Here is a 144,179-nt window from a genome sequence, read left to right on the forward strand (position 1 = left end):
ATACTCTTTTTTGTTGAGCATGGTGGAGAGCGGGTTGAGCGCTAGCTGAAGCACATTGGGCTCAGTGTATCTTCCTGGAAGATTCCTCATCTAATGGGGGATTGGTGTGGTCGTGATGTTCTCGTACTTGATGGTGGTATTCCATCTCTCGCCATGGTTGCTTCTGGGAAATGTGTGTCCGGTTGTCTTTGTAGATCTTCAGTGTATCTATCATTTGTACATGGCCTACAAATCCGAAGAAATCGGATTTGTTGGCCATGTACAGGTTGCGTGATTCTTGTATTCTTGCTCCCTAACTGCCGCATCAATGGTCAATTGTTCCTTGCATCCTTTGTTCATCTGCTTACATCCCTTTTGTTGCTCGGCCATGTTGGTCTGCCTCACCAAGTGGTCTGATATCTTCTTGGTTATGCAGTCTGCTCAGGATCTTTACATTGTTGGGAGACAGGTGATCAGTGTACTTCTTCGGATTTGTGGTGTATTTGTCTTTAGCTTTCAGGTAAGTCTTTGAGTCAGAGACTCTGGGATTGCGTCAGGGTGCTTTATCATCTGAGCGAACTCTTCCACCTCTGTGTGCATTTGAACTTCTTGTACCAGTGTTAGTTATCTAACCCTGGGGTTCGCCATTGGTGGGACCTTCTGATGGACTGTTGTTCTTCTTCCTCTTGAATCTGCCATGTTGTCATCCTTTGTATGCCCTTGATTTTTTCTTATTCTAAGTCTATACAGGGGGCACGGCCGTTGTAGCTAAATTCCTGCTCCATAGGTTTCCCCAGAACATTTTGAATGCCTTCTTGTTAGGAGGAGGGGGTGCATTGCCTTCCTTCTCCTCTTGTCCGATTTTCTTGTAGAAGACTCTCGGGTTTTCATCAAATATCCGGTATTGAGTTTTTCTCTGGGCACTCTCCCTGCATTGACGAACTCCCTTGCTGGGGATAAGGAGATTCTGCTTGAAGATGTCCAGGTATTCTTCTATCCTCTGGTTATCGGTCTCGTTTTTACTGTATACGTCGTCTTTATTGAGGATGGTCTTCCCTTTTCTGATCACCTACTTCTGTTACTCCGATGGTACTCATCAAGGTACTTCGTCAATAGGTCAGTTGGCCTATCTTAACTCATAGCCCTTCATCTTCTACTGTAGGGTTCTTTCCTAGGTTGGTGGTTCTGTGCAGGCAACTGCGACTTGTCTGAACTTTCCTAACCCCACAGTGCTTGATATTATTTAAAGATGGAAGTCTACAAAGAAAGGACTGAAATTGATGGAATTTGTTCATCAAACCATAAAGAGCATAGTTCATGTCTTGTGCATGTCGTTTGCGGAAAACATTCAAGTAGGATTCATGATTCCAGTCGCGGTCACTAATAGCATTGCGTGGTTTCAGTTGGTTTGAATTTGGACCATTGGTGGTAACGATTGAAACTGTGAATCCTACTTCAACTTGTTTTAGACAATTCTTAGCTGTGTACACAGTGGCAGTCTACAAAAACGGGCCGAGTCAGCGTCAGCACCTTAGCCCTCCAAGTCGTACAGCGAAAGTCATACAGGTCTAGTTTGTGGACAATGACATCGAAAAGTTGGAGTAGAAGGCTCTCAGCCCGAACTCAACTTCATTCAACACTTGTAAGACGAACTGGTATCAGATTAAGCTGCATTAAAGATAGTGTTCTTCCAAACTGATTCAAACCAACTTCCAGGGGGGGGGGGCAAACCTGCTGGAAGTTTGTAGAAAGTTGCTCTTTGCGTTGTAGAGTTTTAGGAACATCAGCGACCTCCATATTGCTCCATGTATATTGTCTGTAAATTTCGTGTGTTCTGAGGTCGATTTTCTGTTTTGCTGGATGAAAAACCCGAAATTCAGGGAGAAAAACCATGCTACTCTCGCCTGAGACCGTCTTACTTACCCATGTTGTGAAAAAGGCCCAGAAAAATTCCTTACTTCATCGACAAAACTTGCAGGCATGTCCTTTCCACCCGGTGTGGGGAAGACGGCGATCCTACCAACTGTGCTACCCACGAGGGCTTGATATAAAGTGTGTCCGAATATTTTTCGTTATAAGTGTACAACGTTACTTAAGCAGCCAGTTAAAAACTATTGTCGGTAAGGTATCTTGAAAACAAGTACCGTCCAACAGTATAGTATTAGCTATCATCATTTTGAAATACCGTATTTTTCAGCGCATAAGATTCATTATAACACATTGTGAAAACGCAATGAACAGACTACTGCATACTTAAAAGATGGCTAATCTCCCAAACCGACTAAAATGGCCTGACTCCATGGGAGATGTACGGTCACCAGTGCTTTATATGGAAGTAGGAAGAAAATCAACTAATCTTCTTCCCATGGTGGAAAATGTGGTAAGGGTGTCAGAAAAGAATCAGCTGACTGATAGTTTGTGCTGGAAAAGCACTGAAATGTTAGGATCGAATTGAATTTCAGGCAGATGCGATTAAGTTTCTCTCTCTCTCTCTCTCTGTCTCTCTCTCTCTCTCTCTCTCTCTCTCTCTCTCTGCCCCTGTGGGTAGTCTGGGTGGAAATGACCCTGGTTCAAGTACCGTCAATGATGAGAGGAACTTTTATGGATCTTTTGCACCAACTAATCTTTTGCCTGAGACGAACTAATTCAGTTGAATTAGTTGGTCTCAGGCAAGGGTGACAGGATTTTTCTCCCTCAAACAGAAAATCGACCACAGTTCACACAGAATGTATTGATGCTTCTAAACCCCAACAACAACAACTCTCTCTCTCTCTGTCTATTTTCTCTTTCTATTTAAAGTGGTATTCCTTTGCTGGTTTATAGTAAAATTACACTTACTGGTGTCTGATATATTGTTTTATTTTGCAGGTAGTTACCAAAGCCTAGAACCGAATCTGAAACCAGAGGACCAAATCTGATGCAAGACCTTCGTATTAACCGGTGAAAATAACCTTCAAATGGACTTCATTACTCCAAATGACTGCTAATTACCTTCAAAGTCCAGAAATGACCTTCAAATGACCTTCAAGTTCCAGAAATAACCTTCAAATGACCTTCAAGTTCCAGAAATGACCTCCAAATGACCCTTAGAACTCCTCTACGAAAATGACCGCCAAATGACCTCCAAAGAAAATGACCTCCAAGTGACCGCGTGAAAGAAACAACCCTCCAAATGACCTCCAAGTGACCTTCGTGAAATAAATGACCTTCAAAATGAGAATTGCGTCGAAAAAAGGAGATTTTGAGAGAGATGAACAAATAACTTTTGGTATTTTAAGAGCGAGAAAGAAAAAAATAAAGTCGTGTCCAGATTTGTGCAATAGAATTTTGGCTCGTTCAATATTCACTGGGGCAACCCACTCCCGAGCACACACGCATGCCCCTAAAGCTACCTCCTATTCACGTCATGTAAATAGGGGTTTTTATACGATGCATTTCTCCGGTGCTAAGCACGGCGGCAGCGGCTGCGAATCGGGGCTTTTAATAACAACGCTGGTGCGATGTTTAATAATAGAGCCGCGAGTGGGCCCTGCTTCGTTGTTAGGGCCTAATCCGGGTAAGCCCGTCCAATCCAGTGGCTGCGCAGAGAGGGGAGCCGAACCAAAGCGTGTATTATGATATTAGCGGTTGACTTCTCTACATTTCGCTTAATACGTACAACGCAGCGTCTCACCCGAAGGGTTATACGTCGCGGCGTAATCCGCTTAACCTCTTTCGGAAACTCGTACAGCTTTCGAAAGTAATTACGACCAATCGATGACAAGGTAACACGCCACTATTTGTTGTGGAGAGAGGGGTCGTAGTTGCATTTGCTCGGCCCTACTCTGGGTTCACGATCTCAGCGGGACCGAGGGAGATAATAGTTGCGGTCATTTTCGCCGAAGCCAACCCCCTCCCGTACAGCAATCTTTTGCTCGGAGTTCCTTTTGCCGTTTCCTCTATTATTTTGCGTCTGCTGTGGGTTCGTTCGGGGTTTTTGTGTGTAAAATGCAATAATGTTTGCCTTAATACAAAGTCACGTGATGTTTTATTATGGTCCGAGCCGGAACCATTAATCATTTTTGAGCGGTGCCGCCGTCCTATTACCACCCTCGTCATCTTCATTTATCGTAATCTTTCGGGATGCCTCCGGAGGATGGAGCGTTTTCCTTTCTTTCTTTCTTTCTTTTTTTAAAGTGTGTTTTGGTTGTGCAGTTGGCGATCTGAGCGAGAAATTAAAAGTAAATAACTTTATGGGATCGTTTATCATTCTGGCCACCCTCCTTTGTGCCCTGAGAATTGCGAGGGGCGTTGCAGGGAGCGCTGTTTATAAACGGCGTAATGCGTCTCGTCCCAGACAACTTCGCCGAAAGATGGTCGCTGTAATAAAAGTCACTTTTGACCTATAAATGTGCTCAAAATGGCGAGGACTACACTGGATGGTGACAACAGCGCATTCTGGTGGATTTCTTAGGAATTAAACCAAGATTTGTTTATTCAGAAATTGACATTGTACGTTTCTCTTTCTTTAATTCTCTTTATCTCATTCATCTCCACTCCATCCCTCTTTCCATCTACCTTCTCTCTCTTTCTCTCCCTTTTTCTTTTTCTTCCATTCACTCTGTTTCTCTCTTTCTATCATTGTTTTTATCTCCTTCGTTCTTCTCTCTGTATTTTTCTGGTTGTTTTCTTCTTTCTCACTCTCGCTACTTCTCTTCTACTTTCTCTCTCTTTCTCTCCCTCACTGTTTTCATTTCTATCTCTCTTTCACTCTCTTCCCTTTCTCTTTCCCTCCCTGCCTCTCTCTTTCACTTTCCCTTCTTCTTCAAACTCTCCCTCTCTCTCTCACTCCTCGTTTCTTCCCCTCTCTACATTCTTTGCCTCCCAATTCATTCTGTCTTTCTCCCTCTTTCAGACACTTTTCCCATCTCTCTCTCTTTCTCCCTCAGTATTTTATCTCTCTCTCTCTCTCTCTCTCTCTCTCTGTCTACGTGGTCTCTGTCTCCCTCACACTTTCTCCTTCTCACCTTTTTATCTTGCTTTCTTTATTTATTCCTTCCTCTCTCTCTTTTTTCTCTTTTCTCATTGCTTCCTTATTTCTCTTACAGTTTTCATCTGTCTTTCTTCTTCTCTTTCTCTCTCTCTCTCTCTCTCTCTCTCACTTTCTCAGTGACTGTTTTATCTCTCCCTCTCTTTCTCTTTTTTCTCTTAATTTGTTCCTCTCACTTCACCACTTCTCTCGCTTTCTTTCTTTCTTTCTTTCTTTCTCCTTATCTCTTTCTTTTTCTCTCACTATTTTATATATCTCCTATTTCTTTCTTCATTTCTTTCTATCTTTCTTTCTTTTCTATATTTCTTCCTCTCTCTCTCTCTCTCTCTCATTCTCTATTTTTTTCTTTCTCACTTTTCCTTCTTCTCTCGCTTTCTCTCTTTAACTCACTATTCTATTTATTTCTGTCTCTTTTTTCTCTTTTTTCTTTATTTTTTCGTCTCCTCACATTTTCCCTTCTTCTTTTTCATTTCTTCCTCTCTCTCTCTTTTCTTTCTCATTGTTTCCCTATTTTTTCTCATTGTTATATATCTGTCTTTCTTCTTCTCTTGTTCTATTTGTCTTTCGCTCCCTCACACTTTCTCCATCTCTCTTTCTATATTTATTTTTTCCTCTGTCTTTCTTTCTTTTTATTTTCCCTCTCTCACCCTTTATTTCATGCAGTGTAAGATTGCTCTTTCGTCTTTTCTTAATGCGCATGTCAGTTCGTGATAATCTTACATAATCTATCCAATTTCTTTCGAACACCTCCCGGAGAGGGAAGAAAAAAAATTTGGCTTGAAATCAAACGACAGAAGTGAATGAGCGATTGCATTCTCTCTCTCTCTCTCTCTCTATCCCCCCCCAAGATAACTGTAATCCCCACAGCTGTTGTTCTAAGAAATTTCATTTTCTAATACCGTCACACTTTCTTAGAAACCAAACTCAGTTGGCACAGTACAAACAAACGTAGTAATCATTCCAACTTTCTGTCATGCGGAAACTTAAAAAGCCTGCTTCTTTTATTCAATATACACGATGTTCAAAAAGATTTTTCACCCATACCATATTTGCTAATAGAGAAACAAAATATAACTTCCCAAAGTACACACCAGGAGGCACCACCACCACCACCATAAATTAAACAAAAATAACTTTTTTAAAATTCACTATTAAATAAACTGAGCGCCATCTATTTTTATGTTAATTTCTATACTCAAACTATCCTAATTTTTTGTCTGTCATCAATATTTTGTCAAAGCAGTGTACATCACAATAAAAACACGATAAACAACATTCACTGTTAAAGGTATTTAAGGCTAAATTTTGGGGAAGAGTTTACTAAAAATTGTCTTGCCCCCCCCTTCTCATAAAACCGGCGTTGCGAGGGTAATTTCGTATTTTTGAGTACAGTAGGACCGCCATTATTGTGTGTCATGTCTAAGTTGGCATTAGAAGCAATTACTTCATCAATTATTAATATTTAATGGGCATCATTCACAGTGCGAATATATTACTCGATGCAGGCACTCTTCTGTGATCACGATATACTGGGGGGGTTGTGGTGATTAACTTCGTATGGAAAAACACAGACCCGAATTACAGATCGATTGGTTATTCCAGGGACTGCTACATATTAGAAATTAAAGCGAATATTACATACACCGATAATATTACTTCAAATTGCCGAAAAACAAATGAGTCATGTGATCAGAAGACTGTATGCATAGTTCGTTTTCTTTTAAAGGGGGGTTGGGGTCCCCCCAAAGCAGTTTGTATTCTCGTGGAGAAGTTATGCCTTGTAATAATGAATATAATTTACTTCTAAACGACCTCAAATTTCGGATTAATGCGAGAAGTTAATCGCATTGGTAGTTCGATTAAACGCTTTGGTCAAGCGATTTATGTCGTTAGATGGAGCTCGCAATATAAAAATATAATATATTTATTGATGACGTGGAGATTTGTGTGTCATGATACCGCAAATAGGATTTTTTTTTTTTTTTTGTAACTTTTATTGTTGATCACCCAATATTTTTTTCAATGCCTGTATACATAGGACTTTTTCTTGTAACTTTCTTCTGTTGACCTTCCAATATTTTTTCAATACGTGTATACATAGGTACTGAAAATAGAATGTTATTTTTAACTTTCTCCTGTTGAGCTCCCAATATTTTTTCAATACGTGTATATATAGGTACTGAAAATAGAATGTTATTTATAACTTTCTGCTGTTGAGCTCCCAATATTTTTTTTCAATACGTGTATATATAGGTACTGAAATTAGAATGTTATTTGTAAATTTCTGCTATTGAGCTCCCAATATTTTTTTCAATGCGTGTATACATAAGTACTGAAAATAGAATGTTATTTATAACTTTCTGCTGTTGAGCTCCCAATATTTTTTCGATACGTGTATATATAGGTACTGAAGATAGCATTTTATTTGTAACTTTCTGCTGCTGACCGCCCAATATTTTTTTTCAATGCGTGTATACATAGGTACTGAAGATAGAATTTTTTTTATTGCTTTCTTCTGTTGATCTCTCAATATTTTTTTCAATACGTGTATATATATATATAGGTACTGAAAATAGAATGTTATTTATAACTTTCTGCTTGTTGAGCTCCCAATATTTTTTTCAATACGTGTATATATAGGTACTGAAAATAGAATGTTATTTGCAAATTTCTGCTATTGAGCTCCCAATATTTTTTTCAATGCGTGTATACATAGGTACTGAAAATGGAATGTTATTTATAACATTCTGTTGTTGACCTCCCAATATTTTTTTCAATGCGTGTATACATAGATATCATACACTAGTTAAATGTATAAAGTGGACATTATTTAGGCAGTGCTAGAGATGGATATATAGGTGCTGTGTAGTGCAATTTGAAGGGTAAGGGAACAGACTAGACAATCCCCCGTCCAACAATCTGCATAATTGGAAAGTGGGTCCCCCAAAAGTTAAACCCACACAGCTTTTTTTGAAACCTTCATGGTTAGTCTTCGGGAAAAAATAGTTTTTCATCCCGCAAAACAAACGGCAAACTATCTATACAATAATTAACATACACAATACACTGACGCCCCATAGCCTTAGTCACTTTGGTGCAACTAGCAATAACCAACCTACAATTTACCTTGGCATTTTCACAACGAGTTACCTTCGCATTGCTCCTCCAAATAAACACTACTCCCCTAATTCTATCTAATTAAACGACAATATCAATGAAACAGCTGTCGGGCTAATGCCAATGAAATGTCTTAAAAGTGCTGAGTATTTGTAGGTAGTTCAACATCAAGGCAACTTGTCATGACAGTTTAAATACAAACTTTAGTCATGTCTATCAAAAGAAATAACTGATAAAGTGCGCCGTCTGGTGACGTAAAAGGGTATGAATCCCCATTATAACAAATAAAATGTCTTAAAAGTGCTGAATATTTGTAGGTAGTACAATATCAAGGCAACTTGTCGTGACAGTTAGTTTAGAATACACACTTTAGTCTTGTCTATCAAAAGAAAAAAAATTGATGAAGTGCGCCGTCTGGTGGCGTAAAAGGGTACAAATCGCCATTATAACAAATAAAATGTCTTAAAAGTGCTGAATATGTCTAGGTAGACAACATCAAGGCAACTTGTTGTGCGGTTAATTAAAATACAAAATTTAGTCTTATCTATCAAGAGACAAAAAAACTTATGAAGTGTGCCATCTGGTGGCATAAAATGGTACGAATCCCCATTATAACAAATAAAATGTCTTAAAAGCGCTGAATAATTGTAGGTAATACAACATCAAGGCAACTTGTCGTGACGATTAGTTTAAAATACAAACTTTAGTGTTTTCTATCAAGAGAAAAAAAAAACTGATGATTGCGCCATCTGGTGGCGTAAAGAGCGACAAATCCCCATTGTAACAAGGACACGAAGTTTTAAGTCCAACTGAGCAGATACAACCTTGTCGTACAAGTCGAAACTTAATGCTCTGTGAATTGCAAATGAATGTGATTACGAAGCTACAAGAACTTAATTTCACGACTTACATTATTAACCGCATTTAGAATTCAACCATTCCCTCCTCTTCCTTCCTTTCCCCTCACTCCCTCCCCCCAGCTCACCCATCTACTATCGCGGACTCGCATCAATTATTCTATTAGCATTTTCCGATATTCGTGTAACAACACCACAACTTATTACTCACATGAGAAATTTATAGAACTTAAATTGACAAATTACAGAATCGGCCGCGATTAGAAACGCGTTATAAACGTGATTTACATCGTACCAAACTGCCGATGGTACATCGTACAACAACGCACACTTAGCGATTCAACAATAACAGATTTTAACTTTTCGATAATTTAGTCGATGGCGGCTTCCGTAGATTAATTTTAGAAATCCGATTTTCTTCAATATTAAAACAAAGTCTGAAACCAAGCGACAATTGGTGTTGATTTCAGCAACTAATGCGTTATCGTTGTCATGACAACGGACCTGCAGACGACACGGTGGCCGGTAAAAGCAGAAGTACGATAATTAGCGAGCAGATATAAAGAGAAATGCACTAAGTGTTCAAATTATTAGAAGACCCATTAACCAGGCTGGATCTATCCTGGACTGATTCCAGGGCTTGTTCTTTTCTCTCTTTGCAGCTTTAAAAATGCCTAGAATTCGGCAAAGCTGAATTCTACCAGTGGCGCCATCTATAGATTGATGGTGATCATTTAATGCAGTTCAATTTTGAAAATTTCTACAATTTCCTCTGCCTGTATCTTTAAGTTGGTTTTCTGAAGGGCAGTAGTATCATTCATTGAATTAAGTTTCTTTGGTTTAGGATCATTTGGGAGGATTGGAGCATCAGTTGATGACACAGTGACTGGGATATTATTTGCTTGATCCTTGTCCTTTAAGAGACTGCTTCGAAGTCGTTGAAACAAATCATCAATGAATCCGTGACTGGTGGCATAAATACTTCTGTCTGGAACTTCGAAGCGGTCCCTTAAAGGACTGCTTCACAGGCCTTCGAATAAGCTAGATGGTAACCCTTGCAGTCTGGACATAGGGGTCTTTGGCTTGTTTTTAGAACTAGTGGTAGTTCCTTTTGGAATACTTCTGTTTCTTAGGATGAGATGAATCAAAGTCGGATTGGTGTGTTTATCTAATGTAATGCTCAACTGGATTAAATTGGACTGGTTTAAATATCTTCAATGCTGAAGACATTTAATCCAGTCCAATTTTGAAAATGACTATAACCTCTTCTGGCTGTATCCCTAGGTTTGTTCAACATTGAGTATCATTCATTGAGTTAAGTATCATTCATTGAGTTAAGTTTCTTTGGTCCAGGACCATCTGGGAGGGTTGGAGCATAAGTTGATTATACCGTGATTGCGATATTATTTGCTTGGTCCTTGACGTGTCCTTTAAGGATTTTCTTCAAAGTCGTTGAGCCAAATAGTTAATGGATGTGTGACTGGTGGTAGAGATACTTCTGTTTATGACTTCGAAGCAGTCCATTAAAGGACTGCTTCACTGATTTTCGAATAAGCTAGATGGTAACCCTTGCAATCTGGACTTAGGGGTCTTTGGCTTGTAATGAATTTTTAGGTGGTTCCTTTTGGAATACTTCTGTGCTTTGTTTCTTAGGATGAGATGCATAAAAGTCGGTTTGGTGTGATGAAATTCAGCCCGGGATTCAAGTGATGGATAACTTTCTTCGTGGTCTATGTTGCTCCTTTGAACTCTGCTGATTTTTTTTTTCTTCTTTAAACAAGAGCTGCTATCGAATAAGGAGATATATAAACAACGACATAATCATCACGCGGGCCAATTTATGTAGAGGATGGGCCAAATGTCAATTATTTATAGAACTTACTCCACGTCACTAAACTCTTATTTGGGGCACATCTGCCACTGCTGGAAGTGAGGTATTCTTGTTTATCTGTGACTTCGATTACATTCTACTTATAGTTGAAAAAGCCTTCTCATAGGCGTAATATTTTAAGGCGTTTTAATCTAAAAAAAAATTCATCTTATAAACCGAAAAATACGGTAACTATTTTCCATTCTATCCTCACAGAAGTAAACATTATACTTGCTACTCCTACTAAAAATGAAAACTTAACTATAATCTTAAAATCAGTATAAATAAAACAGACAAAAATATGAATTTTAAACCTTTCTTTCTATCATTCCTTTGTAAACTCACCTTGTCAAAAATTCGGGGGAGTAATACAGGAAACGGTTTGGCTTCTACGTTTAAAACTGCCACATTACCGAGAGGGTAATTTGTTAGTCGACAGCCATCAACGCTATTCCGAGTCGAAAGGGGGGTGAGTGATGGGGGGGGAGAGTCGAGGCCCACTTAGTATGACCGGATCAAAATCGCAAAGAAAAGCCCCCGCATTTATTCGAAGAAAACATTTCTCAGCTGTCCATCAAAAGAACCATCACCTTCGAGAGCAGAGGTCTCCATTGATCTCTAATGACCCACAGGGGGGCATAGGGTGTTTGCCGCCTGTTCTCCCTCGACACACCGACGCAACATTACCAAAAGGCTATCGTTCATCGAGTGTGTGTACACACGCGCGCGAGATTCAGTCCGTATGACGGACGGGAGTCAGTCCCTCAATTGCCCTATTGATTCCGAACCTTTGTGACCTCCGGAGTCTTTTCAAGCGCCTATTTCGTAATATCTCTTCTCCTTCCCCCCTCGGAAATGACAACCCCCCTAGAAATGTCCTATAGGAATACACAGAACCCCCCCCACACACACACATTGGGGGGAAGTAAAAGAGATTTACCCTCGTAGCCACGGCATCGATCTTTCCCCCGGAGATCCGCGCAGACATTCGCCTGACCTCTCCGTCACCGAAATGGAAGCAATAATTTGCCGAGCCGTCTTTCTCTCTTCTCGACCCCTTGAAGTCACCATGTAAAACCTGACGGCTCCCCTGATAGGCGGAATGTGTGCTGCTCTCACTCCGTCGACTACCCCCAACTCCTGCATCCTCCCTCAAGTGACAAGCATCCCTCTTGTTTCTACTAATGTATTTTTCGTGTTCAACTTAGAAGGCGGACACGTGTCGGCATCGGACTATACACGGAGAGCTCTCAGGCCGCGTTCTTCGCGTGATGCCAAACACGGATTTCCACTACACTTTGCAGCCAAGTACATTACGTACGTCTGACTGCTTTCCGAATTCTTTTTTTTTTTTTTTTTTTTCTCTCGTTGTTCCCCTACTCCTTCCACCCTCGGCAGCCTTGTTCCCGAACTTGTTGAACGTAATTTTTGAGAAGTTAGGACATGTGTTCTGGACTTAGGACTAAAGGCTTCGAGAGTAACAAGGTGCGCTACTTGCTCATCTACTGCGTGCAACTTCCTGGGGTGTTAATACACACGGTCACTGATGAGAGACATCGGCCATGTTGTTTTTAGGGCAAACTATGACAGGAAATACTCGCTGTGGAATCATTGGATGCTTGAGATTTATACCGGGTATCGATCGAGGTATTTTTATCTCTTTTTCTACACTCGCTGCAAAAAATATCAGGTTCTTTTCAGTTTTTACCCTGTGAAACTATTTTCCCCGCATAATTTATCTACATCCTCCTATGCTGGTTGTTACTTTAACTTGATTCTTCTTAATTATCACATTTTTGTATTATATCAACTGCTTCTTCCATCAACCACTGTTGCCGTTCACAACACCTGTACAATATCTTGAATGACGTATTAAAAAATACGATCATCTTATTTTTATGTTCTTTTCTACACTCGCTGCAAAAATTATCAGATTCGCTTTTGCTTTACCCTGTGAAACTATTTTCCCCGCATGGTATATCTACATCGGACCATGCTGGTTGTTACTTTAACTCGATTCTTCTTAATTATCACATTTTTGTATTATATCAACTGCTTCTTCCATCAACCACTGTTGCCGTTCACAACACCTGTACAATATCTTGAATGACGTATTGAAAAATACGATGACCGGATATCGATCATCTTATTTTTATGTTCTTTTCTACACTCGCTGTAAAAATTATCAGGTTCTCTTTTGCTTTACCCTGTGAAACTATTTTCCCCGCATGGTGGTATCTACATCGCACCATGTTGGTTGTTACTTTAATTCGATTCTTTTTAATTATCACATTTTTGTATTATATCAACTGCTTTTTACATCAACCACTGTTGCCGTTCACAACACCTGTTCAGTACCTTGAATGACGTATTGAAAAATACGATCATCGTATTTTTATGTTCTTTTCTACACTCGCTGTAAAAATTATCAGGTTCTCTTTTGCTTTACCCTGTGCAACTATTTTCCCCGCATGGTATATCTACATCGCACCATGTTGGTTGTTACTTTAACTCGATTCTTCTTAATTATCGCATTTTTGTATTATATCAACTGCTTCTTACATCAACCACTGTTGCCGTTCACAACACCTGTTCAGTACCTTGAATGACCTATTGAAAAATACGATCATCGTATTTTTATGTTCTTTTCTACACTCGCTGCAAAAATTATCAGGTTCTCTTTTGCTTTACCCTGTGAAACTATTTTCCCTGCATGGTTTATCTACATCGTACCATGCTGACATTTTTGTATTATATCAACTGCTTTTTCCATCAACCACTGTTGCCGTTCACAACACCTTTACAATATATGGGAGATAAGAGATTTGAGTGATGTATTGCTATCTACAGATTTATTCGTACTATCTTTCGTTTTTCTTTGTTCATATCACAAAAATTACTTCTACTCTCAATCTCGAGATAATTGGGAGTTTTTTCAGTCGATAATTACTGATTATAGATCCTTGAAATATTGAAACCCTTCCAACCAGATGGAAATCGATCATCATATTTTTATGTCCTGTTCTACACCAGCTGCTTCTCTTCTGCTTTACCCTGTGAAACCATTTTCCCCGCATAGTTAATCTATATGGGACCCATGTTGTTGTTTCTTTAACTCGATTCTTCTTAATTATCACATTTTTGTATTATATCAACTACTTCTTCCATCAACCACTGTTGCCGTTCACAACACCTTTACAATATATGGGAGATAAGAGATTTGAGTGATGTATTGCTATCTACAGATTTATTCGTACTATCTTTCGTTTTTCTTTGTTCATATCACAAAAATTACTTCTACTCTCAATCTCGAGATAATTGGGAGTTTTTTCAGTCGATAATTACTGATTATAGATCCTTGAAATATTGAAACCCTTCCAACCAGATGGAAATCGATCATCATATTTTTATGTCCTGTTCTACACCAGCTGCTTCTCTTCTGCTTTACCCTGTGAAACCATTTTCCCCGCATAGTTAATCTATATGGGACCCATGTTGTTGTTTCTTTAACTCGATTCTTCTTAATTATCACATTTTTGTATTATATCAACTACTTCTTCCATCAACCACTGTTGCCGTTCACAACACCTTTACAATATATGGGAGACAATAGTTGAGTGACGTATTGCTGCGTAGACTGACTCATTAGCTCCCATTAGCGCCGATTTTTTAGGATACAATTAAACCATAGATAAAAAAAATGGAGATAAACACTTCATGGCCCCTGTGATCATTCAAGGGGTGGAACTCATGGACAATACCACCAAGAAAGTCCTCACAACCCTCTGCTTGGAACCAAATTACCTTCGAATACTTATAAGAAAGAATGTCTCATTTATATGAATTGATGTAGTATGTACCGATACATGTGTCACCTTCACCAAAGTTATCCAACAGGGAGCTGATATACTGTACATCAGGACGTCCTAATATTTTTGTAGGGCAGTGTAGTAGATACTAATAGCAGGAAGGTTTTCAGCTCTAAAAAAAGGACTTTATATTTATAAACACAAATATTTAGCCGACGTCATACTGCTAAGATAAACCAGGATGTCAATTGTCACTCTACACGCCCTGCAAAAAAGTATCGGTACCCTGTGATTACTTCGTAGTAAGACAACATCGTCTGGTACTACTTAAATAGTATAAATAATAGAAACAAATACAAAAGTGTTAATTATCGCGAGGTAGTTGTTGATATACATCCACTCCATCAAATAATCCATTGTTTTTTAAGACAGAACCTCGTTATTAAATTGACACAAACTTCCTTCAAAATCCTACATTGTCACCTGCGTGTTTTTGAGACAACTTGCCATATGTAGACAAGTTGACATCATGTGACAGAACAGGACGCTTCAGTGAGCGTCTGTCGGGGGCTTCGAATCTGTCAAAACCTGTGTACTTACAACGCCGTCTTTTGGTATCCAAGCGTGTCTAATATTAGGAGGCGCTGGTGACCCAGAGGTGAATAGTAATTACCTTCCCTCCTTTCCTCCTCAACAAACCTACATCCGGATCCAATTTCGGCGTTAAATCTAAATTTAATACAAAATTTCTGGATCTGGACTGGGCCCCCACCCCCTTCAACGTGTCACCACTTCTCTGGTGGTGACATGTTGAACTTTCCTTTTTAGGTTGATACATTTAAATAAAGAAAGAAAACCAGCCATGAGGAACTGGAAAAGGACTTGTACCTCCCTATTCTTACCCTTCCTTCCCTGAGGGTAATAATCTCATAAGGGATGAAAATAGAATGTCAAATATCAGTTTTTATCCAGTGATTCCTTCTGGTATAGTATTAACAAAATTATCTTTGCCCACAGCTACATTAAGGCGCAGTCGCTTTGTGACCCCCTAATTCACCCTTAATAACACCCCTGTGAGTAATAAGACAGAAGGGTATACGCTGAAGGTCCACCCCACCCAAAATCTCCCTTCCAGGAAGAATTACTTGATTGTATACATAAAACTATCGATTGTTATTGTGTTGATAATCTATAGAGACATAAAAGCAGGTGTTCGTATGGATACTGCCTATCAAAAAATATAGGAACACTTCGGTATTAAATTAGAAGATTGCTGAGTATTCTGTTACTATTACTGGTATTCTTGTATATATTGCCTATCAAGAAGACTAGAAACACTTAAGTTCCTTATTTAATTTAAAAAAAAAATGGATTTACAAATCCCTTTTAATCTACAACCTTGGCGAAAAGGATTATGGGTATTTTTGAGAGGCCTTATTTGCCCATCCTTGTTTAATAACAATTTTAGAAGGCGCGAAGTCTCCCATCGGTGATTATGAGATACAGTCGTGAGCAGATCTTGCCAAAGGGGGGACCAGATACAGTCGTGAGTTAGGGAGGAAAGACGGGGAGGGGAGGGAGGCAGAGTTGGGGCAGGAAGTGGTGCATACAAAAGACACCATCTTAAGCTTAAGGGGATAACTGCATAGCTATTTAATTATAGGGTAGCTTCGAAGATAATAGTCATTGGCAGATGGCGGATACTATTCAATCATTTTATTTTGGGGACCCCTTGGGTTTGTCTGCAACCGTTGTTTCGAGGGAACTTCCACTTCCCCCTACTCCAGCCTCTCCCCACCAGCAGTAAAGAATTAGTGGGGACAGATGGACCGATATCTCAAAACAAAGTGTTACCTAATAATTGTTGAAAATCCTCTGTCTGTATAATCAGGATACACCTGCTTGCTTCAGCGCCCTCTGGTCATATACTACTGAACTTATTACAAATATCGTAAAAAAAAAAAAGCACTAATCAGTTTTGAAACAGGAATCATTATACGCGATTTCTTTTTCTGCGCATGCCTACTGATTAGAGCAGGAAAAACGCCACCTACCGGTAGATGCTAACACTACAGAGGGAATCCGTTTTGAATAATGTTCGTAAAGTTAGGTTAATTTAGGGACCTTGTGGCGCCCCCCTAGTTTTATATTGCCCGTTTCTAATATAATTTTCTAAGGAAAAATTATTATTAATTTTTATCGTTTGGTTATTTGCGTTCGGATTTATCGTTTTTGGTATCGATTTACGTCCCTCCCCCCTACGTACCACCCACCCCGAAATAGCTACGTTCCCACGCAAAACAGAAGCAAACGTTTAAGGCCTCCTGCCAGACGTCGCAGTGTCCAACAGCGGGCGATACGCCAAACGGCAATGAAAATGAAAAATGACCACAAAGATCGGCTGCAAATTGCCTCCGGAAGAGAGTTCACCCCACCGCAGACCGCTCTTATGGTAGTTCCGACGCTGCGTCTCCATTAATCGGTCATAATTTCGCTGTTGCGAACGGTCAACTCCCATCACTATCACCAGTGCAACCAGACAGGGAGAAAGAGAGACAGAGAGCAAAGAAATAAACGATATAAGCCTACCAACAGATAGATTGCAAGAAAAATTACGTCATTTATGTATATCAGACGATTAGTATGACGTAATCGGTGACATCATTATTTCAATTTTGGCATTAGAAGTTAAATTGTTTTTCAGTTAATATGCTAAATTCTTCTCACCAATCATGGATGTTTGCATTCATCTTCTTGAACGCACTTTCAGTGCCCTCTGGTGGCTATTTTTGGCAATTCCATAAAGAAGTTGGACGACGCTGTCACCAATGCAACTAAATAGGGAGAAAGAGAGACAGAGAGCAAAGAAATAAACAATATAAGCCTACCAACAGATAGATTGCACGAAAAATTACGTCATTTATATATAGCAGACGATTAACCGGGATGATGTAATCTATAACGTCATAAAATTTTTGGCATTCAAAGTTAAATTGTGTTTTTTTCAGTTAATACGCTAACTTCTTGTCACCCATAATGACCTGCTATGGATATATAAATTCTATAGGTTTCTCCAACGCACCTTCAGTGCCCCTGGTGGTCATTTTTGGCAATTGCGTAAAAACAAAAATTAAATATTTTTAAAAATCATTGACCTGTGTAAGAAGTTGGACATCACTATCATCAATGCAACTAGACAAGGAGAAAGAGAGCAAATAAATAAACGATATAAGCCTACCAACAGATAGATTGCACGAAAAATGACGTATTTATATATAGCAGACGATTAACCGGGATGATGTAATCTGTGACGTCATAAAATCTTTGACATTCGAAGCTAAAATTGTTTTTCAGTTAATATACTAAATCCTTGTCACCAATAATGGCCTGCTATGGATGTTTACCTTCTATAGGCTTCTTGAATGCACTATCAGTGCTCCCTGGTGGCCATTTTTGGCAATTGCGTAAAAACAAAAATTAAATATTTTTAAATATCATTAACCTGTTTAAGAAGTTGGACATCCCTATCAGCAATGCAACTAGATAAGAAGAAAGAGAGACAGAGAGCAAAGAAGTAAACGATATAAGCCTACCAACAGATAGCACATAACATTATATCAGACGATTATATTACGTCATACTAATCGTCTGATATACATCAGACGATTAGTATGACGTAATACGTGACATCATTATTTCAATTTTGGCATTCGATATTAAATTGTGTCTTTCAGTTAATATGTTAAATTCTTGTCACCAATAATGACCTCTAAGGGATGTTTTCATTCTGTAGACTTCTTGAAAGTACTTTCAGTGACACCTGATGGCGATTTTTGGCAATTATGTAAAAATAAAAATTGAATATTTTTAGGAGGTTGGACATCTCCAATGCAACTAGACAGATGAAAGAGAGATAGAGGTGCCGAGAGAGCAAAGAAATAAATGATATACGCTTACCAACAGACACAGGAAAAATTACGTCATTTATATATACATATATCAGACGATTAGTATAACGTAATCGATGACGTCATAACTTTAATTTTTGGCATTCGAAGTTAACTTGTGTTTTTCAGTTAATATGCCAAATTCTTGTTACCAACAATGGCATCCTATGGATCTTTACATTCTATCGGCGTCTTGAACGCACTTTCAGTGCCCCCTGGTGGCCATTTTTGGTAACTGCGTAAAAACAAAAATTAAATATTTTAAAAAATTATTGACCCGTTTAAGAAGTTGGAGGTGCACGCCCGGGATTATAAGTTGCCGTTATGTGGCGCCACCTGGTGATTTTTATATACTACCATAGGTTTGTTGACATTAGAAACACTTACATTGAAACCTTTTTTTTTTTTTTTTTTTTTTTTTTTCTTAGAAATTGGCAACTTCGACACCAGCTAGGGTTTGCCACACTATCTTGGTGTCAGCATGCGCAAAGCGCTCGTGCAACAGGCAAGATAAGGAGGGAAAAAAAAAAAAAACTATTTATAAGTGCACGAATGAAGCTAATGATACATTGATGACGATGAGATCATTATATAGAACTGCCATTTATGTCTTTAGATGTCATTAGACATGTCCTACCAAAGAGGAAAAAAAAAAAGAAAGGAAAAATAGTGCATGTTTGTAGTGCGCCTGTTTATCTACGTCATTATAGAGTTTGCGTGCTCGCTGGAAGGCACCATTTCGCATCTTGATTATTAAAAACAATTGATGTACTTGAATCCCCCTCTATGTTTATCGCCATAATTAATTTCTCCTCTTGTTTGCATCGGATTTAGCAGTTCCAGAGGACTGGATTCATTTAATTCGAAACGTTTCACAGGCGCCAATTATCAGGCCAAGATAAGCACCATGACCTTTAACCGTTCACTATTTAAAATGTCTCGCGTTAATTTTCAGCCGGTCTTTGACTTCTTATTAACTGGTCAATGAATAGAGTAACTATAACCAGTGTATGCACAGAAAAGGGGGAGGGTAAAATTAGAGATCCTCCATCAAAGGTCACCTTCTGCCCATCAGGATGTATTTCGATGTACACTTGTAAAAATAGCACACAGAACTTTTGAGTGATAATGACCTCCTGACTCTTACAAGAGAGGGTACAGATAAGGGGTTAACTATCCCTTTCCCCCAAAGATTATTTGTTCTTAGAGTCAACAGAACTATTTTACAATGCAATTATCCACACCGAACAGGAAGATTGACTCCTCTTTTGGACCTTCTACAAATTTATCAGCTGTTTCGCCTTATTGGGGCTCGTCAGTGCTGCATATTGTCGTTTGGTAATGAAAAAGGCGCAGTATTGGCAATTGGCTCTAATTTTCTGGTTTAAACTGCTGAATAATTTGCATAACTCAACTTAACTCCTTTTTAAAAGGATATTTTTAAAATTCAACTTCATAAGGGTTGATTTGACAATATTTCCTCAGAAAATAAACATTTTTATTGTTTAAAACAATACTGGGTGTTTTCTTTTCGACAAGGTTTTGGTGTCAATAAACACGCTGATCGACAAGAGAACCCAAATTGTGCGTGGAATCATGCGCCATTGATCAACACAAAGAGCTCCATCTCTCTTTGATATGTTAAGCAGAAATTGTGAGTCAAAATACGTTCTTTGACTTTAAATATTTTCATTGTACACCGATACAACCACGCAGTTGCAAGTACCACTTGGACAAAAAAAACTCCAGCCTGCCTCGAAGTTATTTTTGCTTCCTCAATGGATTCTATTGTGATCAACCCCCTACTTAACGCTAAATTTCCATGCCAATAGTGTCAGACATCCAATATTATGACAGAAAAGAATAAAAGACAGAAGGAATACATTTTGGAGATGATAAACACCGATTCTGCAATCGATTCACAATGAGCGCGAGCAATGTATTCTTCAACCCAATTGCGTGGTACAATACAAGAAATGTCTCAGTTGCCAATAAAACACAATTGGCATGGCCAACTTCCTTAACAAAAGGGATCCGATGGGCGTTATAAAAGGGAGAATTCTGTGGGGGGGAGGTGGAAGAACACGTGATCGTTATAAAAATTGTGAAACCAACCATGAATTCGAAATCTTTGTTGAGTATTCTTTGGATTGTAAACGAAATGAATTGCAAAATTTCTTCTTCTTTTAAAGATGGTGGATTTTCGGCATTGTCAATCCCAATCGATGTCTGATAGCACCTCATGCACGCAGACTGGAGGAGGAGGAGGGATTTATCTCAATGAATATTAAAGAAGACATTTTATGAACTCGCTCGAAGTGTGCCAAATTTTATAAAACTTTGTCTTTAATATTGAATGTTGGTTGTTGATTTTTCCCAAGTTATGGGACTGTTTTGTTAACATTCTTTGTTCATTACCATTTTGCTGTCAGCTCTTACGTTCGTTCTATTTCGTGTCAGAATTGTAAATGAGTTCTTTTTTTCTTCCGGATATGATTGAAGAGAGGATGGGATTTGCGTTTTTCTCTTTCATGGCTTTATAAGAATGAATTGGCTTCGTTGGTTCTTTTAGGTGGTTATAACGAGGCTCTTTGATTCTGCTGTGTGTTTCCGGGGGCCCCCTTGAGGAACTGACAAACAAGAAATGATAACACGGAGGTTCATAAGTGTCACGATAAATAACTGGCGTTTTTGGGTTGGCACGCTATCGAGGTCTGGAAGTATGGTAAGCGAAATGACATGACAATTTGCTGTTAACGATTTTTTTTTGTACTCGTGTATTTGTGCCCATACAGGTAGGTTGAGCTATTCTTCGTAATGATCTATCAGGGTTTTTTTTGTTGTTGTTGTTGTTGTTGTTTTTTAGGGGTGGAGTGAAGTCTATGGGGTGAACAGAACTATGTGTGAAGGGACGTTATACAATGCGAGCTTTCCAGGAATAGAAGATACAAGGCCTTGTCCAATTGTCCAATACTGGTGATTTTTTCAATGGTTTTTCAAGTGCATGTGGTGTGAAAGGAGCGGGTTTGGCAGAGACAGAAGGGCGTAGTTGGAGGATTGTTGGACTATTGAAAAAAGTTAAGATTAAACGAATGGAATAGAAAATAACGGTTAAAATGTTTCTAAATAATTCAAAGTTGCCAATAATAATCTAATTAGAGATAAAAAGAGAAAGAAAACAACTAAAATTTTCCTGGTGGACAGACCAAGAAATTCGTAAAAAAAAAAGCAATAATCAGATCAGGCAGCTTGAGATGGAAGGATAGAGAGATGGTTGAGAAGACAGATGTAAAGAGAGAGGCATACGAAAAGAGAGAAAGACAAAGAGAGATAAAAAAAGAACCAGACGAAAAGTGAGAAAGATAAAGAAAAATACGAAAAGAGAAAGTGAAAGATGAAAAGGCAGAGAGAGAGAAAAGGAGAGATATGAAGGGGAGAAAGTTAGAGTATATAAAGAGAAAAGACGAAGAGAAGAAGAAAAAGAGAAGAGAGAAGGAGAGAAATATGAAAAGATATAAAGATAAGAAAAAGAAAAGAAAGAAGGAGTAGAGAAAGATGAAGGTATAAAGAGAAAGAGGAGTGAAATATAAGAGATAAAGATCAAAAGAGAAAGAAAAGTATAGAAATTGAAAGATTAAAAAAAAAAGAAATAATCAGATCAGGCAGCTTGAGATGGATGAAAAGATAGATGTAAAAAGAGAGACAGACGAAAAGAGAGGTAAAGAAAGAAAGAGACAGACAGACGAAAAGAGAGGTAAAGCAAAAGAGAGACAAACGAAAAGGGAGGCAAAGAGAAAGAGAGACAAACGAAAAGAGAGAAAGACGAAGAGAGAGAGATAAAAAGTGAACCAGAAGAAATGTGAGAAAGATGTGAGAAATGAAGAGTGAATGAAATGAAGAGAAATGTGAGAAATGAAGAGTGAATGAAATGAAGAGAAATGTGAGAAATGAAGGAGAGATATGAAGTGGAGAAAGTTAGAGCATGTATAAAGAGAGAGAGAGACGAAGAGAATAGAGAAGGAGTAGAGAAAGATGAAGGTATAAAGAGAAAGAGAAGCGAAAGATAACAGAAAAAGAAAAGTGAAATATAAGAGAGAAAGTGAAAGATGAAAAGACAGGGAGAGAGAGAGAGAGAGAGAGAGAGAGAGAGAGAGAGAGAGAGAGAGAGAGAGAGAGAGATGAAAAGACATAACGAAAAACAACTGAAGGACAGAAATAGAGAGATATGAAGAGGGAAAGTTAGAGCATATATAGAGAGAAAGACGAAGAGAAGAGACGAGAGGAGAAAATTAAAATAGAGAAATGAAAGAGAGAAAGAAGGAAAGGAAAATTCTCAGGTGGATAGGACGATAAAAAGTAAAACAGAAATAATTACGTGAAGCAGATTGAGGTGGAGGGAAAGAGAGATACAGAAAGATGCAGATGAAAAGAGAAAAGAGAGATGAAAAGAGAAAGATGAAAATTTATAAAGAGAAACTGAAAAAGAGAAAAATGAAATGAGATAAAGGAGAGAAAGAGAGTGGTGTAAACAGTGAGATATGTGAAGTGTGATGGAGACGGATGAACGTAGATGGACAGTGATACAGAGAGAGAGAGAGAGGGAGGGGAATATCGAAAGAAAGAATCAAAGGAATGGGTTCCATTTTTAAACGAATTCGTATCTGGTAGTTACAGGAATGAAATAGTGAGCACGGTTCCAAAGCGATCCCCTCCACAAATGTAAACAGAAATATTTTAAATCCCTGTGTGGATTTCCTGCTTCACTCATTGGCTGTTGTACGCTTTCAGGCTCACCAGCGACTTAGGCTACGTTGAGTCGTATATATAATGTCTGTAAATTGCGTGTGTTCTCTGGTCACTTTTCTGTTTGCTGGAGGAAAAACCAGAGTTTTCGAGAGAGAAAAACCACGCTACCGTCGCCTGAGGATAGCGTGGTTTTTTAGCCTGAGACCGACTAACTCAGCCATGTTGTGAAAAAGCCCATAAAATGCCTCGCGTCATCGACGAGATTCGAACTCGGGTCTTTTCCACCATCCGCTGCGCTCTCATTCCTTCCATGACATTGCATAACTCATCTATTCTAAATTTGGAGACTGATCTCTAATCGTTTACGTGTAATGGGAGCATCCACTCAAGACACTAACGAAACTAACGTTCAGCAAAATTGGTATTCACTCGCCTGACGCTAGAATCGTATCCAAAGAGATAGCAGAGTCAGCCATGCACTACTATCGCCCTTGATTACCAAGCGCTGGATACAACATCCGCAGTATGTAAACAAAATATGGTACAAATACCTGGAGAGTATTATTATAGTACTCAGAGCGAGGGGTTGTCGATAAGATGAAAAATAAGTTCAAGAAACTTCTTGTAAAACGTTTTGTACATGGTACGAATCCCTCCAAATAATGAACACTGATGATCGAATTATGATCTCTATTGAGATGAATGATGATCCCTATTCTTCCCTATTGCGATTAATAATGATCCCATGGTTCCCTATTGCGATGACTAATGATCCCAGTCTTCCTAACGAACTATGTTCCCTATTTTTCACTATGGAGAATCATTTTATTTAATTCTCTCTAGAAATATATTTCCCTGTTGAGGAATCGCTATTTTATTTTTTTCTCTATTGAGGAATAATTCATATTCTATTGAGGAATCGCTACCTTTATTTTTCCTTATTCAGAAATCTTTCCCATTTTCTCTATTCAGGAATCATTCCTATTTTCCCTAATGAGGAATCGCCACCTTAATTCTCCCTATTCAGGAATCATTCCTATTTTCTCTGTTGAGGAATTGTTACCTTTATTTTGTCCTATTGGGGAATCATTTCTATTTCCTTTATTGAGGAATTTCTACCTTTATTTTGCCCTATTCAGAAATCAATTCTATTTTCTCTATTGAGGAATCTCTATCTTTATATTTCCCTATTCAGGAATCATTCCTATTTTATCTATTGAGGAATCGTTACCTTTATTTTATATCTATTCAGGAATCATCCCTATTTTCCTTAGTGAGGAATCCCTACCTTTATTTTTTTTCCCTATTCATGAATCGTTCCTATTTTTTCCATTGAAAAAAATAATTATCCCTATTTTCCCTATTGATGCAAACTATGAGCCATGTTTTCCCTATTGGAGAAATAATTGTCCCATCTAAAGAAAAATTACGAGTCCTATTTCCCCTATTGAGGAAGCATAGATAGATAGAAAAGTTTAAAAATAATACCAATTGATATGCGATATCCTTCGTTAAGACACGTTCTAAAGCTCTGTCATTTCCAGTCTAACCTTAGAATAATGGAAAGAAAGAAAGAGAGAGAGAGAGAGAGAGAGAGAGAGAGTTCAATTTGGGTAGAAACCGTGCTCGTTCCCCCATTGTAATATTAATAACGCGTTGATTCTCTCCTGAAATGTGTCGCGTGACCTCAACTTCCTCTGAATTCGAGAAACATTTGCATAAAATTGACTGATAAGCGATTCGCCCAGGGCTAAGCGTCTCCCGCGGATTCTGTATCGAGTCAGCAAACACAAAGTTAATTTGGGACGAGATGTCACAGCAAACATATTAAAAACTGTTCCCCTGAAAAGACCAAATCAAGCAAAAACATCGCCTTTTTTCCAGCTTGGCGAGTTTCCGAATTGTAAATATAAAATTTGCGGTTTTACAGTATGGGGGTATGATAAAAAGCGCAACACGGGCACGTCAATGATCTCTCCTTTTCTATCAGTGGATACCGAACGATGACGCACAGACTGCGTTTGTTTTAAAACTACTCCGCTTTTCTTTAAAAGCGAGCGAGTTCAGTTTTAAAATTGGACTTCACCCATCTGTGTCTATTTTCTGGTAGAAGCACTCGAGAAATCGAAAGCAGGGTTGAGAATCGAGATTCAGTTCGTGTTTACATAAAATAGAAACTTTACCCGTCCCCTTCTACGCCTCCCCACCGTTAGGAGGATGTACAGTATTTGAAACGGCTGCCTGGAGAAAGTCTTAGAAAACAGAAAAAGAAACCACAGCGTACTTAAGAGTTGGCTGAAGACCCCTCCCCCCCAATGTAACATCTGGCGTTTGCTCTACGGCTCGTTTGTTATGGACAGACTGGAATATATTTTCCGTATTGTCTTTTATTCTTAAAGAAATAAAATCCCTTTCGACCCCTCAGAGATTTTAATGATATTTTTCTTTGAAGTTGATGTCAACAGAGTTCCAGAAAGTTTTCAGAACTTATCGAAGCGAAATTGGCACAGTTCTTACTGAACATCGTGCGGTTTCTTACAGTTCAATAACAGATCGCATAAACCAGTAGTTCTCAGACTGTGCAGGAGAGAACTGTAGTGAAAGTTTGGTGTAATTTTGATTAAAAGGGAAAAGGGATGATTCAGGGGGTCATGGGACGAAAAATACTTAAGGAAAACTGTTATAGAGGATGCTTGGGATGCTCTAGGAAGAAATATGTACCTTTGTCCGTATTCTGAATAGTTTTTGGACACCATTGTATTCTCAGATTAATTCTATCTTTAGGTTTATCTTTCTTTGAAATCTAAGAAATAATTATTGTGTTCACTACGTGTATCAGTCTGTTTGCGTGTTAGTTCATTCATAAACAAACAGATTTCATATAATTTATTTCAAGTTCTTTTATTTTCAACTAATATTTTTCACACAATTGTTTTTTTTTTTTTTGTTTTTTTTTTTTATTCTTCTGGCCCAGTAATTCGACACCATCTTAAGAATGCTAAGTGAAAAGACGCTGAAACAATAGGTGGTCATGAATTTTGCAACTATACAGTTGCTACCCGAAAACTAGATATCAAATATCCAGGAATCCTTCTATTGGCACAATTTAGAACATTTTAAAACTTATTCATAAAACCGGAATTGAAAATATATTTAAATTTTTTTTTTCATAGATTTTTAGAAAAGTCAACTTAAAATATTTTAATAATTTTAAATTATTTAAATTTCTATTACATAAATTCAATTTTAAAACCACGAAGAACAAAAATAATATTTATATAAATTATTCCTATATCATTTAACAGAATTTAAACAAACGTTTCGGATCTATTTTCAAATCCTTTTTCAAGTTGGAGATAATACTTTTGGTTCAGACAAATATCATTACTCGGTATTAAAATTAGTATAAAATGAAATATGCCTAATTAGACATTTACTGTTTCCATATTAGGTTTATTTTTCCTTCTTACATCCCAGCGCCATCTTTTTATCACTGCTGATGTAATGTGCATAACTGTACAAAGGTATCCTATTTTATAGAACCTACTTTCTCTTCTATCTATTAGTGCCATTCATCAAAAATCCACGTGATGTGCGAAAGTTATGCATTTTAACAATTCACTCGGCCATAGGTGGCGCTAAAAGCATTAAAAAATTAACATAGTCCTGAGGCTTTTGTATACTATTAAGCCTAACTCCATGCTTATCTATTGCACAGAAAAAAAAAAAAAAGTTCAACACGTCGGATATGTACAGATAGGTGTAGTCACGATAGATGTCGCTGCTAAAGCCTATTTCTTTAATTCGAAACAGACAATAATTCACCTTTTCTCAGCAACAAGAATATGCACTTCTTTTTAATTATTTTAACTTATCAAACATACTCGGCTTACAAATATCTAACTACAAGTTCAGGACCATGGCTCTGCCTTGATCTATTTGCTTGAGTTCAGCAAACCCGTCATTTATAAAAGGATAAATAATGTACATAACTTTTCTTTCGCGAATTCAACTGAAATATATTAAATATGAAATAATTTTTAAACATATTTCAAAGTATGCAGTGCATCAAATATACAAGTTCGAAGCCGAAACTGGAAAGAGAAAAAATCTTATAAACAGGATAAAATCTTATACATAAAGAAATTATATTTCTTTCCAATGACAAAAAACAAACAAAAAAAAAAAAAAAAAAACAGTGATTGGAAAAGATGGAGAAAATCACAGATTCAAAGGTGTAGTTTATAACTACAAGGCATTTTTAGTTTCCATATAGGGCAATGACTTTCCAAAAATAATATCTAAACGCCTTTCTTAATCAATCTTCATATATTATGTGCTTTAGGATACTTCATTTAAGAAAAGAATGCCACCTATTATTTAGGAGGTAAGTGTATATTCGTTTTTAGCCTTCATCTTGCTGTTAGCATTGCGCGAAATAGTCAATTTCAACAATGGCCATTCACGTTATTGTTTCCAGCGCGCGACGTAGTCAATTTCAACACTGGAGATGCACCTCATTGTTCAATGCGCGCGACACAGTTGATTTCAACAATGAAACAGTTGGCGATTCACCTTATTGTTTCCAGTGCGCGACGTAGTCAATTTCAACAATATTAGAAATGCACCTTATTGTTCACTGCGCGTGATACGGTTGATTTCAACAATGAAACAGTTGTAGATTCACCTCATTGTTTCTCGCGCGCGAGGTAGTCGATTTCAACAAGGAGATGCACCTTATTCACTGCGCGTGACACAGTTGATTTCAACAATTGGCGATTCACCTCATTGTTCACTGCGCGCGATAAGAAGTTGATTTCAACAGCAAAAAAAAAAAAAAACGCGCCAATTGATCTTATTGTTGCCAGCTCGCGACTTAAGTCAATTTCAACAATGGAAAAAGAGTCAGCAGCATTTTCAACAATGAAATGGATATTGTTTTTATCAGTACATCGATTTTAACACAGTTTCTTCTGCTTTTAATGCGTAACAAATGAGGCATTCTTTTCTCAAATGTCCATCTGGCTTTCTTAACTCCGAAAATTTGCGTTACATCTTACAAGAAGTGTTCATTTTTTTTTCTAAAATAGCTTCCTTTTGCTTTATTTTCACCTCAGAACTCACAGTTTATTTATGTTGGTTACTTTTAGTCACAAGGAGGCGAATATTGAGCAAATCACCCGTTGCCTTTGACTACCGATTTTCACAGTGGGGAACAGTTCTGTTCTTGACTTCAATTAGCTGCTTGGAGCCACTAAATTATCTTCATACAGAAGTTGGTTCGCTATAAAAGGAAGAAAGAAGGAAAAAATATAGATAATCGTCTGCAGTCGCAAGAAAACATTTAGAGTTAAAAACAATAACATTAATCAATAATTAAAAAATTTGTTACTGTAATATTTTCGCGTAATTTGGCCAAAAATATTTCTTTGAAAAGTTCAGAGATCAAAGACGCCAAGTCAAAGGTTGAATCAACCAAAAATATTCAATAACATTACTACAAGGGATGGTTTAAGGCAAAGGTCAAAGATTGGAAAGTCCAGACTTCTTGTAAAAGTCTAAAATCAAACTGGCAAAATTTGAAAATTGCAGGTTTAAAGTTCAATAGCGGAAAGTTAGGAGTCAAAGGTCAAAATGGTGATCTAATTCAACCAACAATTTCAAAAGGCCGAATTGCAAAGTTCAAAGCTTACTCATAACAGCTGACTGATTAAATAAGGGTCAAAGTTCAATGGATGACGATCAGGAACAAAGGGCAATCCGAAAAAAAATAGATATTTCAGATCTAATTCAACAGAAAGTTCCTAAAAAGTTCAAAATTCAGAAGTTGAAGGTTCAAATCTTATTCAAAATCATCAACTGTTCAGAGTGATAAGGTTAAAGGTCAGAGTTTTAAAACACAATTGTAAATAAATACTTGTGATCTAATTCTACCGAGAATACACCTCAGTGATCTCAAACATAAAAGGTGGGAAAAAAGGATTCAGGGGTCAAGGTGACAAAGTCAAAGATTATTCAAATCGCGATTTGGGGACATAAAGGCTAATGATCGTTGATCAAAGGTACGACAATTACAGGGGCATCAGCGTTCGAACGCCGAAGTGCTCAAAGTGATTCATTGATTAAGAATCAAAAGGTTCAATGGTCAACAGTTCTAAAGCAAAGATAATTCAAATTTATTTTAAAAAAACAGTATGATGATTATCATGGAAAATTCGAACTTACTGTTTTGGTACAGGCCTGAATGCCGTTGTTCCGTATCCCCCTGAAACCCCGTGGCAAAGGGGCGAAGCAGTGATGAATTCTTTCGTTTCTGCCAGATTCAGCCCTACTTGTGAAAAGGGAAAAACAGAAAAATTTAGTACCTTTGGGAACTTCAAGATCTCAATGCAAATAATACTATTCTCAATCTATATAATCTTATTTTCACAGGGTATAATTTAGCCTTTATCTTTTTTTTTTTTTTTTTTTTTGTGGCGATATGTAAGTCGAACAAGTGTTTCTTCAAAATGAACACATGTTAGAACAAAAACCTGTAACCATTAATTTGATTGCTATCACGGGCAGGTTTACAAGGTCTGTTGAATCACTAGCGGGGTATCTTACAAGGTCTGCGTGATGAATTACAGTTTTATTCCTTATGTACCTCTACAGCAAAAAACAAAGAAAGCTAAAACTAAATGTCCACAGATCTTAAAAACATTTGCCCGTTTAATTAAAAGATATTTAAAGCAATTCAGACAAGAGAAAAAAACAACAGCCTGAACATCGCTGTTTCTAAAGTGGTGGATGAGTGGGTAACCAAGGCAACCGTCGACTCATCATCAGCTTCGTTGCTTACCATGGCAACAGTACACTCTTGATCAGTTTCATTACCATGACAAATCTACGCTTCTGATCAGTTTCACTGCTTACCATGACAACAGTATACCCTTGATCGATTTCGTTACCATGATAATTGTAGACCTGATCAGTTTCATCGCTAACCATGCCAATTATAGACTTTGATCGGCTTCTTTGGTTACCATGACAACTGTAGACTCTTGATCAATGTAACTGCTTACCATGAAAACAATATACATCTTGATCGGTTTCATTATCATGGCAACTGCACACTTCTGATGTTTCAATGCTTACCATGGCAACTGTATACTCTTGAACAGTTTCATTACCATGGCAACCGTATACTGTTGATCGGTTTCATTACCGTGATAATTGTAGACACCTGATCAGTTTCATCGCTTACCATGACAATTATAGACTTTGAACAGTTTCATTACTCGCCATGGCAACCAAATACTCTTGATCAGCTTCTTGGTTACCATGACAACTGTAGACTCTTGATCAGCTTCTTTGGTTACTCTTGACGGTTTCATTACCATGATAAATGTCGACTCTTGATCGGTTTCATTACCATGGCAACCGTATGATCGGTTTCATTACCGTGATAATTGTAGACACCTGATCAGTGTCATCGCTTACCATGACAATTATAGACTTTGATCAGTTTCATTACTTCCCATGGCAACCAAATACTGTTCATCAGTTTCTTTGGTTACCATGACAACTGTAGACTCTTCATCAATGTAACTGCTTACCATGAAAACCCTTGACCGGTTTCGTTACCATGGCAATTGTAGAAATCTGATCAGTTTCATTGCTTACCATGACAACTATAGACTTTGATTACCATGACAACCGAATCCTGTTCATCATCATCTTTGGTTACTATGACAACTGTAGACTCTTGATCAGTTTCATTGCTTACCATGACAACTGTAGACTTGATCAATTTCATTGTTCAACATGAAAACAGCATACTCACGATCGGTTTCATTACTATGGCAACTGTACACTTCTGATCAGTTTCATGTCTTACCATGACAACCGTATACTCTTGACCGGTTTCGTTACCATAACAACTGTAGGCTTCTGATCAGTTTCACTGCTTACCACGAGAACCGTATACTCTTCATTGGTTTCGTTACCATGACAATTGTAGACTTCTGGTCAGTTTCATTATTCGCCATGGCAACCAACACTCTTGATCAGCTTCTTTCATTACCATGACAACTGTAGTCTCTTGAGCAGTTTCATTGCTTACCACGAAACTGGAGATTCTTCATTAATTTCGTTATTGATCACCAGGAGAACTGTTGTCTCTTGATCAATTGCCACGACAAGTGATGACAGCTGTAGATTTTGATCACCTTCACTGCAAACCATGACAACCACGTACTCTTAAACTTTCATTAAGATAAAATGAACGGAGTAGTTGAAATAATCATACAATTTTGATGCAATTTTAAATCAAAAATTATATCGAGGCGATAAATATACGCAGCATATTCGATTTTTGCCAAGAATACACTTCGTATTAATTTTTTTAATTAAAAGTAGAGAATGGCACCTTTTCCAATAAATTCTTGGCATAGGTTGGGGAGGGTTACTACTACTTTTAATACCTTCCGGTCTGGTTCGAATTGGTCTCTTTTTTACCCAGACATGCGTCAACGTACTTAGACCACGCCCACTGCCATAATAAAATGGGAAGTGTGCTACACCCATTTATAAACGAAATAAATAAAAAAAGAAAAGAAACACTTTAGAGTTAAAAGGAGAATATAAGAGCACAAACGTAGAAAGTTTAGCGTTTTGGGAACAAAAAGACAACGCAATAAGTCCCCAAGATGGGGTCACTTGCGACACATGAGACAGTGAGCGCGCCATGGTGTCGGAGAAACGGGCCAATTATCGGAACAGAAGCGATCGTGTGCGTACTCCGCGGAGTAAAGTCAATAGAGCAAATGACACGTCAGAGCAGAGAAAACAATTTAATCCACGCGGAATAAATGAAGAAAGTTTCATTTACTCTGGGACAACAGCAGCTGGTCACATGATCTAATGTTCAACTCATTACAGCGCCAATATTGTTTTCGTATTGCGAGTAAATTACCAAGCACCGCGGGTACTCAACAGAAATGAATATTGCCACTTCAAGAACACTCACCACGTCCATGATTGTTTTACCTGTCTGAGGATGACGCATTTTATGCAGTTTTTTCTCCTTCCTTCCTTCCAAGTAGGAGCCTGCAGTTTAACCTTTAAATAAAGCAGCAAACAGCCGAGGAAGAAGGGGCCGGCTCTTACAAATGCTCCAGGGAACTTCCAACGGAAGTCAGCTATTTGAAGTCGATTTCGTAGACTTTTACAGATCTGATAACGCATTCAGGGCATGATTGGATAAGGGACAAATGCCTCAGGAGAGAGAGAGAGAGGGGGGGGGGGAGTTGTGTTTGGAAGCTGTAAAAAGGCAGGTCGCTAATTACGGGTGTTAAAAGCTGACTGGAGGATTATATGCTTCGTGTCTGAACCTTCCGTTCTCTCCCCAAAGAGGGGTTGTTTACCAGAGCGGAGGGGCAGAAGACGAATACAAAAATCTCCCCCACTCCCAAAAACTCTTCTTTCTTAAAGTTAATATTTAAATTCCTCTGGAATGAGTCGATGTCTTGTTCAAGTAATTTATTCGTTAAGCCACCTTCAGTTGCAATAATCTCCACCCAACGATCTACTGCTAAATTACCAGTATGGGTTTCTTTTCTTCTTTTTTTTTCAGGTCCAGGCCATTACTCTAAACTCATGTGAATGAGATGGGTGTCTCTTGAGGCAAATGCCTTCTAGGGCGTTTCCATGAACACACCTCCCTAGGTAACAGGCCACGGAAGGATAATTCTCGCTCGCCGACAGCATGTGCGTTCCTCCGAACGCTGTTGAGGTCTTCGTCTCACCTGCCATTCCACCAGAGTGCAGGTGACCGGCCCGATCTTATCTCAAAGATTTTCCCGTTCTTCCGGTGAGACCAAAGACCCACTAAACTAATAGAGGAAAGAACAAGAGATGGAGGTACACAAAATCATAAATGGTCTCACTGATGATTCGATATTCAAATTTGGAAATCGGACTCTTTTCCAGTCTGCTTTCAATCGCAAACAGACTCGATGCATGGTTAAGAGTAGTTTGCAATGTTGGTTTAGGAGAGAAAAAAAATAAATAGTTTAAAACTTTCTTTCCGCGATGATTGAGGACTCGATGAATATTGAATTTCCAATTACTTTGAGAAAACAAGGTTGTATTATCACCTGTGCAAACATGATTCATTTTTGGACATGTTTGAGCCGATATTGAAAACAAATAAATTATGGAAATCATTTCATCATTAGTTCGGACCATTGCGAGATAAATATTAAAGGGATGTGGGGGTTGGGGTTGGGGTAGGGGTGGATTTAGGCCATAATGGTGATTAATGCTTAATGTTTATTTTATCCAGCAATTGTAATGTGTCAATTGGAAAACTCCAACGAACACGCAAGGCCTGGTGCTAATGTATTCTTTTTATCGACATACTGGTATAGATAACCGAAAAAAAAGAAGAACATCGGATAGTTTTTCTCATATGACATCTGTAATTGATGACCTTATCGAGGAAGATGTCATGGACGAATTACAAACATCATTATTACGTTTCTAGCAATGTTCCAGTTCCATTTTTTGTGATGGTAACAAAGTTTCCAATCATAGATTTCAGGACCTCGAAGGTAGAGAAAATTACAGAGCACACGCCTGTACTTACATCGAAAAAAAATGTTTACATAATGAGAGATTTGAATCCTTTATTCAATGAATTAATTTACTTCCAGAGGGTACAATTTAAAAGCCATCAAATTGGCGTTTATGGTTTTAATTTCCTCCTCTGGAAATTAGGCCTAATGGTCAGTTATAAAAAAAAAAAGAAACACGCGCTTATTATTAACAACCCCTCGCAGACCCCTTGAAGACTTTAAGATAATCACAATTAAGAAACAATAATCACACTCCTCAGATAATTTACTCCATTTTTCAGTTGTCCAAAGCACTGAAGCGAAATCATGTCACCTACAGAAACCAACCGATGTGGGACTTACAACCAAAGCTGTTACACCAACCCCCTGAAGATATAAATACCTACCAGCAAACGTTTCAACCCCTCAGAGTCTGTAATTTATCACTGAAGCCTAGTGATGCATAGCTGTAAGGCCAGAATGTCAAAGACAGTCGGAACCATTAGAGTCCCAAAATACAGAGGTAGACTGAAATGTTCAAAAGATCATTAGGGTAATGATTACTCCATGCTGTCTCTTCATCGTGTGTCTGTCTGTGAGAAAAGAAACGAGCGTTGCACTGTTCTTGTGTTGTAAGGGATGATGGTGGGGGGTGGATAGGGGAGGTAAAGTTCGTGAAAATCCAGCATGAATACTACTTTAACCCAAATGATCTTTAAGGAATTGTTGAAGGTTCAGTCCAGAGAATTCAGTTGAACAAAACAGCTGTTCATTCGTGACAAGATCGGTTATTTAGCGAACGGGTCAAACCATCAAATTCTTTGATCTTTCACCCACTTCGTGAAAGACAGTACATAAATGCATAATAGACCCTTAGGGGGTTGGTTGGTTGGTGGAACTTCAGCACTTTCAGAAAGGGTCAAAAGAATTGGACAGATAGAATCCAGCTCTTAGAGATCGTATACCTAAAACAAATTTATTTTGGAGGGATGACCTCCCCCTTCCCCGTACACAATCTATTTAATGACCTCTGTGAACTGGCCACATGATCCGTTTCCCCAACACATCAGAAAACAGAAATATTCGAAGTAATCTAGTGACAGTTCCATCACGGTATTTCTAAACGATATTAAAAATAACTGGTTCTGTTTCTAAATCAACTTAGGTCCCGTTCATAAAATAAAATTTGTCCTGTTTATAAAATAAATTGTAAATAAAATGTTATTGTACCAAATATCGCAATACGCAAGAACACTAGAAGACGCTATAAATATCCAAGGATTTGTTCATCGCTCAACGTGATATTAATAATAGATTTAAAAACAACTACGTTGTCTAATACGCAATGCGTTTTACAAACTATTTCGGATGGTTTTGTTGTGGGGACGACAAGATGACAAGGTGAAAATCGCTCTGTGAAATATTAGATAGTCGATAAATGTTCAAAACAGAATATGAAACCCATTTATGGATGTGTGTACATGTTGTTGTTGTTGTAGGAGGGGGGAGGGGGTATTCAGGAGCATCAGCAACTAAGGTTTATTGGTTCGTGTATATTGTTTGTAAATTATGCGTGTTTTGAGGTCGATTTTCTGTTTTCTGGATAAAAAACCCCAGATTCCTTGAAAAAACACCATACTTTCCCTGACACCGACTAACTAGGCCACGTTGTGTAAAAGGCCCATAAAAATTTCTCACCTTATTGACTGAATCGAACTGATGTCTTTTCCACACTGTGTGAGGAGGATGGCGATCGTACGAACTGTGCTACCCACTGGGGTATGTTGTATATTGTGGTTGACACATTAAAAGACTTCAGTCACTGTATAAATTAGAAATATTCTATCGATGTTAAGAGAAAACATTTTTGTTATGTCACTCCTCGAGTACGATGAATTGCTTAACTTTTTTATACTTAGTGAAGATATTAGGTCACATGATAGCTCCTTTGATCTCAAACCAATTACAAAACAGGCAATCCATACGCAGTTTTTATACACACGGCCAACAACTACCTATTGCCCTTATTTGGCTTAAAGTTTAAATAAATTACTGATCTATCTATTTTTCTCTCTCTGTATCTCGCTATGTGTTGTTCTTTCTTTCAGTCTTTCTGTCTCTCTCTATTCTTCTCTCTTTCCTCATTTGTCTTCTAAGTGTCTCTTCCTTTGGCTTTGTTTCTATTCAATGTTCCTTCTAAATCCCTCAGTCTCTCTCTTCTCTATTAATCTCGCAATGTCTCGTTCTTTCTCTCCGTATTTTCCCTCTTTCTAAATATTGCTCACTCTGGCTCTTCTGTTTCTTTCACATGCTCCTTTTTAATCCATCAGTCTCTCTCTCTCTCTCTCTTAATCTCCCTGTTTCGTTCTTTCTTTCCGTCTTTTTCTCCTATTTTCTCTCTTGCCAACTGCCACTCCCTGGTGGCTGTTCTGTGTCCACCCTATACCCCTTCTTAATCCATCAGTTTGTCTCTCTCTCTTAATCTCGTTGTTTCGTTCTTTCTCTCCGCCTTTTTCTCCTTCTATTTCTCTCTTTCCAACTGTCTCGCTCTCTCTCTCTCTCTCTCTCTGTAGCTGTTCTGTATCTATATTGTACTCCTTAATCCATTAGTCTGTCTCTTCCTCTCTCTCTTAATCTCGCTGTTTCGTTCTTTCTCTCCGTATTTTTCTCTCTTTCCAGCTGTTTCTGCCTGTAGCTGTTCTATGTCTATCCTAAACTCCTTAATCAATCTATCTATCTCTCTCCCAATCTCGCTGTTTCATTCTTTCTTTACGTCTTTTTCTCCCTTTTTCTCTTCTCCAACAGTCTCTCCCTGTGGCTGTTCTGTGTCCATCCTATACCCCTCTTAATCCATCAGTCTATCCCTCTTAATCTCATTGTTTCGTTCTTTCTCTCTGTCTTTTTCTCCCTCTATTTCACCCTTTCTAACTGTCTCTATCCGAAACTCCTTAATCCACCAGTCTCTATCTCACTCTCTCTTAATCTCGCTGTTTTGTTCTTTCTCTCCGCCTTTTTCTCCTTCTATTTCTCTCTTTCCAACTATCATTGTCTCTCTGTGGGTGTTAAGTTCCTTCTTAAGTCATTAATATGTCTTTGCCTCTCTCTCTCTCTTAATCTCGCTGTTTCGTTCTTGCTCTCCGTCTTTTTCTCCTTCAATTTTCCCTCCTTCCAGCTGTTTCTGCCTGTAGCTGTTTTATGTCTATCCTATACCCCTTAATCCGTCAGTCTCTCTCTCTCTCTCTCTCTCACCCACTCTCGCTGTTTCATTCCGTCTTTTTCTCCCGTTTTCTCTCTTCCAACAGTCTCTCCCTGTGGCTGTCCTGTGTCCATCCTACACTCCTTCTCATCCACCAGTCTGTCCCTCTTAATCTCGTTGTTTCTCTCCGTCTATTTCTCCTTCTATTTTCCCTTTTTCCAACTGTCTTATTTTCTAGTTCTTTTGTGTCTACCTTATGCTCCTTAATCCATCAGCCTATCTGTCTCTCCCTCTATTAATCTCGCTATGTTTTTTTTACTTTATCTCCGTCTTTTTCTCACTCTATTTTCCCTCTTTCCAAATGTCTATCCATTTAGTTGTTCTGTGTTTTCAGCATCAGAGACTAAGGCCATATTGCTCTGTGTTTGTTCTCTGTAAATTTGGTATGTTCTGTGGTAGATTTTTTGTTTTGCTGGACATAAAACCCCAGTTTTCGGGATAAAAGACCACGCTACCCTCGCCTGAGACCGGCTAACTCAGCTTCGTTGTGAAAAAGTCCTCACGTCATCGACAGGACTCGAACTCAGGTCTTTTCCGCCCAGTTTGGTGAGGACAGCGATTCTACCAACTGTAGAAGCAGTCAGCATTCTCTGTTTTTCATCCACAAAACAAGTTCATGGAATCTACAAAAAATTCAACCAAAAGTCCGAAGACTGTTATCCAAGTTTTAATTTTTAAGGAGATGGTAAGGCCACGGTTTTTATAAAAGTACTTTGAGAATTGCACAATTAATACAAGGAGTAAAATTTGGATTTGGTAAGAAAGTTAAATGAAACTGTTAGCTTAATCCAACTTTCCAAGATCCAAATGTTTATTCGACCAACTAGTAATTTGCAGATGGCATTTGTCTTTACAGATATACGATTCACGCAATGGGAGGACAGATCTTAGTTTCCAAATCAACAGTTTTGGCCCTAAAAGGAGGGAGAGATCGAACTCTAAGATCTTCGAAGAAGTACCATTTAGGTTCATCGTTCTGTACTTTTCTTAAGAGAAAGATTGTATGTTCTCAGAGGACTGTTTGACATGGATCAAGCTTGAACCAAGCCTTCACTTGAAGGTTTCGTTAAAATAATCTTCTTCTTGAGTATAATACAGAAGAGAAGTTTTTAACCTCTGAGATACATTATTATAACTAAATACTCTTGCCTTTCCTGCCATGTTCTTTCTCACATTCTCTCTCTCACTGTAATGTTTGTTTTTCATCCTGCTATGATCTGATCTGTTTATAAGACAGTATCATACCAAACGTGGGTGTTGGGATGGACATGTCTTGGACAAGGGACTGTATAAAATACTCTCAAATAAGTCTCTCTCAACCCTTGAGGAATAGTTTATAAATTACGCATTCCCGAGGATTGTATGGTTTATCTTTCTGTAGGCTCAAGAGGTTTTTCATCCTGCAAAACAACAACAAACCGACATTAGCATTAAAGCAGTTCGAAGGCACAACATACGCCGGTCTAGTGGACTCCCTATGAGTCCAGACTATTGGTTAAAGAGTGTCGATTGAGTATTTGTCTATGTCTTGAGCTGCTCGGCTAACTTCTGTGAGTCATAAGATAAAAAGTTAATGTTATTTGAGGAGGATCCCTTGCAAACAGCATCACGTGACACATTCCCCTCCTTACTCTACTTTGTAGACATTGCAGTGTCTAAGGGGCACACGCGATCCCAATGAACGCAATAAGCTAAAATGAGATTCTTTTTATTATAGTATTTGTAGATGGTTACGTCTTCCTATTGGTAAAAGGAATCTCATGAATTTCAGTTTCATGAATCATTTGAATTACACTTCAAATGATCCATGGTTCCATTTTCTATCATTTTCAATAATCTCAGGGTCTAGCATTTCTTATTCTATTAGTCCGCGCGGTTATTATCAAGGTCCGCTCCACAATGGGTAGAAAAGGCCCGGGTTCGAATCCCATCAAGGAACTTTATGGGCTTCTTTCACTTAGTGGTTCAGTTAATAGGTCTCAAGGTTTTTCTTCCTTAAACTTGAGTTTTTCATCCGACAAATCGAAAAGGAGCACTTAGGTGCCAAAATCGCATTATCATCCAGAGAGAAAATAAATCTAATTTTTATGTTTTTCATATTTCTATTTATCTGGATAGATTATCAAGGATATAACGATTTTTATCTATTATCCTTTATAACAGGTGTTCACACATTATTTTTGAGAATCTATAAATCAGTATTAGTTATCCTTGATAATCTAATGAAAGGGCATAGAGTATCCTTGATAATCTATAAAGCAGTATTAATTATTCTTGATAATCCATCAAAGGGTATAGATTATCCTTCATAATCTATGAAGTAATATAGGTTATCCTTTGACATCTATAGAGTAGTATTAGTTATCCTTGATAATTTATGAAAGAGTACAGAGTATCCTTGATAAACTATAACGCAGTATTAATTATTCTTGATAATCTATCAAAGGGTATAGATTAGCCTTGACAATCTATAAACGAGTATAGATTATCCTTGATAATCTATGAAGGAATATAGATTATTCTTGATAATCTTATGAAAGGGTATAGATTATCCTTGAGAATCTGTAAATGAGTATAAATTATGCTTGATAATCTATGAAGAAATATAAGTTATCCTTGATAATCTTATAAAACGGTATATAGTATCCTTGATAATCTATAAAGCAGTATTAGTTATTCTTGATAATCTTTGAAATGGTATAGGCTATCTTTGACAATCTATAAATGAATACAAATTATTCTTGATAATCTGTGAAGGAATATAGGTTATCCTTGATAATTTATAAAGCCATAGTTTATTCAAGTGATGGTACCGCACTACAACATTGTTTGGACTGAATGCTTGATTGGTTAAGGAAGAAGTCAATGAATTTGAACTTTGCTATTGAAGAGGAGTGCAGAGGAGGTGTAAATTTGCTGAACAAGACTTGAGGAGACTTCAATTTTTGTTGAACAAATTTACAATGGCCGCTGTTTACTTAGGTACAAGTCAGATTTGATTCGCATGATTCCTTTTGGGTTTTGTCTGAGTTTCATGAAAATACCACCGAAAAAAAATCTTAAGAATCTGTGTTTTCTTATCCACGTAATCTAACATTGTATTGAACCCATGTAAACGCCTGTCCAATCGATTTGTCTTTCGATCCCTCACTTCCTACAGAACCTTTCATAGTGCTCTTTTTGTATACAATTTGTATACAAAAGAGGTTCTAAGAGGTTCCAAGGATTAATTCATAAAGACATGCTGCTTTTGACATTCCACTCAATTGCTGAAAACCTTCTTTAAGGGTACACTCATCCACAATATACACATAATCAACGACCCCGACATCTTTTTAAAAAGTTGGGGACAACATTCGTACAACAATTGCTCTTTTTCTTCAGTTCTATAAGGATTACATTCCTTAATTACCTCAATTAAATTCTTTTATGATTAATTCAAGATTTGTTAATTCAAATAACCACATCAATTGAAGTTGGGAATCATGGTAACTTCTTGTAAAGATCGGTTTATTAGGTATACCAGCCTCATAGCGAGTAGTATCTTCTCTCGGAATATTCTCAGTAATCGGGACATGAACTATACAATGTACCGAGGTTTTACAGGGATATTGGTTCCTGCAGATCTGGTCTCATCCCAAGGTTGCCTCGGTTGGACAGTATCCCTGCCTTGAACAGTTCATTCGAACTCATCACTGGCTCTCAGTCAGGTTGAAAACCCGAAGACGGGCAGATCAATGAGCTATAGGAAAAACCCTCGTGCTCCTCGGTTATTTTGCTGGACGTAACCATTGTTAGAAGGATAAACAATGAGCGTGAGTGGACCATCTGTTCGGCAGCGACGTCCAAGGAGGGTGTAACATTCGGAAGTTGATGAGCCATTATCGGAGGACTTAACATGTGCCACGAAAATACTCTCTATCCTCGCATTCTACCACCTATCCACAACATTTTCAATAGGATTAAGATCAGGTGAATCGTGGCAGAATCGTCCAAGAATAGTTCATCCGAACTATTCTTGGACGATTCTGCCACGATTCGCTGTTGCATTTTCATCCATAAAGTGGCCATCTCCTGTGGGATAAAAGTGTAACATTGCAAGGTGCAATAGATCAGATACAAAATTGAGGTACTCCCTAGATGACATTCGACCTTCCAGCGGTGTCAACGGACCCAGTCCGTGCCAACAAAACATTCCCCATACCACGATACCACTTCCAGCTGCTTGGGTTGTCTTAACAAGACAAGCAGGGTCCATCGCTTCGTAAAGTTCATGTGTAGCATCAGTGCAAAACAAAGTGTATCGTGATTGGTCTGACCACATGATTTTCTTCATTTGTTCCACTGTCCAATCACTATGTTCCCGGGACGGGTATCAAGAAGAACTGTACTTCTTTTGGACGGTGTGTGTACATCATCAGATTCATGTCGGGTATTCTCTTTCCACATATATATATATATTAAGATTTGCTACTTAAACATTGACATCATATTTTTGAGGTACTTTTCTATGAGCTAACTTGGTATTGCACTACTCTAAAAAGTCACTGCTCCAATGGAAAAGTTGTTGTTGTAGGGTTTTAGGAGCATGAGCGACTAAGGCCATATTCTTCCGTGTATACTTGCTGTAATTGCGTGTATTTTCTGAGATGGTTCATTCTGTTTTCTGGACGAAAAATCCCAGTTTCCGGGAGAAAAAACCATGCTACCCTTTGCCTGAGACCGACTAACTCAGCCGCATTGTGTGAAAGAATGTGGGAGAACTTTGTAGAAGATTCGTGAATGTGGTGGAAAGTTGTAGATTATTCTGGAATATCCTAAAAAGTGGGAGTATTATTTCAACATTATAGAAGATTGGAGATGATTCCAGTGTTTTGCAATTATACTAACTGAGGAGTTACAGGTGTAACTTATAAAATGAACACCTGTCATTCTGGAAGAGTGCTTGGTGTAAGTTGGTGTGTTTCGTGATAAACATGGCAAGAAAGAAGGAACTGAGCATTGAAAGAAGAAATTCTCTAACTCTGTATAAAGAAAGTTATTCTATGAGAAATATTACCACAAAACCAGACGTTTCATTTAAAGGAGCGCAAACTACCATTCGAAGATTCAAGGAGACTCGCAGTTTAAAGGGCAAAGTACGATCAGGATGACCGTGCATAACATTGATGTCTAAAGGCAGTCCACGACTTATTGCACCTGAATAATCTTAACTTGGTTCAAGAGAAATTGAGAAACTCCCGTGTCTTCGTCCACTGTAAAACTTCTTAAACAAGCAGGACTTTATGGTCGTGTAGAGGTCCAAAAACCCTTCTTAAAACTGGAAAATGGAAAGAAACAGTTGGCTTGGGCCATCAACACTGAACAATCGAAAAACGTACTGTGGACGGATGAATCCAAATTTGAAATTTTGGGATTCGAGCGTAGAGTTTACGTGAGACGATCAACTGAAAAAAAAATGGTGTCAAGCACGATGGCGGTTCCATCATGATCTGGAGTTTCTTCTGCTTTTCTGGAGTGGGTGACATCGTCACAATTGAAGGAATTTTAAGAAAACATTCACGAACATCCCTGGACATCGACTTTGTGGAAGAAATTTATATTACAACAAGACAATGACCCAAAGCACAGTCCTAAGATATGCGGGTTCTTTCTCAACTAAGTGACGTCTACCATCTTCACAAAATTTATAAGAAACTTTGAAGCCTCTTTGGAATAATATGTCCGATAAAAGAAAATCTTAAAAACTTGGCGGTTTTAAGAAAACCACGTAACCACCCCTCCAAAAATGAAGGGAACATTTTGCGATACGACCATTCCAATGACCATGCGTATATGCGCATCAAAACATTGAAATGCGTTAGATGAACTGTAAAGGAGCACTCTGGAACTTGCTATCATTTTTATAGTTAAAATTGATTACAATTTTCAATCCTGAATTGATTGAATTACAATTTCAATTCGATACAATCTGCCAAAATTACATTAAGAAATAAGAAAGTTCAAGAAAGCTATATTACCTGTGTCCATCCTTTCGGCGTGCGAAGGGGCGGTGACCTCTCTGGGACTGTTGTTAGGCAGGAGTGAGCCATTGTCTAGCACGTAACCCACGGGGCCCCTTATTAGAGGGGGTGGAGGCCTGCTGAACTCAACACTGGTAGCCACATGAGAGGCGCATGAACTGACCGCCGCACTACAGAACCCCGTCGTCGACGTCAACCGGTTCGAAACCTTTGACCTCAGACTGTCCGATGTGGGGAACAGAGGTACCGAGTCCGCTCCGTCTCCTAAGCAATCCATTTTGGGTCCAAACAGAGACGTTCCCATCATAGTTTTCGAGGGGGGAAACACTGTCAGATTCGCGGAGGGGGTCAGTCTGTCACCACTTTCGATACACGACCCCAGTTCGGAGGGGGGCGGCGCACCGTTGAAAGTCTGCTTGGCCACGTCCCCGTTCCTCAGGACGACGCCGTTCATCCAGCTTCGCTGCGGAGACATGTCGTCAGCGACGCCTGCCGGGTCCGCGAACGATCCGTTGACGCTGGCGTCGCACCGGGTCGCGTCGGAGCACGGCATCACAGACCTGGTTGACGAATTGCACGGAGGTAGCATTCCCGGAGCGGCACCATAAGCGTCCGTGTGATGAGCTGGCATCTGAGACAACACTCCCCCGACCGGTGACCTCCGCAGCATTGGCGGACTGTCCGACGTGGCCGTGTGCGCCAGAGACCAGATTTTCGGTCTGCCACTTAGCACCACTCCGACCTCGGCACCGAGAGAGCAATTAACGCTGACCGACGGATCGCCGGCGGGAGGTAGGCGAGCGGATGGCGGGGCACCTGGACTTGGGGGCTCCCCAGGCTGACTGTCTCTTGTCGGAGAACCCAAGTGACTTCCATAGTTGCCTAAGGACAGAGATAAGCAATCGGCCTCCGACTTCAGGACGTTCGGACACAGCGAAACATCGATAATCGCTTGTCGCCTGAGGTCTCCCTCTTTTCCTGGAGTCTCCGTCGTCAAAGAGGGCCTGTCTGCGGGTCAATAAAATAAAAAAGACACTTTTAGTGATTTTGTTATTTTACAACAATCGGCAAACATTTAAACAAAACACAAATTTTATGTATTATATAATAAGATAGCTTCTATTTCTTTTACTAATCATTTCCAATTTTTCTATAAATTGCTTTAAAATGATAGAAATGTACATTATTGCTTTACGCGTGCATCATTTTTCGTCTGTATTAGAAAACTGCTTCATTGTTTAGAACGCACATTATTTTTAACTCTTGTAGTAATATACATTAATTGTTTCGCTCGTGCATAATTTTAATTGTTGTAGAAATGCACATTTATTGTTTCGCTCGCGCATCATTTTTATCTGTTGGAAATGTACATTTATTGTTTCGCTCGCGCATTATTTTTAACTGTTGTAGAAATGTACATACATTGTTTCGCTTGCGCACCATTTTCAGTTTTTGTGGAAGTCGTCTGCTATGTTTCGGTTGGCGCCATAAATATTTGCAAAAATTACAAATTTTAATATTTTCTTAAAATATCTTCTGCTTGAGTGAGATATCCCTCTTTCCATGGCTTGTCACTCGTCTGATAACCAATTTTATTGTCAATATTTTCCTTCTAAAAGATCATTTTTAGTCAGACGATATTGCAATAATAGGAAAAATATGAAGGACTTTTGACTTAAATTAACGAGATGAGGTTAGAGTCTTCGCCTTGCAAACTTCAAATTAACTCTATCTGTTGGATCTAAAAGGACCACGTGCTTAGTGTGCAAATTCGTGACACGTCTGCTTCTGTAATTTTAACTTATCGTCCCTCAAAGGAGATGCACACATCACGAAGACACAAATATGATTGAGTGTCCACTAATAATGTTCGCAGGAATTTGGAGTTGCAACCAAGCGTCCCATGTGGGCACTTAGCCTTGTTGGGACGCCTGTAATTGTAAGAAAATGAGGATATATGTCACTCAAAGTAAACTTCAATGTCACTCATTACTGATATCGAAGTTAAAAGTGTTTTCTGTCCTTCCAGTCAATTTTGTCTTTTTTCAGTGGAACGCTGTCGTGTGGAGAAAAGTGCGCAGACAACAAAAATAAACTTTTGGAGCTTAAGATCAGCAGACGATGGGCCAAAAGATCCCTAGCAGACGGGTACTTTGATTCGATGGAAGGATCAGATGACATTCCCAAGCGATCTGATCCTTCCATTTTGATAAAGATTAAGAGATCATTTATCAGACTGGTAATCATATTGGAACGCTTGTGAGGATTATTCTTTGATTTTCAGTTATTGTCTTGGATTCTGAAAGGATCAAAATATCACTGATCAAAAATAACAGTCATTTTTGAAAGAATTCGATCACTAAATAATCAGGTGATGCTTTGCAAGCGTGAGGAACCTGTGGTTAGATAAAATGATCCCTTGTGGTCCATTGGAATGATTCGAACATTTTTTTTTTTTTTTGATTTATGGTAGAAATCAAAACATCATTCCTGAGACAAATGATTATTTGAATATTTGGAAGGATCAGATAATTATGAAGAAAAATGGTTCTTTGTTATAGTAAGAAACCAATTGTTTTAATAAATAATCATTTCATCAGTTCAAGGGGACCAGAGGATCCGTGATCAGGAAAGAGATCTTGATTTATTGGAGGAATCAGAAGACACGTGACTGATATTTTGTGATTCAGTTAATATATCAGATCAGTTCTTTTCTGTTTCTTTAAAAGGAGTAGAGAATGAAATCGTTTCTGATCCGTCGAAGGGATCAGCTAATCGAATGCTTTCTGTTTCATTGAATGGACCAGATAATTGAATCTTTTCTGGTCCATTGAAGGGACCAGATAATCAAGTCTTTTCTGATTCATGAAAAGAACAGTTCTTTCAATTGTTTAATTGAAAAGAATGAGGAGATAATTGATCAGAAAGATAATATTGGTGTATTGATCTTTTGACACATTGTTTAATGTGCCAAAAGACACATTAAACAATGTGTCAATGATCTTTTAATGATCTTTTGATGCATTGTATATGTATTGATCGACGCCATTGGTAACTCAAATTATCATGTTGATTTTGTGGATGGAACACAAGATTAAGCTCATATTCTTTGAATCCTTAGAAGAACCATGAAACCACCATATTGACAATAGTCTTTTTATTGGTTGGGATGGATCCAGAGGTCACTAATGAGAAAAATCATATTATAATTCTATTCGAAGAATCAAGGGATCCCTCACAGATAAAAATATTATGGAATTCATTGAAAGGATTGGATGGTTACAAAGGAGAAGGAAATCACCAATTCCTAGTTTATTAGAAGGATGTTTTCTTGTAAGTTGTGCCAAGGTAACTAACGGCATGAGGCGTTGATGTAATTTGCTACAAATTTCGTGCATTATGTGATCGGTTGTCCTTTGATCACGACCTTATGTGATCATTGTCAGAATCAGAAGAACACAGTCCCCCCATAAAATTACCATTTCAATTAGATAATTTTCCCAACAAATGACATTTTGATTTATGTGAAGAACCAGATCACTGAGGCTGGGGATCATCTGGTGGACTCGATGATCAATCTTTTAATTCATTATAAGGTTTGGAAGATCGTAAATTGAAATATTATTCTGATTAATTGTAGGGTCAAGTTAAATGATCTTGTTTTATTGAAAGATTGGGAGAATCTTTTTCACAATAAAGGGACTTCTGCTCTTCTTACCCATCTTCGATGACACTCAGGATTGGGAGAAGGCTGCAACATTGAAGGTTTTGATTTATTAAGAGCTGGAGATAGTTGAAGAGAACTGTAATCTCTGAAGATAATTGAGTAGGACCTCTGGAGATAACTGCACAGATCATTGAGGGTTAATTTGCCAACCTGAATTCCAAATTTCCTTTGCTCCATCCTTCTCCGAGTAGTATCTTTTAAGAATGAATACATGTGGGTTAATTCTTTGAATTAATAAGAATGGATTAATTCTTTTAATCCATTAAAAATAATGGACTTTTTTTTTTTTTTACGTAGTATATCCTTTGTCTCCTTGGTTAAATAAAATTGGTTTCTTAAACTCCTCTGCACTGGACCTGGAGAGTACGTAAGTACAACTCTAACTGAAAAATAAGCGCTTTACAACAGACTGGATCTACCTGTTTCCTTGTAAATTCCTTGAAAATTGAACGTCAGGTGATTCAGACTGAGCCATTTGTGTCCTTCGTCTTACTGTACGAAGGGGAGTGGGGGGAGGGGGTCTGTTTGTAAAACGTGTTAGCCGGCGAGAATCAAACCACAAAGAAGCCAATTTTTCAAGGCCGAAAACAGACCATTGTGTAATGTCCAGGGATACACTTGTCTCCAGAGCAACCGCACGTACTTTTAGAAAACGCACGTGCTGATAATACTTGATTAATAGTCCGAAAGTTTATGTACTACTCCTTGGCCTCCAGAGGTAAACAGTGGCGGTCTCTGGCGGTTGCTAAACATAACTACGAAATCTTTCAATGTTTAAACAATTTGAGGGAACATCCCTGAACGGTGGAGTAGAGGAGAGATTGATTTAAGATTTTTCCCCCCAACTTAAAGATCAGCAGTATTGCCGCTAGGGGGCACTGTGAATTTACGGCTTTCTTTTGGTCAACCAATGTGAATGATACGTAAGTCTCCTTAGGCCTAATTCTTCGAAAAAATCCGTTTTCTTTTTTTTTTTATTTTTTTATTTTACTGTGGCGCGTGCAAAAATGTTTCCAGCACTTCCTCGAGGCTACCGCCAAAAAGGGCAGGCCGGGTACCGCGGGTGAACGCACCACCTGTGGGTGAAAAGCTAAGGATAATTATTCCAATTTGCCCTTATGCACAATAGAAAAGTGATTTGCATAATCAAGTGCTGGTGAGGCTCCCTCGTGATAAGCCCCCTGAGGCAAACAGCTGCTGAAGCAGGGTGGGCCCTGCATCAGACTGTTTCCGGAAGCAAAAGTCCCCACTCTCGTTTACAAGGAAGACAGAGCAGCCGACATAAACAATGAGTTTCAATTGGTCTGCTTTTTTTCTTTAAGAGGAATACCGGATTACTTCCTAGTGAAAAAAAACAGCGTTCGTAGTACAGTCAGATAAGTAGATTCTGGCCTAGCAATCAGACGATGAATTTTGGGAAAGATATTTTATAAATTGACTCCTGGTTTCTAAGAATCGTTGGAGATTCTTCTTCTTTCTATGATTTCGCCACCATCCCCCAAAGCATATTTCATTCATGAGCTAAACCATAATTGGGTCATGAAAAAGGCTCACAAAGTAATTATCCGATAATATTAGCATATCGATAAATGAAAATATCACCCTCCCTCCAAACCGTGTTTATTCAGATAGAAGGATGGTAGAACCTTGCACAAAATATACAAACAAATTCCAGCAAAAACTATAATTATCATGCAATTTCCAGTCTGTTTTCGTGATGCAATAAAATACTTTGCCTATCGTCTGCTCTATTTTGCTGAAATTGATACGTAAAACGCAATACGTACGTCTGCTTTCTCACTCGATTGTTGACGAAATCTACATAACTTACTTCAGCTTCATTATTATAATAACGAAAAGAGAAATCGGCACACTTTACGTCTGCTTCTTCAGCTTGATTGTTGGTGAAATTGAAATCCACATAACTTACTACGTCTACTTCTTCAATATGATTGTTGGTGAAATTGAAATGTACAAAACTTTCGTCTGCTGCTTCAATATGTTTGATTGTTGGTGAAATTGAAATCTACATAACTTACGTCTGCTGCTTCAATATGTTTGATTGTTGGTGAAATTGAAATCTACATAACTTACGTCTGCTGCTTCAATATGTTTGATTGTTGGTGAAATTGAAATCTACATAACTTACTGTAAGATGAAAAATCTTACATGTTAATATATTAGAAATGAGTGAGATTTATTTAAATTAAAGTTTAGGAAATAGCAAAATAGGACAGTAAACATTACTGGTCACAAATATTATTCTGGGTCACTCACAAGGATTAAAAATTAGAGAAGGTTGAATTAGAGAAGGGAGCGGTAAGCTGTTAGCAATTAGAGGTACATTTCACTTCGCACCATGGTAAAGAACAAAGGGCTGTAGACTGAACATTGTCGGACATTCCTTTTGATCCGGGGACACCTGGTGACATCGGTCAGGTAGTATTTTGCTTGGGTTAGCAATCACCTTGGCGTTTGACTGTCGGCGATCGCAGGTTAGAAGAGAGTGTAAACAAATCTGTTAAAAGCACTAACAAAGTGACGGCGAACTTCAAAGCAGTGGCAGCCTGGGAAATTTTGCAAATTTATTAAAATGAGCTCTGAAGGTATAGCTGAAGAAAAGTTAAAATGCACGAATAGGAGATAATGAAAGTGAATATAAAGGAAAAGATTGGTTAAAAGCTAGAAGAAGGGGGCGGTGCGTAATTGAGATGGACAAAAAAGGAATAACTGATGAAAACTGTCCTGTGCTGTGCTGTGCCATGCTGTGAGCTTCGGAGGAGTTTTTGTTGGTTTTGGTGAAGATGAGATCTGAAGAAAAAAAGTTAAGAAGTTAAGATGGAATAGTGAAAGGTTAGATAAGTCTAGTGCAGTCGTAAGTTAAGAAAAGTTAGTGGAGTTCATAATAGAAAAGGACAGTCGAATAGCCCGTTATCGGAAGGCAAGTATGCAAACGACTGAAGTGTGTGAAGAAATAAACCTGTCCGTTATAGGAAAGTAGTGAAAGTGGCCAGCGTGAAAATAAGTAATGTAAGGAGAAAAATAAACCTAGGCGATCATCTGAAGGCAGTGATAAAGACAAGGCGCAGATAAATGAGCTGTGAAGATAGAATTGTAATTCCTAGTCCGCCAGAATAGCTGAACCGAAGTTAAGTAGCAATATCGAGGACGAGCCCATAAATTCCTAAAAGACACAGTGATGCCCTATCAAGACGTAGACCAGCCCATTGAGGAACGAAAGGCCCTACAAAAAGATCCTGTTCAGTATCAGAAGTAAGTGTTTAAATAACATGAGAATTCGCTTGTAAATTATAGGACTCTAAACAAGGGTTAGGAATTATAAGAGGGACATTATAACATATATAATAAGAGATATGTACTTAAAAATGTGTAATTAAGATAAGGATCTCTAGATAAAGGTAAAGAGATGGAGATTCATAGATGTGGAAAATTTTCTTGAGTAACATAAAGTAAGGTAACAGTTTTGGATGTGGGATAATTCAGAGGGCTTATAGAAAGAGTATTATATATGTGATACACGGAACTGTCACAAGTTGACTAGTCAAAAGAGGTTGTTAGCATAACTTAGGGATTGAGATAAATATTTGATTTAAGAGATGAATGCTAATGTATTAGAAAAGATAAATAATCTAATTAGAAAGAGATTACCCTTAATGTTGCAAACAGAGAAATCTTATTGTTAAAAAGGGAAGATTGGAATGTGAGAGACAAGCCTGATCTATTAGAATAAAAAGTGATTTATTCAGAGAATGTTTTACTAAGTAATGTATAAAAGGAGTCGCATAAGAAAGATGTTGTTAGCCTTGTGATATAATGGAGGAAGTTGTACAAGAATATAACTAAACTTAACCAATGATTTTATGCTTGTACTGTAATAAAACAATACTAATTATAATATGTACTGGATCATTGAACAATTTCATTTATGTAAATATATGTAATAAAATCTTGTGTATATTTTAAACGAAGTCTTTGTTTAGTCATTTTGAACACTCAGCCTGTTCGAAGGGAATTAAATTAAGAAGTTCCATTGAATTTGGAATTCTCCTGTAAAGTAAGGTCAGATGTGTAAGTGGGGAAATTAAAATAAGGTGGACAACAACTCATATAAGGGAATAAAATAAAAACAAAATAATTAATATAAATAAAATAAAAATAATAATCATGTATTCCACCCCCCACATTACGTCTGCTTCATTATAGCACACTTTACCTCTGCTTCTTCAGTTTGATGGTTGGTGAAATTGAAATCTACACATAATTTACGTCTGCTTCATTATTATAATAACTGAAATTGGCACACTTTACGTCTGCTTTTTTTTTTTAACATAATAATTTGAATTGTAATTAATTCTTCGTCTGCTACTGAAATTGAAATCCACTATGTAACTTGTTATAAGGCTGGGGGTGGAGATAATCTGAAATCTGCCTACTGACCTCACCTACCTACATCTTGATTATGACATCCTTTTAATGACGTATAATGATAAATATGTGAACACCCCAAGATTATTGTTTGCAGTCAGGCGTGCGTCCATGTTAACTACAAAATCTACCAATTACCAACTAGCTAAAGGAGGCGAAATTTTCTCTTTCACATCCTCGAATGTTTTGAAAAAGGGTAGCTCGTTATTCTAATCATTGAATTAACTACCGGGCATGCGTGAAAACAAAAGGGGGAGGGGGAATGGTTATTGTGTTTTGTTGCGAAGAAACACTTATAAAGTGTCATAAATCAAGAAATTTTTTTTCATAGAAGATAATTGAGTTATTCGGTTTTCTTTTTTTTTTATTTTGTTCTCATCAAGGTTGTCTGTTGGCAAGTTGATCTCTTCACTAAAGACAAACGCACCACTCCCTTTATGACAATTAACACTGCAAAGGTTAATTAAATATTAGGCATCTCGATTAGGATTAAAAGATAATTATGGAAACTTTCCCCACTGTTGATTTAACGAAAAGAATGCAACAATGGGGGAAAATCCATGTCGGCTGCATAGATTTTGACCTATTGTTCATAGGAAACCAACAATGAAATTGTGGTACTGTTTTTTTTTTTTTATTCTTGAAATAAACAGCGCGTGCTGACCAACGATGAAATCGTGGCCTGTTTTAAATTCTTGAAATATACTGCGCGTGCGGCATTGTTAATTTTTCAATAATCAGACGATAAATTGTTATACTTACAATGAAATGCGCGTGGTAATTTGAGAAAAATAACAAATATGCGCAGGAGTTTCACAATTGTACATTTTCTGCGCATTTAACTTATTAAAAAAAAAATTATAATTTCTTATGACGATGTTCTCCTTGATTTATTTTTTATAAAAGCGAAAAAAATTAATTTTTCTCTAGATAAAAATTGCAGGTTTTTATATATATTTATTTTATTTTATTCAAAAGATTAAAAGAAACCATAATTTAAATTATACATTAAGTCTTCTGGTATTATATTTCAACAAATACTATTTCCGTGTACAACATATGTACCATTATCGGCAGACGATACAAACTTGTTTCCTGCTAGATTACATCAGAACTTTACACAAGATTGCACTATGTAGCAGAAGTAATCGTATAGACTATATTTATGAAAATAAATACTATATTTTATATAATATTTATTTTCATAAATAAATAAAATAAAAATAAACCTTAAATTTACATGTACCAATTCCAAACGATTGAAAATTTTCAATTATTCATTGTTGAAAGCGATCGTTTGGACCCAGATGAGCAAACGATAAGCGAAAAAAATTGATCTGATCGTACGGTACGTCTGTTCAGCTAATAGAAATAATCGAATATTTCTGTTTCGAGGTTAATGAATTTGTCATTGGACTCATTGCCGGAATGTGTCGTGACGCAGGCGCAGATAAGTCTGAGAAGGAGAGAACACTTTTTTTTTTATAGCTTGTAAATGAGTAGATAATGTATAGCAATGTATTCTGTCGTGTTTAACATGTACTGGGGTGGCGGTGTTTGACATGTACTGGGGTGGTTACGCATATACCCGTACGTTATCAAACGATACTAACGTTGGCCTGTTTGCTTGTAAAAACCTAACACGGTACACTCACCTAATTCCAACCCTCCCTCATTTTTCCATATATACATTTTTCCGCCTGCCCTCCTCCTCCCCCCCCCTCCTACACCAGCGTCTCTCTCTTTTATGTCTCTAATATTTCCCTTTTCCCTTATCGTGTGACATGCAATGCCTCGACACGAAACTTCTCAAAGAGGAACAGTGGTGTGTTGTTATGGAAATGAAAACATGTCCCGCGAGTGACGACACACACAAGTACTGCTAATTTCATTAGCTGGTCGAGTTCACTGCAGTTCGTTTGGCCATTATTAATTCTTACGCATGCTCTTTAATTAAGACAACGATGCTCGAGCTTAAACTCCGCATTTTGTACCTCTCAGTACCTCAAATAAACGCAATTTATTTATTTTTTTGAGGAAATTTACACGATCCAAACGATAAACAGCGCTGAAATCTACTCGTACGCGTCTCTAATCACGCGGCCGCGCGAGCGTCTATTGTTAAACACGCGTTTTATGAAATGTACAGCGCGAGAGACTCTAATCGTCTGCACGTACCCAGAAATCTACATCCAGCACTGTTGTCGCGAAGTTTCATCTTTTAACAATGCACAAACATGCACGAGACAATTGTTTAACTTGTAGATTTCAATAATTGGGATGAAAGAATAAAGCGTTCATTTTAACGTACACTGTCATTATCAAATGCGTCATTATTTGGTCGCCAAACTATGCCGCGCGCAGACTCATTCGAATGCTAGTCGCGACTTTCCCACAAAAAAACAACCCGGGAATAAAGTCGGAAGTGACGTCATCGGCAGTCCATTACTGCTGCCAAGTGCTTTACTATTATCTCACGTACATCTCGCTCGTATCATCTCATCTCTTCTGCGTAAAAATTTCCGATTGGTCAGTTATCCATAAAATTGTTTCTCTGTGTGTGTTCCGAGGAACTGTCGTCTGCATCACTACGACAGCAGATTTTTATTTGCGGCGAAAAGTGACATGGTTTCAAGGTAAACGGGCCCTCTTGAGGAATGTTTTATCAGCCATTTTGTTACAGTAATTACACATAAAAGATAAATACCGTATTTAAAATAAAAATTATTATTTTTAAACATAAATCGCTTAGAAATCGGTAATTTCAGACGAACAGTTGAAAATTGACAAACGTTCAGTCTATCGTCTGCCTGCTGATTGCAATGGAAAAATGCGCCAAGAATTCAAATCGTACCTATTCGATGTATATTTCGTCTGCTTTTTTTAACAATGAAGCTCGCGACGTATAAGCGTGGAGCCGAAATCAACATCATGCGCGCGGGTGATGCATATTTCATCAGTTCAACAATGGAACTCGCGCCACACTGAATCTATTTCTTATTGGGCAGATAAAGTGAAATTACCATGAGAAATATACATCTTTGATAGCAGACGCGTCATATTGAGATCGGTTCCAACGAAATTACCACTTCGGTGTCGATTTCGAACTTTAACAATGGTGCTCGCGATATCGTCTGCACGATGCGTGTTGATATATATATTTCCAGAATTGTCATACGAAACAAATAATTGGCCGCATATCAATATTCAAATCATGATCGCTGTTTTCCAACGTGTCTGCTGCAGGGTGGAGTAACAATACAGCGGATAATATACCGCCGAGGGGCTTTTCCTGGAGTAAGGGGAGGGAGTGAGTGAGAATTATGGATGATGGAGATAAATAACGCGAGGGACCCGCAGTATCTGTGATGGATGTAGGTATACACATGGGGTCATAGCTCGGAGTAGTAGCCAATTCTGTAATTGCCGAAACGGTGCACCACGTGCCAATCCCACTTAATCCCAGGTCGGAGTTGCGACAAATCCCCCCCTTAAGCCAAAACCGCTATATACGCCAGTCACGTGACGTTTGGCGGCAGCGATGGATGGATGTGCGGTTTGTTTCTGCCGCTGTCGTGCTGCCAGACGTTTCGCTTATTTCATCCGCGTTTGTGCCCGCCCCTGAAATACACAAAATTCGAGATTAATTAGCGAATAAATTTTAAAAGGGGAATTAGACGCCGATTATCGGGATTTCGAAGTATCTTCACGAGACACACCCACGGAAATGCGTCGGGAGGATTTTCGAACCGCAATAATCAAATCGTCTGCCCGTTTTCCGACTCCCACAAGCAGACGTACTTTTCCTGAGATTTCAGACGTCGCTTTACTTTGTTCGGTGAAGTGGAAAAAATTATTTTGAACCCCGGTGGGAGTACGATAAATATTGCAGCGGCCATAACAAATCCATTAATAGTTCCAAGTACACCATTAAAGAAATAGACGCAAACGAGAGCGTTCTGGGATGCATGCCAACCCCGCAGGGCCGTAATGCTTACCTAACAGTTGTAAGTGTTACCTATAAATTATTCTACGGGAGCCAGAGAGAGAGAGAGAGAGAGAGAGAGAGAAGAAGTCATGCACACCAATAGTACAGAACACTGGTTCGTTGCATTTAAGTGTAATAAATAGTAGCCAACATAACGTCGGGGGGGTCCCCCTCAAAATACGCCCTCCCTGGCAAAGCGTGAACATAGGCCAATCTCTAGGTGCAAGGGGATAACCTCGACAGCAATTTGCTATATTAAATCTGCCACGGGCGAATCGACACTTAAGCGGGTCCCTGGATCATTCGCTGTTCGGTTAGTGACCTATAAAATATAAATACAAAGTGATTTCTCAGAGGGCCGGCGTACATAAAAACATTACGGTGCGCCTCTCAAGAAACGCGAGGATTTGCGGCCCAAGTCGCTGTTAATGGCGCTGGTGTCCGTCATTAGTGGCAATAATCGCTTGGTCCATTAAGATAACGAAGGAGGCAGATGGACAGATAAGCAGGTGAAAAAAAAAGGATGGACAAACGAACTATGGGCAGAAAATCAAACAATAAGTTGAGAAATGAAATGAAGCAATGGATCTACACTAGAAAATAGAACAATAGATCGACACTAGAAAATGGAACAATAGATCGACACTAGAAAGTGAAACAATAGATCGACACTAGAAAGTGAAACGATAGATCGACACTAGAAAGTGAAACGATAGAGCGACAGAAAATGTCGGTTCACTTTTTAGACAGATCGAACATTACATATAGCTCAACACTAGGAAATTAAATAATAGATGGAGACTAGAAAATGAAACAATAGATCGACATTATAAAACGAAACGATAGATCGACACGAGAAAATGAAATAATAGATCGAGACTAGAAAATTAAACAATAGATCAACTCTAGAAAATTAAATAATTGACGGAGACTAGAAAATGAAACAATGGATCAACTCTAGAAAATGAAAAAATAGATCAACTCTTGAAAATGGAATAACAGATCGAGACTAGAAAATGAAACAGTAGATCGACACTAGAAAGTGAAACAGTAGATCGACACTAGAAAGTGAAACAATAGATGGACATTAGAAAGTGAAACGATAGAGCGAAAGAAAATGTCAGTTCACTTTTTAGAGAGATCGAACATTACATATAGATTAACACTAGGAAATTAAATAATAGATCAACACTAGGAAATTAAATAATAGAGGGAGACTAGAAAATGAAATAATAGATCGAGACTAGAAAATGAAGCAATAGATCGACACTAGAAAACGAAACGATAGATCGACACGAGAAAATGAAATAATAGATCGAAACTAGAAAATTAAACAATAAATAAATAAATAAATAAATAAATAAGATCTTTATTGTACAGTACATCGGTACACGCAGGTACCACGACCATACAATACCCTTCACGGCACCATGCCAGGGGTTAACAAACGGCAGAGATAACCTCGCCGGAATTATAAAGATTAATTTTTAAAAAATTAATTAAAATTAAAAAATTAAAATATTAATTAAAATTAAAAGATTAATTAATAAAAAAAAAAAAAAAAAAGTACTCATAGCAGATAACATTGACTTGAAAGGAAAACTAATACAAAAATAACAAGTTGTGATAACAAAAGATTTTCCTCGAGTCCAGTTTTCTGAGAGTCTCTTGCCCCGCCAAACCGATCTGAGATCAGTTGGTAGTTGTGGAGACCACGTGCAGATCTAGGATGATCCGTCTATACTTTTTATCATCTATGATTTTAAATAAGTCAGCATCCAAGGATTGAACCAGGTGGAGCTTCTGATAAGGGAGGAACCGATCTTTCAAATGTAGTCTCGAAGGAAGAGCAAGAAGCTTGGGAGTGGAGCGGAGACCTGGTTGGGGAATCCGCCAGCACACGGTGTCCCAAACGTTGGGTGCTGAGACTCTCCCGGAAATCATTTTTACGGTGAAGATGAGTCTTCTCTCGTGCATTAATGCTGAAAACCTGGTTAAATTCAGCGCGTCGGCCATCGGTGTTGTGCGCTGCTGTGGTGGGAGATGACACTTCCAGGTTGCCCACTTCAGGAGCCAGTATTCAGCGGCTTTTAATGGTTTAATTGTGGTGTCTGCAGCTGAGCCCCACAACTCTACTCCATACAGTATACTTCCAAAAACCATCATCCTGATATACATTTTTATCAGGTTTGTGTTGTCAATGTGTAGCAAGTGCTGCTTGGCAACCCACCGTTTCTTGTTGAATTTAGCACAGAGTTCGTCTATATGATGATGGAATCGTAATTTTCTGTCGAAGATTACACCCAGATCTCTTTGCTTTTCAACGCAGGGGATCGGGACTCCGTCAATCGCAGGCTGAATTATGGTTGGTATGGGTTTAAGAGAGAATACCATGATGGCAGATTTCTCAGGATTCACTTGCAGGTCAAAATTCGTGAGGTACTGCCGTACTTCTGATAAAGTCTTGTTGATGGTTACTATGGCATTTTTGGCTTCATCGGTCAACTTTATTTTTGTGAAGATCTTTAAATCATCTGCATATGATATCATATCTGTTCTAGATCAACACGAGAAAATGAAAGTCAAACAATAGATCGACACTAGAAATTGAAACAATAGATCAACTCTCGAAAATTAAATAATAGACGGAGACTAGAAAATGAAACAATGGATCAACTCCAGAAAATGAAAAAATAGATCAACTCTAGAAAATGGAATAATAGATCGCAACTATTAAATTAAACAATAGATGTAGAATATAATGTCAAACATTATATAGATATAACTATAAATGAACAATATGCTCAGAGAGAAAAATCAAGGAATGAATAGAAGATAGACAGTGAACAATAGGTCGACAAATCAAACATTACATATAGATTATAAAATAGAAAAATAGGTCCAGAGAGAAAAGTAAAAGGATAAATCTAGGACATATAATCGAACAATAGGCTGAGAAAGAAAATTCAAACAATAGACTGAGAGGAAAAACAAACAATAGACTTACAGGAAGAAGTCAGACAATAGCAAGAGAGATCAATGATTACATATAGAAAATGATATCAAGCATCACATATAGATTAGAAAATAGAACAGGTCCGGAGAGAAAAGTAAAGGATAAATCTATGATAGATAATGGAACAATAGGCTGAGAGAGAGAAAATTCAAACAATAGACTGCAGAGAAAAATCGAACAATGGAATTAGGGGGGGGAAGTCAAACAATAGGTCCAACGATCAAAGGTTACATATAGAAAATAATATCAAACATCACATATAGAATGTAATATTAAACATCACATATAGATTAGAAAATGGAACAACAGACCTAGAGAGAAAAATTATTTTTTTTTCCTCTTGGCCTATATATAAAGAATGTATCTAGGAAAGACAATTGAACGACAGGCTGAAAGAGAACAAAAATCAAATAATAGACTGACAGAGAAAAAAATCATACAACAGGTTGAGAGATCAAACATCAGATTTGCACTAGAAACTAGAACGATATATCCAGAAAGAAAAATTAAAGAATGGATCTAGGATAGACAATTAAACAATAGAATGAGAGAGAAAAAAAGAAAATCAAAGAATACGTCGAGAGATGAAATATTAGATGCAGAATATATTAATATCAAGCATTAAATGTAGAATATATCATCAAACATTAGACATCGATTAGAAAATAGAACAATAGAGCAGAGAGAGAAATCAAACAACGGATCTGGGATAGACAATCAAACAATAGCCTAAGAGAGGGGAAAAAAAAAGAGAAATAACCGATATATGCAGAGTGTTGCAAAATAGTATATTATTTCTTCTCTGCTGTCTAGACTGTGAGGAAGAGCGTTGCCATAGCAACGGTGTCTTAGGCGATTGTTTACCAATCAGATACTCCATCCAATAAAATTACTCCACAGTGCGCAGTACTGTCCAGTAACAGCAAATGAATAAAACCGAAGGACGGACAGACAAGATAGACAGAGAGAGAGAAGATTTCCATTTAGCAAAGTGCCTAAGGCCATGAGGAATCGATATATTAAGTTTGCATTTCAGTGTATTTTGGGCCAGTTAGCCTAAATGCAGGTAGAAAAAGAGAGAGAAAATACAAGAGATAGAAAGAGAGACGGTTAGATGCAGTGAAGAGAAAGGAAGACAGAGAGAGGAATAGACACATTGAAGAGAAAGAATGAGAGAAGGGAGATGCAGAAAGAAGACAGAAAGAGAGAGAAGAAAGAAAGAAAGAAAGAGATGAGAGAAGAACATGGAGACAAAGAGCAGAAAGAAAAAGAGGGGAAGAGTGATGGAGGAGAGACAGACAGACAGAGAGAGAGAGAGACAGACAGACAGACAGAGAGGTAGACAGAAAGAATGAAATACAGAGAGGAGAAAGAAATGAGGAAAGAACAAAAGATAAAAAAGAAGAGAAATAGATACAGATAGGAGAAAGAGAGTGTGTCGTGATATATGGGGAGATAGAGAGAGGACAAATGAGAAGGAAGAGAGAGAGAGAGATGAAGAAATGGGAAATAAAAGACAAAAAGAAAGAGATGAGATACAGAAAGAGACCAAACAAGAGAGGGGAGAAAGAACTGAAGAGAAAGGAACCAAGGGATAGAAAGAGAGACAGGTATGAAGAAAGGGCGAACACGAAACAGAAAGAGAAAAAACGAAACAGAAAGAAAAAAAACGAACAAGAGAGAAAAGAGAAAGAGCAAGACTGGAAGGAAAGTAGGGAGGAACATAAAGAGTAAGAAATAGAGGGAGAGATAAAGTTAGAGATACAGACAGAAAGGCAGAGAGAGACGGAGAAATGGGACAGAAAGAGTAACAGAGAGGGAGAAAAAGAGAGAGGGGCAGACAGACAGAGAAATAAAAAGAGCGGGAATTACGATTTCTGCATAATTCTTTAAAAGTATGAAAATGGTGGGAAGGGTGCGATTGAGAAATCTTTTGCCACATCTTTTAATGAAATCCATCTACATTTTGATTTAATTGAATCTCCTCAGAGCCCAACTTTCGTGGCGAGCGAGTGGTACAGGACGTTGTACGTCCTCAATGGCAGATCATTGTGCAATACACTTCACAATACAATATGAGGAACGCAAGAACAATGACTCAACTGATGATGCGCTGCACACGCAGACGTATGGGACTCCACAGCAGATGATCCAATGCGCAATTGGCTTCATTAAAGAGGAAACATTCCAATCTGATTGACGAATTTGTTTGAAGTGTATCGTCCGAAGTTGGAAGGATGAGATGTGATCTGAGACCATTTCTCGTTCTATGGAGTAGGACCATTTGTTCCTGCTAATTGAACCATGAATGGCATGTCCCGATTCGATTCTGAATAAAGGTTCCCATATTTTTGGCCAGTGTGTGTGCATAATACTCTCTTGTTTGTTAATAAGGATCTAAAGAGCAATGGAGACGCATCTACTTAGTGGTTCTGGTTTCAGAGCTATTGAAAAGGGCCAACTTACCTTGGCTGTCTTCGTCATTGGACAGTTCTGTGCTGTCATCTTCTTTCTTCTCCAACAGGTCACCCGATGGGGAAGCAGAGTTGTCTGTTTTGTCTTCCGATTCCACGGTGTCACTGCTTTTGTTACGTGGCTCCCAAGTCATCTTGTTTTCCTTCTTAAGACGTCGGCGAGCGTTCGCAAACCAGGTGGACACCTGGGTCAAGGTCATCTTCGTAATGATGGCCAGCATGATCTTCTCTCCTTTGGTCGGATAGGGGTTTTTGCGATGTTCGTACAGCCACGCTTTTAGGGTGTTTGTAGTCTCCCTGGTAGCGTTCTTCCTTCTAGCAACGCTGTCCATGGCACCATACCTGAAAAACAATAGTAAACAATAGAATCCACAAAAAAGCATTGTTATTGATTAAAAAAATGTCCTGTAACTGAGAGGAAGGGACATTGAGAGAGACAGAGAGAAGAAGGAGGACATTAGATGGAAAGAGGAGAAAGAGTGAAAGAGAATTTTCAAGCGAGCGAAGACAGCAGAGACAGTGAGAAAAAGAGATGTGACAACGAAATTAGAGGGAAAGAGAGACGGAAGAGGAGAGTGAGACAAAAAATGAATGGAGGTGGACCGAGAACAGAAGAGAAGAATTTTGTTGGTTTTGCAAATGGCGTCAACGCATCTGATAACCACGATCGCGCATTCATTAGCGCAACCTTTAAAAGGAAGTGAATTGTACATCCGGTTCTTTGTGGCATGAAAGAAAGAAAAATAAAACTTTGAGTCTTTTCAACTGTCCAACGAGGACAACGACCCGTGGTAATCTGCACGTGAGAAAGTGCGAATAAGTGAATCCATTGGGGACGGCCAAGTTGGCCCCCTAAGCCTAAACTATGACTCTGTCACGTTCCCCACGTGATTAACACGCACGAATAATGCTTTAAAATTAAAGTCGTGGGCCACTTCGCGCATGCTCTGAGAAGACAACAATTCTCATTCTACAGGTTGAGAGGGAAGGAAAGAATACATTGTGCCCACAGTCTCTCTCTCTCTCTCTCTCTCTCTCTCATTTTCCCCATTCATCTGTTAGTTTAGTTCTTGTCTCTTCTTCCTCTTTCCTTCTTTCTCTCTCTCTCTCTCTCTCTCTCTCTCTCTCTCTTAATCTCCTTATTTCTCTCTCTTTCTGTGTCCTCTTTGCTTCTCTACTCTCCCTTTCCTTTTCTCTTTGCTTCTCTTTGCTTCTCTCCCTTTCCTTCTCTCTTTGCATCTCTGCTACTCCTCTTAGTCTCCTTATTTCTCCCTTCTTCCCTCTCCTAATCTTAGCTTCCTTGTTTTTCTCTTTTCTTCTCTTAGTCTCACTTTTGTCTTTCTCTTCTCTCCCTCATAATCTTACCCATACTTCTGTCTCTTTCTTTTATTCAATCACTCTCTCGATTCTTCTCTCTCTTCCTTGCTTCTCTCTTTGCCTCTTTACTACTCCTACTAGGAGTAATAGAAAGGCCAAATAAGTTCTTTCTTCCACTCCTAGTAGGAGTGGAAGGAAGAACTCTCTTTCCCTCTCTGCTGCTCCTGTTCTCCATATGTATGTCTCTTTCTCTTCTCTCTCTTTGCTCCTCTCCTAATCTAGAATTATTTTCCGTATTTTTCTCTTTTCCTTCTTTCTCTCATACTCATAGTCTCTATTCTGTCTCTTTCTGTCTTTGCCCCTATCCTACTGGAAGTAGTGAGAGAAAAAGAGACGGGAGAGAGGATAGAAGGATCGTTTCTTTCTCTTTTCTCTCTCTTTTTGTCTCTCTCCTACTTCCGGTTGAAAAGTCTCTTTCTCTTCTCCCTCCTACTTCCTGTAGGACAGAGGCATTGAAGAGAGAGGAGTACGCGAAACATTTCTTTCTCTTCTCTCTCTCTCTCTCTCTCTCTCTCTCTCTCTGCCTCACTCGTAATCTAGGATTATTTTTCCTTGTTTTTCTCTTGTACCCCTTTCTCTCACACTCTTATTCTCACTTCTGTCTCTTTCTCATCTTCTCCCTCCTTCATTCTACCTTTACCTCTATTCTACTGGAAGCAGTGAGAGGCAAAGAGAAGGGATAGAGAATAGAAGAAACGTTTCTTTCTCTTTTCTCTCTCTCTCTCTCTCTCTCTCCTACTTTCAATTGAAGTAGATAAAATATCTCACTCTCTTCTCCCTCCTACTTTCTCTAGAATAGATGCATTGAGGAGATGAGGAGAGTCTCTCTCTCTCTCTCTCTCTCTCTCTCTCTCTCTCTCTCTCTCTCTCTCTCTCTCTCTCTCTTCTTTCTCGCTCTTCTCTCTCTCTCTCTCTCTGCCTCACTCCTAATCTAGGATTATTTTTCCTTAATTTTCTCTTTTCCATCTTACTCTAACACTCTTAGTTTCACTTCTGTCTCTTTTTCTCTCTTTTAGCCTCTCTCTCTCTCTCTCTCTCTCCTAATTCCAGTAGGATTAGATGAAACTTCTCTTTTTGTTCCCTCTCCTACTTCCTGCAGGATAGTGGCATCGAGGAGAGAGGAGTAGATGAAACGACTCTTTCTCTTCTTTTCTCTTCTCTTTGCCTGATGAAATCTCCCCTTCTCTTCTCTTCTGTTCTATTCTCTTTGCCTGAAGAAATCTCCCCTTCTCTTCTCTTCTCTTCTCTTTGCCTGATGAAATCTCCCCTTCTCTTCTCTTCTTTTCTCTTTGCCTGATGAAATCTCCCTTTCTCTTCTCTCCCTTTGCCCCTCTCCTACTCCTATTCTCCTTATTTCTATCCCCTGGGCGTCCAAAAGTCAGTCAACATAAAGCAAATTTTTTGCAAGGAGGAGAAACACGTGTCTTGTCCTTTCTAATCCGCTTTTACTGTTAATAGATAGAATAAACAGATCTGGTTATGAACCGTTGTTCCCCACCCCCACCCCCCAAAAAAGTAATTTTAGAAATTAAAAACCAGTGGTGTCTTTTTCATAACATTCATCGCACGATACAAAAAATCAGTACCCATTAAGCTAAGCCTAAAAAAGGCAAATGGTATCGTGTTTTCTTTTTTTCTCTGTTGCTATGTCAATAGCAGATGGCGTTCCGATCAAACCCCTGATGATGAATAAGGCAATCACCACTAATTAGGCCGGTCTAAGATAAATACACCTACGAGAACACCCCTGCAGCTACATTATTTCCATCAAATGTTACCTAAAGGGGAAAAAAAGAAAAAAAAAACGACATTAATTCTTTTTTGGCTAAAATTCCGGTTGTGGGACCGCGACGCCACATACGGGATCCCACTCGTTGCCGTGGTAACAACAAACAATGGCGTTTTTTGATGGACACACGGATCATCACTCACACAATGTCTGCCCAGTGAGGAACTATTATCGAGTTCCGCAAGGGTCCTTGCATAATCTTCCCTCCTCAACCAACCAACGCTGATTGCTATCACGTGGACAACAGATGCTCCAATAATTATATCAATCAATCAACGACTTCACGTGCATCCGGGCTGCCCGGACACGTAATAGTGGGTACTGCAAGAACAGTTGCTTGGTCGTATCCTATTAGAGATACTTGATTTATTAGAAGTTGATTAAAAGATTCTAGCCCTTCCAGTGTCCCCCTGGATATTAGAAGGGGAGGGCTAGGAGGTTCTAGCCCTCCCACCATCTCTGCGAGGAAGTTATCAAATATTTGGTAAAACTCTGGTAAAGGGTCGTTTTAATAGACGCTCTCGATGTGTTCTTTTGAGAGTGGACATCGATGGAGAAGAAAAAAGATAAAGGGGATTGACAGAGAGAGAGAGAAGACAGATGAAAATAAAAAGAAAGACAGAAGAGAGCAGTGATAAAGTGACACAGAAAGGAATACAATGAAGAGAGAGAGAGAGAGAAATACAGAAAGAAAAGAGGGAACAGAAGAGAGAGAGAGAGAGAGAGAGAGAGAAATACAGAAAGAAAAGAGGGAACAGAAGAGAGAGAGAGAGAGAGAGAGAGAGAGAGAGAGAGAGAGAGAGAGAGAGAGAGAGAAATACAGAAAGAAAAGAGGGAACAGAAGAGAGAGAGAGAGAAGACAAAAGGAAAGGAGACCAGTAGGAGAAAAGAGAAATACGGATAAAGGGGCAGTTTTAAAGAGAGACAGCGTCGAGGAGAAAAGGATAGAGACTGGTTGTGAATGCGTGAGTTGATGGAGAAACTGAAAGAGAAAAATCAGAGACAAAGAGTAAAGGAGTGAAGAAAGACAGAGAAGATGAGGATAGAAGGAAAATTAAAAAAGATGGAAGAGATAAAAATCGCCATAGATCTTTTAATACATGGGATGAAAGTTTGTCTTATGCGAAGAATGAGAAAAAGGAGAAGGTGAAAAGATAAAAGGAGATTGGCAGAGAGAGAGAGGGGGAAAAGGGAAGACAGAAGCGGGCAGTGATAAAGTGAGACAGAAAGAAATAAAATGAAAATGAAAAGAGAGAGAGAAAGACAGAAGTAAAAGAGGGAAGTGGAGAGAGAGAGAGAGAGAGAGAGAGAGAGAGAGAGAGAGAGAGAGAGAGAGAGAGAGAAAGGAGACAGGGAGGAAAAAGGGAAATACGGATAAAGGAGCAGCTTTAAAGAGAAACAGAAGGAGAAAAGGATAGTTGATTGTGAATTCATAAGCTGATGGAAAAGGAGAGAGGAGGAAGAGGCTATCGCTATATAAAGAGAAATAAGAAAATAGAGGGAGAATAATGAGGCAGACAGAAAGGGGTGAAAGAATAATAGAAAAAGTTAGAAGAAAAAGAAAAAATACGGAAAGGGTGGACGAAAGAGAGAGGACAAAATAAATAAGAGAAAACGTGAGGCGGCTAGAAGGAGAAAGGAGAAGTATGGACAAAAAAGACGGAGTAAGAGAGACACAGAGGGAGAGAAAATGAAGGAGCAATAGATTGAGTGAGAATGCACTGATGGAGAAACTGAAACAATAAAGGAGAATAAAGACAGGATGAGTAAAGAAATAGGAGGGGATGAGGGAAAGAGAGAAAGAATGAAAAGAAAGCCGAAGGAGGAAAGCAAAGGACGGAACGAGAAAATGAGCATTGAAAGAGAATGACAAAAAAAAAAAAAAGTTGGAGAAACAAAGGAAAAAAAGGAAAATAGAACGGCAGGAGAAAGAGAATATGAAAGAAAGATAGAAAAAGAAAAGTAAGACAGACAGAAATAGGTGAAAAAAGATAGAGAGAATGATAAGAAAATTTTGAAGAAAGAAAGTTAAGAAAGAGAACATTGAGAAACGTTAAGAAAGAGAAAGTTGAGAGAGAAAGAAATGGAAGAAAATGAGGGGAAAGTGAAAGGGCAGAAGGAGAGTTGCTAATTGTCAACTCAATCCGACAATCAGCAAATCACTATCTAAAAGAAAGATTTCTGCAATCAGGAATTTCAATTTATGGCCCTGAATTCAATTATTAGTAAAAATTTCGCCTTCATTCAGTCTACTATTCCCACCCACAGCCTCAATCAAGTTCTCTCTAAGGTTCCCGATTGCTAAGGAGAAGGAGAAAGGCAGCTTAGAGCTGAGTTAGGTTAGTTATCATATACACCAGGTAACTAAGGATTCGAAGCTTAAGTGCGAGTGATGTTTGTAGAATTCTGGGACTGCCCACTTCGGGGCTTCAGGTGCGGTAACCATATTATGTGGAAGTGGTAGGGGGAGTGATTTACGAACACAGAGGCAGCCATTAAAATTATTTAACTATGTCTTTGCATTAGACAAGAAACGTCCAAATTTTCGAATTTCTCTTTCATAAGGACATGTTATGGTGATTTGATAACAGTGCTGAATAATGAAAGGTTCATTATTGGTGGATCTCGGAATGATTGTTACTTCCATTCACAGTTATGAAAGCACCAGTGATGATAACTCTGTCACAGCTAGATCACTACAGGAGGTAATTGTAACCTTGCAACATTTCCTCCAGAACAATAATTGGGTTTCCTTCCTCATCACCAAAACTCTCTCTCTCTCTCTCTCTCTCTCTCTCTCTCTCTCTCTCTCTCTCTCTCTCTCTCTCTCTCTTGCTGGATTACATTGTCCCAATATATGGCAACATCAACGAATTTAAGCTAATTCAAAGGAGGGAGTTAGACGAGGGCTCGTTTACAGTGCTACAAAGTATATAAGAAGGCTGTTCAATACCGACAGCCAAGGTCCCACCATGCGCACAAGTCAACCGCACAGTTACTATCAATGCAACTTGGTCTTAAATTCCGCGGTTTAGCTAGAAATAGCAAGCAGTACGGTTGTTCATGTAAAATTATGATCATTCTCTATTAAACAACCCTCGTACTAAAAAATTAGTACTCGATATCCATTTTGCAAAGCATCGTGGGAAATTATATCGCTTTTAAGACAAATAAACCCTTATTTCTCTTAATAGTAGTTTTAGAAAATATACTACATTCACCAAAAAATTGGAAACACTTATCTAATGAATAAATGGAAGAGTTCCGAAACTTGTCGAAAGATAGCGTCAGTCTTTGAAGCAAATTTCATTTCTATGATTGCAATGGCGGACAAGCAACCGAATTGGGACAGCGAATTAAAAGAATGGAAAGGATTCGTCATCGCAGCTAAGAGAGAGAGAAAGAGAGAGAGAGATTTACGTGTCTATTAGCGGAGCTCGTGCGAGTGATCCATAATAAAGACGTCAATGGTAGTGGTAATGTAGTTCCCGGTTGAAATGGTGGATGTCATGTTTCTACATTCCAATCCATCCGAAGATGATGATGATGAATGTCCTAATAGGACTCATCTTAGCATACCAGTCACGGGGGCTGAACGAGTGGCATTTAGACCGATTTCAGTCCCCTAACACCCTTGCTAACATCACTACGAAAGCAGCAATTATATTAATGTTCAAATGTTTACATATTCGCAATGTGATTATCACGTACTGTGGATGGTAATGGTCCATCTGAGGGGGAAGGGAGAGGAGGAGGGTGGTTTGATGCGCACAAAGAGATCTTTTATACATTCGAAGGAATTAGAGCACTTTAAGTAATTGTTTGTGCAAATGAGCTTGTCAAGGAACAAAAAACCTGCGTTTGCTTGTGATTAATTGTTAGTGGAATTTGGTTCTGTTTTCATCAAGAGCGCACGTCACTCCTTGCTTCACTTCGCCCTCTGTAGATAAAGAGGAGAACTAATTGAGAGTGACTCTGTTGACGTGCGTCAACTGAGTGCACCACTTGGAATTGTAAACATGACCCGGTGGAAGGTGGGGACAGTCAAAACCCGGATGGAACGATGCGATGACGCGAAAGAGGATAAATTTTGAATGATAAGGAATAGGAAGAAACTGAAGAAAAAAAGGAAAAGGAGAGGAAACGGGAAAAAAAAGGAAAAATGCGACCAGAGGATAAGAAGCGCAGATGAAGGGAAAATAGGATCAAAGGAGAGGAAACGGAGATGAAGGGAAAAATTGGACAAGAGGATAAGAAGCGCAGGTAAAGGAAAAATAGAAAAAATAGGAGAGGAAACGCAGATAAAGGAAAAATAGGGTCAAAGGAGAGGAAACGGAGATGAAGGAAAAAATTAGAAATGAGGATATGAAGCGCAGGTAAAGGAAAAATACAGAAAAAATTAGAGGAAAGCAAATATAAGATAAATAGGAGCGAAAATGAGAGGAAATGAAGATAAAAGAAATATAGGATCAAAGGACAGGAAACAGAGATTAAGGATAAATTGGAGAAAAAGGAGAGGAAATGGAGATAAAGGAAAAACAGGATCAAAGGAAAGGAAATGGAGATAAAATAAAATAACACCATTGGTGAGGAAGCGGAGATAAAGGATAAATTGGAGCAAAAGGCGAGGAAACGGAGATGAAGGAAAAAATAGGACCAGAGGATAAGAAGCTCAGATATAGGAAAAATAGAGAAAAAAAAATGAGAGAAACACAAACATAGGATAAATAGGAGCAAAAATTAGAGGAAATGAAGATAAAAGAAATGTAGGGTTAAAGGAGAGGAAACAGAAATTAAGGATAAATTCGAGAAAAAAGGAAAGGGAACGGAGATAAAGGAAAAACAGGATCAAAGGAAAGGAAATGGAGATAAAATAACAGCAATGGAGAGGAAGCGGAGATAAAGGACAAATTGGAGGAAAAGGCGAGGAAACGGAGATGAAGGAAAAAATAGGACCAGAGGATAAGCTCAGATAAAGGAAAAGTAGAACAAAAAGGAAAGGAACAGCGATATAGGATAAATAGAACCAAAAATGAGAGGAAATGGAGATAAAAGGAATATATAATCAAAGGAGAGGAAACGGTGATAAAGGATAAATTGGAGCAAAACGAGAGGAAATGGAGATAAATGGAAAATAAGGTCAAAGCAGAGGAAACGGAGATGAAGGAAAAAAATAGGATCAGAGGATAAGAAGCGCAGATAAAGGAAAAATAGAGAAAAAGGCAGAGGAACACAAATATAAACGATAAATGGGACCAAAAATTATAGGAAATGGAGATAAAGGGAAAATGAGATCAAAGCAGAGAAACACAGATAGAGAAAAATAGGAGCAAAAAGGAAAGGAATGGAGATGAAGAATAAATTGGTGGAAACGGAGATAAATGGAAAATAGGAATAAAAAGAGGGGAAACGCCGACAAAGGAAAACAATTATGGCAGCAAAAGAGAATAGAAAAGAAAGAGAACCAGAATAGAAGAAAACGGAAAAGAAGAAAAGAAAGAATATAAAAAAACAGAGGATACGCACATTGCAAAAATGAACGAAAGAAGAAGGGAGAGAGGATAAAGAAAATGGATAGTGACGCCGCACGTGCGAGAGAAACAAACAAAAAAGAGAATGAAAGATGAAACATTAGAGAGAGAGAGAGAAAATAAGAGAAAAGAGAGATTAGATAGGCATAAAGGAAGAAAGGAAGAAAGAAAGAAAGAATAAGAGCGAATAAGGAGCAAATGGGAAAATGAGAGACTGGCATACGAAGAGAAATAGAAAATAGAGAGAATGTGAGAGAGACAGGGGGGGGAGAAACAGGCACTTAGAAAGAAAGACAGAGACTGAGAGTAAATGAGAAACATGCGCTTAAAAAGGAAAGAGAGAGAGAGAGAAAGAAAAAATTAGAAATACGCACCTAGAGAGAGAGAGAGAGAGAGAGAGAGAGAGAGATGCACTTAGAAACAATAAAGAGAAGGAAAAAGAGAGAAAATGAAACGACACGCTTTGAAAGAAAGAATGAATGAAAGAGAAAACGTGCGAGCAGAGGGGAGAGAGAGAGAGAGAGAGAGAGAGAGAGAGAATGAGAAACGTTCAATCAGAAAGAAAGAGAAAATTAAAACCGCACTTACAATGAAAGAAAGAGTTAATAAGAGAAAGGAGAAAAGAGAGAAATAGAATGAGAAATGCGCACTTATGGAGAAAAATAGAAATGAGAAACATGCGCTTTTTTAGAAAGAGAGAAAATGAAAAAGATTACAAGTATGAAAGAATGAATGAATGGATGAGAGAAAGGCGGGAAAGGAGAGAGAGAGAAAGAAAGACAGCGAGAGAGAGAATGTGAGATACGCACTTAAAAAGAAAGAAAGAGAAGGGAGAAAAATGGGGAAAATGCTCAGAAAGAATGAGTGAATGAATGAGAGAGAGAGGGGTGCGTGTGGCAAGGAGGGACTGCATCGGAGGTTAACCCCGCCAGTTCAAGCGTATCGAACTCCTTCGCGAACCTCCGAATTGTTACGAACACGAGCGGGCAAGAAGACCTCTCCAGAAGCCACCCTTCCACACCGCTCTCTGAACACCGCGCTGCCACCTAGCGGCCACTTCTCCCTCGCCAGCTGGAGAGAACGAAGGACACATAAATCCTCGTCGAGTGTCCCTTCTGGAGGGACTTTGAATTTTAAAAGCGTCGCTGCTTCTTCGGCCAAAGAGGGGTTTTATCGGGCCGATCCGTGGTGCGCGCAAAATTAGACGCCGCTCCTAGAAAAGCGAGTCCTGAAAACCGCTACACGCATGTTAACACTTGTTTATCGCACATTCCGGCGACGATTAGCATCGCACTAACTGATGCGCCGCCTCCAGGGGCCTCCATAATCACCCCTTTTCACTCCCAACCCGATCCATCCGCCTTATCTCTCTCTCTCTCTCTCTCTCTCTCTTCAATAATCGCTCCCAATTCGACACCAGGTAGCGAGCGGGCAAAATACCCACCAGTGATTACAGGGAACGTATAAGAAAGGGACGGGTGGTGATTACTGGCCCCCACTGGGGTACTTCTTCCATTTCCCTCAACTAAAATAAAGAAAATATTGTTGCAAGAGTGTCCGCTAGACGCCGCTGTGATCTGCCCTGTTTCTGGACAAGCAACACGTTCCTAAAGGGGCGTTTGTAAAGGAGGAGAAGGAAAGCGTCCCCTTTGAGTGGAGGGGTGACTTTAAATGGGTCTGCGATTCCCCTAATAATCAGCCATAATTATATCCGAGCCTCCAGTGATACTGAATTTCTTTTGTTTTTTTATCGAGGGGGGGGAGGTGTAAGGGGGACGCTCGTGCTTACCCGTTCCAAGATCTCTTTAACAAAATATCGTAAAAGCGTGAACGTACCTTTCTCCGTACGGACCGTAGGCCGCCAGCGTAGGATCGTAAGGGTAGCACGCTGCGGCCGCCGCCGCTGCCGTAGCCTGGGGAAGGGGACCCCACGTCGTCCTGTTGTCCTTCAGATCGTAAGGGTTCGGCTGCAAAGAGAAGAAAGAGAGAGAGCACTCGTTAATAGAACGAAAGGCATAAAATGGAAATAAATATTCGCCGTTTAAGCATCAAAAAATATTAGGAACTGATCGGGGAAGAGAAATAGAACGAAGAAAATACAATAGATAATTGTTTCGTTAATAGTACAAGACGCCACGTGTGATCGGGGAAAGTTCACAAGACGGGAGATGCAGAAATTTCGTTTAGCGGTCACGTGAGTTCGAACCACGGTCAGCTCAAACGCGTGTACTACTGCTTTCGGCACTCGGCTACATCCAGATAAAGGCGATCCTCCTTTTTGGGAAGCCTGGTTTATGCGAAAAGCCACAGACACTCACAAGATTAACCAAAGAGGCATTTCGAGACATCTAGTTTGTCATGGATGGGGTGTCGTGGTCGGAAACCAAGCTGGATTCCGGCCCTGTCAGCAAAAACTAGAAGATATAATGGACCCAGAAACACTAATGGTGCACAGTGGATGGATTGGATGGATCATTGTCGCTTGGTCTTCTTCATAACAGCCACCGACATGTATAATATACGTGTTTTTTATTTGTTCTCCAAAGCAACTGAGGCCTTGAGGCATCGGTCTGTGAAACGCACGTATTGTATGGTCAATTTGCTGGTTTTGCTAGGATGAGAGACTAAGCTGAGCTACCGTGAGAAAACATGGGAAAATTGCTCTTCTTGGACGGATTTCGACCAGACTTTCTCTGCTCGGAGTGAAAGGACAACGATTGTAACCGCTGTGCTACCTATAAAGGATCAGGATCAGGAATGGAAGTGTAATGAATGAAATAGAATCATAAACCAAAAAAGAGAATAAAAATTAGGAAGCGAATGATCAGAAATATAAACCGAATCAGGAATAAATATAGAATGAACACGAAGAGAAATAGAATGGGCAGAACAGGATCAGGACGAGAAATGGAAATAGGACGAGTAGAATGAGTTCGTGGAGAGAAATAGGATGGATAATGAGAACCAGGAAAGAGAAACATATTGGATAGAATAAAGTAAGTAAGAGAAATAGAATTGGGATGAACAGAACGGAACCAGGAAGAAAAATATGATGGCTGGAAGAGAATCAGTAAGAGAAACAGGGTGAAAAGAAAGAGAAATAGAATGGACAAGAATAATGGAAATTTTAATAAGGAACAGAAATAGGACGGGTGGAAGAGAATCGGAAACGGAAATAGAACAGACAGAACAGAATAAAGAGAGAAATAAAAATATGATGGACAGAACAGAATCAGAAGAGAAATAGGATGGGTACAATAGGAGCTGGAAGTTAAATAGAAATAGGACGGACAGAATAGAATAAGGAAGATAATGGGAAATACGATTTGTAAAAGAGGATCAGGAGCAGGAAACGAAATAGCATGCATAGAATAGAATCAGAAAAGAGAAATAGGATGGGCACAATAGAATCAAGACGAGAAATAGGATGGATAGAATAGGAAGTGGAAGAGAAATAGCAATAAGATGGACAGAATAGAATAAGGAAGGTAAAGGGATAAATAGAAAAAGAAAAAGAGGAATAAATAGAAAATGAAAGGAGGACAGATGGGTAGAAGAGGATAAAAATAAAAGAATAAAGATTAACATATGCGATGGGTACAGAAGGATCAGGAGGAGAAAAGAAGCAGGATGCGTAGAATTGCATCAGGAGGAGAAAAAGAAATAGGATGCATAGAATTGAATCCGGAGGAGAGAGAAATAGGATGGGTAGAATAGAATCAGGAAGATAAATGGATATAGGATCAGAAAGATAAATGGTTTTAGGATCAGTAAGATAAATGGAAATAGGATGGGTAGAAAAGGATCTGGAAGAGAAATAAGATGGGTAGAATACGATCCGGAAATAGAACAGAATCAGGAAGAGAAATACAGCGGGTGGAAGAACATTACGAAGAGAAATACGATGGGTGGAAGAGCATCAGCAGAAGATAAATGGAAATATAATTGGTAGAATAGGATCTGGAAGAGAAATAGGATCGGTATAACAGGGCCAGAAAGTGAAACAGAAATAGTATGGATAGAATAGAATAAGGAAGATAAAGCGAAAGAGGATAGGTAGCAGAGGATCAGAAAAAGGAAAAGGAATAGGATGCGTAAAATAGAATTAAGAAGAGAAATAGGATGGGTAGAAGAGTATCAGGCAGATAAATGGAAATATATTCAGGAAGATAAATGGAAATACGATCAGGAAGATAAATGGAAATACGATCAGGAAAAAATAGAAATACGATCAGGAAAAAATAGAAATAGGATCAGGAAGAAAATAGAAATATATTCAGGAAGATAAATAATAATAGGATCAGGAAGATAAATGGAAATGGGATGAAGTAGAATAGAATTAGGAAGAGAAATAGGATGGTTAGAAGAGAATCCGGAAATAGAACTAGCATAGAATAGGATCCGGAAATAGAACTAGGATGGTTAGAAGAGGATCCGGAAATAGAACTAGGATAGATGAGAATCAAGAAGAGAATTGTGAAGGGTGGAAGAGAATGAGGAGGAGAAATACTGCGAAAAGAAGAGAATTATGAATGGAATAGAAAAACAAATGTAGAAATGGGATGAATAAAGAGTGTGATTTTGTGCAGCACGTATGAGAAAGCACGAGTCTTCATTATTTATAAACAACAGAAATATTTAATGGAAACGGTGCCGTTTTACAAAACAATTTTTTGAACGACGCCTATTCCACCTTTAACACAACGCACGTCTTCACTGAGTGCGCAGAAGATTCTCAAACCAGAAGAAAGTGCGGTAAAAACAAGAAATCCTCGAAAAAAAAAGCGCATGCGAAGCAGATTTGTTTATTTATGATGCCTGCTGGGATATCCTGTCCGCTCTATGTCTTTACAATGCCATAAATTGCGCAGTCGGCCGGCCCTGCCTGAGAACCACGCGGTGTGGCTTGTTGTCAATACCAGAACAGCTATAATTTACTAATGATCGCTCATAAATTTCAAGAAAGCACGTAAATGCCTTCATAACTGGGGGGTATGGGTAGGGGGGAATAAACGCGCATCGGAATAGCTGCTGGCAACCGCACACAGAATTATAATCACGAGACCGAGTTCACCCATCAACCTTTACGTCAGACATCCATTTTTAGTACTTGGTAGGTGTTTGCGAAGCCCCCCACACTAAGAAAAAACAGTACCGGAAGATAGGGGGGGAAGAGAAGACAATCCCTGAAGTTTTGCTTGAACAGCTCTAAATCTACAACTATCGTGCAAATAAATACACACAGGCAGTTGAAATCGTGAACGCTGGCTTCCCAGTTATTTGGGGGTACAGCCTACTTCCTGAGGGACTATTCTCTTATAAAGCAGTGACACCCCTGTAGGTCTACTAACGTTCTTCCTTTTTTTTTTTTTTCCAGACGTTCAAACGTAGTTTTATATATTTAAGGAATGATTATAACTATGATTATCCTATTCTGCTGCAACACAAGTGTGGGAAAATGACGTTGCTATAGCAACTGATGACCAGAGAGAGAGATTTGAAAATATTAAAATCAACAGTCCGTTCTGATCACCATCGTTAGAGACGCCCCCTATCGACTACCCTTGTGCCTTTTTTGTTTGTTATCTATTTTTAACGTCACTAAGTGGCGCTGTTTGTGAGACTGCGCGAGTCTGATTGGGTGTGGGCAATATGCAAATGAGGGCTAATAAAAATTGCTAATTTCAGACCAAGTGGGTTTTTTTAACGAAGAGAAAAGATATCCGCAAGAGAACCATTAAAAAAAGTCACCTGCTCTTTGCATAGAAATATTCTTTTTCTATTTATACAGTCGTGGACAACTTAAAATACGTTTAATATTTAAACACGTGTCTGAGGTTTCTTCATGAGGAAATGAAAAACTAGTTGGTGTATGGAGATTAGAATAAAAATCGCTCATTTTTTCTCTCTGTCCCAGCATATTTTATGCATAAAAAGAGAGATAAACACATCATGATTGATTATTTTCGACATCTGGAGAGGGAGCCTTAAAAGGTAGGGGGTTAACTTGATGAAGATGTTGAGCAGAGGTGTTAAAGCATTTCTTTACCAAGTACCCCCTTCTCAAAATATTGGAATGTCATCTATTCATTCACTGCACCCACAGGTGATGGATTATATACTTCGTCTGCTTAATACTTCGTCTGCTTCATACTTCGTCTGCATCCCATACAAAACGCGTACAAACGCTGGAACGCGGTTTACTGTCAGCGAATAGAATGATGGGTAAAATACAATTACAGACGGTCAGCCAGCACGAGACCAAAAGAAATAACCTCCAATGTGTCGTGTCCATGACATGTGATCTCATGGTATTCAATTATGAATGGACAGATGGATTTACTTCTTCTTTCACTGACTGCCAAATAAATCTCCGGTTTCATTACATGCACGCAAAGTTGGCAATTTCATTTGAATTTACCTAAATCTCGACTTCTATGTACAGTAGTGGACAAAAAAATGCGCCACCTAACCGATATATTGCTGATACAGTTTGTACCAGCAATCTTCGAATACCTTTTTTAATGGCATTAATCAATATCACAAGAGCAGATTTCAATGGATTCCAATGGTGACTCGTCCATATGTAATAAGGGATTTAAGTGTCTATCCGGATCAGAGCCTTATAAACCCAACAGGGCTCCATCTAAGGTGCCTGGTTACCGTGCTCTAGCTCACGTTTTCTAAGTCTTTTCGAATACGGTGCCCTTTTGCAGATCTCAACAAGTGGGTTGCTGCTTTTTGAACCCTTTCAAGAGCTCGATTTCTTTATCCAGGTGTGGCCTCCGTAGTTGAACACAGTTTTCCAAGTGCAGTTCTTACAACTGCCTTATACAGTGGTACTGTGATCGCACTATATCCACTAACAACTGTTCGATTAATCATGAAGAGGACACCACTGGTCCTCCAAGACACCCGTGTACACTGTTCGAAGAACTTCATGACCAACAATATCGTAACTGCCAATCTCTTTCTTCCTCCTACTGTCTTTGGTCCAACCTAACCAAGTGTGTAAGTTATTTTGGGGTTGGTGTTCCTCAAGTTCCTCAACAATTTTCTGACCATTCTTGAAGCGTGTTCAAGTCATCTTGAATAATCAGTGACAAGAATGGCACTGATCATTAACGACTTTTCAAAGATTGGAAAGATTTTCTAATAACCTGTAGAATTCAATACCGTTAATTTCATGCTGGTCAACCTCACTTTGAGGTGCCATTTTCCTGTTCCTGTACCGTGAGGTACCATTACTTGCTAATCCATTACACCCGGATCTTAACAATTTTCTGATCGGTTACTTCCATAACTTCTGAAACCAAAAAGGATTTGTTGCGCTCAGGCTACTTTTGATAAGATTTGATAGAAGGGGTGGTGACTTCACCACCCCTTCTATCTTCCCTCTCCTTAAATGGATAGTACATTCCGTAATGAAAGTCATCATCTGCTATTGCAGATGATAACCGGAATAGAATCAAGACGAGTAATGGGATGGATGAAAGTGGATCAGGAATGTAAATGGAAATAGGATGGGTAGAATAAGGAAGATAAAGGGATAAATAGAAAATAAAAAGAAGAATAAATAGAAAAAGAAAGAAAAATAAAGGGATAAAGATAAAGAAATATGATGGGTAGAAGAGGATCAAGAGAAGAAAAATTAATAAATAGGATGAGTAGAATAGATTCAGAAAAGAGAGATATGATGGGCACAATAGAATCAAGAAGAGAAATAGTTTGGGTACAAGAAGATCAGGAAGATAAATGGAAATAGGATGAGAAGAATAGGATCTGGAAGAGAAATAAGATGGGTAGAATACGATCAGGAAATAGGACTAGGACAGAGCAGAATCAGAAAGAGAAATACAATGAGTGGAAGAGAATCAGGAAGATAAATGGAAATAGGAATGGTAGAATAGGATCTGGAAGATACATGGAAATAGGATGGGTAGAATAGGATGTGGAAGAGGATGACAAATAGGATGAACATAATAGAATAAGGAAGATAAAAGGATAAAGATAAAGAAATACGATGGGTAGAAGGGGATCAAGAGGAGAAAGAGAAATGGGATGCGTACAATAGAATCAGAAAAGAGAAACAGGATGGATACAATGGAATCAAGAAGAGAATAGTTTTGGTAGAAGAGGATCAGGAAGATAAATGGAAATAGGATGTGGAAGAGAAATAGAAATAGGATGGACATAAAGGAATAAGGAAGATAAAGGGAAATACGATGGATAGAGGAGGACCAGGAGGAGAAAAAGAAATAGGATGAGTAGAAGAGAATCGGGAAAAGAGAAATAGGATGGGCAGAATAGAATCAGGACTAGAAATAGAATGGATAGAAGAAGATCAGAAAGAAAACTGGAAATGTAATGGGTAGAATAGGATCTGGATTTGAAATAGAAATAGGATTGACATAACGGAATAAAAAAGATAAAGGGAAATACGATGGGTAGAAGAGGATCAGGAGGAAAAAAGGAAATAGGATGAGTAGAATAGAATTGGGAAAGAGAAATAGGATCGGTAGAATAGAATCAAGACGAGAAATAGGTTGGATAGAAGTTCAGAAAGAAAACTGGAAATGGAATGGGCAGAATAGGAAGTGGAATAGAAATAGGATCTGGCAGTTCTATTCTACTCTGAGTTCGACTCTCGTCGATAATGGGAGGAATTTTTAAGGGCCATTTTCACAACGTGGCTGAATTAGCCGGTCTCAGACGAAGGTTGCGTGGTTTTCCTGCCAGAAACTCTGGCTTTTCATCCAGCAAACAGAAAATCTACCTCACCTCAGAACACACTCAATTTACAGACTATGACCAATATGGCCTTATTGCTCTTAATCCGGTCATGAGAAAGGTTTGTTTCCAAACCTTTCTAATGACTGGATCGAGGTAGTCCCAGAAAAGTTTACAGCATTTATCTGATTAGCAAGGAACTCGTGATCATATGACAACTTACTTTATATAATCTGTTGACTCCAAAATGCAAAGGGTTTCTCATTTTTTGGCCAGTCACTGTTTTCCCATTGCATTTTGCCAATACAAATGGTTTAGGGTTCCTAATATTTCATGCGTGCAGTGTATATAGTGGATTAAATACTTTGGTGAGAAGAAGGAAGAGAGTTGATGTGAAGAACCTTTAGCCAAGCACTACACGTCGCCATTTATGGTGACATCAAAGTCTCTGCAGTAATTGGGACGATGACAGGGTTGGTAATGTCGAAATTATGGGCCTCCTCTCCATCGAACTCGGATCAATACGTCTGCCGTGGGAATCCGTATGACTAACGACCACTGAGAAATACTCCGACTCCAACAATCGATTGCTAAATATCGACTGAACGCTCGGAATCGCTTTGGCGTTTTCATTTTAGATTTCAGTAGAGGAAATCGAAACCGAAACCGCAACTATCAGTTTGACCGAAGGAGGTAATGTTAGTGGTCTCCTCGCAAACCACCGCCTATTACATTATTATATAGGAGAAATAAGAGCCGATGGTCTGCCCTAATAGGAACAAAATGAATTGCCTGTCAAATATTTCGTACACTGCTCACAAAAAGCTAGGGAACGTCTCTATGATTCCATTACAGATGTGTCTTCTTGGATTCGTCGGGCCACTTTATATCTTTCCTACCACTGCCGCCGTTCACAACACCAATACAAATGCATTCATCAAAGTGCAAAGTCTCTGACTTTCTACCAGATGTTTCTACTTTTTCTCTATCTCTTCTACTTTCCATCGGATCTTTATTCCTTTTTTTATCTATATCATAAAGATAAATTGAAAGTTTGCCAGACCACGTCCTCCTCTTTGTGATGCGGTTTTGATAGTAGGTTGGGATTCGACTGTCCTTATTGGACCAGTTGCGCTAGATGATGGTGTGTTCTAACTTGCATTTGCCTGCGACCTGGCCACTGGTTTGCTATGATTTAATTTTGACGCAGACGATTCTGCGCATAATCCATGAATTTGAATGGCTTCGAATTCTTTACCATGTGCATGATAATGGTGATGTCATTTTTTTGGAGGAATGGCTACATCTTCTTTATCAGTTGCCAATTGAGATATTTCCATTACTTGGTAACTGGCAATTCTGCATCGTCTGGTTTCTTTTCTCTTTATAAACAAGTTCATTTCCAACTATTGTTATCGTCTGCCTTTTATCTCATTAAAAACAAGTTTATTTCGAGCCAGCTTTTTTTCTCCTTATAAACAAGTTTACTTCCTATTGTTGATATCGCCTGCTTTTTATTTCCTTACAAGCAAGTTCATTTACAACTATTGTTCATATCGTCTGCTTTTTATTTTTATCTCATTACAAACAAGTACATTTCCAGCTTTTATTGATATCGTGTGCTTAATTCCTCCATATTAACAAATTTCATTTTCGGCTGTTCTTGATATCGTCTGCTTTCTTTCCGGTTTCCAGCTATTCTTGAATAAATTCAAAGAACTAGACAAATTCTTGGAGGATATGAATGGGTGAAGTGTGTCCATTTATTTATTTTTATTTGATGATTCAGGAAGCAAGCTTTATAATCTTACTTTCCTGAATCATTTGCCACTACTAATACTAATATTATCGTATGCTTTCTTTTTTCCTTATAATCAACTTCATTTCCAGCTGTTGTTAATATCGTCTGCTTTTTACCTCCTTGCCAGAAAGTTCATTTCCAACTTTTATTGATATCTTCTGCTTTGTGTCTTCATATAAACAAATAAGTTCATTTCCAGCTATTGTTGACGGCGTTTGCTTTTTATCTCCTTATAAAATAGTGCATTTCCAACTATCGCTGATATCGTCTACTTTTTATCTCATTAAAAACAAGTTCATTTCCAGCTATTTTGATATCGTCTGCATTTTTCCTAATTATAAACAAGCAATACATTTCCAGCTATTTCTGATATCTTGTTTTTTTTCTCCTTATAAACAAGTAAGTTCATTTTCCGTTATTGTTGATATCGTTTGCTTTTTATCTCTTTATAAACAAGTTCATTTCCAACTATTTTGATATCGTCTGTTTTTTACCTCCTTAGGAACAAGTCCGTTTCCAGCTATTGTTGATATCTTCTGCTTTTTACCTCCTTGCCAAAAAAGTTCATTTCCGGCTTTTGTTGGCATCTGCTTTTTTCTCCTTACAAACAAATAAGTTCAATTCCAACTATTGTTGATATTGTCTGCTTGAACAAGTTAATTTTCAGCTGTTGTTGATATCGTTTGCCTTTTTTCTCCTTATAAACAAGTTAATTTTCAGTTATTGTTGATATCGTTTGCCTTTTTTTCTCCTTAAAAACAAGTAATACATTTCCAGCTATTGTTGACAGCGTCTGCGTTTTATCTCCTTATAAAAAAGTTAATTTCCAATTAATTTTGATATCATCTGCTTTTCTCTCTTTATACGCATCTTCATTTCCAGCTATTTTGATATCGTAAGCTTTTTACCTAGTCAGGAACAAGTCCATTTTCAGCTATTGTTGATATCTTCTGCTTCTTTACTTCTTATAAACAAGTAAGTTCACTTCCAGGTATTATTGATAGCATTTTATTTTTATCTCCTTATAAACAAGTTAATTTCCAACTATTGTTGATATCGTCTGCTTTTTGTCTTAGAAAAAGAAGTTCATTTCCAGATATTTTGATATCGTCTGCTTTTTATCTCCTTATGAACAAGTTCATTTCCAACTATTGTTGATATCTTCTGCCATTTTTCTCGTTATAAACAAGTAAGTGCACTTCCATCTATTGTTGATAGCGTCTGCGTTTTATCTCCTTACAAAAAAGTTCATTTCCGACTAATTTTGATATCATCTGCTTTTCTCTCTTTACACACAACTTCATTTCCAGCTATTTTGATATCGTAGGAACAAGTTAATTTTTGATATCTTATGATTTTTATTTCTCCTTTTAAACAAGTAAAGTCATTTCGAGCAATTGTTTATATCTTCTGCTTTTTTTTTCTACTTACAAACAAGTTCACTTCTAGGTATTATTGATAGCGTTTGCTTTTTATCTCCTTATAAACAAATTAATTTTAAACTATTGTTGATATCGTCTGCTTTTTGTCTTCTTAGAAAAAGAATTTTATTTCCAGATATTTTGATATCGTCTGCTTTTTACTTCCTTATGAACAAGTTCATTTCCAGCTTTTGTTGATATCTTCTGCTTTTTTTCTTCATATAAACAAGTAAATGCATTTCCAGCTATTGTTGATAGCGTCTGCGTTTTATCTCCTTATAAACAAGCACATTTCCAGCTAATGTTGATATCATCTGCTTTTCTCTCTTTAAAAACGACTTCCTTTCCAGCTATTGTTGATAATATCGTCTGCTCTTTTTTCTTATAAGCTACTTCATTTCCAGACATTGCTCCATAATGAGCTTTCCCTTTAGAATCGACAGGAGGCGCTGGCGTATCCGATTCTGTAATATTTTGGCAGAGTAATCTTAATAAAAATTTAAAAATGAACCTATTAAACCTGTTTTAAAAAAGAAATATATTTAAAATTGAGTTTGAAATAAAATTAGGAGAAAAACGTTCGCCATTATTGATTTTTTAATAATAAAATTCTTTGTAGGGGTTCTCAGTTTGGGGGGTAGCATCTCCCAACCGAATTATCCATCTGGGGGTTGCGTAGATCTCTTTTGAATGTCTTTTATTTTGCTTGGTAATTTTCGTCCATTCAAATATCGAAACACGACATTAAAGTATCCATCTGGCAATTACTTTTCCCATCATCCTTTGAGCGCCAGTGTATCGATATGACTATTACCTCTTTCGTTCCGAAGTATCTGCGTGGGAATAATTTGTGATGGCCATCTGGCACGACCATCAACTGAAATCTAGAGATAATGGCCACTCGAATAATTCATCCGAAAATAAATCTCTTGCAAGAATTAGGGATGGGCGTGTCTGGTCGGTGTCTTCAATGGAGAACTTCTGTTATGTGTCGCTAAGGAAGGGTTTAATCCTCTTTTGCTTGTGCTCTACAAGACCAGCATTATTGACCATGCGTACATCCATCCCAAACGAAATGTTTGATTTCCATTAATGGTTGCAGTAATGGATAAAAAACCAAGATGATGTTCTTCTAATGGTTGGCTACCTTCGAGCATTTTTAAATCTTGGAAACATCGAGATACAATCTGGAGAAAGGATAAACAGATACTTAACAGTTTTCTTACAACACTTCTTATGTATCGTCCATGAGCATCAATCTTTCTATCTATCCGATTCTTATTCTCCCTTTCTCAGATTCTTTGCCTCGATTTCTTGTCTCCTTCCATCTGTAATTCTTTTATCTCTCAAATTAATTGTCCACGTTCCACCTATCACATGCGTTTTCTTTCTAACAGATATTTTCTCTCCTTCCACTTTTTCTTCTCTCTCAATCGGGTTCTTTCTCTCCCATTTCGCATGATCTAACCGTTCACAAATCCATGCTGAGATCTATTCAATATACCATTCTTGTCGAAGTGATCTCAACTGCATCCTTAACCACAGACTTCATGATTTAAAAGAAGTCAGACTCACTGGCCTACAGTTGCCCATTTCCTCATTACCACCAACTTTGTGGAACTTCAGTGACTCTTATGATCTGGTGCTTATTATAATCGGAAAAATACGGTAATTTGTTTACAAGACTCCTGTAATTATTGTATGCAAGGCAAATATGGGGATTTTTTTCTCAACACGGCCTGCCTTCTTTAATAGAAGAAATTTGTTTTTGTAAGGATGGAATTCATTTGAACAGAGGTGTTTCGAGAGTCATTGAGAAAGCCTTAAAGGTTAAGGGAAAAAAATTTTAATCCAGGGGAGCCATTGGAATGAGGAAGGTTTATTTAGGAGTATTGTAAATAAATTAAACCTAAGATTTTTGTTGGGTAAACCGCGTTCTGTACCAGTTAATCCCGGACAGGATTTGGAAGTACAGTACATACCCCAATATGGCGTGAGATACCCCAGTCTAGGACGGGCCCAGGGATTAATTTGCTCCTAGGCATCAACCCTTTTCCTCAGAGACTCAATCATGCCTAATAGTGCGTCAAGTTTCGAATTCAGTTTCGTCGCTGTTGTTGTTGTGGGATTTTAGGAGCATCAGCAAGATGGTCTGATTTTATCGATATAATAACGGATACATTGAGTCGAGACTATGGCCAAAAGCAACGCATGAGGTTATGGTAGCAACATTGGGGAAGGATGTCCCTTCCTATTCCAAGGTGAAGAAGTTGGTAGCAGAATTTAAACGAGGGATGGAGAGCCTTTAAGATAACTCACACTATAGAAGACCTGCAACGTTCATACTTCAGAAGTTGTTGACATGCATAATCTGGTGATCGATGATCGACCAGTGACAGTTTGGTACATTGCTAGCGTCTTGGGCATCTCATCTGCACGTGCGTACCACAAAATAACAGAGGTTCTCGCTAACAAAAAGTTTTCAGCGCGATGGATCCCAAAGTTCTTGACAGATTTCCTTGCAAGGTTTGTGACCATGGATGAGACGTAGGTACACTTTCAGCCAAACACAAAGGAGCTGCCCAAACAGAGGAAACACTGCTCTTCTTCCCCTCCAAAAAAAAAGCCAAGTCGATTCCTCCTCCTGGCAAGGTGATGGCATCGGTTTTTTTTTAGGATGCTGATGGACTGTTGCTAGTGGATTACCTCCAGAAATACCAGACAGTTACAGGAGCATATTGCGCAGACCTTTTGAGACATTTGCTTCGGGAAAAACTCAAAAAAGTAGTCTTGTTCCACCAGAACAACCCGCCTGCTCACAAGTCTGTCATTGCCACGGCTGCATGAGTGTGGCTTTGAAATCTTGAACCCAGTATTCACCACATCTAGCACCATTGGACTTTCACCTATTTTCTAATTTGAAAACAAATACGTGGTCGCATCAATTTTCCCGATGGTGGAGTGGATTATTGCGGAACTTTGATTTAATCAATCAATCTATCTACATTCTTCTCTTAAATTGTGTTTCGATCCATCTGTCCATCATCAATCTGTCTATCTACGTTTCGAGAGCTTGATTAACGGTTTCTGTCTACTTTTAATGGGTTACACGATCAGGATTACTCTTCGCCAACTTTTAGTGTGATCAGTCAATAAGAGAACCTCCTAAGAGCAGCTTAATTCGAAAAAAAACAGATAATGGTGGTGTCTTCTGCAATAATCAAAGTGGAACCGGAAATTATTCGTGCATTACCAGGAAAGACAATTAATTAGAGGGATGAACACCTTCTTTAGGATACAGTGACAAGAGGTAACGACCCATGGTAGAGTCTGTCATAGTTTACGTACATAAATCTTCCCCTTTTATTAATTCACTTAATCTTCTGGGTGCTTCTGGGGACCAGAAATAGCAGATAACCAATTAAAAGAGCTGATAGTCCTCTGCTAATGAGAATCCTTAATTTGGTCACGATGGTAAAGGTCTAAAGATATTACTTGACCCCTCTCTCGGGCTTATTTCTGCGTACGTGGCCCTGAACACCAATATACTCAAAGCTTACTAACTTGGGGAGATATATGCCATGATATTTTCAGACACCATTTTGTTTGAATCAGGTAGTTGAGGTGTCTTTGGGGTACTTTAATAAATCTCGGAGTGGTTTAAAATTTTTAATGATTATTGCCTTCCCTAAGATGACTCTATTATTGTAAGGATTGAACAAAGGCTTTGGAATTTCTTTTCGCTATTAAATTTTATGGCAGTTGGTTAAAATTAGCGAGCATGGTGAGTAACTTTCCCATTGCCAGAAAAGCTTGGTATCTGACTTCACATTTCCAAGAGAGGTTATGCGCATGTGTAAAGTTAATTTAGCCCGAATTTAGGATGTAATAAATAGGAGATTGTAGGAAACCGGAAGTGATTTCCAAAATTGTGATACTGCGAATGTACAGTGGTTTAAAAAAAATTATGGCGCTCTTTTGCAATCTAAACACATCGGAATTTAATAAAAACAAACAAACAAAAAATGCAATGATCTACTTACAAGAGAAGAGTAGAATGCAGGAGGGTTGGTTCCTAGAGCAGCCACGTAACTTTGGTCACTATAAGATGAACCGTATAAGCCATTGACCGTTAAACCGGTGGCCAGCCTTGGGAACGTTGAGAGTAGTCTGGAGTCATAAGCTGCAGGGAGGGAGCACACTGCTGCAGCTGGACTTGGTTGGGCACCGTGGGGATCCGTGGATACTCCTGCCTGTCCAGGCTGGCAGCAAGGAGTTGAGGGATGTTGGCCAGTCATTAGAAGCTGCCAAAGAGAAACGGATTAATGAGACAGGTGGTTATGCGGAAGAGACATCTGACGAGACAAAATACTATTTAGAAAAAATATACAAAGTGATTTACAAATAAAGAGTAAGGGAGAAAGAAAGATAGAGAAAGAGAGGGAGAAGTAAAGAGAGAGAAAAAGAGCGCTGAAAATAAAGGGAGAGAAAGAAAGGGAAGGCAATGAAGAGAGAGAGAAAGGGAAGTAAACAGAGAGATGAAGCCAGAACGAAAAAGAGAGAACGAGAAAGAGAAAATAGCGGAGAAAGAAAGTAAGAGAGAAGATTGAGAAAGAAAAACATACAAAAAGAAAAAAATCAGAGAGAAGAATGTCAAAGACAGAAATATAAAAAAAAGGAATAAATAGACAGACAGAAAAAGAAAAAGGGAAACAAATAGAGTAAGAGAGAGACATAAAGAGAAACAAAATAGAGAAAGAGAATTAGAGAGAAAGGAAAGCAAATATAGAACGAAAATAATATAGAGATAAAGAGAAAAAGAAAGACAGAGAGAGAGAAAGAGGCAGAGAGAGACAAAGAGAATAAAGTAAAGAGAAAGGCATAGATAGAGAAAAATAAACAAAGACAGAAAAAAAAGAATGAAACAGAAAAATACAAAGAGAAGAAAGTAAAGAGTGAGACAGTCAGAGAAAAAGAGACAGAGAAAATAGAATGGAACAGAGGGAGACAAAGAGAAGAAAGTAAAGAGAAAGACATAGACAGAAAAAGAAATAAAGAGAGAGAAAAGGAATGAAAGAGAAGAAGATAGAGGGAAAGAAAGAAAGAGAATAAAATAAAGAGGGAGAGAAAGGAAGGGAAGGAAATAGAGAAAGGAAAAAAAGAGAAAGGAAGAAAGAACGAAAAAGAGAAAAAGAAAATAATAAAGAAATGAAGAGAACATAGTGGAGAAAGGAAGTAAGAGGGAGAAGAATGAGAAAGGCATACAGCGGGAAATAAATAGAAACAGAACGGGGAGAGAGAGAGAGAGGGAAATAAATATAGAAAGAAAATAAAATAGCGATAAAGAGAAAGAAAGAAAGACAGTAAGAGAGAGAGAAAAAGAGGGGGGAAAAGAATAAAACAGAGAGACAAAGATAGAGCAAGAAGAAAGAGAAAATAATACAGAAAGAAATTAAAAGAAATAATAGAGAAAGAAAGTAAGAGAGAGAGAGAGCGAGAGAGAGAAGAAAGAGAACAAAATAATGGAGAAGGAAATTATGAAGAATGAAAATGAGAGAGATAAGGAGGGAAAGAAACATAACTAGAAACAAATAGCGAGAGAGAGAGAGAGAGAGAGAAATAAGGAGAGACAAAGAAAGGGAAACGGAGAAAGAAAATGAGAGAGAGAGAGAGAGAGAGATAGAAAAGAGAGAGAAATAAACAAAGAGAAAGAAAGAAACAGAAAAGTAAAGAAAGAAAGAGAGTGGGGAATGAGAAACACAAAAAAAGAGACAGAAAGAGTAAGGGAGACAGAAAAAGGGAGTGAATAGTAGGAAAAGTAAACAGACAATGTTCACCATTATAATTAGAATAGAATTAATATTCACAAGCTAAGCTTAAAATATATCCTCATGCTTTCTTAAATGTCTTCTTGTTGGCTGCATTCTTTTACTTCTACAAATGGTTCGTTAAATAAATTCTTTTCTCCTTAACTTCAGGCCTTGATTTGCAATCGAAATTTTAATCTTAATCCTAATTAAAATTTTAATTTTAATCTCCGATTGAAATCAGTCAGGAGGTTGGACCAACCTAAAAATCCAGAATCTAGATCTAAAACATTAGGGCTCTTAAGACATTGAGGAAACAGCATACCACGACTGCATGCTGTCCAGAATCAAGATCTAGAACGTTAGGATCTTAAAGCATTGAGGAGACAGCATACATGTAGGAGTAGGAGTAAGAGTAGGAGACCAGCGGAATTACTTAACAAGTACAGGTCACTGTTGAAAAAAAGCCGTGAAGTAGAGTTGAATTTGAAAGTGTCTGCAATTCTGCTCAGACACGATAGGAGGGAGTATATGATGAGAGCCTTGTCGATCAATTCGGCCCTGGAAAGATTGTGCAAGGCTCAAGGGGTAGAATTTTTTTCAGCCTGGAATGTACTTGTTAACAGGAGAGATTGCTTCTACAGGGATGGGATACACTTAAATAGAAAGGGTGCAAGAATATTTGCTGATGCTATCGAGGCAGTGTTAGGTGGGTCGGAAAACTGCTAGCTTGGGGGGGGGGGACAAAGACTAATGGATTAACAGTAGCCACTGGCAGAGGTGAAAGAGATTCTTGCACTGCTTCTATTGGAATGAGCAGAAGCCTGAAAAACAAGATGCATGGTATTTCAGAGACTGCTGGTAGTCATTGCGTTACAAGTAAACACATGGGTTGTGTTAGGGTAGCTAAGAATAGAAACAGGTGCAGGTATACTTGCGTGTACACCAATGCTGGGAGTTTAGTAAATAAATTTGATGAATTTGAGGTATTGCTCAAAACATCAAAGGCAGATATTGTTGGGATATCAGAGACGTGGTGTCACACAGATATAAGGAATGCAGAACTGGAATTTGGGGAGTACAATGTGTATAGAAAGGATAGACAGGACAGGAGGGGAGGAGGGGTTAGGCTATTAGTTAAAAAACACATAAAATCCAAGGAAGTGAAGCCAGTCGAAATTGATGGACAGGGCAGTGTCGAGTCAGTTTGGTGTGACATAAGCACTGGGAAATCAAAATTGAGAGTAGGAGTGTGCTATAGGCCTAATGACTCTGATGAGTATAATAAGATACTGTACAGGGAAATAGAATGGGCCAGTAAATCAGAGAGTCTTATAATGGGGGATTTTAATTTCCCAGATATTGACTGGAATTTGTGGGTTGGTCACTCACACACTAGCAAGGCTTTTGCGGATTTATTGGATGATTGTTTTCTACACCAGCATGTTCGGGAGGCAACTAGAGGGAGTAATACTCTTGATCTGATTATCAGTAGTGATTCTTCATGCATTAGGAATCTGCAGATAAAGGAACCACTGGGTGGCAGTGATCACAGTGTGCTGAAGTGGGATTTACTCAAGGAGGTAACTACCATCAGAGGTAAAGGGAAGGGTTTTTGTTTTCGTAAAGGCGACTATGATGGTCTGAGACAGTATTTAAATTCTATACAGTGGGACCAACTGATGATGTTACTAACAGCAAATTCAAAATGGGAAGCATTCAAGGAACTAATCTTGGAAGCTACCAGGCTTTACATACCAACCAAGAAATATTGTTCAAGGTTCAGGCCTAAATGGTTGTCAGATGAACTAATGAGACATATGGCAGAGAAGAAAAATGCATGGGATACATACAAATTAATGGGTGACATGGAAGCCTATGATAGATATAAGTTGGTCTGTAACCAAGTCACAAAGGAGATTAGGCAGGCAAAGGCAGATTATGAGAAATCCTTGGCAAAGGATGCAAAGAAAAACAGAAAAGAGTTCTTTACCTATGTAAACTCTAGAAGGAAAGGGATGAATCAGATTGGTCCACTGGATGTTGATGGTTCAACAGTTGACGATCCAGCTCAGGTGGCTAACAATCTAAACGAATATTTTGCATCTGCATTCACACATGAGGAGTTATTCAGGAAGGGGAATGTCTTAGGTGAAGTATACATTCGCAGTGAGCTAGATGATTTTCTAATAACTGAGAGGAAAGTGGAGGAGAAATTGTTGAGGATAAACATAAAAAAGGCACCCGGGGTGGATGGGATCTATCCCGTTATATTAAAGGAGGCAGCAAAGGAAGTAAGCAAACCCCTAGCCATAATTATGAGAGCTTCTTTGGACTCAGGGGAGGTACCCATGGACTGGAGATGTGCAAATGTAACCCCAATTCACAAAGGAGGATCAAAGGCTGACACAAGTAATTATAGACCTGTTAGTTTAACTTCGGTTCCAGGAAAATTAATGGAGGCACTGGTTAAAGAAGCACTGCAGGATCATCGGGACAAGAATTCAGTTATAGGTCAGACACAGCATGGTTTTGTTAAGGGCAGGTCTTGTCTGACCAATTTGATTGGATACTATGATGTAGTCACAAAAGAACTGGATGCAGGGAATAACTTTGATATTATATATTTGGATCTTAGAAAGGCTTTTGATACTGTTGCGCATGGAAGACTGCTGCACAAATTGGAGCAGCGTGGCATTGGAGGCAAATTGCTGCTATGGATAAAGGGATGGTTGAGTGGCAGAAGACAGAGAGTGGTAATCAATGGACACTGCTCAACGTGGACTAATGTTATTAGTGGAGTTCGTCAGGGTTCAGTGTTGGGTCCATTGTTGTTTTCTGTATTTATAAATGATATTGATGATGGTGTATCAGGCTTAATGTCCAAGTTGCAGACGATACCAAGGTTGGCAGGGTTGTTAAGGACACTACTGATACTATGCTGCTGCAACAGGATCTGGAAATGTTGAGCAGATGGGCTGAGAGGTGGCAAATGAAGTTTAACATTGACAAATGTAAAGTACTACATATGGGAAACAGTAACCCCAGATCAACGTATCAACTCTGTGGTACTACGCTGACAGTGGTAGAGAATGAAAAGGACCTGGGGGTAATTGTGCAGGCAGATATGAAGTTCTCTGTGCAGTGCAGACGAGCTGCAAGAGTAGCTCAAGGTGTCTTGTCAATGATATACAGGAATTTTTCTAGCAGGGACAGGGATGTGATTATTCCTTGTATATAAGGCATTGGTCAGGCCACACCTTGAGTACTGTATACAGGTCTGGAGGCCTCATTTCAAGAAGGATGTAGAGCTGCTGGAACGAGTACAGAGAAGGGCAACAAGATTAGTGAATGGAACAAAGGGTTGCTCTTACGAAGAAAGGCTTAAGTTTTGCAAATTACAGAGCCTGGAGACTAGGAATCGGCGAGGTGATCTGATAGAGGTGTATAAGGCTTTGAATGGCTTGAGCATGCTCAATGCCGATGGGATTCTTCCTCTTGCTCAGAACAATCACCTGAGAGGGCATAAATTCAAATTGAGGAACGACGGATGTCGGATAGATGTGGGGAAATTTGCCTTTAGCCAGCGGGCAGTTGGTTTGTGGAATAGATTCCCATCGCTTGTTGTTGAAGTTGATAGCCTAAACAAATTTAAGGCTCAGCTGGACAGGTATTTCGAACGAACGGAGGGGTGAAATGGGACTAGTGGTTGTTTTTTTTTTTTTTTTTTTGGCTGATGCTGAATAAGCTTGCTTTCTTGCATCATATGCCTCTACTAATGCTAATGCTAATGTCCGTAAACGGCATCTATTTCACGGTAACTTCCATCTAATCATCTCCCAAATCACGACTGCTGCTTCTCTCCACAAGAATCCACAGCAAACAAAAGAACACCGCAAAATTTTTTTAATTAGGAAAAACGTTAATCAAAACGAAAGAAAGAAAAACAGTTTTCGTCCTTTTTATTGTTACATAATCTTAATTATAACATCGATCACTAGTGCGCATTACAAGGACATTGATCAATGGAACGAATACAAAACAAGCCACTTGTCACTGTTCTTTTCAAAGAGTACAGCAATTTTTATGGTAAAATGAATTTCGACATAAAAAGGTGCTGTGTATAAAACAAGGAAGGAGAGGTACAAGCAGGTGGACAGTGCTGATGCGCATGCGTACCACCTCAGGGAGTGGCAAAATCATCACTAAGACAAATACTTCCTGTTTTCAGGGCTGTGACGTAGTTCGAATCCAGCCCGCTTTAAATTATACAAGTCAGTCTTTTGTGTACTAGGGACGGATTATGCAACCCCACCGAACGTGTGACATATCCTTTGATGCTTTTATTTTGCTATAAATTCAAAAACTGTGCGACATGTTTGATACGTTGGGACTTCCGGAATGATACCGGAAGTGGTGATGTTTTGAATAATATCAGCATAGAGAGAGAGAGAGAAAGTTGAAGGTTTTGGATCACTTTGAATAGAGTATTCTAATTAACTGCAAAGGACGCAATCTGTGGGTATTTTTCGATGGGCAAATCTTCCCTCCAGTTCCTGTAGGATTCAATTATCTGGATGCTACACATTGTGGGTCTGCTAATACACACTTCACGAACAGTCCTAATGTAAAAGGAACCTTCAAGGCCATCCAGTCTAGGAACAAACAAAAATTCTTCGGTCTTTACGTGTGTAAACGCGAAGCTGGCATGGTCATTAGAACTCTCTCTCTCTCTCTCTCTCTCTCTCTCTCTCTCTCTCTCTCTCACACACACACACTCACGTACACTTTTAAGTGTTTTGGCAAAGCCACGCTGACACCCATCTGTTATCCACTGGGTACCTTGGTAACAGCAAGAAAAACAGTTTGGTGGTAAACAAATCTACCGCGTTAGTTGACGTTAGGAGAATAAATATTCAAATAAAATTCCCACAAGTGTACCGAAGAGAGGAAACACAATTTTTTGTCACCTTGTTACCATCTTTGACTCCAAAAACATGAATTGTTATCAATCAACAGACCATTTAAACAAACAAGGAAGAGTCCTTTTGTGTCCTTAACCAGTATATGATGAAATCACTTGATTTGGTATTGTGAACAAAATAATGGAGGATATTTTGTCTTCAATTATTGACAAAAATTATTCAAGGGCCAATTTTTGTATAAATGTGACAAAAAATATTGGGGAGCCATTTTGTTTAATTATTTGAGAAAATATTGCACCGTCATTTTGTTTCAAAGCGTGAACAAAATATTAGTCATTTTGTTTTTAATAAGAGACGAAAAATTATACAGAGCCATTTTGGGTCTAAATTGCAGTCATTTGGTTTCTAATTGTGAACAAAATATTACAGGCTTTTGTTTCCAATTATGTTCAAAAATATTGGAGAGCCATTTTTTAAATTACAGACAAAATCATTGTAATATTATAGAGCCATTTTTAATTATGGACAAAAATTATTGTAGAACATTTCTAAAATGAGAAAAAATATTGGAGCTTTTATAGGTCTAAATGTGGAGAAAAATATTACAGAACTATTTAGTGTCTAAATGTGGACGAACTTATTTCAAAGCTATTTTTGGGTCTAACTATTTACAAAAACATTGTAGAGCCATTTTGTTTTTATGGGCAAAAAATATTGCAGAGCCATTATTGTCTAATTCTTTACAAAAACATTGCAGAGCCATTTTGTTCCTAATTGAAAACGAAACACCAAGCAATTTTGATTTTAATTATGGACAAAAAGATTGCGGAGCTATTTCGGATTTAACTGTGGACAAAAATAGTGGTTTTTGGGTTATTTACTAGAATATTGCAGTCAATTGGTTTCTAATTTTGAACAAAGTATTACTGACTTTTGTTTTTAATTATGAACCAAAATATTGAGGAGCCATGTTTTAAATTATTGACAATATGTATATTATACAGCAATTTTTTTTAATTAAAGACAAAAAGTTTGTTTTATTGTAGAGCCATTTTAATTATGGACAAAAATTATTGTATAAAAATTCTAAATGTGGACAAAAAATATTACAGAGCTTTTTCAGGTATAAATGTGGACAAAATATTACAGAACTATTTGGGGTCTAAATGTGGAGGTAAATATTCAGAGCTATTTTGGGTCTAATTAATTATACTTTAGAGCCATTTTGCTTTTATGGACAAAAAATATTGCAGAGCCGTTATTGTCTAATTCTTTACGAAAATATTGCGGAGCCATTTTGTTTCTAATTGAAAAAAAAATACCACATATATTTTGTTTCTAATTATGGACAAAAAATATTGTACAGCCATCTAAAAATATGGGCTAAAATATTACAGAGCTGTTTCGGATTTAACTGTGGACAAAAAATATAGTGATATTTTTGGTCTGTGGACAAAAATATTGCAGAGCCATTTTTGATTAGTTATTGAAGAAAACGTTGCAGAATCAATTTGTTTTGTGTCTGAATAGGGACAAAACATTTTGTAGGGCCTTTTTGGGTCTAAATGTGGCAAAATCATTGCAGAGCCATTAATGTCTGTCTACAATCATAAAGATAAATCTATTCTGCTGCCAGTTACACACAAAACAATAATGGAATTAGATTCGTTCTGTGTCTAATTACCCAGTTAAGACAAATTAATTTTGTGCTCAATTATGTACTCGAAATGTCAGAGCATTTTCTTCTACGCAAAAAAGTAATTTTATTTTTAAAACCAAGATATGATAAAACCAATCTGACTCATATGGACAAAAAAATACTGAAAATGCACGTGGCAGCTATTTAAAATCTCATGGAGAAATATTTCGAAGCCATTTTGTTTCTAAATACAATCAAATAGTTTTGTAATATTTTGTCCAATTTATAGATGGCTGTGCAATATTTTTTGTCCATAATTAAAAATAAAATTGCTGTGGTATTTTGTTTACAATTAGAAACAAAATAGCTGCGGTATTTTATTTATAATTAGTAACAAAATGGCTCGCCAATTTTTCTCGTAAAGAATTTAAAAAATAATGGGCCTGAAGTATTTTTTGTCCATTAAAACAAAACGGCTCTACAATCAAAATATTGTAAAGCTAATTTGTATGTAATTATTTATAAGGGGAGGTGTGATTACACCACTTTTTGTCTATCTAAAGAAAATATTACAACACCATGGAGCCATTTTTGTCCAGTTATTTATAATCGGAGATGGTTTGGTTCATCCGGTAGGACAAAAAATCTAAGAGCGGATGCATTTCGCATAAAAATCAAGTATTGCACAAAAACAATAGACATGTTTATCCTATTAAGAATGCAATAATTACGTATTCGATGTTAGCATTCAGAAAGGAATCTATTAATTAAATAGAAACCTTGTAATGACAAGTCTTGTAATACCTTTATTGGCCCCTAAAGATGGAATGATGGTTGAAACCGGATACAATGAGCTTTCTCTTCCAATGTCGAGCGAATTTAATGAACACATCTTCCTGTATAAAACTTTAGCAACTACAATGAAAAGAGAGGCAAAAAACTAGAAGAGTAAGATGTTTTAGTGTTCCATCATGCTGACTGGACAGTTTTTTAAAATGTCTGAAGTTGCGATTTACACATAAAATCCTCAAACATACTTTTGCGACACCTAAGTTGCCAGACGTGTTGTTAGAGGACTGATCATGTTTTGAATGGATTGTTACTTTTCTGTTGGGTAATTGGGGGTGGGAAAGTGGGGTGGACGAGGAAGTTAAGACAGAGAGTGTAAGATCACCATCATTCTAAACCCAGGCCATCACCGGAACAAATGCAGATTGAATGTAAATGAGATTATTCCAAGGTAACTCTCGATGGGGCAGATAGAAGACGTATAATCAGTGTACATTTGGCAGGGAAGAAGTACTGAAATTAGTTAATATCACAAAGAGATTGTTTATTTGCTGTAAAGGATTATCTTAACCTCCTAGTTCGGGAACTTGAAGAAAGTGGGAAATCAAATATCGTAATTTGACGAAGATTGGTGTGGTTCAATCTGTGTGGTTCTCAGAGATGAATCCAGATACAACCTGCAGTTAGATTCACGTCGGGTTATTGTGAGAAAGAGTCCTAACTGCATACAGACCCATGGTCTTTAAAAAGAATTCTTTTTAAGGACCGTGTACGCCGTTAATGATTCTTAATTAACAATACTAAATGTTATTCTTCTTCTCGAAGTGTGCCAACTATAGAGTAAGCAAGGAAGAAACATATATCAAAAATATGGCATTGATTTATCCATCAAACATTCTCAAGAGGAGGAAGTTAAGACAAAGTTTAAGATCACGATCAATCCAAACCCAGGTATCACTTAAACAAATGCAGATTGAATGCCAATGAGATTATTCCAAGATGACTCTCGATGTAGCAGATAGAAGATATACAATTAATGTACATTTGGCAGGGGAGGGGCTGATATTAGCTAGTATCACTAAGAAATTATGTAATTCTCAGTTCGGGGACTAGAAGAAAGAGGGAACTAGAATATGGTAATTTGACGAAGATTGCTTTTCAGAGATGTTCTGTGTGCTTTTCAGAGATGGGTCCAGATACAACCTGCAGTTAAATTCACGTCGGATTATTTTAAGAAAGGGTCCTAACTGCAAGCAGATCAATGGTCCTTAAAAGAATTCTTTTTATAGCAACCAATCTTATTAATATGCCTTTAATGATTCTTAAATTAATAATACCAAATACTGTATTCTTCTAGTCGAAGTGTGCTAATTATGGAGTAAGCAAATAAGAAACATTGATCAAAAATATGACATTGATTTATTCATCAAACACTCTCACGAACATTTTAAAAGGTTTAGTTGCAATATGATTAAAATGAATCGTTAGCACGAAACTATTTTCTTTCACGATTACCCACACCATTTCCAACACGAAATCTTTAAGTGCCCATTTAAGTATTTCACCATCTTAGAGAGAAAAAAAAATTGAATTCATGTGGCTATTTTCGTCTAGAGACCATTTAAAACACTAAAAAACTACCTTAATGGTATCGGACTGTCCACAAGGAGTATTCAATAGAGTACATGCTTCCACAAGATTTCAAAGATCGTTCTCAATTGTACATAAACTTCTGTTGATATAAACATGTCAAAGATTGTACACAACAAACATCCTATCTACACTTCAGATTTAAAGGAACATATCGTTATGCTCAAGAGATCCAGAAATACGATTTCACATGAATTTAACATGATCTACAGATTACCAATATCTTCCAACCTTGCAATATATATATTTTCTCCTAACAAAATGTAGTTTTGTAACTTTCCAACTCCTACTAGTTTATCGATGAGTTCAAATGAAAATCATACATTAAGGGATTTTTTACTTCGTACCAGTCCAAAGCCCATCAACTGCTATAATTTCAGCAATATTTAGAATAAACGTTCTTGTGCAGTTGTCAATGGTAAAGATTACTGATATTATAGTTGTCCAAGTAATCTTTCTAACTCCAAGAAACATGTATGTTAATAACTCATAAATAGTTGGCTGAGACTTTGAACAATTGGTTAAAATTCATCTCAAAAAGAGGAACAGATGTATTGCAAGATATAACGGTCCAAATGGATAGATTTCGGATATCATAACATCTTTGAATTGTGGTAAGGAAAATGTCAACCGAAACATTAAGTATTGAACATAAAAAAGCAATGTCCTCGATGTCTTGTACAACAGAAGTAAAACTTAGTGATTATTTCATGCAATTGGCACAAACCAAAGTTTGATCGCGTGCTTAAAGTTGCATCTTAGCGATTTTATGACCCTCTATTTCTTCAAGGTTAAAGCCATTTACTGTTCTACAGGGATATCAATAAAAACCTTCCTTGTCAGTAATACTAAACTTTAACTGTCTGCGTAATTTTTGTTTTCAGTCTTTCGCTTTTGACAACTGAAAGAAAGAGTTTTCTAAATGTGATCGATGTGGGTGGAATGGGAGAAACATTTTGGAGATCTTGGCGAGTCACATAAATATGGTATAAACTTACCTGGAATAAATCAAGATAAAAATGAGTAAAAAATGTTAACAAATCAAAAGTCTTCTCTTAATTAATAAAGGATTTATTTTTTCCGATATCAAATCAAAATGAAAAAAGTTTTTGATTTGTCATGTGTTGTTCATGAGAATTTGAACTTATCTAAAAATAAACAAATCATAAATCAAAAGGGGGTTTATGAATTAACATATTTTTTGATTTGCTTTGACCTGATTTTCAATTACTTTCTCCGATTGACAATCTCGTGTCAATTAATAAGATAATTTTAATTTGTCATATTGGTCAGTCCAATTATTTTTTTATTTGTTTCGTTTCGTTTTCAAATCAAACACTTGTTAGATTGTTTGGTTTGTTTCCTTGGTGATTTCCATATAAGTTTGAATCGTATTACCTTTAAATTAATTCTTTCTAATGGGACATTTTAGACCCAGTTAATAACCTTTCTATAATTATCATTTATTCTCTCCTAGGTGTTTATGAAATTGGGAAATACGCTTCGTATTTTACCGATGGCTATTCCAAGGTGTTTCAACCTCGTAAATATTCATGATCGTTTAAACAGTGCTGGTTTTGTAACTACTGCTCTTTCGGGGCCTCTCACTCTTGACCCGAACAAGCAGAACGAGTTAACGAACATGTCCCGAGAGATTCATCATCATTACATGGACAGACTGATGTGCCCTCTCTGCATGTATACCTCCTTCATCCACTCCATCTGTGTGTGTATGCGCTGTTCTTTGTTTCAACTGTTCGCCTGACATCTTTGTCTGGAGGATAATGTCACGCTTTGACCTTGTGTAGAAAATCGACAGAATCTTTTTCTATCAATGACAATGCACGTCAATGTCACCCGGGGTCAATGTTTATAGCCTCAGCATCCGGAAATGCCATTATCTTTTCGGATTTCTTGTTCGTTTTATATGAATTTTCAACGGGTTTTCCTAGATTTTCTATTCGAGTGAAGTATCACCTCCCACTGAGGTAACTGGCATGTACATAACGAAAAGGGACCTCTGCCCTCTTGAGATTTTTTGGCGACAAGAAACAAAATTGAGTTGTGATATTTATTTTGGACAGAAAAAATTTTAAGAAGAAAAATTTTAAATTTCATAAAAATTTAGATTTAAATTTTATCAAATTTGATAAAAAAAGATTTTTTAGATTTTTTATTTAAAAAATAGACTTTGTCAAAAAATAGAAAAAGGGTATTTGTTAAATTTAATTTTTTTTAAATTTAAAGAATGGATTTAACAAAAAATTATTCAAGATAAAAGCCATTCAAGATTTTTAAAAAAGCAGAAAAGTATATTTATCAAATTTTAATTTAGATTTTTTTTTTAATTTAAAGAATTAGTTTTGACAAAAACTCATTCGAGATTTAAAAATAGAAAAAGTATATATATAAACTAACTTTAATTTTCTTTAATTTAATAAATAGATTATGACAAAAAATTATTCAAGATAAAATCGTCCAAGATATAAAAAATAGAAATAGCATATTTCTTAAATTTAAATATAGATTTTTTTTTTCAAAATTTTAATAATAGATATTGCCAAAAAATTATTCGAGATCTGAAAAAATTTAAAAAGCATATTTGTGAAATTTTTAATTTAAATTATCTTAATTTAGAAAAAATTGCCAAACGTCATTCAAGATTTAACAAAATAGAAAAGGCATATTTTTCAAATTTAAATTTATATTTTTAATTTAAAAATAATTGACAGAAATTATTAAAGATTTAAAAACAGAAGTAGTGCATTTCTCTAATTCAAATGTACATTTTTTAAATATTTAATAATAGATTTTATTAAAAATTAGGAAAACGTATTTATCAAATTTTAAATTTAAATTCTCTTAATTAAAAAAACATATTTTGATAAAAATCGTTCAAAATTAAAAAAAAATACAAAAAGCATTATCAAATTTAAATTTATATTTTTTAAATTTAAAGATAGAATTCGATAGAAATCATTGAAGGTTTCAAAAATATAAATAGCTGATTTCTCAAATTCATATGTAGAGTTTTTAATTTTTAATAAATAATTTTAACAAAAAAAAACATTGAAAGTTTAAAAAATAGGAAAAGCTTGTCAAAATTTAAATTTAGATCCTGTTAATTAAAAAAAAACTGATTTTGGCGAAAATCATTCAGAATGTTAAAAAATGGAAAAAGCATATCAAATTTAAGTTTAGATATTTTAATTTCAAAATAGATTTTTAACAAAAATCATTCAAGACTTGAAAATTAGATAGGACATATTTTTATAAAAGTTAAGACTTTTAACTTTCTATTAGATACTTTAGCGTTTCCAACCGGAAGTGCACAGTCATATCCGCAACCGGAAGTGCATAATTTTTATTTGTAATTTTTAAAAATAAAAATAAATTGCTTTCTCTAATAATTACTTAGCAGTGCTACTTGACTTGGCTTTATTGCAGGAAACAGCTTTATCGTTCGATCAACTTACAAGAGGTAAGTACAGGGAATTTTTTTAAAGAAAAAAATCGGAAGTCATTGTAACGGTCCCTCATTACAGTTTTATCAGTTTATACCACCTGTATTTCTCTGTTTCAACACCAGGCATTTATTGTGTTAGCGTTGTTATTTATGATCTTAAAAAAAAAACGACATATTTTAAGAAATCTCGCTGAGGAAACATTAAGCCTATTTTAATAGCACGTTTCTATCATTGGCTTCATGCACGCCACATAAACCCATGAAAACTCCCAATGTTCGGGGAAGTCTTTTGTACTTTTATTGGTCACTGGTGACTGATGTCCATGTAACATGCAAGAGCCAGGTGTTATGACACTTATGGCGTTTACCACATGATTCCAGCCACCACTCCTTCTGAAGTAAACAATCATCCCCTATTCTACCGGAGGGAAAATTCAAGAGAGACACAAATTGTATACAAAGGGTTCTGTGAGAGACTTGTGAGATAATAATATAGGCTAGCTAAAAAGGCGCCATCTAGAGTGGCCCTGGAAACAGGAAACCATCAAGGGGGTTGTAGGAAATCCTCCAAAATGCAAAGACAAGACTCCTTGCGTTTAAATTTAGATTCAAAAACAAGAATTCATGTTTCAACCGCATTGATCAACCTAAAAGGATTCTTATTATTCTAAATCTGTGTTAACAAGGGTGGTACTTATAATTTTAGGCTTTATAGCTGGTGAAGATAAGCTACGTGTTACACATGTGTCTCTGCAGACCTTGGTTGAAGACCCTGAAAATTATTTTAACATCTTCATTTCCTACTGAGAAGACCCGTTGACATTTCTAGACACTTGATGACTAACATTTCCTTCTTCTGTTCTGCTAATTGTCAGAACAATATAAATCTACGTCACAGCACAGCATTCTCCAATTCCACCTGCATCCATTTCAAAATTTTCCACTTGACAGTTATCTTTAGAACCTCTCGCTTTTGAGGAGTTCTAAGGGGCACCCTGCTGTCACTTCTAGTGAAACTGGCTGTCGTATTAATTGATAGTTGATTACAAAGCTATCAACGCTGGTGAGGTAATGGGGTTCAAATGCCTTTACGGTATTTGCATTTTGACAGCCAATCTCCTTCAACCTTGTGTGCATATGTGTATGCCGATGAATAGATTCGAAACAGACGAGAGTTAGACATCCCACGAAAGTCAGAGATTAGGTAGATAGGAAATGAGGCTGTATATGGAAGAACTAAAAAAAAATCTGGCTTCATCGATTTTCTACCACCAAACTCCCATCCGCCATTAATAACCCGATAGTCACGTGACCATTTAACCTCCTTCCCTCCACACATAGGGTAATCTTTCAGGACCCAGGTGTTCTTTTTTCTCCCCAATACTCCTTTTTATTCCTGAACTTTTTACCCTTCCTATTCTTTGAATATGTAAATCTTTCATCCAGGTGTTTCAATACGCTTACCCAAATTGGATGTGAAATATGTACATTATATTCATTTATTTCTGCAATACATAGTAATGAGGCACTTCTTAGATTAAAATTGTCCATAGCTAGCCCATCCTTCCTTAATTTACTCGGGAATATTACATCAATCCTCATTTAAAAACATTCAGAACCATTTATCTTCCTCCAAGGGTTGGTCCTCAGGCCAAAAAGACATTGACAAACATCGACTTGCAAATTTGTAACTATTTTTTGTATCCATTTTTTTTCTAAGTCATGTTAATGTATCTTTTCAAATTGTACCTTACCAGGTCACAATTGTAGTGGATGACGTCAGGGATGGTGTATAAACAGGCGCTCAATGATCAGACTACTGAGTTTTTGTTGATGCACATAAAAGTATGATTTTACAATACCAGCACGTATTAGTGTGGTCATGGGACAAACATAAAAGCTATTTAATGTACATTTTTAGTGTACAAATAGCTTTTGTTCAGTACGATCCTTTTTCTCTGGTTATTTGGAAAAGGCAGAGTGTTCCAGAGGCAGCTGCCTTTTCAGTCAACAGCAAACTCAGGCCACGTGTAATCATTTCTCTGAGTGAAATAATTTCAATTTACAAGAAAGGAGAATCACTTTCTGTCAGTCATAAGAGAAAAGCATCTTTAAAAGACAACGTAAACTTCTCTTTACAATAATTCTGCTCTTTGAAATTAACTTCTCTTCATTTATTAAACTCTTTTTCCAGCTAAAATTCGTTTAAAAAAAGATACTTGAATACTTATAAAATTGAAGGTTTAGACGAATAGGAGAAAGTAGCTCTCTCTAGTGATAGTTCTCATTTGGTAATTTTTAAAGGCGCCAAGGAAGGCCCACATTAGTGCTATACACTGATGAGCCAAAACATTATGACCATAGAGATAGAGAAAGAAATATAATAGAAAGGCTTAACAAAGCAATTGGTAAAAAAGGTAGTTAAAATAAATATTGAAAATAAGCATCAACGAATATTGAAAGCAAGTGTTATAGATAAAGATAAATGGAAAGTATTAAGATTGAATAAAGGAAGCAATTGAGTAGAATATATTTGGATAAAAAAAACCTCAGTTGTTTGATCTTCTGATCGTTCTGTCACCTAGCAGCCAGTTTCGTTGTGGACCTTAGCGATTCCAGTAAAGTTGTCGCTTCAGAGATAGACAACAATTGTTTGGGAACAATATTTAGGCAACGGGTGTATTCAAAGATACAAATGATGATATAGCAAGCAGGAAAGGTGTCCCCCGAGACTCGTCTTTGGGACCTTTGTTATTTCTGTTGTACATGGATAATTAGAAACTGTAATGGAAAGGTTAGAAGGCAAGGTTCTTGCCTTAATATTAGACAACTAGTCATCGTAAATATTTAGGTATTAGATGGAAGTTGATAAAAATATATTACGAAAATACATCTTGATGAAGTTTACTTCTTCATATCAGGCATAACATAAGAAAAAGATTATCAGGTGGCTGGATTCAGGAGAAGATTTATTTTAACTTTCAAACCACGCACTATGAATTGGCATTTTCATTGCCAAGTCGGAGTCATGAGAACATTTATGGTAACTTTCAAACCACGCGTTATGAATTGACATTTTTATTGCATGGTCATCAATGCCTACTGAGTGCCGGTCCTATATCTAGCTCCAGATAAGAAAAATAACGAACATGTCCTTTGAGAAATGTCCAGTGATCAAACATTAAACATCTGCTTATCAAGATCACTCGTAAACATTGCACACTTCCAGTATCTTGTAAGCTGTAGAATTGCATCCAGATAGCAGAATCATCTCCAGTTCAGCCAAGCAGGATACTTTTAAGTTCATTGGATTTAGCCGTAAACTCTTTGACCTTGGGCAGGCCAAGGTCAAACATTCGGTCTATAAAATAGCATTAAATCAACCAATGGTTATTTATAATATACAATATTTTGTCAAGTATATTTAACAATTAATGCGAAATTCAAGAAATTTGGAACTTCAAGAGAATGCCTTTTCAAGGATAACAGCCTACTGCTTTTTGTTCTTATATAAACACGAGTTCAGCTAACACTTCCAGAGACCTCTAACGATAATATCCATCCTAGCAGCACACGTGACTACATATAAAATGAAAATTCATTAGAGACGAACGCAGAGTATTAATACATTCAGTTTAAAATGGACATTTGATCTTTCAGGCTCTAATATCCGACTCCACCTTCGGCCACCCACTCGTACCCTCCCTCTACGGAGGCATGCAATAAATCTTCGAACTCTTCCGTCGGGGTTGCTAGTAACTCACCGTCACGCGTCATATAGAACGCTGCTTGAACCTTCCCACTAGCTTGCGGAGCGAGACATCGCCGTGGTTGCGAACAGTTACAATGATGGCACCGTAATTGTCCGCGCTACTTAGTGTAGCCGTCTACCACTTCCCACCTTCCGTAGATAAAAGAGGCCTTTGGTGTCGGCCCTCCCCTTCCCCCTCCAATGTCATCATTCAGTCCGGCCCATCCAAACCCTCCACAGTTTGGACTAAATCGCCAATCCGAGTCCCGATCTTCGCTGATAATCAAAGGTCAGTGCGCGTTGTCGGCATGTCGAAGAAATTGACCTGTTTCGCTGGGCTACACCCGACATTTCATGGTACGTAGAAGGTTGATGAGGCATGAACGTAGCATGCTTACTTCAATGCCTAATTAAACTTTTCCTAAATGGGTACCTCCATCCCTCGTGATATGTATGTAACGTCTTCTGAGATAATTATTCCATAATTAGGACACCATTCTAGTGAAGGATGGGTTGCGCTGGTAATAGCCTCTAAAATTAGTCTTAATGCAGTAAGGAACGCTCTCCATGGATGAGCTACTTGATCGAAACATCTATTATCCACTGACCAGTCCACTGGATTCGCCAACTTCCAGTATACTTCATCTTTAACCGCGATAGTAATATCACCGATGGGCCAAGCTGACTACTTGCACTGCCATTATAAAACCTCCTAGGAGATGAGTTCTTATGGCATTCAAGAAGCTATTAATGTCTTGCTGAACATCAGAAACAAAACCCTATCGTTACTCCAGGATAAAAAGGCAAAATAAATATTCATATCCATATAAATATCCTCATGTTTATACTTGTAAAGCCCTTGTTGGTAGCACAGTTGGTAGAATAGTCGTCCTCCCCACACCGGGTGGAAACGAGCTGAGTTCGAGGAACGTCGATGACGTGAGAAATTTTTATGGGTCTTTTTCACAACGTGGCTAAGTTAGTCGGTCTCAGGTGAGGGATTTTGCTCCCGGAAACTCAGATTTTTCATCCAGAAAGCAAAATCGGCCACAGAACACGCAATTTATAGACAGCATTATGGCCTTAGTCGCTGATGCTCCTAAAAATGTAACATCTACGATCCACAGGATGGATCGAAGGTTTCTACACTCGCTGGGCAAAATATTGGGAACCTTTTACAATTGGTCAACGGATAATTAAACGTAGGTGTGTAAATATCAGTTGTTGCATTGAATGATTACATGTTCCATGGAATCAGATAAATACAGGACCCACTGTGCACCTAATGGCTGAAAAATTCAATTTCGACGAAGACCCGTTTCCACGTTGTGGCTTGTGTTGAAGAATCGATGATCTGGTAGTGGTGTGTCTATGAGAAAGGCAATTCTTTCTGAAAAGAATCGAAAGATTCGAAGGGAATTGTACAGTCAACGCTAAAACTGGGTTGTAGAACAGTAGAAAAAGGATCACGTGGCCTGAAGAGTCTCGATTTACAGTTTATTTTTAGCAAATGGCTTGGTGAAATTGTTGCGTCTTGTCCACTACCAAAGCGCTTGATTATCGGATCAACTTCGCTCGGCATTGCTTCAATATTTTACCAGGATTGCAATGGATGCCTTCAATAGCAATGCAACTACTCGCCATACAAAAATTGTATCTGGATGATTCGAGAAACATTCCCAAGATATCAGACTTCTACCTTGGCTACCTAATTTTTGGATTGGAATCCAGTGGACGATGTCTGGGACATGCTGGAAAAGGCATTTCGGATTTGTCCTTTGACCACAATAGAGCAGCTGACAAATATCCTGATTGAAGAATGATCTATTGGAATCCTTGTCACAACGTGTACGGCCTGCAATTCGGAGGAAAGGTAAGGTTGAAAATGAAACTGTGGAAGATCCAAAAATCATAGACCTCGTGATGGAAACAGACTCACCTAAATATGAAGAAGAAAGATTAAATTAAGTCCGGAGTCAAAGATTCAAACTCTGCTACCCACGAGGGCTTATTCTTTTAAGTGGAAATAAAATTCTTGAGGTACACGTGTTGGTTTTTTTATGGTTCTCCACTTTAACTCCATTTTTTGATTAACCAACCAACCGATCCTGTACCGATCACATCGGATAACAGGGTCTATACTGTTCAGAGTTTGTTTTCCAATAGAAAAATATTATAAATAGTGGTCAAATCCTCCAAGTACCTGCTAAAGTCTATTTAATCCACAATGTAATCAGCGTCATTTGGGTCTCCTAGGTTGCCCGGAAAGGGTTCCCCGTTGCAATTAGGACTTTGAAGAGTTACAGTCCCCATAGCCCCTCAGTTGGGACTCCGTTAAAACACTGCACGTTTTAAATGAAAAAGAATGATACGAGGGGTTGTCTGAAAGTTCTCAGAACAATATACAGTGGCGGACAAAAAAACTGCATCATTTGTGAATTTTGCAAATAATGCGTTTTGCGCTGCATTGTGGGTTGCAGAAACGTTCGAAAAGCATTTGTTAGATGGGATACACATCTTTATGAATGAAATCCAACCCAATTGCCATAAATATCTTCCCAAAGGGTGAAATGGGTAATTAATTAATGGAAATATGAGAAATCATGCAAATGGGAATCATGACTACCAAACATACATTTTATTCCATTTACGTGTACAAACTGAAATGACAAGTTAACTGAATAGTATTATGTACTGTAAATCAGCAAAATAAGTCCTCAATATTTTGTTATTCCTCCTCGAGCTTCAATTACAGCCTTGCAACGATCTAGCATAGAGTTAATCAACTTCTGGATATGCGATTGCTCAATTTCGTAGTACCACACCCTTACAATGCTCTCCTGCAGCTGAATCTTACTTGTTGGCTTCTTCTGAGCAATTTTAGACGACATTATGTACCAGCAATTTTCAATAGGGTTCAAATCTGCACTGTTCAAATCCGGGCCAGTCCAACACTGTAATGCCAGCATTCCTGAGGGATGACTGTACCTTAAGAAAGAAAAACGAGGGAAAACTTTGGTATAAGTATGTTTTTTAAGCCTTGTCTTCTTGTGAGAAAAGAAGACAAACTCATCATTAAATCTAAATGGCATAAAACTCGCCAATTTTGCTGTGTGGCAAGGTGCTGAGTCCTGTTGGGAAATGCAGTTTTGGACGTCTGTGTGGTGATTCCTAATAACGGGTTTTAGGCACTCCTCCACGATTTCAGTGTAGGTTTCTGCATTCACCGTTCCGTTAATAAACTTAATTCCCCCCCCCCTCACCCCTTTGCTTGTTATGCATCCCCAGACCATCTGACCGGGGGGAACTTTACAGTTGGTGTTATGCAGTCAGAACAGTATGCCTCCGATTTTCGTTTTCTCACATACCGCTTCCCATCGGAGCCATGCAGGTTGAATTTCGATTCGTCAGAACAGATGACGGTGTCCCATTGCTCTCTTTTGTCCATGAAACATGCATTTTACCACAAGAAAGTCCTCATTTGTTGGGTCAACAAAGGCTTCTTCTTGGGCCGATAGGCATGCAGACCACATTCTGGAAGCCCTCTTTGGATAGTTCGTGCACTTGTTTCAACACCAGAGGCCATCTCAAAGTCCAGTTTTAGATCAGGAGCACTAGCATGGCGATTACGAAGTTTCAAATATCGATCTTGGGAAGGCGTAGTCACTCTGTTACGGCCTGATCCAGGTCTTCTCTTCACATCACCGGTTTCACGTTTTAATTTTAGCACCCGGGATACTGTTGACTGGTGGTAGCCTATCTTATCAGCGATAGCACGCGTATACAACCCTTCATGGGACAGAGCAACTGCTGCACTTTATTTCTTGGTGTCAACTGAACACATGGAGCCACGCTTACACCTCCGCAAAACAGGAATATCTTACGTTTCGCTACAAATGTTACTTTTTTTAAGTTAATGCAGTTTTTTTATACAGCTGTAATGTCTTAAAATAACATGAAAAAATTGCATGTCAATGTCTTGGGATCCAGGAATTAAACCATTTGAGTATAGGCTAGATCTGGCTCGAACTTCATATTTTTATTATTGGAAAACAAGATAAACAAACCACAGGGCGCAAAATTCTATTCTATGAGTCCAATTTAACATGTACCATGTATTAGCAGGTGGGGAAAATTGAATTTAAATTCTGTGGATAATCCAAGGCATACTGGTCCTACTTTGAAACCCTTGCCAAAATTAAAATCTTCTACAGCATCCTTCAGATTTTCCCAGAGGATCCTTCCATACAGATAAACCTTTTAGGGGATATATTAATTCCCTATTGCTATTCATTTCTCTGAATAATTTCTGCCCAATACTGCAATGACAGTTGATCACAATGTCCTAATTTCGTTTTGACCATGAGTTTACATCTGGTATGACCTCGTGCGAAAAGAGTGCATCCGTAGATCCCATTTATTTAACCCTGACATGATTCCGTGCAATATTAGCATCCATTGCATTTTGTATGCAGTGAGGATTTCGATGAATTCAATCGCCAACAGGTTTGTTCGCCTATCGAGTTCTGGCAATGAGTGGACGAACAGATCTAGAGTGGTGATCAGTATTCTCTGAATACTATCAGAGCTGTACTAATGCTCTGGAGAAGCCCTAGAGTGACTTGAGCCGCTTGCTTTGGTTGAATATTTTGGGAAGTCGCTGAAACTTAAGTAATCATGTTCAGACATGATTGTCCTCAGGGTACCACAGTCATCTCTATACATTAATATTTAAAACTCGATTGTTTCTAGAAATGTAATGAGGATATGGATTCAACTGCAATTTTATATACCACAGCAACTATTAAATACGAATGTTTTACACCGAAAACATTAAAAAGGAATACTATCTACAGATAAATATCTTTATCAAATACTAAAAGGGATCGTTAAAAATTTATTAATTTAATATTTACAGTAGTAAATGATTTAGGAATATCCTAAATGGTATCGTAAAATATTACTCATACATGGTACTAAACCAAAATATATTTTAGGCTTCTTTCCCCTTAGTCAGAAGACACTTTTTTATTCGACTGATGTTGATGTAATCACAATTTTTGCGAAAACATAAATTAAATAATTAAAAGAAACAAATAAAAAAACTAGTAAATGCTTTAAGAGCTGCAATGGATCGGTTAATTAGAATTTCCTTTCGGACCTTCAACAATAAGACTGTAGACGCAGACGAAAAAAACCGAAATGAAATCAACATTAAAGTAAACGCAGACGATAGAAACTGAGACGAAATTAACATGAAAATATAAAGGCAGACGTTAGAAACTGAAATAAAGGCAGACGTTAGAAACTGAAATAAAGGCAGTAAAGGCAGACAGACGAAAGAAATTTACATGAAATCAAGGGAAAAAAAAAAGTAAAAACAGACGATATAAAGCGAAATGAAATCGACGTAAAAAAAATCTAAACCAGACGATAAAAACTGAGACGAAATTAACATAAAAATATAAAGGAAGACGATAGAAACTGAGACGAAATTAGCATAAAAATGTAAAGGCAGACGATAGAAACAGACAAAATTAACTTAAAAATGTAAAGGCAGACAATATAAGCTAAAATCGAATGAACACAAGAAATCATAACTGGAATAATAAATCAACTACCGTTGGTAACACTGACATTAAACTTAGCATGTAAACCTGACAACGAAGGTGTACGATTAATATTTTTTTCTGAATTTGGAATGAATAAATCAACTTAAATGTGCAGTCTTCACTTTACTAAATATCTAGACAGCTCAGCCCTCCACACTCTTTATACATACATACACACTCAGAAGCACGCACGTCTTTGTTTGAGCTGCTACTATGGTAACCCAGTATTAATTCTTTATCCATGCAGACGATCAAAACTGCCTTTGCTGATACACAACATCCCCCTCCCCCTTTCGCCCTGCGTAAAATTAGAAGGGACTGCTTAAAAGGCTCCCAATTCCCCGTGAGATAACATACCAATCTGATATCGTATCGATTGTAAAAAATGCACTTTCTTCACGAACCTACCCATGTCCAAAGATTTTACATGGATCCACGATACCTAGCGTACGCTAAGTGAACTAGCGATTTAGACAGATATTGTTGACTGAAGCTGGAAAAATCAAATGTACACATGAAAAGGAGAAAAAATTATAAAAAAAGCATATCGAAATCAACGAAAAATAGAAAAACTCTCCTGTCGTCTGATTTTGAGATCAAAATCGGCTGACAATAAAATCAAACGACGAGACCAAAAAGCAGATGATAGAAAGAGAAAATTCTCCAGCCACTAAATAAATACAAAACTGCAGGCGATAGAAACAGAAATTAAATCGATACAAAAATGCAGACGATAGGGTGAAATCAACATGTGAAAATGCAGACGATAGAAATCAAATAATTGCTAAAAAATTCTAAATTTAGCGGGGAAATTAAAATGAAAGGTATGGTGCTTTAAACTAATATCAAACTTATGAAAAACATCAAAAAATATATATTCTTTTTTTCTTTCTCTCGCAAAGCAGAGCATTTTTACTCCCACATGTATTTTCATGTTCTATTACGTGAACTTACCAAGATTGCAATAGTTCTCTTCGTACCAGATTAACTGAATAAATCGATAAACTTTTAGAAATACTTTCACACAACCTAGCTAGGTTTGTTGACCGCACGAACTGAAATTCTCCTCTGTAATAGTGTTCTTAGCACACTAAATCAATATCCAGCGTTCAATTGTTACTTCTGGATCAGGGCACATTGCATGCTCTGCTGTTAGCGTGGCATGGGGTGTCTGATTTGTTTGCTAAGTTGAAATATAAATCATCAGACGTTTGGTAGAGTTAAATTTGTGACAATCATTTGTGACTGTAACGTAGAGACACGACCCTATTTTTTACGGTAGTAAATAGGGGTTGAAACTAATGGAGGCAAAAGAGGATATCAAAACTGACATTTCGAATCAACTCAACCATTATTAGGAGTTATGTAAAATCGTGTGCAGATTAATAGACATTTTTTTCGCCATTGCAACATGTCATGATAATTGCTACCCACTTGAAAATACCACTGCCCTAGAACAAATGAATGTCACACCCTGGTAGAACCTTCGTCATTTACCATCCCTTTTGCCTATTGCAAATTTTGGTGGGCAGCAATTAAAACACCATCATCAGAATACCCTGGGACATCCTTGAATCTCTTTGGTTTCGAACAGCTTGCGAACAGAAGAATCCCACAAGGGTTTATCTAAATGTAGTGGCAAATGGCTGTTATATACAAATATTTGATGGATAATTCCATAGACTAATCTCTGGTTCACTGCACAATGATGTCTGGTGCCATTAGCGGCTCAATAGTAACGCCTTCATAGCGCTGGCCGCGTGACAAGGTGCATTCAGCAGGAACTACAACTTCTGCTCATCAGTGGGTGGGCATCCAGCCTCAAAGAGACTTTACCAACTCAACGGGGAAATGAATCTTGTCCACACACTACAGAAACGTTCTTTTACATTTATATCCAGTGCAATTTTATTCAAGAACGCTGACTTTTTCTGGTAAACATACCTTAGAGCACCCACAGCACACACTTACAGTTTCCCATTCCTTGAAACAACATTCATATGCACATACACTTACCAAACTGATGCTGTACAACTGTCCTCTCTCTTCTTTTATATAAAAATAAATTTTCTCTTTATACTCCCAGGACGACCACATGGTCAGAGGAGTTCACAAGGTAGAGAGAGAGAGAGAGAGAGAGAGAGAGAGAATACAAGAAACAGCATCGTATTTAGCAGTCACGGGCACTCAAAGATTTTCTCACACATTCTATAGGTGTGACCCAAATAATTATTGTCCAGATCTCGATTATTGGACATGTCCAAATTACCTGAATCGTTTATTGGATAAAATGAAATCAAAACAAGTTAATGGAATCCATTAATGAAAAATCAAAATAAAACAAATTCAGAGTTGGTTTTATATTTTGTGATTATTTTGATCATGGTTTACTTTAATATTATATTGAGACGATTTTATTTTGATTTATGATAAAAAAAATTGATCAGCATCTTAGTGTCCATTACTCATAAATGGAATCAAAACAGAGCAAATTAACAGTACTCAATTTTTATTTTGATTTTTGAAGTTTATTTTGATTTTTGAAGTTTATTTTGATTTTATTTCATTACGATATACTTTTGATTTATGCCAAAACGAATCAGCGATATAGTATCCATTACTCAATGAAATTAAAATAAATAAAGGATTCATTATTTAAAAAGCAAATCAAAATGAATAAACGAGTCCATTATTCAAAACTAAATCAAAATTAATGCAACTGGTTTCGTTTTTGTTTGATAAAAAATCTCATTTAATAACATAATAGAATCGAACACTAGGAAATCAAATTAATACAGTATTTCATTCACAAATCAAATAAAAATAAACATAAAAATTAGTTAACTAAAAATCAGATCAAACACCAAAATAAAATGAGGATCCATTACTCAAAATTCAAAATAAAAAAATCCATTATTAGAAAATCAAAATCGATTTATAGAATCAGTTAATGGAAATAAAAATCGATTAATTAAAATCAGGCCCTCGAAAATCAAATCAACATAGAGTAAAATAAAACGAGTTTTGTTTTTATTTAGTAAAAAATCGCATTAAATATCATACTAACAAATCAAATTAATAGAATCGGTCACTCACGATTCAAATCAAAATGAATGAAACAGAATCCGCTACTCAAAAAATCAAAAACGATTAATAGAATCAGTTACAACGAGTAAAATAATAGAACTGGTTCTGGTTTTATTTGATATAAAATCAAATTGAGTAACATAATAGGTAATAGTGACAAATCAAATTAATAGAATCAGTCACTCACGAATCAAATCAAAAAAATAAAACAGAATGAATTACTAAAAACTCAAATCAAAATAAAATAAAAATAAAAATCAGAAAACATTAGTCAAAAATAAAATAAAAATCGAAATACAAATAAAACAGAATACATTGCCGAAAATTAAAATCAAACCAGATTAATAGAATAAATAAAATAAAATAAATTTTCTGTTTATACTCCAGGACTACCACACGGTCAGAGGAGCTCACAAGATAGAGAGAATACAAAACCAGTACCGTATTTAGCAGTCATAGAACCCTGGTTTGAGGAACCATAGAACCCTGGTCAGAGTCATAGAACCCTGGTTTGAGGAACCAGGGTTCTATGACTGGCTTGAACCGTGGTTCCTCAAAGCACGTGTATTTATGCAGCTTCGTCGAAAACTAAAATCAAAACCGGTTAATAGAATCAATTACCCGAAAATCAAAATCAAAGTATCCAACACCAAGTCAGATCAAAATGAAAGATATCCCTTACTAAAATAAAAAAGGAAAGAAATTAGAAAATGCATGTAAAGGATTAAAATAAAATAAAAAATCAACAGTATTGATTCAGATCGTGCAATCGACCTGAGGCCAGAAGCGAGAAGAAGGTGTCAACTCGAATGCAAATTCAGAATCAAAAACAACAAAAAGGAAGGTCAAAGTGGTGATATTAACCTTCATCGACAGAGCAACGCGCTATAACGATGCGGCCGAACGCAGTCCGAAAAACCCAAGTACAACCGAACTCCGTCGAGCGCATGCCTATTGTTCCCACTTTTTTCTATTGTGCAACCAAAATCACAAAAAAATGCGTGATATTCGCAATAAAAACCAAAGGAGAATCATGTCACGAGAAAAAAAAGAAACAAATACATAAACCTACACAACCACAATAACTTGTGGAACAACTTCGCTGCGATGAGCTGAGTTCCGCCTTTTCCGCTCAGAGGGTGGTGCACGGATTTCACGGCAGGCCCCTACAAAGAATAATGTTTGTTGTCGTGCGAACGGTGTTAACAAGCAATGCACGGTCACGCTGTTTGTTGCTTTCGTGGTTCCTCTAGCCAATGATTCGATCAGTCCAGACAATTCCCTCCCTCTCCTCTCCCCCAGCAATAATTCACCCCTCTTTCTTTGTCGCTTGTATGGATTTCCTCCATCAAAACAAACCGTTAAGGTTTGGGGATGTTCTCAATTGCTCTAATTTTCCATTTGTTTACAGTACTTCTTTTAAGAATGGGTTTTTCTACCGCGTAATGGAGTCTTTGATATGTTCAAGAGAGTTCAGCGTATTTTTATAGATCAGAAGGGAGGGCCCCCGGGTGCGCAGACAGACGACTGTGAATTCTAACTTTCGACAAGCAGGTGATAAAGTAGTGGATAATGAATTGGTTGATGATGGCACCCAGTTGCTTCCCATTGTATAGTCTTGCAACGAGCAGATGTAATCTTGTAAGGAGAACACACACAACGAAAAAATCGTCAGGTGGATGACAGCAACAAAAAAAAAAAAATAGAAAGAAAAATATTTATCGTCGTAATTGTCAGCCATTAAGTCTCTCTCTTTGTTGTGGTAATCCCATACGCGATAAAGTGTCTAAATATTACTTTAATACCATGGATGGGTAGAGGATTATGAGGAAGGAAGAAAAGGCAAGCAGCAGAGAACGCCTGTATGACATGGAGTGGGATGAGTTAGTGAGATAAAAAGGCCATTGGGAAGAGTTAAGGCATTAAGGAGGTCCCTTTCGGATCTCCTACCAAGCGAAAGGCCTCCATATACCAATCAAATAAGCATAACTCAGAGCTGCTAGAACGCAACGCGATCTAAGACATTTCTTCCAAATTATACCTTTCCTATTGTATTAAACGAGTTAAAACCAGCCACCAATACAATCGTCTGATATATCTGCCAAACATCCTTGAAATGAAAGCTATCACCATCTTCAGTTCAGAAAAGTGAGCACCTATCCCCCATCATTATAAATGCACGAAACTCTAAAATTCTACAATTTACAACTAGACATTCTTTAAAATTATAAAAATTTAAAAACCAGGACATCTTACAAAAACAATCTGAGCACACGTATGATGATCTCATTTTGACTTTAAGAATCCACAAAAAGAGAAATATTTATTTCTTTTAACGATATTACTTATTCAGTAAATTTGGTGCGAACTGTTCTTATCAATAACAGCAATGTGACTAGTCATACAGCGCTTCCATGAGTCGGTGACAGTTTGATGCCACTTTAGAATATTCTGTCTGGGTATCCTATATTTAAAACTGGCATTACAAAAAATTAAATTGGAACCCCTCAACGTTGAAGTGTTTGCTCTGATGCCTCAGCTGCAGTGTCCTCGAGACCCATAATGTTTATTGGCCAGAAAAGCGCCTGTCATTGTCAACACACCCAATAAATTACATTCTTTCTCTATTTCTTCTACTATATATTTAACTTCTCTAATTCGTCAACTATTAGCTACTCTCAGAAGGGTTCTACCAATTTTACCTCACCCTCAATTAATCCTAATAATTCAAACAGTCCACCCGATTCTCTTTCCATTTTCAGAATACAATAAGATTGAGAGAATACAAGAAACAGCATGGTATTCAACAGTTATTTGGCTTGTACCACGGTCATTCAATGCGCATGCACTTACATACCTTCGCCCTTGACCACTCGGCTATTTTACCATAAATATTGCACATTGTGCCACGGAAATGGTAATTTATCTGCATGACTCCTAAATTCTGGGAGCCCTTAACTTGAAAAGAAACACAACAAAATTGGATAATGTAAAAATACCGGAAAATTATGGGCATTTCAAATGGTGACTTTAAATTGGTTCTGATTTAATCTAAAAAGAACTGTTTCTAAAAGAATTATATTTCATACACCTGCTGGAACAAAACAACTGACAACAGACAACGTTTCAAAAAAAAGTTGTACAACCAATCCTTGATTGTGCCACCACAGGTGTAAAACCAAGTGATGATGCTACCTGTTTAGATCTCACTAAGTGGACATCTTTAAAGGAAAAACCACTACTGTGATTACCATCTGCGATCAAGAAAACCATCTGTTTGCAAAACAAAACAAAAAATTGAAAATCCGAATTACCTTTTTTAACATTTGGTGTACGAAAACAAGTACACCTGGACAGCTAAAATTGTAAACAACCTGGCGTAACACTTGCTTGAATGCAAGTTAACCTACAATTATAAAACTACAAATGATTACTTCATACGTTAATTTCAAAATTTCTTTGCACTTTTGAAAAAGAAATCATTTTTAGCTTGCAATCGAATGATTATAAATAATTTAACTTCGTACTGCTTTAAATCAAGGTGATTAAAATAACACTGGTTCTTATAGTACCTTCTAAAAATCAAGGTAATTACAATAACATTACTCCACATGACACTTTCTAGAAATCAAGATAGTTAAAATAACACTTCGTGTGTAATTCTTGAAACAAAATAAATAAAATAACAATGCTCCCATGGTACTTTCTATCACAGGGATTGTTTACAATTTGAGTTTTCATTATCTTGATTTATTCGTAAAAAGAAGTTTTAATTATCTTTAAGCATTAACAGGCGAACCACTGTTATTTTAATTATCTTGATTTCACGAATTAAACGCGAAGTGTCATTTTAACTATCTTGTTTTGTAGAAAGTGCCATGGGAGCACTGTTATTTTAATTATTTTGATTTCAAGAATTACACACGAAGTGTTATTTTAACTATCTTGATTTCTAGAAAGTACCATGGGAGCACTGTTGTTTTAATTACCTTTATTTCAAGCACTTATCACAGGAGGTTACGTTATTTACAATTTGAGTTTTTATTATCTTGATTTATTCGTAAAAAGAAGTTTTAATTATCTTTAAGCATTAACAGGCGAACCACTGTTATTTTAATTAAGTGCTTGAAATCAAGGTAATTGAAATAACAGTGCTCCCATGGTACTTTCTAGAAATCAAGATAGTTAATATAACACTTCGTGTGTAATTCTTGAAATAAAGATAATTAAAATAACAGTGGTTCGCATGATACTACTTTCCAGAAACCAGGATAGTTAAAATAGCACTTCATGTGTATTTCTTGAATATAATTAAAATAAGTGCTTCTTATGATACTTTCTTTGAAATCAAGGTAATCAAAATAACGCTTCATATGTAATTCTTGAAATTAAAATAACACTGGCTTGCATGATACTTTATAGCAATTAATATAATTAAAATAAGTGCTTCTTATGACACTTTCCTTGAAATTAAGGTAAGTAAAATAATTCTGCTTTGGTTGTACTTTTTAGAAATCAAGATAGTTAAAATAGCACTTCGTGCATATTTCTTGAAATAAAGATAATTACAATTACAGTGATTCAGTAGTTTCTAGAAACAAGATAATTAAAATAACACTACTTCCTAGAAATCAAGATATTTAAAATAACACTTCGTATGTAATTAATGAAATCAAGGAAATTAAAATAGCAGTGGTTCGCATGATACTTGCAAAAATCATGACAGTTAAACTAATATTGCTTCGCATGTATCTTGAAATCAAAGTAATTAAAATAACAGTCGTTTGCATGATATTTGAAATCAAGGTAATTAAGATAACACCGATTCGGTACTTTCTACAAAAAAATAATTAAAATAACACTACTTCACTATTTTCTAGAAGTCATGATAGTTAAAATAACTTCGTAAGAAACTCTTGAAATCAAGGTAATTAAAATAACAGTGGTTGGCGTGATACTGTCTAGAAATCAAGATAGTTAAAATAATACTGCTTCGTATCTATCTTGAAATCCAGGTAATTAAAATAACACTACCTCAGTACTTTCTAGAAATCAAGATAGTTAAAACACTACATATGTAATTCTTTAAATCAAGGTAATTAAAATAACACTGCTTCGATACTTTCTACAAACAAGATAATTAAAATAACACTTCATACGTAATTCTTGAAATCAAGGTATTTAAAATAACAGTGGTTCGCATAATGATTTCTTTAAGGTAAATAAAACTTCTATTTACAAATAAATCAAGAGAATAAAACTCAAATTGTAAATAATGTAAGATTCTGTGAAATAAATGTAATTAACACTGTTTTCGTATGATACGTCAAAAAGTAATTAAAATAATATTGCTTCTCATGATTCTTTCTAGAAATCAAGAGAGTCAAAATAACACTACTTGTTATGTTTTCTTGAAATCAAGTTAATTAAAATAACAGTGGTTCTCATGATGACTTCTTGGAGGTAAATAAAACTTCAATTTACGAATAAATCAAGAGAATAAAAACAAATGTAGATAATGTAATCCCTTTTATAAGTGCTTCAAATCGAGATAATTAAAATAGCAGCGCTCCCATGGTACTTTCTAGAATCAAGAGAGTTTAAACACTAATTCATATGTATTTTTTGAAATCAAGATAATAAAATTAGCTGTGGTTCGAATGATAATTTCTTAAAGGCAATTAAACTTCAGTTCACGAATAAATCAAAAGAATAAAAACTCAAACTGTAAATAGTGTAATTCCCTGTGATAAGTGTGATAAGGTAAAAAAATAACACTTCTCGTATGATATTTTCTTGAAATCAAAATAATTAAAATTAAAAATTCTAAAAGTGGTTTTCCAAAATGCTTAAACTAAATTTTGAATTACTAAAATTCAATGTTACAATAAACAAATACCATCTTGTTAATTAAATATAGTTTCCTTTGACATCAGTAAATCTTTGACCTATTTGAAAAAAAAAACCGTGTCAATTTTCGGTCAATCACCCTAATAATGTGACCCACCCAACTGACACTTCCCCTAAAAGAAACATCTGCTCCTCAATACGCCGGCTCCCCTCCCCCCTTCCAAAGAGACAAAGATAATTCACCTACCTGGGAAGATGACGGGTAGGTATAACCAAACTGCGGGTAGGACATGGCAAACCCAAAAGACACTAGGGTTTCGCCCTACCCAGGCGATTGACAATGCAGAGAGCGATGCTGCTATCCAGGACCACTGTATGCACATCTAACGGTACCTCTACCCACTCGTGTGGGTCTGCAGTTGGGGTGGCCAAACTTTGCGTTTGCAGCCTCGGGGTACACCCATAACGATGCGATGACCAGTTCACCCGTAAAGACGGCAAAGTTCGTTTACATTACGCAACCACTTTGATCCCCCGTAAGGGCTTCGCTCCCAGCAGGGTGGAGGGGGGGAGGAGGAGGGGGACCGCCGACAAGCTCACTCGTAACACGATGGCTGCCACTTGACCCCCGCCAATTGTCCGTGAGCGGCGACAGAGGGAGAGTGAGGTCAACCGGCTGTACCTGTCGGGCGTTGGTTTGCGAGCCGTAAGTCGACCCTCCGCTGCTCGCTGCTGATCGTTATTTTGGCGCGTTTTACCTCTTTCGTGACAGCCCGATGATCTCGAAGAGATAGAGGCTGCGGCGAAGGCGACAAGCCTTTTAGCGGGTTTCAAATGACGCCGGTGGGTCATCAACAAGCTTTAAAACCATCCCTGGGCAGCGTGCAAAAATGTACAACACACTTACTGCGAGCTGTGCCTTGTTAACATCAATGTGCCTTATCTTACGGTAGCACGCTGCTACTGTTATCAGCCACCCTGGCCACGCCCAACGATTGTGATTGGCAACCGCAACGCTCCGCCCACTGTCGCTGTGGTAACGAAACTGTCAATTCAGTTTTGCAGTCCGGGCTGCGAGCGTGTCTGCAACACGCACTTTCTGTAGGCAGGGAGGGTTGCTGGTGTCAATAGCTGGTGATAGACTGGGTGAGGGAGGGTTGCAGAAGGGGGTTGCGTTGCTCCGATGGACCGTGTTTTAGCCCGGGGTTGATAAATTTAACTGGTTCAACACGTTCCTGTGTGATCTCGGTGTCTCTGATGACAAATGGAACGCTTGTTTGCAAGAAAATATCCACGTCGGAGACACTTACAACCGTCGCATCTCCGGGAAGTTTTATGAAGATGACGACACAATTTTGGCGATCCCACTCGATTTTGGAGAACGCCCGCATGAGAACTAGACATATGCAGTGCTCTCTCGATCTCTGTTTTTTTTTTTTTTTTTTTTCTTTTTAAGTGACTGTAAGTCATATGGAAGCTCAGTTCTTTCATTAGACAGGAAAAGGAATCAGATTAAAAAGGTTTGTAAGCGCTTACGTTTCGGGAAAAGTTCATTTTTGTATTAATCAGGGACAGCAGCATTGATATTTCAAGCAAAATATCATAGAAACTTGTTTATATTTCTCCAATCTCTCTCTCTCTCTCTCTCTCTCTCTCTCTTTGTCTCTGAGTGTTTCTCTTCCTCTGTCTCTTTCTGTATTCCCTCTCTTTCTTTTCTTTGTATCTCCATACCTCTCTCTTTTCTCTCTTCTTTCTCTTTCTATCTCTCTCTCTTTCTCTCTTCCTTTCTTTTTCTTCCTGTTTCTCTTTCATTTCCTCAGAGTGTTTCTCTGTCTTTCTTTGTCGCAGATTCTCTCTCTCCTCATTCAGTCTCATCTCTTTATCTTTGAGTCCTTCCTCTCTCTCTGTTTTTTTCTTTCTGTGTTTATCTCTGTGGTTCTCTTTTGCTATCTTTCTTTGTCCTCATTTTCCTTCTTTGTCTCAGTGTCTCTCTTTCTGTTCCTGTCTTCCTCTCTCTCTCTCTCTCTCTCTCTCTCTCTCTCTCTCTCTCTGTTTCTTTGAACTATATGTTTTGTCTTTATTTCTGTTTCGCTCTCAATCTCTGTCTGCCGTTCTTTCTGTCTGTTTTTCCTTTTTTGACCTCGCTCTCTCACTCCCATTCTGCCTCTCTTCCTTTTTTTGTTTTTCATTTTCCCTCTCTTTTATTTTATATCTTTCGCAGTCTCTCTCTCTTTCTGACTCTCTTTCTTTGTCTTTCTCTCTCTTTCTGACTTTCTTTCTTTGTCTTTCTCTCTCTTTCCGACTTTCTCGTTAGATCTTTCACGTCTCTCTTTCATTTTTTTCAGATTAATCCGCTTCTGTCTTTCTTTCTTTGCCATTGACTGTCTCTATCTTTCTCTATTTCTTTCTCTTTTAATCTGTCTGTCTCTCTTTGAATTTTAGTCTCTCTTTCTCTTTGTTTTTGAGTCACTCTCTTTCTTTCTGTTTCTCTCTGTCTTTCTTCGTCTGCCGGTCTGTCTCTTCTTGTGTGTTTATCCCCATCACTCTTGAATCTTTCTGAAACTGCTCATTTCCTCTTTTTTTTTTTTTTTTTTTTGTATTTCCCCTCTCATACTTTCTTGTATGTGTTTGCGTGTCTCTCTATCTCTCTTGTTCCCAAAGATATCTCTTTATCTTCTGCTTGCTACACAAGTAACCGAACATCTCAACCTTTTGTTTGGAAGTAAGTAACTTTTCTTTCCAATTTTGCCATCAAAATAATCATTAAATATCATAAAAGATATTTTTTATAAAAATTATATTTTAGGGTGTGCCCATTGAGGAGACAAATATCTCCCAAAATTTGGAAAATTGTTTATATTTTTATACATTTATCAACAGTTTTTTACAAGCTGTTTCAAAGATTCAAAGAGGTGGATGGCTGGACTGTCGCAAGCTGAGGCTGCCAGAGCTTTCAAAAAGAGTAATTTAAATGGTATGGCATCAATATCAGAAGAGAGATATATCTCGAAGACAAAGACTAGGTCAGCCAGAAGATGGCAACTGTCCAGCCTACATTTTTAGTGACCCTAAAGAAACAAAAGGTACCTTGAAGTCCCTCGGTGGTTGGAAGTTAGACAACACTGCTTTAAACAGATCGATTGGGAAGCGCAAACCTCTAAATAGATCCTGTAACATATGGGATTCATTACGACAAGGTCTTATCTTGCAAACTGCACAAGGTGGCGTTGTTCGAGTCGTTAGACTACGATGGGTGATTATACTCCCTAGTACATGCTTGAATTTTATAGGACTATCCCTCAACTTTCATAGAAACTTTCATAGAGATTTCCACAAGTACGGCTATCTGTTACTATCTAAGAATGTATGGAATCTTAAGAATTTTTTGGCCAGTGAGTGTAGAAGTCTGCAACTTTGAAGAAAAGATGTCACGTGGTATATCCAAATTCGCATGAGCGCCTAAATGAAGAGCAACTCGGGCTATCCAGTCATAGACACTATCCTTATCAATAGGATATATCAAATATCCTATTAATGATCATATTGCGCTCCTAAAAGTCTAAGATTCTTCTTCCACCCACTATAATGGCTCTTTGTTTATCTCACTTGTCCTTGACACTAGGCATTGCAAACCACAGTAACAAACGCTGTGTGGATCCATAGCAACTGTTAAAATCTTAACGCATAAAGTGCTAGTTACAAGCGTTTCGAATGTGGTTTTAAAAAAATATGGGAAATTGATGATATTTTTGCCACATTTTAAATGCCCAAATGAAAAATGATCCAGATTCTAAAATATCTAGATTAAAAAAAAGCCTACAAGGAAACCGTAGGCCTACTATTATACATAATAAATCATCAAATAGGCTTTTATCGTGATGAACAATCGGGAACCGTGAAGTTGGCATTAGCCATGGGTGATTACATACCAATCAGTACAAAAGGGATGAAAATACGTTCAGACAGAAATGTTAGAAATATTAAATTCCAGCAACAGGTTCACAAGATCTCAAAAAGTATCTCAAAAATAGTTAAAATATCTCTAGCCAAAATATAATTATTTTGTTCGATTATGAAACCGATTACTTGATCTTGAATCAGTGCCAACAATAAAATAATATTTTAATTGTTGGTATTTAATCGAAATCGACAAAAATAAAATGTTCAATTGTTGGCTTTCTTTACAGATCACGCGATCCGACAATAAAACAACGGGGAAAAAAATCGGTGTAATTGTTGTCCTGATTTCGAACGAAACCCAAAATTTGAGTTTCATAGTTGACATTCAAAGGAAATTACAAGATCACGTCAACAATTAGATTGTTTAATTGTTCCTTTTCAATTGATTTATGCAATCTGGCCAACAATCGTTAAAAATTTCAATTGTATTTCATTCGAGATCTGACCAACGATTGTTAAAAACAGTTCAATTGTTGTATTTCATTAGAGATCTAACCAACGATTTTTAAAAAGTTCAATTGTATTTCATTCGAGATCTGATCAACAATTGTTAAAAGGTTCAATTTTATTTCATTCGAGATCTGACCAACAATTGTATTTCATTCGAGATCTGACCAACAATTATTAAAAAGTTCAATTGTTGTATTTCATGTATTTCATTCGAGATCTGGCCAACAATCGTTAAAAATTTCAATTGTATTTCATTCGAGATCTGACCAACGATTGTTAAAAACAGTTCAATTGTTTTATTTCATTAGAGATCTAACTAACGATTTTTAAAAAGTTCAATTGTATTTCATTCGAGATCTGACCAACAATTGTATTTCATTCGAGATCTGACCAACAATTATTAAAAAGTTCAATTTGTATTTCATGTATTTCATTCGAGATCTGGCCAACAATCGTTAAAAATTTCAATTGTATTTCATTCGAGATCTGACCAACGATTGTTAAAAACAGTTCAATTGTTGTATTTCATTAGAGATCTAATTAACGATTTTTAAAAAGTTCAATTGTATTTCATTCGAGATCTGACCAACAATTGTATTTCATTCGAGATCTGATCAACAATTGTATTTCATTCGAGATCTGACCAACAATTGTATTTCATTCGAGATCTGACCAACGATTGTTAGAAACAGTTCAATTGTTGTATTTCATTAGAGATCTAACGATTTTTAAAAAGTTCAATTGTATTTCATTCGAGATCTGATCAACAATTGTATTTCATTCGAGATCTGATCATCAATTATTAAAAAATTCAATTGTTGTATTTCATTCGAGATCTGGCCAACAATTGTTAAAAAGTTCAATTGTATTTCATTCGAGATCACGGGACTTAAAGATTAAATAAATTTTAGTCCAAATCTTGCAATCTAGCGAATAATTTTTAAAAATATATATTTATTGGAGTTTTATCGAGATCATGCAGTTTGTCTTATTTGTTGAATTTCATTCAATATCATGAGATCCCAACAAATATAAAAAAATGTTATTTTGTATTTAAATCGAGATCATAATATCTATCTACTATTAGGCCCACCCAATTAGCCTTACCAGTTAGTCACAGTAATCCCAGAAAAACAGCCCATTTGGATGATATTAGAAATAATTTTACAGTACGACATGAAATACTCTGAGCAGAGCAAACAGGCTGCCAGAACAACCTATGAGGTTCTGCCAGTGATATATAGGAACTTTATCAACAAGGACGAAGGTGATTATCCTGTTCTGTAAAGCAATGGTTAGACCACATCTGGAACAATCTCCTAGTGGGTAGCACACTTGTTATAATCTCAGTCCTTTCCCCATCGGCTGAAAAAGACCTGAGATCGATTCCATCAACGGCGCGAGGAATAGTTATGAGTCTTTTTCATAACGTGGCTGAGTTAGTCGGTCTCAGCCGAAGGTAGCATTTTTATTTTCTCCCGGTAAGTCGAATTTTTCATCCAGCAAATAGCAAATCGATCACAGAAAATGCAATTTATAAACATATTATATACGATGCAATATTCTATGTTGTCAATGCGTCTAAGTTGCCAATGCGTCTAAAGCCCTACAACAACCAAGCAGCCATCTGGAATACTGCATCCAGGTTTGGGACACTCATTTCAAGATGGGCATAGATCCACATGTTGGAATGGAAAGCATGCAGAGAACAACAAGGTTAGTTTGGGGAGAAAGAGGATAAAAGACCTCAAAGACTTCAATTTACAGAAACACTGGGTGGTAAATTGCTTTAATTCTAGATCATGAGATCCAATTAATAATTTCACTTGAAATCGTTAGATCCAGCCAATAAAAATACATCATTTCACTTGAGATCCTTAGATCTAGTCAATAAAAGTATTTCACTTAAGATCATTAGATCCAACCAATAAAAACATTTCACTTGAGATCATTAGATCCGCATAACCATCAAAAAATTTAATTATTGAATTTCAATGGAAATCATGCGATTTATCCACCAATTACAAAATATTAATTGGTGTAAGGCACAGCCTCATTTTGTATATAATAATGAGCAAATAAATTTTGTTACTTAATACACTGAACTCATATTGTGGAGATACTTTACCTCGAGTTGCCTCGGTACTGCACTACTCTAAATAAAATAATAAAAAGCACTACGAAAGGGAGACGTACATTGCTATTTGATTAAAGTATATATCATTACTTATACTGTCATTTTAATTTAGAAATTAAGCCCTTGAAAGCAGACTAAAATAGAAGAAGCCGAACTTTCAGTCTCACCAACTCAGTTCCTGACCATCACGTTTCATATATACTTTTCTTTCTTGCAGGAATGAAAATAGGAGCCGTGCTCTAAACTCCATTAGTCTGTGAATTTCAAACTCTAACCTTATAGCTCATGACTGACGGGCCTCTAAAGGGAATTTCGATCTTTTAGGGATCACCGGTGGGGAAGCAGGCATTAATAGACGTTAAGAACCCGGATGTCCACATTACATGAAGTGACAAATTAAAGGGGGTGAAGAAATTCATGTCAATTTATTGCCTCAAGCCTCATACTACGAGAGCTATAGAGCATTGCTCTACAGGTAGTATAATTGTTGGACATTCAAGACCATGAGATCTACCCAACAATTAAAACGTTTAATTGTTGTAAGTTCCATTTCATAAAGATCTATCCAACAATTAAAACGTTTAATTGTTGTAAGTTCGGTTTCATAAAGATCTATCCAACAATTAAAACGTTTAATTGTTGTAAGTTCGGTTTCATAAAGATCTATCCAACAATTAAAACGTTTAATTGTTGTAAGTTCCATTTCATAAAGATCTATCCAACAATTAAAAAAGTTTAATAGTTTGATTTCATTGAAGATAATGAGTTCCAGCTGACGATTTTGAAAATTTGCATGTCTGTTTTGAAATCATCGTCTGGTCAACAATTTTTAAATGTTTCTGAGATGAGTGGAAGTTACAAGAATGGGTCAACTTTTCCCAAACTCTCTCGCCCAAAATGGATAAAATACAGTCCAAATGTTCGTGCAGTTGCGTTATCTCTCTTTCAACCTACATAATTGTTGCAAAGAAAAGGAGGCCGTTGAAAATTACACGCGTTCATTTCTCAAGTCAGAAAATTCTCCCGCCATTTGTAACACGTGGGTGTGTCATTTCGCAGCGAGAGAAAGAAGCAGAGAAGCAAAAACTACCAGTTAAGACCCAGTACATATCCGGTTACACGAAATCTGTACAAGGCCCAATAGATAGCGAAAACTTACAAAACGATCCATCAGGGTTAGCTTGTACACCTGACATAAAACTCCCAGCTTCACTTGAAAAAGGACCCAATAGAAAGGGGGAGTTCAAACAAGTTTAAAAATAAGAATAATGGTTAACAAACCAAAAGTTGCCTTGTATGAATGATTCACAGGATGGACAAAGAAGCTAAATGATGTCTATAGCCCAAAAAACAAATGAGCATGACATGAAAAACAAATTTTCTTAATGTTCTACAAAAAAAGCAGACTGTTATCAATAGTTATTCGGGTTCGTTGCGTCGCCTGAGGAATGAAAAATGATATAAGATGATTTATTTGCTCTCAACACGGCCATTGTTGGGCTTTGATGATCGGACTGACTTTATCTAGATCAGAGAGCTGCTGCAATTGGCTTACCACTCGGTCAATTAACAAAGAGACCAAAATCGTGGATATATGCCTTTGATGTTTTTTCTTTCTTTCTTTTTTTTTCTTTTCTTGCCCCCTTTCGGTGTGTTCTCGATCTTTGTTGAAACCTAAAATTAGGCAGGGGGTCAAAGTATTTCATGTACTTCATACATCACCATCTGTCATTGTTGTTCAAGACTTTAAGATCTGATTCATAATTGAGAAGTGATAGAACTGCTTGCAAACATGATTGTAGGCCTTAAAAGGTATAATAATGTATTCTTTGCTGGTGTGTAATTATCAAGCATCTTCTCATTGCTACAGGTGTCTTTTTTGACTGCTCACACTGATTCACTGTTTCTTAAAGCAACCAGCTATTATTTATGGGAGCCGTCACGAACAGACTACAGTTTTACATTACGATTTCGAGACACCAGATGGAGCTGTAAATGATTATTTTTTTCTTTTGTTGTGTAACATCCATTGTTGAACATAATGGAAATGATCACTCCTTAATTTTAAATTATCTTAAATTACTCTTTAAAAAAATAAGAAATACCTGTTAAAATTTTACCAACAATATCTACTTACGTTGAGTTGTCCATTCTTCAGCATAATAGAAACTGACGTCTTGATTTTAAATTATCTTAGAGAATACAGAGTACCCGTTAAAAGTCGACCCCTAAAATCTGATGCTAATATCTATCTGTTGCGTTGAGCAATCCATTATTCAACATTAATGGAAATTGCCTTCATTTTAAATTATTTTAGAAAATCCGGAGTACCCATTAAGAGTCTACCACCAATGTCTAACTCTTTAAATGTATGGTTTATATAATTATATGTTTTTGGTTTAAAATAATAAAAGGATAAGGAGAGATGTGGAAGTGTTTGACACAACGGTCACTCATTCATGCTATTTCTTTTCTTTTTTTAAAACAACAAAAACCGTTTCAGGTCTGACAGAGAGGACATAAACAATAAAAATATTTCTCTTCTGGTTTATTAAATGATAAAAACCGTTTCATTTCTGACAGTCGGTAAATGAACAATCAAAACATTTCTTTTCTAGTTTCTAAAATAAAAAACGTTTCATTTCTCACCGCTGAGAAATAATATTTCACTTCTGGTTTATAAAATAACAAAGAAAAACAAAAACAATCAAATCTTTTCCAGTTGCTAAAATAACAAAACCGTTTAATTTCTGACAGTGGGAAAATAAACAATCAAAACATTCCTTATCTAGTTTCTAAAATAACAAAACCGTTTCATTTCTAACCTTTTGAGAAATAAACAATGAAAATATTTCTTTTCCAGTTTCTAAAATAACAAAACAGTTTCATTTCTGACAGTTGGAAAATAAACAAAGAAAATGTTTCTTTCTTGGTTTACTAAATAACAAAAACCGTTTCATTTCTGACAGTTGAAAATAAACAATAAAAATACTCTTTTTCTGATTTCTAAAATAACAAAACCGTTTCATTTTTTCAGAGTTCAGAAATAAACAATAAAAATATTCCATTTCCAGTTTATAAAATAACAAAACCGTTTCATTTCTGACAGCTGGAAAATAAACAATAAAAATATTTCTTTTCTGGTTTACTAAATAGCAAAAACCGTTTAATTTCTGACAGTTGGAAATAAACAATCAAATCATTCCTTTTCCAGTTTCTAAAATACCAAAACCGTTTCATTTCTGACGGTTAGAAAATAAACAATAAAAACATTTCTTTTCCACTTTATAAAATAACAAAACCGTTTCATTTCTGACAGTTGAAAATAAACAATCAAAACATTCCTTTTCCAGTTTCTAAAATACCAAAACCGTTTCATTTCTGACGGTTAGAAAATAAGCAATCAAAACATTTCTTTTCCAGTTTCTAAAATACCAAAACCGTTTAATTTCTGACAGTTGGAAAATAAACAATAAAAATATTCCTTTTCTGGTTTCTTAAATAACAAAACCGTTTCACTTTTTTCACAGTTCAGAAATAAACAATAAAAATATTCCATTTCCAGTTTATAAAATAACAAAACCGTTTCATTTCTGACAGTTGAAAATAAACAATCAAAACATTCCTTTTCCAGTTTCTAAAATACCAAAACCGTTTCATTTCTGACAGTTGTAAAATAAACAATAAAAATATTCCTTTTCTGGTTTCTAAAATAACAAAACCGTTTCATTTTTTCACAGTTCAGAAATAAACAATAAAAATATTCCATTTCCGGTTTATAAAATAACAAAACCGTTTCATTTCTGACAGTTTTTTCAACTCTCAATGAAAATATTTCTTTTCTGGTTTACTAAATAGCAAAAACCGTTTCATTTCTGACAGTTGAAAATAAAAAATCAAAACATTCCTTTTCCAGTTTCTAAAATAACAAAACCGTTTCATTACTGACGGTTAGAAAATAAGCAATCAAAACATTCCTTTCCTGGTTTTGAAACTAATAAAAGTCGTTTTATTTCTGACAGGTGGGAAATAAACAGGCATGCACAGGTGTTAGTAGACTTCTAACAATACGGATTACGAATTGTAATGTGTTCTATATGTTTTAGAAGCGAGTGTTGTGTAATAAATCTGCCAAGAACCTTGATGTTCTTTTTAGGATTGAAGAGATAAGAGAGTGGACATTAATCAAAACTAAATTACATTCGATGAAGGAAGATAGTGACAAAATGAATACAAACAAATACACTTAATGTGAAAACTGAACAAGGTCAGTGGTATCTTCGATACTGCCGGTTTTTTTTTTTTTTTTTCTGTACTTCTGCAGATCTGTCGAATGATATTAAAGGAGGAGAAATGTGCCTCCTGGTAAATATTTCAAATTATGCAAATATAATGAATGTATTAATAAATGGCAACTATCAGGGAGAACAATCGGAACTAGCATCTAAAAGTAGGTGGTTGTTACACGTTGGATTTATACAGTTTCCTTTTTTGTTGGATGCTTTTCAGGATGCACTTCATATTGCAGGGCAAAATACCTTTAAAAGTAATAAGAATTTTGTTTCAGTATGGAAGTAGATTCCGATTAAGGGTTTGTCCTATACGCTTCAAAAATATAGCCACGTGACTTTACACTATTCCTTTTTTGTGCTGAATGCTTTTGAGAAATATGGCACACAAAATAAATCGTCAGTCTGACAAGAGCAATCAGAGCAATTACGATGTTTATGACAGTAGTTTATAGAGCGAAACAACTCCTACAATTACTGAATGTTGCGTTTCTGAACAGTGCTGCCCTCTGTTGGGCGAAATGAGCATCGAGCACGTTGCATTTAAGTCGTTCATAAGAAATGCTCGCAAGCTGCTTTATCACATAAAGATCTTGAACTTTGAAACAAATAAAGCACTGTTACAGATGGCTCGCAAACGACCCACCTATAACACATAAATGGATTGCGATTGTTATTTTTAATGCCTTGATTTATTTTAATATATTTTTCTTTTAATTTAAAAATTTTAACGGTTATTTTTAAGTCATGAAACCATTATTTTATTAAATCATGAAATCATTATTTCATAAAATTATAAATCACTATTTCATGAACTCACATATTAAATGATGAAAGCATTACTTTATGAAATCGTGAAATCATGAAATCATCATTTTGTGAAATCATTAAATATTTTAATTCCTGGAATCATGAAATAATTTACTTGCTGAAATCATGAAATCTTTAGGTAAATAACTGAAAACATACCAGAAATAATTTTCAAGGTCAAATAGAATGACCTGTTGATTCAACTAATTATAAACATAACTTTTTTAAATAATTTTTTTAGAATCTTTCAGCACGGCCATAAGAAAAGAGAAAGCTGGAAAATCTTCAAATAATACAAAGCACGTTTCAAATCATTTTTATTGAAAAATAGCAGAGTTTATAAAGAATTCCTCCAAAGTGGATCTACTTGTTTTCTGGGAATCTCCTGAAATTGAACTTTCTACTTTTCATCGGTGTCAGGGCCCGTATCTGAAATAAACAGAAAAAAATAGTAACCCTCCTTCTGAATACCGCTGATATATATAATCAAATAAAATTACTATAAATAATATTTAAAAATTATTTTAACTCTAGTGCTGTTCCTTTGGCCACGCTCATGTAGGAACCAAAGAGACAATCAAAGAAGTTAACGTCCGTTTACATGACAACGATCATGTACAAGGAGGGAAATGTGACCGACACCCTTGTTTCGAAAATCAGACATTGTTTTTCGGTGTTGATACAAATGGCAGTCGATTTTATGCCTCCCTCCCTCCCCCGATACAAAAACCCTACCGAACACTGACCCTTGTCGATTGTGTCCGAGAACGCCTAGGTGTCTAACCCTGCTTCCACCCAAACGATCAAGTGTTGACAGACCATTACAAAGCGTAATCCGCAAATAGGTTTGTTTAGCTGCTGGCGCCTAATGTGGGTGGAGTCAGATATTGCGGTGGCTAGATTATGGCCAATTATATTCTACTTCCTTCTAAGGTAGCAATCATAACGCTCAGTAGAAGCGTGACCCCCGCAAGTAGCGAAGATAAACGGAATAGAAGCCCCTCCTTCAATTCCAATATGGTCCGCCCACTCTTTCTTGCCAAATTTTGTCCAGATCAAAAATGGTCGTGTTGCAGTTTTCTTCTTTCACATTGGAAAATACAAGTGGATCCCACCTGCTTTTAATTTTCAGACGTGTATAAAATAAGAATACCATCCCTCCAGATAATTTAAATCTCCATATTAATATGCTAGCAGTAATTGTTATTTGAAGAATTATTTTGTTTAATAAACAACAATATTTTTATTTGAGTTAATGTGAGATTAACCAAGATAGTTATATTAATATAAAATGCGTTTTGATTCACATCCTCCTCTCTCCTCTCCAAAGTGAGTATCTGTTCAAAATGTATCAAAATATTGCCGGTTTATTTAGTGAAATAATTTTATGTGAATTAAAAAAAAAAATTCCAAACAGGTTTTTCAAATAATCGTAAAAATTCTACTGCAGCCATGTTGTCAAGCGTGAGGGTAAACAGACAAAAATATTTAATTATAAAATTATGTTCTTTTTAAAAAAAATAATAATTCCAATCTGAAGTTTTAAATAATTCAAAAAATGCTGAAATAAAGAAAATTACTGCAAAAATCACGTGCAAGTTCAAAATGGAAACAAAGCGTTGAAATAGACAAAAACACGTGCAACAATAAAACACGCGCAAGATTGAAATGAAAACTGTGTTGAAATAAACCAAAACATAAGCAACAATAAAACACGCGCAAGTGAAATAGAAACTAAATAGAACACGCGCAATTTTGAAATGGAAATGAACAAAGGTTGAAAAAAAAACACGAGCAACAATAAAACATGCGCAAATTTGAAATTCAAACGAAGGTTTGAAAAAAAACGAGCAACACGTGCGCCAGTTTGAAGTGGAAATTAACGAAAGGTTGGAAAAAACGCTAACAACAATAGAACATGAGCAAATTTGAAATTCAAGCGAAGGTTTGAAAAAAGAAGACGAGAAAGATGCAAAAGTTTGAAATGGAAATTAACAAAAGGATAGAAAAAATACGAGCAACAATAAAACATGTGAAAATTTGAAATTCAAGCGAAGGTTTTAAAAAAACAGGAGCATCACGTGTGCAAGTTTGAAATGGAAATTAACAGTGTTCAAATAAACCAAAACATGAGTAACAATCAAACACGCGCAAGTTTGAAAGCAAGTTTGAAATAGAAATTAACAAGAGGTTGGTAAAAATACGAGCAACAATAAAATGTGCGCAAATTTGAAATTCAAGCGAAAGTTTGAAAATACAGGAGCATTACGGGTGCAAGTCTGAAACGAAAATTAACAGTGTTGAAATAAACCAAAACACGAGCAACAATGAAACACGCGCACGTTTGACATGGAAACAAACAAAAGGTTGCAAAAAATACGAGCAACAATAAGACATGCGCAGATTTGAAATTCAAACGAAGGTTTGAAAAAACAAGAGCAACATGCGCGCAACTAGAAATGGAAATTAGCAAAGTGTTCAAATAAATCAAAACACGAATAACAATGGAACTTACAAGCTTTGAAATATACCAAAAAACAAGAGCAACAATAAAACATGCGCATATTTGAAATTCAAACGAAGGCTTGAAAAAAAGCGAGAAAAATGTGCCCTAGTTTGAAATGGAAATTAGCAGTGTTGAAATAAACCAAAACACGAGCAACAATCAAAACACGCGCAAGTTGGAAATGGAAACCAAGGTTTAAAAAAAAAAAAAAACACACAAGCAACATGCGCGCAAGCTAGAAATGGAAATTAACAAAGTGTTCAAATAAATCAAAACACGAGCAACAATGAAACTTACAAGCTTTGAAATATATCAAAACACGTGCAACAATAAAACGCGCGTGCAAATTTCAAATAGAAATTAACAAAGTGTTGTAATAAATCAAAACACGCGCAGCAAATGAAACTTACAAGCGTTGAAATATACCAAAACACGCGTGCAAGTTTTAAATTGAAGTAACAAATCGTTGAAAGAGAATATCACGAAATAAACTGAAAAAAAGCAGCAACAAATCAATCAGTCAAATAATGAATGAGCAATTATACGCACTATATTTTAAAAAATGCGCGTAACAAAGGGAGCAGTGAATTTAACCATACACAAAAAAGAAAAAAAGAAAAAAGAAAAAACATAAAAATTGGTCTCTAAGTGCAGATGGATCACTGTCGTGGCCATTATTACTTATGTTTCTTACTACTTAATTTTATGCGCCGTGGCTTGCTGACACCCTTAAGGGATTGACATGAACGCTTATTAACTCCGACTTTACTTCGCGCAAGGTAATTATGTCTGGGCCAGGAAAATGATAGAGAAACGACTCGAAGGTCGGGGTGTGTACACGTTTTGCCAGGAAAAAATCCTTGGAGTATTTAGAATGATTAAATGCCAAATACGAAAAGAAGGGATTATTTATCGAGAAGTCAAATAGGTTTGTGGTAGAAGCGAGAAAAGATGTCGAAAAAACAAAAAACCAGTTTCTTACTTCAACATTAATCTGTCACATGTAGAAGGGCCAGGTAATTATCTGCATTGTTCGCCATAATTATTTACTAATCATTAATAATCAGTGGCAAATTTTCTTACTATGATCGTTTGTTACTGAGCAGCTGAGATAACGTACAAATGACTGTGGAGAGAGAGAATGCAGGTGTTGGCAATGGGACGTAGAGATCACCCACACTTATAGGTGAATGTCTTTACCTTTAAGATGAATCACTTATTCCATTTCGAGAATAATTAAGATGGCAGGCGTTAGGGTAATATTAGCACATCACCTGCACTAATTGTCTTTTGCTACGAACTCCGCAGACCACATTTCGCAATAATGATCTTTAATGAGGTAGGTAAGTGTTAAAGGAGTAAGAACAGATGATAGATATATAAAGAGTGAGTGAATAAATAAATAAAGAAATTTCTTTATCATTGTTGTCAAAATACAGTAATTAACACATTTCTTGTTGAAAATAATTGTCTATTGGAATTATATGAATTAAGAGTTGCAAATTGTTGATTCGACATATAATACCAGCAATTGTCCTGGAGAACAACTCATTTGATTGGTAGTATCAAAAGATCTGTCCATAAAACCGTAACACCCAACTTCAGATTATAAATATTGGTTTGGAACATCAATCATCCTGGATCGGTGCTATAGCTTAATATTTAACGTCATATAAGGGCCTAGGTAGATGACAATCACCGGTATTCGAGTTATATGTCATTTTGAGAAGACATAATTCTCAAAAATGGAGAAATATGTCTTCTATTTTTCAGACGTTGTTCTGCATTGAACCTGGATGGGAAGATGCCCCTTCTGGATGATCCGGACGGAGAATACTCCTCTGGATCATCTAGTTAAGAGGATCTACCTTCTAGATGATCTGGTTATGAAGATATACTCCATGTATTGACCTAGGCCTAGATCGACAATAATTACCAATATCGAACAAATTCATATGTCAAGGGTTAAACATCCATCTCAAAAATGGAGAAGTGTGGTTTCTCCATTTTTCAGATGTTATTCTACGTACCTAGATGAGAAGATATTCCTCGTGGATGATCCGGATAATGAATACTCCTAGATCATTTAGTTGAGAGGATAAACCTTCTAGATTATCTGATTAGGAAGAAGTACCTTCTGGATGACCTAGTTCAGAGGATATGCCTTTTGAATGATCGAGTTCAGAGATGTATTTCTAGATGATCTAGTTCAGAGATGTATTTCTAGATGATCTAGTTCAGAGATGTATTTCTAGATGATCTAGTTCAGAGATGTATTTCTAGATGATCTAGTTCAAAGGATATACTTCTGGATGTCTCAATAGGAGGTGGTACACCACCACCCTTTCGATGATATGAATAAAATTGTTATATTTCATAATTATTATATATCGGGGAGGCGTGGAAGATAAATCTAGTGTTTTTGGAGAACGCAAAGAGACCTTTGAAAAAAAAGAGGAACCAAAATTTATTTTGTAATGATTCTATTCTTACCAAAATAGGTTGATTTTATTAAAATCAGTGTCGTATCCTTATTTAAAAGGAAGATGTATTAATTTCGGAGGATCTTCTAAGAGAAACAAAAGAATTTTAGAGATTGTGATTTCATAAATAGATGGAGTGGATTTAAAAACACAACATCCCTGTGAGCGAATCACAAGAAATACCACTCTTGCAGGTAGATCAAAGATGCTGAACCAGTAGCTTGGGGGGTATAATTAAGATTACCTCGGATTTAGTTGTTAAGAATTATAACGTCCCGTAGATGAAGTGTTTCTGGTGATTATTTAATAAATCATGGTTTACCACAACCACCTGCCTCACTTAAAAATCAACTTTTTTTTTAACATTCAAATTTGCAGTTAACATCGATGGATTTTTTTACAAATAATATCTAACTTACTGATCTACATAATCATCCACTCCTTTGATAAATGCCAGTAATCCATCCAATGTCCAATAGCCTCTAACAAGTACCAAAAAAAATGATCATCTCCATGGCAACGTCTCAGAAAACTGGTTTGGCAGCATTAAGATTCATATTTTCCAACCAAAACAAAAGAGACAGAAGGTGGATTTATTATGAAATATATCTTATGAGTGCCCTTCAGCAAGAGGTCTAATCTCGAAAACAATAGAAGAATTCTTGTTTTTTTGTTTAACGATCTCCTGCTTCTATTGTGAAGAGAATCTTTAACAGCAATGGACACAGCTGAAGTTGAAATGTCGGTTCCTGATAGATCCACTACACATGCGCGCTGTCTAAGCCCGGGGAATGTTACTCGTCTTGGAGGTATTAGCGGGTAGGTTTGGTGTGTGTGTCCCAAACATGGTGCCGTCACTTGGACCCTCAATTAGAAGGCGATAGCCACTTACCGAAGAAGATTCAGTCGCGTGTCTCGGCATGTCACGTGTTGTAGGTTTAATAATAAGTTTCGTTGCCTTAATACGATCATTACAACAAATGCTAGCATCCGGTGTGCTCTGCGTTATCACCTGCATTGCGCTTTGCCAATCTTGACATGTGAACTTACCAACCCTCTGACTGGTGTGAAATTGGCTCCTAATGTGCTCTTTCTCTGCTACTTTCTTTCTATCTCCAACTTGCTGTGTTTTTTTTTTCTTTTCTCCTATCTCTTTCAACCTCCTTCTGTCCTCTGCTATTTCGTATTTTCTACTTCCCACCCTCTCAGAGATTCAGTGTCCGAACCACTTCAAAGTTTTGAGACGCCAAAGTTACAATAAAAATAAACCTAATAAAGAGCACAATAGAAAGATCGTTTGAATATATTTTTTATTCAGCAGATGTTTCTCTTTCTGTCAAAATGAATTATTCATTAACGAAAAAATTCTATTTTACAAACTATTTGTCTTCTCCTTTGAGCTTTCAGACTCAAGCGAAACAGCCCTCTTGGCTCCTCTTATAACTTTGATTCCATCTCTCTTTCTCTATTTCTCTTCTCTCATTTCTCTTTCTAACTCCGGACTACTATATTCTAATTGATCCCTATTGTTTTCTTCTTTCTGTTTTCTATTTCTCTCTCTGTCTATTTTCTATGTTTTCTATCTCTCTCTCTCTATTTTCTATGTTTTTTACAACTTTCTATTTCTGTTCTATAATTTCTACCGCTCGCTATTTTCTACCCGTCACCCTCTCTCTCTCTGTTTTTTTCTTTCTTTCTCATCACTACTTTATTTGTAATTTCTCCCTTTGTCTATATTTCTATCTCCTGCCTGCTATATTATAATTTCTCCATATTTTCACTCTCCCACTCTCTCGCTCTTCATATTTTCTATTTGTCTTTATTTTTTCATTTTTCTACATCTCTCTTTCTCTATTTTCTGTCCTCTCTCTCTGTTTCTTTTCCTCCTGACTACTTTTTCTAATTTCTCCCTTTCTCTACATCTCCATCTGCTGCCTTCTATATTCCGATTTCTCCCCTTTCTCTCTCTCTCTCTTGTTCTGCAACTCTATCTCTGTATTTTCCCCCTCCCGACTACTTTCTTTTTTCAAATTTCTCTCTTTATATTTCTACCTCCTACCTGTATTACTTTAATTTCTTCTCTCTATTTTATATGCCAATCTCCATTTTCTTTCACAACATTCTGTCTCATGTTTTCTATCAGTTTCCATCTTTCTCTATTTCTCTTTTTTCGATCTCTACTGTCTATCTTCTTCTATCTTTCTCTATATTTCCTTATATTTCTCTATTTTCTACCTCTCTCGCTGTCTATTTCTCTGTTTTCCATCACTCTCATCCCTCTGTCTATAAAGAGAGGAAGAAAACTATCTCTTCTATCTATTTTTCTCTATTTTCTACCTCTCTCTCTGTCTCTCTCTCTCTCTCTCTCTCTCTCTCTCTCTCTCTCTCTCTCTCTCTCTCTCTCTCTCTCTCTATTTTTCTGAATTCTATATCTCTATCTTTCCTTTCGCTTCCTTTATCTTTCTTTATTTTCTTCATCTCTATCTTTCTCTGTTTTCTATCTCTCTCTCTATCTTCCTCTATCTTTCTCTATCTTGTACCTCTCTCTCTATTTCTACCTTCTGCCTATAATTTTCTAATCTCCTTTCTGTTTCTTACTAATATTCTTTCCTAATTTCCCCAGTTCTCTTCATCCATTGCAAATCATGCATACTGTGTGCGAGTGTCTGTCCCGTTTCCTCTCGTCCATTTTGACCTTCCCTCTCTTACTTATTCACTCCATCAATCTTCATTCACCATCGCCAGCTGTCGATCCAAGTGCCAATTTAACCTTTAAGCCTTTATCGCAGTATCACTAACTTCAGCCTTCTATCAGTTTCATTTTTTTTCTCTTCATTCTTTAAGATGATTCCCCTGAGTGTTTGTCATGAATTATTTCTTTCTCATTCCCCATTGCTAATCAATGCCTTTTTTTTTTCTTTTTCTTTCTTTTTTTTTTTTTTTTTTTGCCACAATAACATTCATTTCCTCTTCTAATAATTTCATTCCAAATTCGAATAATTTCTGGTCATGCGCAGATCATATTCCGTAATAAAACGAAAGTAGAAAAATGATTACTGAAGTTGCGGATTGAGGAGAAGAGGGGAAGGGGGAGCTGCCCTCAGTACATTTTCTTCCAATTTAATTTGTTTTTATGAAATAGCTTTCTTTTAATTTACTGAGTCCCTAGATATTCACATAAAGACATAAATTAATATAAACAATAGCAAACAATATGAAGACAACAAAATACAATAAGATAATCAAGACAAACAATAGAAAACAATATTAAGAAAATAAGATGATCAAGATAAACATAGTAAAGAATACAAAGACAACAAAGTACAATAAGATAATCAAGACGAACAATAGTAAACAATATTGAGACAAAATACAATAAGATGATCAAGGTAAACAAAAGTAAACAATATTGAGACAAAATACAATAAGATGATCAAGGTAAACAAAATAAAGACGACAAAATACAATTAGATGATCAAGATAAACATAGTAAACAATATAAAGACAACAAAATACAAGAAGGTAATCAAGTCGAACAATAGTAAACAATATTAAGACAAAATACAATAAGATGATCAAGATAAATATAGTAAACAATATAAAGAAGACAAAATAAAATTAGATGATCAAGATAAACATAGTAAACAATATAAAGACAACAAAATACAATATATAATCAAGATGAACGTAGTAAACAATATAAAGACTACAAAATACAATTATGATCAAGATAAACATAGTAAACAATATAAAGACGACAAAATACAATTATGATCAAGATAAACATAGTAAACAATATAAAGAAGACAAAATATAATTAGATGATCAAGATAAACATAGTAAACAATATAACGACAACAGGATGGATAATCAATAAAAACAATAGAAGACAACACAGAACAATAGAATGTTTAAGTGAAACAATAGGAAATATCAGTTAGACAACATGATACAGCTATGGTAAACAATAGAAATCTCGCAGGCTGTGGAAATTATAGATGTTTTTCAGATTAGTCTGAACAATACATCGCTTAATCCAAATGAGTAATAGAACCCTCACAAAGTAATAAAAATAAATCATGTCAGAACAGGTAACGAACTCTAAGATAAGTGATCTTATCTTAGATTTCATTTGTCACACAGTAGAAACATTCCGAATTCATTTGAACAATAGGAATTTGTACGTTAATTAAAACAGTAGAAATTTACCATGCCGCTGTCCATTTGGAAATGAAACAAGCCATTCTCTCTCACACGAATCTGCAGGGCAGTAACAATAAGACGGAACAATACGTTGTGCATAATATTAGTGTACACGTTAAGATGACAGATCGGCGGTTTTTAGAATTCTTTGAATTTTGCGTACCTGTTTTAACCCTGCCTAGGAGGACAACGCATGAAGATGAGCTAAATACCAGCTGTTGACAGACAAGGAGCAGGTGAGTGGTGTTAGAAGAAAGGATGACCTTCGTTGGAGTCACAAAACGCCGGCCCGGAGGCGTAAAGTCATTACACCCTTTCTAAAAAGTGTTTTAACAACGTCTTTCAAAGTTCCGCGTGACATCGAAGAATCCTTACTCTCCAACTGCTTCTAATTTTGCATTCCTCTCGTGCGCACTTCGAAACAGCTCTTTTCTACCCCTCACTCCACTGCGCTTTCTAGTTTGCAGCAAAATGCGGGCTCTCAACAACCGTTTAGACATTCATCTTAAACATCGTTACTTTGTCTTAGACATTTCATTTTCATCTACGTTGATTAAAAAAGGCCGATTTTCATGTTTAGTTAAGATTAACCTCGGTTGATCCTTATGGTTTCTGACAGTTGGGATGAAATTTCTATTGTTTCTGATACCTGCGATGTTATTTTTATTATCTCTGATGTCTGCGATGCTACTTCTGTTGTTTCTGATATCTCTGATGCTGTTTCTATTGTTTATGATATCTGCGATATTATTTTTATTGTTTTAGATAAGCTGTAATGTCACTCCTCGTATTTCCCATAAGATACAATGTCATTTCTATTGTTCTTGATAATTCTAGATCTCCGATATCTTTTTTTATTGTTTCTAGTAATGCCACATCACTTATTCTAGAAAGATGAAATGCCAGATTTATTGTTCTCTAAACATGAAATGTCACATCTATTGTATCGGGTAAAAATAAATATCACTTCTATTGTTTCTGAAAGTTGTGATTAAATTGCTATTGTTTGTGATATCTGTCATTCATTTCTGCCCTTTCTGATATTTGTCACGCTATTTCTATTGTTTCGGATGAGATCTAACATCACTTGTATTGTTTCCAATAAGTTACAATGTCACTTCTATTGTTCTTGATAAACCATGAAATTTTTATACCTCACATTATTTCCGATAAGAAGCGCAATGTCAATTTTATTGTTTGAGGTAATTTGGAATGGATTTAAATTGATATTTACAGAAGAAAGACTCTTCATGGTGAAGAGTAAGTGGGCAAGTGAAGCTGGAAAGCAAGGAATTATAGATACTGAAATTTTAGAGATTGTTTATTAAAGAAACTTTTGAGCCTAAAGAGGGGTAAGGCTGATTGAGTTCATGGCACATACCCAATAATCTTGAGGGAGGCGCAAAGACAGTACATTGAACCATTCGGGTTATTTATGAGGTTAGACTCAGGAATTCTTTCCTTCGATTGGAGAAGATGTGATGGTATCCCCATAGGGTGGCTCTGAGAGTAAAGTGGATAACTACCGACGGCCAGTCTGACATAGGTGGCAGGAAAAATCATGGACGCATTAATAAAGATTAAATTATAGAATAAATTGTATTGAAATGGAATTCTGAAGGATACAACTTGGTTTTGTAGAGGAAGCATCATATTTTTTGTCTTGGGAAACGTTGATGAGAGGATAGAAGGCCTGATATCAAAGTTTGATACCAAGGTCAGTGGGGTGGTTATTGATCAGTGCCAGATTACATGCTCTTCAGGACGATTTCGATGGACTTCAGAGCTTGTCAGAAAGTTGTCTAGTAATTCAGGTACCATTTTTCATTCTTCCTAGTAAGATAAACTTCACATCTATTGTTTAAAGATGAAATGTCATATCTCTTGTTTCTAATAAAATTAAATGTCATGACTGTTGTTTATGTATGAAGTTTCGCAACTATTATTTATCACTTGTCGATCCCCTTAAATAATTTGTGTTGATCTTCCTTCAGTTTGTTGTGGTGGTTGATGGTTACAGGATATATGTGCGGAGGTTTGCATTCATTTTCTGAAGGCAAACCTCCGTACATCTATCCTGCACCCATCCTTCCTCATATTGATTTTATATCCCTCACGTATGTAGTTTGAGCAACAGGAAGGGTACTCTTACCTTTCTTGCTAAGACCACCCTTTCTTTCCTTTCACCAATCTCGTTGCCTTTCTCTGCACTCTTTCCAGCAGCTCCACATCCTTCCCAAAATGAAACCTCCAGACCTGTACGCAGTACTCAAGGTGTGGCTTAACCACTGCCTTGTGCAAAGGGATAATCCCCGCCTTATCCCTGGTAGCAAAATTTCCATATATCATTGACTAACCCTCATGAGCTCTCCAGGCAGCTTGTGTGCACACTCAGAGAACTTCACATCTGATTGCACAGTTACTCCCATGGATAATCAGATCAAGAGTATTGCTTCCTCTTGTAACCTCTCTAATACGCTGCTGTGGAAAACAACTGAGTTTGCCTGGACTGCGCCTGGCAAATTCAGGCGCAGTCCAGGGTTCGCCCCTGCCAGGGAATATATCTATTCCGTACTACACCCGGCTGCCTCCTCGTAGCGGTGGATGGGCAAGTTGCGGTACCACAAGGGATCATGCTGCTAAGTGCTGGAGGAAAAACTGACCAACAGAACCCAACACTACACCACGCAGGCCAATACTAAAACTTGTCTTGACAAGCAACGCTATATACTATGAGCTGCCACTTTATTAGGTACACCTACTCTTTTGATGACGTGGAGTAACAGCTGGTTGATGCTAGAAATCAACAGATTCGACAAAATTGGTGCAGGGTAGCAGAAAGGTCACAGTCAGTCAGTCAACTATTTAATACAACAGCGGTAACCAAAGAAGTATTTCAAAAAGTAAATTCGAACTTGTTCCAACAAGTTCTTGTGACCTTTTCTGAGAATGATATTGGGAAGACAGCTATCATGAAGAAGAGGTAATAAAATACCACGAAACTTTTGGCTCCATTATGTGCATATTTCCAAATAGCGAATGGAGCGTTGATTAAGCACTGCTGGAGAGTACTTTGAATGGGATGATTCAAAGTAATCCGTAAATTACGTGGTCTCTAGACGACTTTCTGTTTTGCTGGAAAGAAAACCCGAGTTTCCGGGATTAAAAAAAACGTTACCCTCCCCAGAGAGCGATTAAGACAACCACATAAAAAAAAAAAATCATAATTTTGTTTTGCGTCACTGATGGGACTCGAACTCAGGTCTTTTCCACTCGGTGTGAGCAAGACGGTGATGCTACAAACTGTGTTGTCCACAAGGGTTCGACGCTTACTCTATCGGTGCCTTAGACCATTAATGTACCACTATCTTAGATTGTTGGTATTATCAATGCATTAGACTGAAAGTGTACCATTCCTGATAACAGGCCATGGTCCCATGAATCTCAATCTTGTCTCTATGAATATCGTGGATGATCCTCACTGCCTTTGCGGTGAAGACGAAGACTAGGATCACCTATTCTATGTTTGTCCACTCTACGAGGACCTACGAGCATTGCTCATAACAAAAATACATGCGTTGCCTCGAGAAAGCGAACATCTAATCAATGAGGAAGACCAGTACTGTAATATGCTATCTCTGCCTTCGCCCATGATCTGTTCATCAGAAAAAGATCACTGGTACAACGTCCTGGAACCAATGCATACTGATCGACATCCGCTTCTCAGGTCTTGAACTTCTCCACCAGTTTTGTCCAGCTTAACCTGATTGTGACCACTTCCGCCTACTGGACTTGACACTCACGTAACTTGAATTGCTAACCCCCTTAGTTCCACGTTGACTTCAGGGTAGAAATTTCAAAACTTAAACCTAGGTAGGACCACATTGCTAAGCCACCTGGCGATCTCACGTGTCTCCCTTGACACGTGACTCTCTTACCCACTCTCTCTCGAGGGCCCCTTCTCTGCCTTTTCGCCTAGGTGGGAGAAATCCCTCCCAACCTGCTTAGGATGCCTACCTTCTAGCGATGTGTACAAGCAAAGTGGGGTCCCCCCCCCCAGGTTCCCTGCGGCTAAAAGCCAGAACACGCAACAGAAACCAACACAATACTTCATATACAACACAGGACCCTTTCTGGCTTTCACAATGATATTGTTTGTCTCCACAGAGTTCATATGGGGCAGATGTGGGAAACAACCGGAGGCGCATTTCCCCTAATACTATCGTAGTATATCAGTACCCCAGACTGTTAGAATTAGATTCTAAGGCACTAACACGCTGAAAATCTAAGGCTCAGATTATTAATGAACCATTGCCAGATATTTTTAGTGTTCCTTCTATTATAAAAAATTCCGTGGTGGCCCTTAGTAAGGGGAGAGGAGTTGTAAATGAGTTAATAATTAAAATAATTTATTTCAAAAAAATCTGAAATTTTTCAACTGTCGTAACCGTATTTTTAAATCATAACCTATTATGCAGACTTAAGTAGCGTGTCGAAACTATTTCCGATACCCATTGTTATCTTCGATCACCTGTCCCCCTTCCGTTGTCTTCGGGCTTCCCAATTATGGAATAATTAATCTCCTGAGAAGAAAAGCCATGATTACACACACTTCACAGACATAACTTTTCTAATTTCTTCCGAAACACACATGGTATGAAATTATCTTAAATCCCCTCTTCCTTTTCTCTAAGTCCATTAAGGAATTCCGCACTGTCCCAACCCTACACCACACCTCACATCATCTCCTTAACAATCTAGTAGACACTGAAGGCTAAAATACCCATTAGTTTACGAAGTTTCTCATCTTAAGTCCATTATCAGTATTTTTAATGCGGAAATCTCCTGCTTTCTCTCCATTTAGTGGTATTAGCAGCTACTTAACAGTAAATTTAGGAGCAACCGCGTTTTGATTGTAATTTACCCCTCGCTTTTTTATAAACCACAGCTGTAAATAAGTTACTTGCACCTGGCGTAACTTAGGCCACATGCTTAATACAATAATGAGCACATAATGACCATTATCTTCAAGAAAAGAAAGAAGCGGAAAAAGAGGTGATCTACAAATGTAATGACCCGGAAGTGTAGAAAAATAAACAACCTACACAAACCAGTTTAAACGAATTTGTTTACTTCGATATAAGTAGAGGAGTTTAAATAAAATAAAAAAAAATCAGTAAGCAGCTGAGAGATTTCTTAAATGTCTTTTATGCAATATTTATTATGTAAATAGG

General features: G+C 37.2%; 1 protein-coding gene across 1 annotated transcript; it reads right to left on the bottom strand.

Annotated features, from left to right (window-relative positions):
- Positions 1-27,650: 27,650 nt before the first annotated feature.
- Positions 27,651-119,026, bottom strand: LOC150082580 (iroquois-class homeodomain protein IRX-4-like). The gene is made up of 7 exons (XM_090377537.1): positions 118,355-119,026; positions 85,575-85,835; positions 71,416-71,546; positions 60,875-61,224; positions 43,229-44,239; positions 29,580-29,682; positions 27,651-28,638 (listed from the first exon to the last, which is right to left on the bottom strand). The coding sequence occupies exons 1-7, from the start codon at positions 118,397-118,399 to the stop codon at positions 28,620-28,622; spliced, it is 1,920 nt and encodes a 639-aa protein (XP_090233663.1). The 5' UTR covers positions 118,400-119,026; the 3' UTR covers positions 27,651-28,619.
- Between the last annotated feature and the right edge of the window lie 25,153 nt (positions 119,027-144,179).

This window comes from Mastigoproctus giganteus, chromosome 7 (genome assembly GCF_048544385.1).
Source record: "Mastigoproctus giganteus isolate SK-2022 chromosome 7, ASM4854438v1, whole genome shotgun sequence".
NCBI lineage: Eukaryota > Metazoa > Arthropoda > Arachnida > Uropygi > Thelyphonidae > Mastigoproctus > Mastigoproctus giganteus.

What these genes read in the sequence shown, in the direction of transcription:
- LOC150082580 (XM_090377537.1), bottom strand. Translation starts at nt 118,399, where the DNA reads ATGTCCTACCCGCAGTTTGGTTATACCTACCCGTCATCTTCCCAG. An exon ending in CCTACCCGTCATCTTCCCAG is followed by an intron (nt 85,836 to 118,354) that starts GTAGGTGAATTA and finishes TCTCTTTGGCAG; the next exon opens with CTTCTAATGACTGGCCAACA. An exon ending in CTGCATTCTACTCTTCTCTT is followed by an intron (nt 71,547 to 85,574) that starts GTAAGTAGATCA and finishes TTCTCTTTGCAG; the next exon opens with CCGAACCCTTACGATCTGAA.